The following is a 126,699-nucleotide window of genomic DNA, read 5'->3' on the forward strand; positions in this document are numbered from 1 at the left end:
TTAATGTATTCTCTAATTCTAATTCACATAGACATATAGTGAGTTATGTTAGTTGAATAAACTTGTTAGACCTAGACATAGGCTAATAAATAAATTAGATTGCTTGATTGACATAGTTCGTAACCTAATCAATTGTAAAGATTTGAAAAAATAATAATAATAACAACAACAACAACAACAACAACAACAACAACAACAACAACAACAATAATAATAATAATAATAATAATAATAATAATAATAATAATAATAATTCAATTCTAAATAAATAAATAAATAAAATAAAATATTTATATATAAACTAAAAATATAAAAGGAGGGGGGGCACTCGGATAACCCCCCAGATTGGCTTCTCTCTCTCTCTCTCTCTCTCTCATCTTGGCTTGTTCTTGCTATTCGACTGTCCGATCGCCCATCTGACTTCATTTTTGTCATTTAAGAGCCCCCAATCTACAAGAAGGTAAGCACTTTGGTTTGATCTTGATGGTTTTTTTTTTTTTTTTTTTTTTTTAGGGATGTGCGTATTGAGGCGCGATTTGGGTTTTGGCCGATTGTTTAAACTCAGATCTACGGAGATCTAACCATTGGATGTGGTTGGTTTTGGGGTATGTTGGTTAGAATACTCAAGGGTGTCAGATGGAGGTCTCAGATTGTCAGCCATGGTGGCCGACGGCAACTGGCAGCGAGTCATTATTTTTAGCCAAAAATTAAACCCTAGATCTACGAAAATCTAGCCGTCCAATCTTTGTCATTTTTTAGGTATGTTGGTCGCCTTGGTGCAGCGCACCTCGTGGTAGCCTCCAATCGTCGAAAAAATGGTCGATGATCGGTGGTTGGCGATGAGCAGATCGTGTCCCTTGTTGGCCAAAAATTAATTTTTAGATCTGTAAAAATCTAACCTTTTAATGGCTCTCATTTTGAGATATGTCGATGTTTGTGGTGAGGGCTTTGAATCAGTATGCTGGTGGGCCATATTTCGCCAACCGACGGTGACAGAATGTTGGGAAGAAAAGAAAATAGGGCTTTTGGGGTTTGGGCAAGTCGAGTAAGGTTTTGGCCTAGGATGGCGGGGTCCGATTGGGTTATAAAATGGCCCAATGTGTTGGGCATGGTTTGACCCAGTTGTGGCAGCCTTTAGGCTGGCCCACTCAACTTGGTTTCCCTTCTTATCGCTTGTCCGTGAACCTAGGATAACTTGGTTAGGTCAGTCCTACTCAAGATATCGACATCAGTCTAATTTGGGTTCTCCTTAGGTCTCTTGGAATTGGCAATGTGATTGGAGAGTCACTTTGTTGATCGGAGTTCTAAGGACAAAGCCCTATTAGATGACTCGAGACCGAGCAAGACTGACCCGAGTGTGTTCTATGCTAGCCTATGATGATGACTTGGGTTTATCCCGAATCCTGATTTCTGATGGATTCATTTTATTTTGAGGCTAATACATTGCAAATCTCTTTTTTTTAAGCCATCTATTATATCACTAATTAAATTAATTATTACGCTTTTAAAAATTTACCAATTAAGTTATAAATATAAATATAATGTATTTTGAAAAAGAAAAACTTTAAAATATTATCTATATTAAAAGAAATCTAGTTTATGGGTGAATATAGAAATGTATATATATATTATTCTTATTGCAGCCTATAAGTGGGTGTGTAGTTCCATTATGCACTTACCCGTAACATGTAACGTGAGGCATGATGACGTAGTTGATGCCTAAGCTCGACGAATTCCATGGTGTTCGACAATAGTTAGGATTTTCGATCATTTTTATTATGTCGCTACTTTTATTACCCAAATATGACCACTCTATTCTATTTATTGTAGGCTTGGATTCCCATGATTTTGCTCGATCTTCTCCTCAGGCTCAGACTTAAGTCATTCCTTCCCAGGAAAGTAGACATGATATGTCATGTTTACCTTATATTGTGCACGTATATATTGCTCCATGCATAACTTGTACATGATTTTTATATGCGGATCATAGAAAAATATTTTTAAATGTTTCTTTAATGCATGAAATATTTTCATCTTACTGGGAGAGACATAAGTAAAAAGATTTTAAGTGATACCCTAACTAATTTCTTGTCTTTGAGTATGTGAAATATTGAATAATATGGTGCATTTTGGGCATCACACGAAATGATAAATGGTTATAATTTGTGCATTAAGTAGGGTATCATTTGCATTATTAGAGGACTAACTTGTAGATTCCCTAGTGACTCATAGCAGGAAAAGATCATGGTACTGTGAGGCTTGGCATACCAAGGCCATGAGAGACACAGATAGTATGTTTCAACACTACTAACACGTGGGCTATTATGGTATTATAGTGTGATGATGATGTATGTGCCAATATATGTACTTTTATGCATGTGTGTATAAGCGCTAGGCTAGTTTCTACTAGTGTGACCTCAAATTCGATTCATGCATCACATATAAAAAGTATAGGAGACTTAGGTGGTTAGGTGAGCGACTTATGGGGGTTGTCTCTAGGCATCTATTTTTCCTACACTATGTTTTTCTTTGAACCTCAAATTATGTAAACTTATGATACATATACTTGTTGTTCATCTTACTATTATGTTATCGTATTCATGATGTTCACCCTAGCATTTTTATTGCATACTCTCCTAGTGGGCATGGCATACCTTATACTTGCGAGTCCACAAGACTCACCTATTTTTTTAAAAATATTTTCAAGAGATTCTTCTTTTGAATACTGGTCCAGTAGATCTTCTAGTATGATGTCAGACCTCTTTTGATTCTTGATTTGATATAAGATGCTCTGTGGAGACGCACACTTACTGTCGAGTCTATTCTTTTGTACTTTATTTTTGTGGTACACAATTGTGCTAAAAGCTTGAGATATGGGACTGTATATGTATTTATGATAGCAAGATGATGGAAATTCATTTTTTGTGTAGCTGCTGTGTATGAGATATTGAGATTTTTGTGGAAAGTCGATATAGTATTTTATTCCATGTCTCTATATTTTGTCAGTAGTATTAATGCCGGTCATGACTTATTAGAAATTGGGTCGTGACATCAACCAAGATTGAAGTAATTCAATAAAGTAGATTTACTAGATGAATTTAGAAAACCCTAGGTTTTAATCAATTGAATTTTAATTCTTTAGAATTTAAGTGATTATTTTTTTTTCCTAATTGCAAAATTTAGGGTTTATTTTCTTTGAGTAATTGATTGTCCAAATATAGTTAACTGTAACTAATTTTAGTAATTAAGAGGTTTAGTTACCAATCTCCATGAGAATAATCTTTACTCATCATTTTACTTATCTTGACCACGTATACTTGTGTGTTATTCATGGGTTATATAAAATCACTAATAGCTAGCAAGCATTGAAATCAATGATGCTTGTCTACTTCCATGGGTAATCTCAAGTGTCATGAATAAGGGTGTATTAAAACTCTCATACTATAAGATGTGAACTTTTTCTATGTGGACTATATTGATGTCAGATTTTGTATAGTTACTGAAACATATATAGGGTCAACAAGTGTCTTCTCTATGACCTAAAGCAATTATTCACTAATGGTAGAATGAACACATAGGAATGGACTATATCTTGTATAAGCAACACCTAGCTCTGTTCATGCATTCTTTTTCATGACAAGGAAGAAGAAAATAGGAAATGAAGGAAATAATGTAAATGCATGGTAGTGGCTAGTGCAATATTTCAATATTTGGAACTTGGATTGGGAAAGGAAGTGTTACACCTGACTAAATAAATTCACAGCATAATCAGACAAAAAATTAGCTAAAGTAGGCCATAGGAGCCAAAGTGAGTCGAAATGGGCCAAAGTGGGCCAACGGCCTGATGAGAAGGCCATGTGGGCTAAGCCATAAGAAGTCTGAGCAAGGGTCACTCGGGCACACCCGAGTGAGGGTCACTCAAGTGTATGCCAAAGTCAAGGTCACTTAGCCCCCCTTTAGTGCATGCTAGACCACCACGTAGCCAAAAGGCGGCCATAAGATGCAGGAGCACAACTAAGCCCTTGCATGGCTAAGAACACACAAGCTACGCAGCCATCCCTGTAAGGCCGAGCCATACCGAGAGACCTCACTCAAGCCCATAGTCGAGTGAGGGTCACTCGATCCCCCAAGTGAACACTTGCAGCCATCATTACAATCTGTAAGCCTAACCAAAGCCATATCGCACCCTTGACCATCCTCACATGCCACTCTCACATATCCAAGCGTGCCGAGAGACCCTACCTCAGGCCTATAAAGTTACTTATTATGGGTGCTCATCGTGCAATCTATGTGCCTAAGTATGTGCAAGCCATGCAGACATCCAAGTGAGGCTTCAAGCTATACTCGCATGGCCTAGCATACCAAGAGACCCTCACTCTAGCCTATAGCTAAGTAAGGGTCACTTGACCATGAGCCCGCATTAGGCAAGCCACATGGCCATCCAGGCACACGTGAAGGCTACCATGCCTATACAAGCCATGCACCACACTAAAGCCATGGGTCGCGTGGAAGACACTTGAGTGGCCCCTGAGGAGCCTCTCTTGTGGCATCACCAAGATAGGCTCCTGGGGTTAGGTGGCCCACGAGCGACTAGTGGGCTGTTAGCCCCACGAGACTAGGTCAAAACTGTCTCAGAAATGCCCATAAAAAATTATGGGTCTCCTACCACCTATTGGTCTCCCCATTCTTTATAAATAGAAGAGTTACCCCCTCACACAAAGGACGCTCACTCTCATATTCAAACTTTTTCATTGCACTCAAGCTATCCATATTTTTCAAAGGCTGACTTAGACATCAAAGGGTTTGCATGGGGACAATAACCCACTCTCCTAACCAATTTTCACTCTCAGCAAGTCACTCATTGTAAGAAGGTCACCTATCATCTGGAAAGGTCACCCATCATCCGAGAGGTCACTTATGTGCCTCCTTAAGATGATCTCCCATACCATAAATTCATTGTTGGAGTCAGGCAACAACAATTGGCACCATTTATGGGAAGCCAACAAAAACCAAGGAAGATTCACTAGTGATGGCACAAACCAGAAATAGTCGACAGACCCTCTCTTGTGATGCTCATTCACCCAAACGATAGACCTTCTCTCATGTAGAAAGTCATCATCATCCTTCATGTGAGGGTTAGCCATCCCTCACCCATTAGCCTCCACGTGAGGTTCAACCACCTATCAACCTCCACATAAGGGTCATCCATCCCTCACCTATTAGCAGCTTCTTGAGGGTCAACCACCCTTTATAGGGCATCCTCATCCACTGAAGATTCAATTCCAAGTTCCACATTTAAACCCCTCACATGCCCCCATAAAGGACTCATCCTTCTAGTCACTTGGGCTCAAGCGAACATGCTACATCCATGGTTCCCCGAGATGAATATAAGGCCCTGCGACAACAACACGTTGAGGGGATGCAAACAGTTCAAGAAATGGTGGGGATCTCACAAAACTAGGGTCCTCATGGTGTGATGCCAACCACCTTGAGGAAGTTTGTATTAAAAATGGATCCACTGTACTAAACCCCACAGAAAGTGCTAGGAAACAGTTCTTACTAAGAAGCCACTCCTAAGACTCAATCCTAATCCATTCCTCCTCGAAAGAATCAATTGAGATCCCCTACATGAGGAGCTTAGGCTCAGGCTTCCCCTGTTGTAGAAATTAATGAGGAAATGATGATCGTCAGAGGGCATGGGACAACAGGAAAAGCCCCCAAAAGGGGAAATACTCAGAAACTATGGCCAATATCCCCACGGGCAAGGATTGAAACTCTCCTAGAGTTATGTCAAGGGGGAACAATAAGGTCTACAACCCCGAGACCGATAACCCCTCAGTCTTCAATGCTCGTGAAACAATTGATATGAAGAAAAAGATTGAGGCACTTCAGTAGAAAAGGTTATTGTTAGTCTTGGAGGAACAACCTCAAATGAGACTCTCATTTGCGATGGATGTAACGGAAAAGTCCTTGCCAAAGAAATTCAAGATGCCTCAGATGACCCCTTATTCGAGTAAGGATGACCCCCTATGATCATGTGTAGAACTATGAACTTTAATGATTCTCCACGACTGGGAAGATGAGATAATGTGTCAGGCTTGGTTTAATGGTTTTCCTGTGAGATCTATATCCTCCTTTAAACAATTGAGATCAAAATTCATCAAGGTATTTGTAATCAAAAGTCAGAGGAAGAAGGACGCCTCCTATCTCCTTAGTATTTGTCAAGGAGGCAAAGAATCCCTTTGATAGTATGTGGACATGTTTTGAAATGCAACCGTTGAACTCCATGACCTATAAGTTGGAGTAGCATTGGCCGCCACGTTACAAAGGACACAATCCACTCCCTTGTAAGAATCCTTAACCTTGGATTAGCCTACCACCCTAGTTGACTTGTTTGTGAGGGCTAACAAGTACATACTCCAGTCGGAGGTCACGAAGACAGTTGGGGTAAGTGAGGAGAAATATCGAAAAAGGAAAGAAAGAGATGTGGATAAATGCCCTAGCGATGACAAGATAAGGTGAGAAAGCTAGAAAAAGTCCAACCACAATTCCATCACTATACGCGGCTCAATGAATCATGTTCATCAATACTAGCAGTTGTTCAAGGATTAGGCCTCATAAGGATCATAAAAAAAGGTTGATCAACCCATGGGAAAGAATCAAGAGGAGTACTGTAGATACCATAGGACCCATGGCCATTCCACTGACCAATATCAGGAATTAAAAAACCAGATTAAGGCACTTATCCAGGAAGGACATCTTCGAAGATATGTGAGAGGTAAGGAAAGAGATGACCGGGAACCTCGTAGAAGGGAAGAGAGGCCTGAGGGTAAAGATTGGCAAAACTAGCAGCAAAACAAAAGAATGAGGGATGACAGACAAGCTATTCCCCTAGATAATGAGTTGACTTTAGTTGAATTCAAGCCTTTAGTAATTTACACTAGACAAGATGGAAGTCTAAGAAAATGAAGAGTTGATCGTATTTACACTAGACAACAGGGGAGATGTAATTACACGACATGATGATCCTATAATAATTTTAGTTGTCATCATAAAAACACCCATTTGTACAGTTTCACCGGGAAGGTGGAACCCATTGCTGACTCGATTCAGTTACTAGTCACGCTAGGCTCTGACCCACAGAGCATGACCCAAGAGGCTAATTTCATGGTAATAAAAACTTTCTTAGCTACCTACAACGTAATTCTAGGACACCTTCTACACAATGACATAGGGGCAGTAGTCTCATCTTGTTTTTTATTGATGAAGTTTCCTATACCCCAGGGAGTGGGGCAAGTCTATGGAGATTAAAGAAAGGCTCGCACTTGCTACATCTCCTCCACGAATGAGAAGAAAAAGGAGACCCTGTTAATTACTAAGAAAGCTATACACAAGTCACTCATTGAGCAGGCAATACACAAACCTCAATTGGTGGATAAGCTAGAAGTTATACAGTTGAGTGAGACCAAACCTGAAAAGCTTGCTTATGTGGGCTCGCAACTCCCAGAGAAAGAAAAAAGGGAAATGGTAAAGTGAAAAGCTAACATGGATATATTCGCTAGGATGCTAGCTAACATGCCCAAGATTAGCTCGGATGTAATTTGCCATCACCTGAACGTCAAACCTCAACTGATGGAGACGCTAGAAGCTATACAGTTGAGTGAGACCAAACCTGAAAAGATTGCTTATATGGGCTTGCAACTCCTGGAGGAAGCAAAAGGGGAAGTTGTAAAGTGTTTAAATGCTAACATGGATATATTCGACAAGACACTAACTGACATGCCCAAAGTTAGCCGGATGTAAGTTGTCATCCCCTGAACATCAAGCCACAATTTAAGCTTGCTTAGTAAAAGAAACAAAATATCGCCCCCGACAGGCTACCAGCATTGGAACAAGAGGTAGACAAGCTATTAGAAGCCTGGTTTATCCGAGAAGTACAATACCCTGACTAGTTGAAAAATGTCATGATGGTAAAAAAGCCTAATGGGAAGTGGCAAGTATGTGTCAACTTCACCAATCTTAATAAAGCCTACCTAAAAGATTCATATCCCTTACCCCGGATTGATCGGTTAGTGGATGAGATGTCAGGATATCAATTGTTGAGTTTTCTTGATGCCTTTTCAAGCTACCACCAGATAATAATGTATCCCTCGAACCAAGAAAAGACCTATTTTATTATGAAAAAGTGGACATATTTTTATAGGGTCATGCCCTTTAGGCTACAAAATGTTGTAGCTGCATACTAGCACATGGTGAATAAGGTATTCAAAGACCTACTGGGTGATACAATGGAGGTGTACATTAATGATATGATTGTGAAAAGTTTGGAAAAAGAGTCCAGTGTTGAGAAGTTAACTTGGGTGTTCAAAGTTCTCTAATAATACAATATGCGGTTAAACCCCATGAAGTGTGCATTCGGGGTTCAATTGGGAAAATTCTTGTGGTACATGATCTCACAAAGAGGAATAAAAGAAAACCCTAAGAAAATATAGGCCATACTAGACATGGTGCCCCCAACATCTACTAAATAAGTACCATAGCTGACGGAGAGAATAGCGGCCCTAAGATGATTTTTGTCTAAATTAGCTGGGAAAAGCCCCCAATTTCTCCAAATGTTAAGGGCTGAAAAGGGATTTGAGTGGAAAAACCAATTCCAAAAGTCCTTCAAAGACCTAAAGGAGTATTTAAAGGAGGTCCCCCTTTTGGCACGACCAAGAATGGGAGAATCTTTATATTTTGTACCTGGGGGTCAGTGACAAGGCCGTAAGTCCTATGTTGATAAGGAGGGAGGGCCAAATTGATCATCTAGTGTTTTATGTCAGTAAGGTCCTACAAGGTGTTGAAACATTGTATCCTTTTGCTGAGAGAGTGTCCTTAGCTTAGTAAATGCCACCAAAAAGTTGAGACCATATTTCCAATCTCACTTCATCATTATTCTGACTCACCAACCATTGAGAAGCATTTTACAAAAGCTAGAATGTTCGGGCTGGCTCAACAAGTGGTTAACAGAACTAAGTATGACATACATTTCCAGCCAAGGCAAGCTATAAAGGGACAAGCCCTGGCTGATTTTGTTCTTATCCCACTTGAGAAGGAAGCTCTGGAATATATGTCGTGATTTGCATTCCCTAGCTCAAATAATGTGGTTGAGTATGAAGCATTGATTGCCAAATTGAACCTAGCTCAAAAGCTTGAAGTGACACAACAGACAACCCACGGTGATTCCTAATTGATTGTCCAACAATATTACAAGCAATATGAAACTAGGGAGTCGATTATAGGATAGTATTTACAAAGAGTCAAGGCCCTCGCTCAGTCATTCAAAAAATTTCAACTAGTTCAGATCAATAAATCCCTTAATACCCACACTGATGTGTTATCCATGCTGGCATTAACCAAAGAAATAATTGAAAGGATAGTGTTTGTAGAGGTCTTTCAGTGGCCTGTCATTGAGGAAAGCGAGGTCGCTTGCGTTGAAAGTGACAATGATTGGAGATTGCTTTTTTTACCAATACTTGACTAGATGAGAGATGTTGAGTGATCCAATGGAAGTAAGGAAAATGAAAATGTGAGGAGTTTGATTCACCATTGTTGGTGGGGTGCTATACAAACGAGCTTTCACTATCTGTCACTATGTCACTCATTAAATGCCTAGGCCCCTAAGAAGCTGAATACACCCTACCTGAAGTTCATAGTAGTGTATGTGGTGAGCATTTGGGAGCGAGGGCTCTTGTAACCAAAATACTACAAGATGGTTTCTTCTAGCCCATACTATAACAAAATGCCCTAAGGTAAGAAGATGTGACAAATGCCAAAGGCAAGCCCCAACTCAACCTACATTCCAACCCAACAGTTGCAACCTACATTCCAACCCATCCCATGAACATTTTTTCATTAAAATTATATGCATTTGAGTTTCAAATCTTATACTAACCGTTGGCATGGACAAGAAAAACAATGTTCTTGCAAGTTTTAAGGTTCAGACTTTAGAGCTTTATTCATTTGATAGACTATAAAATGCATTAAAGAAGGAAAAGCTATAAATACCATGAGCATTAGGACTACAACATGAGATTGTTAATCCAAAAACACATACTGAAGTCTTGATCATATAGCTCAAAAAGTATTTCAAGATATACTCTTATTTTTCTGTTTCAAATAGTTAAGACCTTAAGATCATACATCCTTATTCTATGAACTTGAGTGAGAAGCCTATTTTCATATAGTTTGTAAAATATTAAATAGCTTCTCTAACTGTTTAATTACCTTGAAAATACTTATGCTCCTTGTAAAAGGTTAAGTGCTTGCTCCTCAAAAGCATAGATTGTAAAGGTTCCAACTTTATCCCGTTAAAAGTTCTGCAAAGATTATTACTTAGTCTGCAAAAGTTACTGATAGTAAGTTGATTAAAATCTTTATTGTTGTGCCATGGATTTTTCAAAACGTCTATCAAGAGATGTTTTTAATAAATAAATACAAGTAGTCATATTTTTAATGAGTAATTCCAAGTGAGAATAATTTTTTCCAAGGGGTGGGAGGCATGATTCCCAAGAATCATGGTTTTGGGGGTTAAATTGTCTAAGGGAAAATGTGGCACATTCCTTGATAAATAGCATAGTAAAATGAATAGTGCATGGGAGACACGATTCCCAAGAATGGGATTTTCTGGCAAAGATAAGTCTTGCGACAATCACATCCTTGCAACAAAGAGGGACCTTGAGGCAAACACATTTCCTTGCAGCATAATGGGTCTTGCGGCAGTCACATCCCTGTGGCAAAGAGGGACCTTACGGAAAACTATGAAGCACAAAAACAGCTCAGAGATGTCGTTTCTATGTTTACAAACCATTTTCGGTTTCAAAAATGGGAAAAATGGCCAGAAACATTTTTTGGGCCATTTGTGTAATTTTTGAAAAAATATAGGTCATTTCGCAATTTAAAAAACTTGGCCAGAAATGCGTTTCTAGTGATTGCTTCCCAACAAAGGCACAAATCCCTAAAAAAAACTCTGTCTCCTTCATTTCTTTCCTTCTTCTTCTTCTTCTTCTTCTTTTTCTTCTTCTTCTTCTTCTTCTTCTTCTTCTTCTTCTTCTTCTTCTTCTTCCAGCAATTACTTCCAGTTCAATCGCCCTTACCACTGTCTGCTTCCAGTCCATCTCAACCCTCTCACTTCGGTGGTCCCTTGGATCCGATCATTCCTTCTCGGCCCTTCGCCATCTGCTCCAATGCTCCCTCAGTTCGTGTTCTTTTTTCTCCTTGCCAATCATTCCTTCTTTATTTGGAAGACCTGGAATTTGCACCAGTGGCTTGTTTCTTTTCTTTTTCTTCATTTGCTTTTCTACTTTAGTTGGTATATGCTTTTGACTATTGCCTAAGAGTAGGTTCATCTATATTCTGATTTAATTGGGGTACATGTAGTAATAATGGCATGGTGGAAGAATGAACATGGTATTTGGGTACTTAAGTTGTGAAATACCTTATCAAAAAATTTAGCCAACATTTATAGGTGAATTAATTCTTTGCTAGAACTGGATGCCAAAGGCTACGCTTCTGTTATCCACGGTCTTTTTAGATGGTGTTTGGTGTTTTTGAGTGTTTTATGTTTTCATCTATTGGGTTTATTATTTGTGGTTTTCTTGGTGGGGTTTTTTAGTTATGGTTTTTAAGTAAATTGTAGATAATTGCATTAACTCTTACCGTAATTTATTGAGTATTGTTTTATGTAAATTGTATAGATAGAACTTCTTAAATATTATTAATGGTTGTTTGAATGCATTGTGGACTTTATATTTAGGTTTGTTTGAATGCATTATGGAACTTATGTTTATTGTTTATGTTTGAACTATTTTTTATAATTTTCTATATTAAAAATTATATTTACAAAAAAAACCCTATATTTTTTAAATTTATAGTTTACCCCACGTTTCCATTTCCTACTTTTTTGGAAAAAAATATTGTTTTCTCGTTTCCATTTCCTATCGAAAACATCTCCCATTTCTTTTTTCATGCAACCTAGGTGACGAACACATTGCCTCGCGGCAATAATGATTCTTGTGGTAGTCACATTCCTTTGCAGCATTTTCTTGCGGTGACCCATTCCCTTATGGTAGTCACATTCTTGTGGCAACACATTTCCTCGCTACAACAATGATTCTTGCGATAACACAATTCTCTTGAAATAGCCTTAAGACATCTCGACACTCACAAGTCTCTCGGCAAGGCTTATCTTGATTTGGTTAATTAACCCTCGCTGCAAATGGTCCAAGGAAAGAAGGATTCTACGTACCCACTTAGCATTCGACCGAGTCTACACAAGTTATTGAAATAGTATGTAGATTATTCCAGAAACGCTACTCTATAAGTGTGAGATCTACAAGTCAGTGTGACAACTATGACGTTCCTCTAAGGAACAACATTTTTTCCATTAAGAAAGTCTTTGGATCATAACCAGCATCTTTCCTTTCGAATTGGCCTGCCTGAGCCGACAGATAGGTTAAGCAAACAAAGATCTTGAGTATTTTCAATCCCCTTTATGCCACGAGTATGAATAAAGAGAAAAGGCTAAAAAGGAAGGTAAATGAAGGGCCCAATGGATTTGAGAAAGTAGTCTGCTAGTACACACCAGGTTAATCAACTTTTCTCCTCGCTTTGACCAACCACAAGGAAGAGACCATAGTGCCATTTGCAAACTTCATGGGAGTTTGAGTTACGCCACCAAGCAAGGTGTAATCAAATTGAACAATTGATTAGTAAGGTCTCCCCATGTTGGATAAGCTAAGTCCACGACCCCACCAACGATAAGGGTAAAAGAAAACATGTAGAAGGCAACCACTTTGGCACAATCATGGAAAAAAAGGCAATTGAGACAAGGACAACCAGAAAATGGATGACGTGTCAACCATTCCTAAGAAAAATGACAACGGGCCTACTAGGGAGTGAACCCATGCAATCTCGGTAAGCAAAAGCATGTCAAAGGATTCCAAAACAGATTTAAAATGGTATGTTCAATAAGCACTACGCATTGGCTTAGCAACCCAAGCTGAGGAGCATAAGGGTTAAATTAAATTCACTCTAGATGATTAGGGCAATGTGTTGATGCCATATGATAACATAGGATGATCTCCTTGTTATCCTCATCCTAATTGCCAAGAATCTCATTAAGGGAATCTCTACTTGTTCACCAGTGCCCTTCCTAGAAAATATGCCTGCTCGAGACAACATATACGCTATGTAGATGGAGATTTGAAGTACTTTCAGTGAGAAAAGCGAGAGATAGAGCATACTGAGTTAACCAACTTTTCTCCTCGCTTCAAACAACCACAAGGGAGGGACTTTAATGTCATTGGAAAAATTCATGGATGTTTAAGTTGCACCACCAAGCAAGGACGACGAATGTGTAATTAAATTGAACCGTTGATTTGTTAGAAGGAATCAACTCTCTTTATGTTGGATAAGTCGAGGCCACAACCCAATTAGTAGCGAGGATCAAAACAAAGGAATAGATGGAAACCACTCAAGCCCAGTCATGGAAGACAAGGTTATCGTGACATCCAATCAGATTCACTCCAAAGGAATAGGGCGATGTATTGATGCCTCATGATATCCCCATCATCATTTCCATTATAATCATTGAGCACCCCATCAAGGGAATCTCGATTGTCAACATTCTACTGAGGAGGAAATACCTATCGTGGGACTCATTCAAATACATATAATGTTGAGCACAAGCACCTGGAAGGAGACTTGACAAATTAACCTCATGGCAATCGAGGCACATCCTTCTGCCCAATGCAATCTTGGAGAGATCTTTTGTTAATAACATGGGATACAAGCTAGTGTGGCAAGTCATGGATGTATGCAAGACATGCTGAACTGTGTAAACAAAATATTAATGCAGATGCTCGCTGATTGTGGATGTCACGATGGCAAATGAATTTGAACTGCGTTAACAAAAAGATATATATATATATAGGCGATCGTCTCTCTATATGGATATCCACCCCAACATATATACACACTCCTGGTATTTTCATAATGGAGTTCTTGATGTAGAAGTAGGCACAACATGCCGAATTGGAAAACAAAATTATGGAATCTTTAACCTCAAAGATCAGTACTCTAATCTTGTTTGGGAGCCACCTTGCAATCTAGAGCCAAGCCTTTAAGCTAATCTAGATTCCCTGTGTTAACCCGATGCCATGCCTAGAGGCAAACCTAGATTCCTTGAGATGATCTGGCACTAAGCCTCTAGGAAAACTTGGGTTCCTTGTAGCAATCCAGTGCTAAGCCTCCAGGCAAGCCTAGATTCTCTATGGTGACCCAATCCGAGACATGACATGCCTTATTTACACCTGGATTCTTATTGTAGAAGTAGGCAAGGCACGTTGAACCACGTAAACAAAATTACAGCAACTTGTGAAGACCAATGATTTGAAAGTTCGGCAAATTACGAGCTCACAAACCTAACCCTGTTAGAAGGTCACCCTTTGGTAATTTAGTGCCATACTTCTGGACTAACATGGATTCCCTATTGTGATCTGGTGCCATGTCACGAGACCAACCTGGAACCCTTATCATAGCCCGGTGCCAAGCCCCTTAGGCTAACCTAGACTCCTTACGAGGATCCAATGCTAAGTGTCTTGATAAACCTGGACGCTCGGTCGTAATCCGACGCAGAGCCCTTAGGAAAACCTAGATTCTCTAAGGTGACCAAACTCCAGGGCAAGAGACAGCTTATTTACATGCTACCCTATAGTAATCTGGCACCAAGCCTTTGGACTAACTCAGATTCCACATCGCAATCTGGTGCCATGTCACAAGATTAGCCTAGATCCCTTGTCATAGTTGTGAGCCAAGCCCTTTAAGCTAACTTGGACTCCTTGTCAGGATCTGACACTAAGTCTCCTAAAAAACCTAGTTCTCTGGTTGGAATTCAGAACCAAGCCCCTAGGCAAACCCAAATTCTCTAAGATGGACGAATCCAATAAAAACTTATTTATGCACCACCTTGTATAGCAATCTGGCGATAAGCCTTTAGGCTAACCTGGATTCCCTATGATGATCTGGTACCAAGCCTTTAGACAAGCATGGATCCCTCATTGTAATCAAGTGCTAAGCCTCTAAAAAAACCTGAATTCTCTATGGTGGTCGAATTTGAGATGGAGTTAGTGATAACCTAAAGCTGGAATTACAAGCCTTTATGTTGGGATGCATCTAGATCCCATTATCTTGCACCAAGCTAAAGTTTGAATATACTTGCAAGCAGTTATATCTTATCTATATGGAAGATGTCGCATAGTGGTAACACATCCGCAACAAGGTATTGAGTGTTTAGTGTCTCTTTAAAAACCAAAGCTTGGTGTTCTCAGAATAAATACGATTTACCTGATGCTAGGGAGCCAAGTGACTGCACTCCCACCCTGCAATTAAAACACAAAACAAAACACAATAAAAATTTTATATTTTTTTCTTTGTTTAGGTGAGAGGTTTATACTCGTCAATGTACGAGTGCAGTTGTAGTCCAAATTTAAATTTATATTTTCTGAATGAGTCTAGGTCGTCCACTGAGAGATTTATTTATGGCAAAATAAAAAGAATGTCACACAAGCACACACGCATTTGGATAAATTGGCAACAAGGTTTTTTATGGTTTTTTAAACAACAGATACTAGGAAATAAATTAAGACAGTAATTGAAATAAATACTTTAAGTGAGAATATAAAATTGGATAGTACTTGAGTTAAGACAATTTCAGTGTCAACCCGTTGATTCCCAAATTTTAGCATAAAAGATTAGCAACATTAATTTAATTTCAGATATGAGGGTTTGTTATTAAATGCAATTAGAGATGATGATAGTTCTAAGTTAAGCAATCCCTATACATGATATGCGGGATTCTAATTTAAGCAACCACCATAAATTCAATTGCAATTAATACACAAAACAACTAAATTAATCATCCGGGTTTGGGTATGATAGCGTTTCCAGTTCTAGTAACTCTCATACATGGCATGAAAGCTCTAAGTTAGGCTTACACTCCAATCCAAACCTAGTGATTTCTCAATAATTAAGATACACTTATACTGAAATTTAAATTAATGTTACTTATTTAAAGCGCAGCTTTCTTTGGGAATCATTGGCGTTGGACACTGTCCTTGCCTTAACCCAAGATTAGATTTAGCTACTCATTTCCATTTAAAAGTTAATTGACATGAATTTAAACGACGTAATTTAAATAACAGAATTTAAATGACAAGAAATTTTAAAGGCATAAACTAACCGGCCATTTAGGCGGTGGATAATTAAATAACAAGAATTAAAATTGCAGAAATTTTAAAGGCATAAACTAACCGTCCATTTAGGCGGTGAATAATTAAATGACAAGAATTAAAATTGCAGAAATTTAAAGGCACAAATTAACCGGCCATTTAGGCGGTGAATAATAAAGTAATAATAAATGACATAAGAATTTAAAAGAAGAAAGAAAAAAAGTAAGATTATAAGAGAAAGTACTAAAGAAAATGAGAAAAAACAAGAATAATTCTCAAAGAGAGAATTATAAGGAAACTACTAAACTTTTATTCAAGAATAATAATCACACTTACAAATGCAATCAAGTGATCTATTTATAGGCCACAAGATGCAATACAAACCACACAATTTCAATTATTCAACTAGACATAATTATATCTAATGGGCACTCACACACTTAAAGTTAAATGGATTTTAGCTATAATACACACCTAATATTAAATGGATTTTAGCTAAAATACATACCTAATAAAGCACTCATAAAGTTAAATGGATTTTAGCTATAATATCCACCTAATAGTTAAATGGATTTTAGCTAAAAAACACACCTAATAAAGCTCTCACATAAAAAATAAAAATAGATTTCTATAAATTGGTTTTTAATCTTTATTAGGATTAAAAATAATCCTTGGGCCTTCTCCAAATAATATGTTCCATGAGTTGCTCAAATTGGGCCTTAATTCTTCATAGGCTTGAATTCTTCATGGACTTTAATTTTTCATGGGTTTGATTTCTTCATAGGTTTGATTTCTTCATGGATTTGAATTCTTCATGGACTTGATTTCTTCATGAATTTGAATTCTTCATGGACTTTAAGTCTTCATGGGCTTGAATTCTTCATGCCTAAAAAAAATAAAAATAATTTAATGTTATTAATAAATTATATATTATATATATGTATTACACATGGCACATATATATATTAGATTATATTATATATATATTACATGCATGCATATAATAATGTATATGTATTATATATAATTTTATATATTATTATTATTTACTTTAGAACTTCATTTCATTCATCTTTCAATTTAAACTTGCATATAACCATAAAATTATAAAATTAATATCTAATTTAAACCATTTTTAAGATCAAAAGAAGGGTATAATTATAACAAATTTTTTATAAAATTAACCACTAATCACCAAGTTATGCTCTAACCCTACGATGAACTTAGCCTAGCATATGGCTCTACACAGGCAATTTGGTGCGAGTGACTTCACCTGGAATCCACTCCAAGGCTAAAATGGGGGCATACCCAGCATAAACACCCATTTATCCTAACTGTTTGGCTCTAAGAATCCCTCATGCTTAAAACCCACTAAGGTGGTCAAGTTAGAGATGGCCACACTACGATTCCGTGTGATAGCCAGGCGAAAGGTTGAGGGACAGTATGAGTATTATTGGAAATTTCACCCCAGTTAGTCATCACTATCCTGGTACTCCAACCAGTGGTATCCGATTTGAGGTACACAATGAGCTCCTTTTTACTTGCTCTATCATTTATTGTTTTAAATTTCTTAAGCATATATGCATCGAAATGTATTGGCTCGCTTGAGTTGAGAATTTCAAACACCGACTCTATGATTAAGAAGCCAAGTACTAGCTAACATTGCAAGAAAAGAGCTCTAGCTAGTAAATAACGGAACACTCTTACCAAAGCCAAGGTATTACTCCAATTGATCTAGTCTCTATATTTAACCTCTTAACTAACATGGTTGGGAAATCTAAGGAAACATGAAAGGGCATTGCCAAGTATCATTACTTAATTAGATTGTTTTTCTTCTTGGTACATGCTTCCCTACTTATTCACAAGTGCATAACATGAGACACACAAATTAGTAGTGTATGTTGCAACAAAATCAAAAACATCATAGACACAAGAAAAACACTACTGCTCCTTTCGTTTCTTTAAAACAATTACATTCAAGAGCGAAAATTACATACAAAACATACAACGGAAATCAAAAGAGTAAGGCCTAACATATTGATAGCTGAGGTAGGACGAAGGGCTACTACAAAGCCATGATCGTAGCCCCAATTAGAGTGCCCCTAAGGTTTTATTCCAACTTTCTTGCAATACCATCTTCCACCCTTCCCCTATGATGCCCAAAGAAATTCTCTTATCTTGAGCACATATCGAGTTTGCGACCTAGCTAGGTTAGCAATATCATTCCTCATCCTAAAGTCGAGATGCACGTTAGAAATCCTAAAGACTAGGGTCATATAGACGCTAGTCCTGAACATTGACGAAAGTCACCTTAAACAAATACCTCATCTCGGGATAAGGCTCACTGAGACACTTCAATCCCAGAAAAGCTCTGCTTAAATAAAGCCCAAATCCAACGAAACCAGTTGTGTAAACTTCTTTGCGCCCAAAAACATTCCCTAGAGAATTCATTGCCTATAACGACCCTTGAGCACTCAACTCTATATGTCTATACCCTTACTCCCGGCAAAAATCTTATTGCAACCCTAACATTTCCAACTCTTGAGCTATTTAGCTATCTTTCTGGTCCTACGCTACAAATAAGGCTTATACTTCCTCAATCTCCATTTATCATACCTTAAAGGCACGCCTATATCTTTTCTCGAGTGGATCATCCTTTATGATGCCTCGAGTTGTGCCTTCAAGTCTTTCACCACACTAACTCGAAGCGCTAAGCTCTACCATCATACAATTACCAATCCCCACTTGAGTGAAGGTTCTCAACTCTCTTGGTTAGCGAGAGGCCATAAATCCCCCAAAAATTGGTTTATCTACCAAGCTGGGTGGACGCACAATGTAACGCCCTGCTCCCACCATAGTGTCACTAGTGAATAATCAACCGGACTATTCACATGCCAAGGCAATAATGAAGAGACAGGCTATGTTTCAACGAGAAATGCCTTAGGTGGGAACTAGGCTTCGCCCCTCGCTTTGCTTCACTCAAGGATTCGAGAAAAGGAATATTAGAAAGACCTCACAGAATTAAACCCGAAACCTTGGTGAAAGTCACCCTTTTCTATCTCATAATGATGAGCCAAGGATGACTTACCCAAGACTCGACAAAAAACAACCAAACCATAACTTGCTTTACTTCACTATTGCTCAAGGATTTAAATATTAGAAAAATATATTTGGCCTAATTATTAACCCATTTTCTCATTCCCAAATTCCCTTAGAAAATATTTGGGTTAATCTCCCTTTGAAAAATTTAATCAATTTTTCCTTAGCCAAACCTCCATTTATTTTTCCAAAATGCACCAAATTTCTATCATTTAATAAGTAAATTTTTGGAACTCAAAACACCAATAAGTTCAAGAACCTTATCTTCCTTCCTCTTCTCTTATTCTTCTTCTTCTTCTTCTAATTGCACTCTCGACCAAGAAGTTTAGCCTTCTACTCCTTCTTCCTCTTTATATTACTTCTTTTTTCCTTATTCTTTAATTATTTTCATTCCAAGATTTAATACAAGCCCTTGGATCTTATTGGGTTGAGAGAACAAATCATATCCCTCCAATAAAAACACAATCCTTGCTTAAAAAGTCTTTAATCTTAGCTATGGATTTAAAATGGAAATTGAATATCTACCTTTCAAAGAACCACAATCCATGTGCTTAAAGAAAACACCATCTTAGCCCTTAATTCTTACCCAAGAATGATCTCTACCATCCATTCTAATCCTTTAAAATTAATTTTCAATTATGTTGGCAATCCATGCCAACTTTCAAGACTCATTTGTGGCCCTTGGATCAATTCTCATTCCAAGACCAAATCTCATCCATTGGATCCATCTTGAACTTCTAATTTCTCCCAATTATTTTAATGAGACAATTTTCATTCCATCATCTTGAATGACTAATTTTTATTTAAATCTCATTTATTTAATTCTTCCCATAAGTGCATGACCATTTTCTATTTTCGTTTGCATCTTCTTTATTCAACATAATGATGGCTCTCATTAAATGCAAGAATGACCCATTTTCTTTTTCTTTTTCTTTTTCTTTTTTTTTAATTAAATCTCACTTCTCTTTTAAGAAGATTTTGCCAAGTGTCACTCATACACTTAATTAGCCATCCTTTATTTCTTTAATATCTCTATATATCCAAAACCAAAATTAGGGAAGTTTTTCACCAATTAAATTCCCAACATGGAGCTATTTTTCAAAATACCAAATTACCCTTGATGGCAAATTTATCCATTTTACTAAATCGTCCTTTCCAAGAAGCCTTAAATTTCCTTTTTATCCCTTTTTCTACTCAAGGGCATTTTTGAAAATTCCCCAATGCTTCTATTCCTAATTTATTCTCTATTACCCTTATACACTCATAACACCGAGTGTTACATCCAACCCTCCTTAAAAAGAATTTTGTCCTTGAAATTCACTTTCATTAATACAAATGATAGGCACAACATTGATACACTAGATCATACTTTCATTACATCATCATACAATTTAGGAAATTATTGCTTCATTTCATCTTTAGCTTCCCATGTTGCCTCTTTGTCCGAATGATGGCTCCATTGCACCTTCACTAGCGAAATCACCCTGCTTCTCAAAACCCTTTCTTGGCGGTCCAAGATCTTCACCGGCTGCTTCGAGTAAGTTAGGTTTTGACGAACATCCACTTCTTCCTCTGGAACCTCAACCTCAGGTCTGGAATGGACTTTCTCAATTGGGACACGTGAAATACATCATGTAGCCTTGACATGACCTCGGGTAACGCCAATCGATAAGCTAGAGAACCTACTCACTCAATGATTTGATATGGCCCCATATACGTTGGACTTAACTTTCCTCGCTTTCGATCTTTCATTGTCGGCCTTAAGGGAGAAACTCTAAGAAATACCTTATCTCCCACTTGAAATTCCAAATTTCAAGATTAATGATTTGCATAGTACTTTTGGCGATCCTGGGCAATTTTCATGCATTTCCTTGCCACCTCAATTTTCTCAGTTGCTTGCTTCACAAGCTCCGTCTTTGCCAATCGCTTCTTACCCACTTCGAGCCAACATAAGGGTGTTTGGCATCATCTCCCATACAAAGCCTCGTACGGAGCCATGCCAATGCTACTTTGGTAGCTATTATTATACGAAAACTCCATTAAAGGTAGGAACTCATCCCAATTTCCTTTAAACTCCAAAACACATGCTCGAAGCATATCTTCCAAAATCTGATTCACCAGTTCAGTTTAACCATCCGTCTACGGGTGATACGTGGTACTAAAATTCAATTTCGTTCCCATCTCTTCCTGCAAACAAACCCAAAATTTAGACAAGAATTTTGAATTTCTGTCTGACACAATGATAACCGGTGTTCCGTGCAATCGCACAATCTCATAGACATAAATTTGTGATAGCTCTTCTACACCCTGACCAATTCTAACAAGTATAAAATGTGCTGACTTTGTCATCTTGTCGACTACAACCCATATAGAGTATTTCTTCCTCGATGTCTTTGGCAACCCTACAATAAAATCCATTGATATGTGCTCCCACTTCCATTCCAAAATTTCTAACGGTCGTAGTAGCCCTACTAGGTGTTGATGTTCAATCTTGATACGCTGACATGTATCACATTGTGCCACATAACGAGCCATACTACGCTTCATCCCTGGCCACCAATAGACTTCTCGCAAGTCCTTATACATTTTGGTTGTCCCCGGATGAATGGTGTATTTTGACCAATGAGCTTCGTCCAAAATCTTTTGCCTATATTCCTCATGGTTAGGCACATAAATCCTCCCGTTCGTCCTCAAAATTCCATTTCTATATTCAAACCTATCCTTTATTGGTTGTTCATTCCCATCCACCCATTGGCGCAATCTTCGGTCTTCCACATTTGCATATCGTATTTCCTCCCACAAACCCTGTTGAATTTGCAAGCTTGCCCTCATGGATGATTTGTTCCCAAGCACTACACTCACCGTCAACCCACTGAACACCTCAATCAGTTTCCATTTCTGCATCGTCAACCCAGTAGCAACCGTCAAATCCCTATGACTAAAGGCATCCGCCACAGCATTCACCCACCTCGGATGATAATGGATGGTGCAGCCGTGGTCCTTTAAGAATTCCATCCATCGTCATTGCCTCATGTTCAGCTCCTTTTACGAGAACACATACCTTAGGCTCCTCATGGTTTGTGAGCACATCAAATGTCTCACCATATTGGTAATGCCTCCATAACCTCAAGAACACATACCCCAACTGCCAGGTCCAAGACTTACATTGAATAGTTCACTCTGGTGCCTTGGCATGATCCACACGCTTTCCTATTTTTCCAAAAAATTTCTACATTTTTTTTCTTTTTCTTATTTTCTTTTTCTTTATTGTCCTTCTTCCCCGCATCTTCTTCTTCCTCGCTTGCATGCACCTACACCTGCAGCATTCGCACGCCCACTGCCTCCACCCATGCCATCCCACTGCCTCCACCCATGCCAGCCATCTCTTAAGCCTCCACCGATCGTATCCGCGATCCCTCTCTCTCCAATTGTCGCCGTCGACCCTCAGATCCACCCAATCGATGATCGCCTTGCATCCGCTGCTATCGACCTAGATCTCCTTCATCTCTGGATGCCATTTAACAGATTGGTTGCCGCTATCGCCGCCTAGCCTCCTGCCTGCCAACTCCACCATCAGTCGCTCCCGGTCGCCGCGCAACCGTCGCTTCACTCCATCTCAGCCTTGCCCAACACCCTCCCCGATCAACGTGACTTCATGTTGCTTCACCGCTACCGCCTTCCACCTTCATCATGGCCACCAGTCGCTTGCTCTACCGACGTCCAGATCCAACCACGCCGCGACTTCCCGTTGCTGCCATTACAGTCTAGATCTGAAATCAGATCTGGTTCAATCTAACCCGATTAGATCCAACCCATCCAACCCATACCCAATCCGTTCAAATCTAGCTAGTACCCAGATCCATCATGCTAAGAACCTAGTCTTGATGCGGTGCTTGTAGAGTCTTGAGAAGATAACGTACCCCACTATTCATCTTTGCCCCTTACTTCTACCATGAGGAAGGATTTACTCATTTTGTTGCCATCCACAGTGTTTTTGGTGCCAGAAATGCCTCTAACCTCCTAGCCCAGCTTCCGGTAAGTAACTGGTATAGGGCTGTCGTTACACTCTTTATTAAAGCTCAAGCTTAGCTTCAAGATCCTATTTACGCTGTGTATCCCATATTAATGCCTTCCAACAATAGGTTGTCGACCTGCAAGCCCATCGAGCTTTATTATAGGAATTACTATCTGCAAGCTCATCTACATATCCTCAACCTATTCCAGGTTGGTCTCACCCACAACCTAATCCAACTCTTTTTCCAGAACTTGATATGAGTTTTGCCAATATTTTTGGACCCATCTCGTATTATGAAAATTGACCATTACCCATGGAAGATCCAAATCCAATCTGGAGCTCTGAATATCCCATCATCCCAGAAAATGTGTTGTTTCCTAATTTTCCAGAGGCTACTTCTTTACCTTACCCCGACGAAACTAGCAGTAGCCAGTGGCCACTCCGAGACGATGTCGATGAGCTTAGACCCATCGTGTTTGGTAATCATCATCGACACTGTGCATCAACGACATTCAAAGCTATCAATGTGGGTGATCAACCATTGTTGAATATATGAATTGAATGTCATGTTTTGGGTACTCAGTCTATGATCTATATCTATTGTGTAACACCCATTGTGATACTACCTAACATTATCCTCTATTGCACATCAATCTTAAAAAAATATTTCAGTCTCTTGCAGCTATTTAATAAATCATTAAAAGATAGCAACTCTTTATTATCATCTCATTCAAGACCTAAAAATTTACATCATTGGTCAAGCTACACATAGCTAAGCATTCGATGATGGAAAATTTATCAAGAAATAATTCCAATACATCTTCCGAGAATACATCCTGGTACTTCTCTTACTTCCTCACGGCTTTTTGCTTATCACAAGAGCATGTACCACAAATCAACCGACTCCTTATTATCATAACTTGTTGACATCACTTTAATGATCATTTAGCTATACATCTCTGAAGACCTCAAATCAGATCACAATACTTGGTTCCAACCATTTTCTCAATCCATCATTCGTCATGGCGTTTTCAAGTTCCCCTTGTCAGGTTGACCACCGACAACTTTACCTGATTCCGCAGATCCATTTAGCATATTGAACCTATAGTCGCAATCTCTGTTAACTAGGTCTCCTCATCATTCATTCACGATACTTTAATGATGTAACACCTGGTGTTATGAGTGTTTAAGGGTAATAGAGAATAAATTAGGAATAGAGGCATTGGGGAATTTTCAAAAATGCCCTTGAGGAGAAAAAAGGATAAAAAGGAAATTTAAGGCTTCTTGGAAAGGACAATTTAGTAAAATGCATAAATTTGCCATTAAAGGTAATTTGGTAATTTGAAAAATAGCTCCATATTGGGAATTTAATTTATGAGAAATTTCCCTTATTTTGGTTTTGGATTTATGGAGATATTAAAGAAATAAAGGATGACTAATCAAGTGTATGGGTGACACTTGGCAAGATCTTATTAAAAGAGAAGTGAGATTTAATTAAAAGAAAAAGAAAAGGAAAATGGGTCTTTCTTGCATTTTAATGAGAGCCATCATTATGTTGAATAAAGAAGATGCAAAAAGAAAATGGTCATGCACTTATGGGAAGAATTAAATAAATGAGATTTAAATAGAAATTAGTCATTCAAGATGATTGAATGAAAATTGTCTCATTAAAATAATTGAGAGAAATTAGAAGTTCAAGATGGGTCCAATGGATGAGATTTGGTCTTGGAATGGGAATTGATCCAAGGGCCACAAATAAGTCTTGAAAGTTGGCATGGATTGCCAACATAATTGAAAATTAATTTTAAAGGATTAGAATGGATGGCAGAGATCATTCTTGGGTAAGAATCAAGGACTAAGATGGTGTTTCTTTAAGCACACGGATTGTGCTTCTTTGAAGGGTAGAGATTCAATCTCCATTTTAAATCCATGGTTAAGATTAAAGCCTTTTTAAGTAAGGATTGTGTTTCTATTAGAGGGCTAAGATTTGTTCTCTCAACCCAATAAGATCCAAGGGCTTGGATTAAATCTTGAAATGAAAATAATTAAAGAATAAGGAAAAGAGAAGTAATATAAAGAGAAAGGAGTAGAAGGCCAAACATCTTGGCCGAGAGTGCAATAATAATAATAATAATAATAAGAGAAGAGGAAGGAAGGTAAGGTTCTTGAACTTGATTTTTTTTTTTTTTTTTAGAAAAGAGAATAAGAAGTCTTCTTACTCCTCATCTCTTAGTCTTAGGGATCTTCTAATGTTCAAAGAAAATTTTCTTTAGGTTGTTGGAAGCAAAAGTTTGGCAAACATCTAAGAGTTAAAGGTAAGGGATGACCCCAAGGGTGGTGGTGTTACATGCTTAATAAGTGTTTGTTTATGAGTTTCATGTGGTTGCAAGCATATGTGTATTTGTGTGCTCTAGTGGACCTTGACCAAATGGAGGACTAGGAGTTTGGGAAAGAGGTTGGTTGAAACCTCCACCTTGAAAGGTTGCGAAGGCTAGGATGACTACCCATATTTGCATCACATCTTGCATTACATGTTTACTTATGCTTTCATTTACTTCGCATTGCACCCTTAATGAGCAATGGCTCATAAGGTCATTTTTGGACCTCTTGTAAGTGGTGAAAGCTTCAAGGGAAAGGGTATTTTGGAAGGCTAATGGCTATGAGCATGGAAGACTAGTTGTGTAGTCTTTATATTTTGTAATGGTGGTTTAAAGCTTGATGAAGTTTAAACTTGGATATGTATCTTATTTTTTGTGTATGTTGTGTAAAGCACCTCATGGGTTGTATGACCTTATTTTTTGGGTGAATGTGGGAGATTTATGTTTTATTTTATGCATATATTGTTAGTTCTATATAATGGCAAGTATATCCCAAGAGGGGGGGTGAATTGGGATTTGGGTAAATTTTTCAATAATTTGAAAACTTTGGCTTACAGGATACTATGTTTCGAAACTTGAGGAAGTATGTTTCAAAACAAACATTTATGTTAAGTATGTTTCGAAATATAGATGAGTATTCGAAATCAAACTTACTGGCAGTTATGTTTCAAAACCTACTAAGGTGTGTTTCAAAATAGTGCTCACTGTTTTGCAAATAATAAAACTCCTTTAGATTTTTAAAAATGATTCTTTTAAACAACTTGAACGAGAATAACAATAAGTAGAAACGAGAAATCAAGTACACACAAGATTTATAGTGGTTCGGCACTTGCCTACTCCACTACCTTCAAGCTTACCCACTTGAAAGATTTGCAAACCACAATCACTTTTACTAGTGATCAATGACACCAGGGGTTTTACCAAGGTTCACCCTAAAACCTTACACACTGAATTTTTATGAGCTCAAATCAAACCTTACAACAAGATAAATAATACTTATCTTTTACAACCCAACAATTTTGAATATAATTAAAACACCTTACCAAATAGTTATAGCAAACCTATTGGTATGGAATAAAAAGAGCTTGAAGAAATGAGAGCTTTGGATTTGACTTGCTTCTCCTGTTAGTACCATAATGCATACCAAGGAATGATTGAAAGTAACTTCTTTGAGAGTTCGTTAGAAGAGCTTTGTTCACTTGTGCTTGTGGCAAGAATCTCTTGTAGATGTGTAAAAATTGTGTATGCTTGGGAGAGAGAGCCTTCTTGTCTTCAAAGAGCTGATATATATAATAAACGGATACACTTTTGGCTAATTATAACCCTTAGAGACAAGATAAGAAAGTAGGTTTCGAAATATACTTATCAGGTTTCGAAACAACACATTTTTACACAGATATTTTGAAACACACATAACATGTTTCGAAACATATAGCCTTTACAAATGGATATGCACCAAGAGACAAAATGGGTGGAAGACTTCACTTTAAAAAACAAAATGATTTGGTTTTATTCTCCACTTAAAGCATATCTGAAATTTGAACATCAGGGTATGGGTATAATTTTAAAAATAGATTATTAAAATAGCTTTTCAAATAAAGTGCAAAGACATGACAGATTTTTGAAATTCTTCTGACAGAGACAGATATTTCGAAATACGAAAAATAGGTTTCGAAACATACTTCAGAAACATGTTGAACAAGGATACACTGCTGACAAAGGTTTCGAAATATACTAAATATGTTTCGAAACATAGGCTTAGATTTCAAATAGATTTCGAAATACATCATATATATTGAGCAAAACTTGAACCCTTTTAATATACATCTTGAAACAAGTTTAGAAATATGGCAGATTGATGTTTCGAAACATGGAAACTATGTTTCGAAATACATCATATTGAAGAGCATTTCGAAAAAAATATTACAGAACTATGTTTCGAAACATAGTTTCGAAACATAGAAACATAGTTTTGAAACATGATGAGATAAAAAATGGATTTTTAAAACATTTGACCTTTAGCGCCAAAACACTAATCATACATGTTTCGAAATATGAAAAACTTATTTCGAAATATGAGATTTTCATATGGTTTTTCAACAAACACATTTTCTCTTATACCAAAAATATGATACAACATATATAAGTTCTGGAAGGTATGAGTTTAAAAGGAAAAAAAAAAAAGAAAGAGCAAGGTGCGCGTTCGCGCGGTGCGAGCGATGCAGGTAGCCCGCGTGCGCAGTCGATAGCCCCTGCGCGCAGCCCGCCCAGCGCTCACGCCATGCGCGCAGTAGGGGTGCAACCAGCGCGCGGCTGGAGCGCTGTGTGAGCGGGTTGGTGCCAGCTGCTGCCCTTCGTCAATTTTCCTTCATTTTTTAAAAAAAAAATTGGTAAAATTATGGGAAAATTATGGATTTTTGGCTCCAAAAATATTTATTAAATTAATATAAATTTTGAAGCATTTTTGGGGAAAAATTCGATCTTTTGGAAAATAAAATAAATGAGAATTTTTCTTGAATTTGGGAAAATGGATGGAAAATTTGGTGTTTTGAGTTCCAAAAAATTACTTATTAAATGATAGAAATTTGGTGCATTTTGGAAAAATAAATGGAGATTTGGCTAAGCAAAAATTGATTAAATTTTTCAAAGGAAGATTAACCCAAATATTTTCTAAGGGAATTTGGGAATGAGAAAATGGGTTAATAATTGGGCCAAATATATTTTTCTAATAATTAAGACCTTGAGCCATAGTGAAGTAAAGTGAATTGTGGTTTGGTTGTTTTCTGTCGAGTCCTAGGTAAGTCATTCTTGGCTCATCACTATGAGTTAGAAAATGGTGACGCTCACCAAGGTTTAGGATTTAATTCTGTTAAGTCTTTTTGATATTCCTTTCCCGAACCCTTGAGTGAAGCATAGGGAGGGGCGAAGCCTAGTTCCCACCTAAGATGTTTCTCGTTGAAACATAGCCCGTCTCTTCATTATTGCCTTGGCGTGTGAGTAGTCCGGTTGATTATTCACTAGTGACACCCGTGGTGGGAGCGAGGTATTACAGTTGGTATCAAAGCGAATTTTTATTTGGAGACTTAGAAAAGTCTGACTTGGAGATTAATTGTTATTTTAGTTGAGGATTCTCATAGCTTAACTCTATTTGGAGATTTAGGGAATAGCAAATTGGAGAGTTAAGGGTATCTAATACAGTTAGAGCCAATTAGTAAAAGCCCCAAGTGGAAACTTAGGGGAAAAGAGATTAATGGTTCGTAACAATGAAATCCTTATTTGGAGATTCGGGGATTGACAGTTGAAGTCCTATAGGTTATTAATTGGAGGATCTAACCTTATTAAGTGATAGAGTAGTTGGTCGGATGGACCTAGCTATTGAAGATTGGATCCGATGATATGATTCAAATGTAAGGTTGATTCGGTAACCATGATTATGGATCCGAGAGATTTAGAAACTGTTGATTTGAGGTCATTAGTTGAAATTCTTACGATGAATGATAGGATAACTGGTAGTTATCAAGGATGATCGAATCATGAATGATTAGTCGGATGTGGCATAGCCTAGCTGATGAGTTAGGATCGGATGATAAGTATTTTTTAGGTTTATTTAGTGATTCGAAAAAATGAGATATGTAGATTAAGGATCCAAGGGATTGGGCCAAGCGAAAGGCCGAAGATGGTTGAGTGATGGCATATGAGTTACGGAGGCGACGGTGGTACAACTAATATAGCTCGCAAAGATGGGATAAGGGACCCTAGCCGTGTGATAGCACTACTAGTTCGGTGTTCATAGTGAGAAATCGGGATCTAGGAACCCACATGTAGAGGGCTAAGGGATGGCTTGCGATAAGGTATGGGAGACCCGTCGACCGAGACATCATAGCAGACTGCATGGGAGACAATTAGATGCTGAAGATCTGGGGCAACATAATAGGGTTTGTACCTTGTGTGGGTCCAAGTTCCAATGGTCTAGAATGCAAGGTGTGCCACTAGCTTGTTGATCAAGGCCGGAAGCCTAGGGAATCAACCCAAAGTAAGATGGATTATATTGAGGAGACACGATCTAAGGAAGAAGAAGCAAGTAATGTCTTGAATATGGACCGTGTATCCTATTTAAGAATTACATTAAGGTTCGTGGTCATGAGACGAACATTATAAGGCTCGAGGAATAAACCTCGATGACTAGTGTGGCAATACTAAGTGGGATCATAAAATGGTCATGTCTGTATTTGCCTCAAGGATATGGTTGGGTTGCATAGTAAGAGCTATCTAACAAGTAAAGTGGAAATGGTAGATCTGATGAATGCTCGTGAGCCGTATAGGCACTACTCCTATGTGGTGACGTGATCACCGACCTTAGCGAGGGCTTAGGATGGGCGCTCTTGCAGGAGGAGTTAGACATGTGGCAGCGACAATGAATGATAGTTCTCAAAAGATTACGACGAGACCGTGCAGATTCACCCAAGATGTACTCGCGTGAGGGTCGATACTTGGTGTAGGAGTAAGCCTATTATGTGATCGGATGGATGGTAATAGCTTGTGTGCTGGCTAACGATAAGTGTAGTGCATGGGAAAAACTAATTTGATGGTCGTGTGCTGATAGTCAATTGGATCTGAAGAAAGAAACACGAGAGGCAGTGGGTTCTCGATAAATGAGATTTCGAGTAATAGGGCATGGCCAGTTCAAAGGCTTGACAATGAGTTGTGAGATGACAACCTTGGTTCAAGGCAAAGTTCAGACACTAAAAAGGCAAGAATGACCCATTTTCTTTTTCTTTTTTTAATTAAATATCACTTCTCTTTTAATAAGATCTTGTCAAGTGTCACCCATACACTTGATTAGCCATCTTTTATTTCTTTAATATCTCCATATATCCAAAATCAAAATTAGAGAAATTTCTCACCAATTAAATTCCCAACATGGAGCTATTTTTCAAATTACCAAATTACCCTTGATGAAAAATTTATCCATTTTACTAAATCGTCCTTTCCAAGAAGTCTTAAATTTCCTTTTTATCATTTTTTCTCCTCAAGGGCATTTTTGGAATTCCCCAATGCCTTTATTCCTAATTTATTCTCTATTACCCTTAAACACTCATAACACCGAGTGTTACACACAAGAACGTCATTACTTTTCCCTTTTGACTTAAAAGTCAAAGCAAAGAATTGTTGTGCCATAAAATTTTCAAAACGTCCACCGAGAGATGTTTTAAATAAATAAATATAAGTGGACATAATTTTTAATGAGTAATTCTAAGTGAGAATATTTTTTTTCAAGAATAAATCATCAATAAATAGCAAGAGTAATTAATAATGTTAATAATTCAAATAATCATGGTTCTGGGGGTTAAATTGTCTAAGAAAAAAAGTGACACATTCTCCTATAAATAGCATAGTAAAATGAACAGTGCATGAGAGGCATGATTCCCAAGAATAGGGTCTTTCGACAAAGATGGGTCTTGCGACAGTCACATCCTTGCGACAAAGAAGGATTTTGTGACAAACACATTTCCTTACAGCACGATAGGTCTTGCGGCAGTCACATCCTTGCAACAAAGAGGAACCTTGCAACAAACATATTTTCTTACTACAACAATGATTCTCGTGGCAGTCACATTTCCTTGCGGCATTTCCTTGCGGGGACCTATTCCCTTGTGACAATCACATTCTTATGGCAACATATTTTCTTATGGCAACAATGATTCTTGTGCTAGTCTAGGATGACCCATTCCCTTGCAACAATTACAATTACATTTTTGTGACAACATAATTTCTTGCAATAACAATAATTCTTGCGACAATCACATTTTGTCACGATAATACATTTTTTGCGGCAGCCTTACGACCTCTCGGCACTCCCAAATCTCTCGGCAAGGCTTGCCCCGGCTGCTGCTTACTGATTTCTTCTTCACGTGCAAGCCGCTCCGCCTGTCATGCCCCCCAAGCCTCCTTCATCCACAAATTAATTTTCCCCACGTGTGCGGCCCCCTCTTTTAGCCAGGCGCATTGTCCGCCACAATTGCCTCTCAAATCACTCTAATTCCTCAAGCCATAGTGCCCCGCGGGCCCCATAATAAATTTATCCACGCAATTCACCTATGATGTATATATAATACACATATATATATTCATATAATGCGCATGCAAGCCATTCTTTCATCACCAAGTGCCCAGCGGGCCCCCATGCATTAGCTTGTACTCTTATGGCTTCTAATTACACTCTCACACGCATGCATATTGGAGGCGCATGATTAATTAAATAAATATTATGCATATAACTAATTATTTATTAGAAGATGAGGAATTAATCCATACCTTATGTAACCAGGCTACAATCTTTATGGGAGGTGTTATATTAATTTTAAAATAATAGATTATTCTCAAAAATATTTTTTGTCGTCCCGAGGCTTCACCTAGACAAGACATTTAGAAACCAAGAATTTGTTTGTCATAAGGTCCACCCTTTAGCGAAAGATTCTTTAGGCCATTTAGTCCTCCGAAGAGATTACTCTTAAGTCCATTCAAATTAGTCTAAGGACCAGAGTCTTTATGTCCAAAGCATACATATTCATCTCCGACATCTAGTAAAAAAATACTATGAATAGCTCATCTCTCATCGAGAAAAGTACATCTTTTCTGTTTATTAACTACATCCCTTATTTATGACACACCCGGTGGAACATCTACGAGTTTCTCCGGATGATTACTTTCTTTCACATATTGACTTAAGCATCAGAGAGCATACACGCGATGAGGAATTCTCACGTGCCTTCTAATTTGTTCTTATGAACTTAGTTATACCTCAAATGCAAGGGAAGATATTCTCGGACAGACTAATTCCCTACCAAATATGCACCAGATGGCTTATTTGAGACCCTGACCAGATAATCGAAGACCGGAGCTATCCGACGTGCATTTTCACAAGCAGACACTTGTTGACTATTCGCCTCACTTAGCCACAACTCCAACATTCCTGCATTATAAATTTCCATTGTTGTATGTTTAATAATAACACTTAACAAAGTGTTAAGGTAATAGAGTCACCAGTTGAGATCAAATCACTCTAAACATTTGTGTTTTGTATTCTTATCTCTTTTACATTTTAAGTAAATAATTTTTTTTTTATAAACTTGATTCATCCCTCTCTAGCTAATCAATCTCTCAGTGTCTCTGCAATTAAGTCAAATCAGAGTGTTTATTGCAATACTCTATTAATTAATTATTAACATGTTAGATATTTGAGGTTTATTTTCTGCACTAAAATGTCATTTTTCATCATTTGAACTTCTTCTTGAAGAACACCTCAAACGTTCATTCTTAAAGCAACTAGAACTCTAAATCGCTGGAGCTTTGTTTCTGCTGCTAAATTACATAATATATATTTCCTTGTGGAAGAACATAATTAATTAGCTTGGTTTTGCTCAAAACGGATTTGATATATTAGTCAAGAGGTTTCAAGTAATAAGAATATTACGAGGAATGATATATTGTCTGTGTCGGGCAGTATTTATATTTCCAGACACGACTAACAAGGAGTGAGCTTCCCCCTCTTCCTTAATTTGTCTGTATCAAGTAAACATTATGTTATTTGATATAGACAACATAATAAAATCGAGAATATTATATATCATAGGCTTCTAGTTCAGCATCTTTTGGCAATGGCAATAACTCAATCTTGTTAATCTCAATTGATTTTTTATTGAAAAATTTAGTAAGTTTAAAAAAAAAAAAAACATGTATCTTTAAAGCATTTGAAAATTGAAAATAACTGAAAATTAATGAATCTTTTCGCTCTAATATCTTGTCAACTGTCCCAAACAAAATCTTGGAAATTTTGAATAATCTCATGAAATTTGCTCCATCAAAGTGTTCTTCTATTCCACCCAAGATGTTTAGAGGAAAGTAATTAGTTTGGTCCATCATAGTGATATACCAAAATGTTACAAAATGCAAAATAATATTTTTAGTCCTATTTAATCGATCAAATGTATAGATATAGTTGATCAAAGATGGGTACTATATTTTTTATGTTTAGTAGACTAATGCTATAAACATACTTGACCAAAGTTTGGTAGTATGTTTCTTAAAAAATTTAAGATTTCAATTCAATTGACCAAAGATAAAAGTTTGGTCAACTAAAATCTTTGAGTATAGTTCAAAATAAATTTTTAAAACCACTATATAGTTGACCAAAGTTCAAGTTTAGTGAACCAAAATTTTGCAAAATCAAATACAACTATTCTAATAAGAAGCCGATTTAATCGACCAAAATTTGTCAAAATTATAAGTCGAATTGCCAAAAATACGACATCTCCATGTTTTTCAAAAACATTTCCTTTTTACCTCCACCCTGCACATACTTAAATCATTTTACATGATAATTTTATGTTATTGTGAGTCGAACAAAAAAAAAATTCATTTAGCTTAAAACACAAATCTAAAAATTATCACAAGACTTTAATACCTTTCACGGAAATAGGTATTAATAATTTGTGTCACTATTTTGCCTCCAAATTTAATTCTCTACTTTGCTGCAAAATAAAGATTACTTAAAAATTGATTCTCTTCTATCTTTGATAAAATTCATTAATTATTATTATTGTCTTGTTTATCTTTTTTCTTAAATAAATTCAACTCAACTATTTAAAAATCCCATCTAAAAATCTGTTGAAATTTCAAAGTCTAGTACCAACCTAAAGATTTCTTCTATGTTGATTGATATTAATGTTGTTTGACTTGTTTGGTGTTGATTCATTTTTATCTAAATTAAGATTAACTTGTAAAACTTAATTTCACACGTTGATAGAGATTTTTCATAAACTCGGATCTTGTCATCACTTTTTGTCTCTAACGATAGAAGCTATAGAAGAAAGGTTTATAAAAAAGTTTCACCTACACTTATTTATCTTTTAAGCTGTGTTTTTAAAGAACAAGGTGTTCGAGCATTCATTAAGTTACATCGTTTTTTGTTTTTTCTTTCATTTTTATCATTTCGAATGATTATAAATCATTTATTATATTTCAACTCGTTGGTGTGCGAAGAGATCTCATTTTATGATGAATCTTAACTCCTTGTAAGCCTGCTCTTATTAGAAGGGGAATTTATAATGATGTTTTATCTTGTAGTTATGGGTATTATTACTGATTTATAATGAAACATTTAAACTTTTAACTTAGAAACAAGATAATAGAAACCTGAATCTTTATAAATTTTGGATTCATAATTATTACATAAAGTTAGAAAACAACTAAGTATAGAAGAAATCGCCTTGAAAAGGGACATAAAACTCAAGCAGTGAAGATTAGGGTGAACCCAATAACCAAAATTGCATAAAAGGCCCAAACAAACGGTACAACTACAAGGGTCACGACAAAAATACAAACGGATCAAACCCTAGCAAGAGGTGCAACCTTTGACCTTTGTTCAAGTCGAATTCCCACAATAAGTGAAAAATAAAATTTCACATAAGAAATATTGAATAACAAGTGCAAGCAATAGAAAGGAGTTAATTTTGTGGGTTAGGGTTGAGTTTTGGTTTTGGTTTTGGTTTTGGAGGCAATTAATGAATTGACTTGGAATTGGATGAGTACAAAACCACAACATCAGCATATAGCACACGGCATGTATGTAGCAGCAGCATATTGGGCGGGCGGGCGTGTCTGGATGGATGGCATTTGGTAGGGGATTATTATTATGTTTTTCCAAGTCTCTTTCCCGGAAAGCTCCGAGGAATACGATAAAACATTGCAGCCCAGCCCACCATTAACGTGAACGTTTGAGAAAGCACCACGAAGCATCGCTGACTTTCGTTTCGTATTTTGCTCCACGTTAATCCCCCCGTCAACTTCTATAATTTCAATTTTCAACCATTTGTGAAATTACAAGAATGACCCTATTACTACCACTACGACTACTTACAACATACACTTCCATAGCTGCATAACAATTAAATATAATATGCCAACATGACCACCACCGCCACCATCCCCATCACCATCAGCATCATTCATATGCCTCCTCCTATTATTAGATCAACGCTTATGATGCCACCAACGCCGCCTCTCTATGGTGCGACCCCGCCGCACCCGATTGAGATAATTACTTCCGAGTTTGATCGGACGGCTCAAAATGGCTTCTGGATGTACATGAACATGTCCTGCATCGGATAAAGCGGGTCGGGTGGATACTGCATCGGAGGGGCGAAAGTGTCATCCGGAAAGGCATCCATGTAATTAAACTGAAAATCGGGGGCATTTCCGAAGTCGTTCCACTTGGGCTGGCTCTGGACCTCCTTCTCGTACGTGAACTCCGGCGACGTCACGTGCTCCGACCCGCTCGAGTCCGTGTGCAGCCTCGGCATCGAGTCCGACGTCTCGAAGTGCAGCAAGTCGTTCCCCGCCGCCATGTGCGGCGCCAGTGGCGGCAGCACCGCCGGCGGAGGCATCGCGCCGTAGCCCGATAAAATGTCGGGCTTCTGGTCCTCGAATTCGGAAGCTTCCACGAATTTTCTGTCCGCCGGAAAGTGCTTCTCGATGGAACCCTTTTTGTTGTATATTCGGCACAGTACCCAATCGTCGAGCTGCATTCCGATGAGATATTTTAGTAAGTCCGGCGAGGGCAAAACGGTCAACGAAAATTTGAAAAGGAAAAATTTTTAAATTACGCTTACCCTTAGATTGTTTTTCTTGCCGGCCGATCGGTCGACGTTGGCGAGGCGGTACTCGTGCATAATCCAGTTGGTCTTGAGCCCTTTGGGAGCTTTTCCGGCATAGAAAACCAGAGCCTTCTTGATCCCCACCGGCTTCGGCTTCCCGATCGGCTTGTCGGCTCCGGTGGCCTTCCAGTACCCGGTTCCGGCCGCCCTGTTTGGCCGTGACCCGTTCGGATATTTCCGGTCTCTCGGCGAGAAGAAGTACCATTCTTTCTCTCCATACAGAGCCATATCTGCTCGATCGAACCCAAAACAAATTAAAACTCAGAAAAATTAAGAAACAGAAATCGAATCAAGAATCACTAATGATCATCTTCGTCTCTTTTTGTTCCTAGAAAGTAATCTTAACTTGAATTAAATTACCTGGAAGTTGCCACGGATCAAACTTGTAGAGATCGATCTCTGCAATGATGGGGACGGCGATCTGCTGGGCGGCGCATTTCCGGCAGAGGTAGTGCATCACGAGCTCATCGTCGGTGGGATGGAATCGGAACCCCGGCGGCAGCTCCAGCTGAGGGTACCCACAATTGGCTCCACTCGTCATTCACAAATCAAATTAACTCTTCACTGATCAAGCTCTCTCTCTCTCTCTCTCTCTGTTTCTTCAAGTAGGTAAATCTGGATGGATCGTCCCTGTCTTCTCTTTCTTCCGGGCGAGCTGCTTGTTCTGCTGTTACTAGCTAGGAAGAAATTTGTCGACGGCTGGCTGGAACGGCTGGGATGTCTGTGTCTCTCTCTCTATATATACATATATGGGGATAGATAGATAGGCATGCGAATGCACATGTGTTTTACACACGTGGTGGTCGCAGGGTGTTCCAAGTAGAAGAAGTGGGTGGAAGCGGTGAGGGGGGGTTGAAGGGCCGACCGGTGGGGGCTGCCGTGACACATGCCCAGAGCTGAGTGGGTGTGATGGCGGGACACGTGCGGGGCGAGAGCGTGTGTCACTGCTTGCGTCACCTACGTTGGACATACAAAATTGTCGGCTGAGGAGCGCCGCCGAGCCGACTGAACGGGCATCCCAGTCGGCACCTTTACCACTTGCCGCCCGATTTGTCTGGTCATCATCCTATTATTATTATTATCATTAAATTAAAGACAAAGGATTTAGTTTTAATAACTTTGAATTTTTTTACAAAATTTGGACTTTTAACTAATAGTTTTAGAAAAGGAACCTCCGGTTTTGTGAATGAATGGAATAAAAGCTAATTCGTGCTTTCCACTTTCTGACTCACCGACTGACTGTGACTCTGTATTTGTCATTTCCCATCTTTGCTATATGTGAAAAATTAATTTATCTCAATTTCTCATAAACAGTCCCTACATATTTAGTCATTTTCTTTTTATGTTAATTTAAAAATTGAAAAAATTAAAATTTTGCATTGAATATTGATAAATAAATTTAAGTGCCGTAGATGTCTACAATGGAATCAAGACGTGGCGCGATAGTCCTATTAGTTGAACACGTGGATGTCCATTCAATACATACTAATATATAAAACGCCACGTACACAATACTGACAAGATTCTATAAGACAAAATTTCGTAGAGATACAAACAAAAATGGCGTTCCAATCGATCAACTTGTCATCCACCGACACTCTCAACAAACCCTCTAACATATTGTAAACTCACTCAAAACCGAATGATTCATCTTCCAAAATTTGACAAGAAAATCACTTAAGTGCGATGAGGAAAAACGGAGATCAAGTCATAATTTTTTTTAGTTCTTTTACAGAATAATTTCTCATATTTAGGAAAATTAATAATTTGGATGTCCCAATAGCAAAATACACAACTCATGCGTGTCTATTAATTAATTATTTTCTTTTAACAAAGGAAATGAGCGAGGAAAAACGCATCTTAATCATATTTAATATTTATTTGTTAAAGACTATTCTCAATAAAATTATTTAAATCCGTACATGTTTATACAATATGTCACCATACCATCCAAGTAATAACTAAATACACAACTTTATTGATGTTTATTTATTGATAATCTAATATTATTAGTTTTTTTTTTCTTAATATATGAGGAAATTTAAAAACATACTTAAATCGGAACGCTTAGATGAATTTAACAAACATAAAGAAAATTATTTTTGTTTAGAATATTTTTTATAACTCACTTTTTTTATTCTATATTTTAATTAACAAACACTAACTTAATAGAGTAGAGATATTTGTTACTATTTATTACTCTAAACCCTAAAACATATACAATTCAGGCCAAACAAATAACCATCCTATTCTCTTGAGTTAAATTCCGACTAGAGCCTTCTTAGTATTGCATAGGCTCCTATTCATTTATTTAACACGTGAACTAGATGGTCAAGACATTATCGAATCACAAAATTATAATAAAAATGGAGCCATAGAATTCGAACACTCAACTTAAAAAACTTAATGCTCGCTATTAATCACTTATATGACCACTTTAATAATGGATTAATATTAATCATTTGATGCAGTAAATACATTTTATTTTTAGATAAGATAAATTTGTTGAATATTTTTTTTATAATTTTAAAATAATTTTACTAGTTAATAAAAGTTTATAAATATAATACATTCATTATTAATCAATATGAGTCTTTTTTATCATAAATAAAAATACAATAAATATACTTTTAATTAAAAATAATACATATTAATTAAAAAATTAATTTATCTACTATACGTGAAAACTTAATTTATCTCAATTTCTCATAAACAGCTCCTTTATATTTAGTCATTTTCTTTTTATGTTAATTTAGAAATTTAAAAAAATAAAATTTTGCATTGAATATTGATAAATAAATTTAAGTATCGCAGATGTCTATAATGGAATCAAGACGTGATGAAATAGTCCTATTAATTGAACATGTAAATATCTATTTATCATATATTAGTATATAAGACGTCACGTACACGATACTGACAAGATTCTATAAGACAAAATTTCGTAGAAATATAAACAAGAATGACGTTCCAATCAATCAACTTGTCGTCCATCGACGCTGTCAACAAACCCTCTAGCACATCATAAACTCACTCAAAATTGAAGGATTCATTTCCTAAAATTTGACAAAAAAATCTCCTAAATGCGACGGGAAAAAATGAAGATAATCATAAATTCCTACTAGAATTTAGTTTAGTCCAAACAATTAACCATCTTATTCTCTTACGATAAATTCCTACTAGGCCCTCCTTCGTATTATATAGGTTCCTATTCATTTAACACTTGAACTACATGATTGAAGCATCATCGAATCACAAAAGTATAATAAAAATAAAGGTTTAGAATTCAAACACTCGACTTAAAGAACTTAATATTCGCTATTAATCACTTCTACGACAAGATAAATTCGTTGAATATTTTTTTTTATAATTTTTCTAGTTGACAAAATTTTATAAAATATAATAATACATTCATCATTAATCAATATGAGAGTTTTTTTAATCATAAATCAAAATTCAATAAATATACATTTAATTAAAAATAATACATATTAATTCCGAGTTATAACAACCATAGTTAACATTGCCGTGGATAATAATATAATAATTTGATATTGGTTAAAGAATTACTTTGCAGTAGGTTTGTAGTGCCGACGTGTATATTTTAATTGGTTTATTATTATTATTATTATTATATAATATATAAAAAGAGGGGGTGGGGGATGAGTACGAATCCACTAGGTGAATCCACACACCTTAAACATCCCATTGCCATTGATATGATTGATGTAAACCCACATAGAAAATTCCGTCTATTCCGCATGAACCTGGAAGACCCAATTAATTAAGCACGTGCTTAAATGTTCTGGGTTGAATTCTGAACCTAACCACACCCTGACCCAGATCCGCTCCAGCTGTACCTGGGAACCACTTAAAAGACTTTTATAATAGCTGCCCCATTTGCCATTTTTATTATTATTATAATAATAATAATAATAATCAAAGTGATCTTACCATTATCTTTAAATGCTAATTTAATGGTTAGTGTGTAATAAATATAATTTATTTTTAAATAAAATATATTTATTATATATTATTTTTAATATCTAAATAATTTAATTTATTTCTAGATATAAAAAAAATTTCAGGGACCAATGGGTCGAATTTAATATTTAATAATAATAATTTTAATATTTATTTAAATGAATTAATACTCACTATGTTATCGAGTTTAAAAACCGCAAATTAAAAAGAGAAATAGAAGAGTCAACCTATGAATTGGGGGCTCTAAAGTAATATCTTATGATGATATATTATATATTTATATTATATTAATGTATATAATAATATATGATAAAATATATTAATGTATATTATATAATTTTAAATATTAAAATTGAGTATTGAATGATCATGTATGAGATAGTTAAGCCAACTAGCCGCCAACTGTGGTTGCAATGGTCAACCCAATGAGAGAGAGGGAGCTGACGTGGATGATGACGTTTTTGGGATTGAGGGGATGACGTGTTGCATGACGCAAACAGACATCATCAGACATATTAAAATTCAAACATTGCAGTTAGTCGTCCTAATTACCAGTCAATGAGAGGAGGGACGCGGGGACACGAGAAAGCGAAGGACCACGCAGTCTTAATCCAACTTAACTTATTATTATTTTTGGGTGATTTTATAAATGGAGTTGAAGATTTGAATCATTCTGCTTATTAGAAGAAGATAATTTTATCAAGAATGAAAATCATATTTTCCACATCACCAAATACTATTATTATATATCTCAAATTCTAACTTTTTATCGTTTTGACGTAATAGCAAATTTATTTTTACAAAAATTATTTATAAATTCTAAAAATTTTATAACAAATAAATTATTAGAGAGTGCATGACAATTACTATATAAGTGCTTTAATATTTAAATCAGATTTTGAACGAAATTGTATAACTCTTATAAGAGTTGAAGCGTGTTACTAAGAAAAATAGGTTCTCTTATATTTATAAGAAAAATGCTAAAAAGTCTGACGGGTTTACCGACGAGTTTACTAAAAGGGGGCAAAAAGACGATTTTGCCCCCACAACCTGTTCTCTCCCTTCTCCTCCCATGGATTTGCCCCCTGCTCTATGCGTCTCCCTTGCCATAGTCGCCGCCTCGCCTCGCCTCACCGCCGAGCCTCGTTGCTGTCGCCTCGCCTCGCTTCCGTCGCTTCTCTGCCATCGTCATGCCTTCTCGCTTCGCCTCGCCTCGCCAACAGTCACTGCATCAACTATCGGTGAGGCGAAGCGAGGCAGCACAGCGATGACAGAGAGGCGACGGAGGCGAGGCGAGACGACGGCAGCGAGGCACGGCGGCGGCCATAGCAAGGGAGATGCACAGAGGGGGGGCAATGGCCCGCTTTACAAATTTGCAAAGTGGGCGGGGGCAAAATAGTCTTTTTGCCCCATTTTTGTGAGCCACTCGGTAGGCCCGTCTGGCCCTGTAGAATAACTATTTACAATTGAGTTATATGAGTAGTGATAATGATTTCTTGTTCCTAGGAATTGATATTGATCTCGTTAATTGTAATTTATTATATAATTTTTGGAGAAGATCATTGAGATATGTTTGCACGTCTTTTCATAAAAAATGCCCTGCAAGAAGGTCTTTTAAGAGACTCTCAAGACTTCTCTAAAGACTAGTCCTTCCTTGGAGATGTGTCTTACCTCTCTTTATTAGAGACTCCAAATAAGGTTTCTCAAGAACTCTTTATGCGAGGAGTCTCTAAGAGACTCTTATGTGTCTATTAGTTACTCCCCATTCTTTTCTTAGAGTCCTTTGAAGGGAAGAGTATAATTTTTGTTGAAACTGTCTTTGTCTTGATGACTTTCATTGATACACGTTCAGGACTTTCTTTATGAACTTTTTGCTTTCAGGGTTATGCTAACGCTTGCACTTTCTTCAAGTATCAAGCCATTACTAGCTCTCGAGCTTTATATTAACCTTGAAATTGTTGTATTGCTAACTGCAAGTCTCTGTGCGTCATTAATCTTTCTACTTGTAGTTTATTTGTCAAATTCATTTCTGTAATCAGGGTTTTATATTTTGCTATGTTGTTTGAACTTGGAAATGAAAAATGAAATGAATATTCCAACATATCTTCTTTTGGAAACACCAACACTACTCCAACACCACTTCTTTGCGAGGAAACTCCATCAACAAATTATTTCCTTTCCGACTCTTCTAGTTTTTTAGGCTCTTTTTCATGTGTACATACCATAATAAAGTCTGACAAATCTTAACCTTTGATTGGGTAGTGTGCTAGAAATGGATCTCAGACACACCCAATTCTATTACCCACTTGGTGAGTCATTCTAAGCATTCTAGTTTTTGTAGTATTTGCTGAAGAGGTTGATCTGTCAAAACAATAATGGAGTGAGCTTGGAAATAAGTTCTCAACTTCTGGGATGCCATTACTAGGGTAAGCATTATGCTTTTAGTATAAGTGTATCAGGTTTCCAACTCCTATAACACTTTGCTGACGTAGTATACAAGTCGATCCACTCGGCCATCATTTTTTAGCAATACCGAACTAACTCTTGTGTAGCTCACCTCTAGGTATATAAATAACGGCTCCCCAATTTTTAATCTACTTAATAGTAGAACTTCATTCAAATGTTCTTTCAATGCTTCAAAAGCCTTTTAACATTCACCTGTTCACTCAAAACTCTTCCTATCTTTTAGGGTTTGGAAGAAAATGAGACTTCATTTTGTAGATTTCAAGAAGGATCTATTCAAACCCATTATCTTCCTAGTCAATCTTTGAACGTCTTTCATTGAGGCAGGTTGCTTCATATCCAAGATAGCTTGAATCTTCTCAAGATTGGCCTCAATACCCTATTATGTGATCATATAACCCAGAAATTTACCATATTGAACCCCACATGAACACTTGTTAGGATTGAGCCTCATATTATATTTTTTGAGTAGAAGATTGGCCAACTTCTTTGCATGAGACTCGGTCTTCTTGCTTTTAACGATCACGTCATCGACATAGGTTTTCATAGTGTTTCTTAACAGGTCCTTAAAGACCTTGTTAACCATTCTTTGATATATAACCCCTACATTTTTTAATTTAAAGCGGATAACTATATAATAGTACATGCCCTTCTTAGTGATAAAAGATGCCTTCTCCTTATCAGGTAGGTGCATCATGATCTGGTGATATTTGAAGAAGGCATCCAAAAGGCTTAGAAATTCGAACCACAATGTTTTTATCAACCAGCCTATTAATCCATGGAAGAAGGTATGAGTCCTTTGGGCAAGCCTTATTAAGACCTGTGAAGTACGCACATATTCTCTATTTCCCTGTAGCTTTTTTCATCATCACCACATTTGCCTTATTAAGACTTGTGAAGTCCGCATATATTCTCTATTTCCCTGTAGCTTTTTTCACCATCACCACATTTGCCAACTAATCGGGATAGTATACTTCCAGAAGAAATCACCAAATATGTATGCATTTGCTTGTAAGCACTTTACAACTTCTTTCCTTATTTTTCCTTGTAATTGGCTTTCCACATATACCAATTTCTTTGCATCTTCATCCTTCAATCTTATAGCCTCCAATTCTTCCACTGGTTGAGGCTTAGCCATGGCTTGTGCTGCTATGGTAAGAGTATTCTCCTTCTCTTTCCTTTTTCCTTGGTAAAGGAGATATAATAGTTCCTTGACTTCTTTTGATTGCCTTGAATTTGTCCCACTCCATGATCAGGTATCAAGAATTTCATCAACAAGTATCCTGAAGAGACTACGACTCTTATGTCATTCAATAAAGGATGACCCCATATCAAATTGTAGGCTGACGAGGAGAACTTGACCACCATGAAAGTTGGTTGCCACGTTACATTTTGAGGCTTCGTTCCTTGTGTTACTACTAGTTGTACTAATCTAGTCATGGGTACAAATTCCCCAGTGAAACTACACAATGGAAAAGATTCGGTCTTCAGTTTATCCCAAGAGATGTTCTTCTTCTCAAAGTAGTTCCAATAAATCAATTTAATTGAACTTTCACTGACTATGAGTATCTGCTCGACCAAATGTTTAGTTATAACAACATAAATTACCATGGGACTATCATGGGGCATGATAACATCCCCCTATCTACTAAAGTGAAAGTGATAGGTTCCTCGTTCTCTTAAATCTTTATCACAAAATTTACTTGGTAAGCTTGTCTAGCATAGGCTTTTCAAAGGATGAAGCACTTACAACCATTGTCTCTCCCCTAGAAATAACATGAATAGCTTGGTGAGTGGGTTCATTGTCTACTGGAGGAGACCTTTTATCTTCCTTTTGTCATCTTGTTGCCTACCTTGTCTTCCTTGTCCTTTTAGCCCTTCCTCTTACCTTTGATCATATCTTCTTTCTCTAGTCTCAATGTGCACAAATCTTCTTAACTTTCCTTTTCTCATCGAAGGCTTGATTTGATTCATTAATTCACAATACTTGTTAGTGGAATGGTTGTGAGTACCATGGAATCTTCAGAAAGTATCCATGTTTCTTCCCAATTGTTAGTTAGTCTTCTTGGGAAATTTAATGAGACCAAATCCTTCAATAGCTACTAAAATGGTCGATCCTAGCTATGTGAGACGAGTATATTTTTCAAACTTGAGTTTAGATGAACCATTAGTTCTCTTGGACTTTTCCTCCATCTTGCTTGCTCTCTCTTCAACCTCTCTATCTTTTCTCTTCCAATCCTTTTCATCATGTCCCCCAATCATCACCTCAACTTGTAAAATATATTTGTTAAGCCAGACAAATAAACTTGCCAAGGAAGTGGGTTGATCTAGAGCGAGCAACTCTTTTAGTGGTACTAATTTTGTTCTCTAAAGTAGTGTAATGACTGCCATGCTCACTTGGAAGTCTTGAGTTTCCAAGGTTGCATTTCTGAATCGGTCTACGAACTACCTAAGAGTTTCTTTATTTCCTTGTCGGATGCTAAGCAAATATGTGGCATCCTTCTTCTGCTAGCTATTAATTATAAATGCCTTAATGAACTCTCTCCTTAGTTGCTCAAAAGATGAAATGAAGTTTTCAGCCAAACTATTAAACCAAGTCTGAGCATGATTTGTCAGAGTAAGAGAGAAGCTCGGCATATAATGGCATCCTTCCATCCATGCAATAACATTATTAACTCATAGTTCTGAATGTGGTCATGGGGATCCCCCTTTCTTAATAACGTAGTAAGTTGAGGAGTCTTGAATTTGGAAGGGAGGTGCTTTTCCATGATCTTGAGAGTGAAAGGGATCTTTCTCCTCTACTAGTCCTCTTTTACTAGCACCAACTTTTTTTTGTTCCAATACCTGCTTAATTATCTTTTTCATATCCGTTGTCTCTTATGAGTTGAAAGCAATCTGATTTTTAGTCTCCAATTCTTTTCTATGTTGATTTTTTGAAAGCACATTAACTTCTCTTATATTCATACTTCCAACCACTTTATAGTACCTATGTCGCTATGTGTTCCCAACTTTATCTCAACTTATGCTTGTGTCAGCCCCTACTTGCCAAACTAAGCCCCTTGCTGAATTAGGTTCGAAATGGTCTCTTGGACACCCCTTTCTTGGTAGACTTGTAGGAGGGGTAGATCCTTTGATTGGCTCTCTTGGAGACCTTTTCTTAGAGTCTTCCACTAGGTCTCATGTGTTGGGTCATTCTGTCCACTTTTTGCATAATTTTGCAGAGTTAGTGGTATTGACACATGACATTCTGTAAGAAAACTATCATTTCTTGGAGAAACCTGGTGCTCTCCTCGTGTTGCTTTGTAAGGCTTCATACTCACGTAGAAGGACAATTTACATGACAGCCTTGGAGGCCATAGAAGCACATGTTGGAAAAGTCTTGCACTGCCTTAGGAGATTCAAAGGACAATTAACATCATGTCCTTCGCTTTTCCTATTATCAACTACTTGTGATCTTGTGTGAAACATTTTGAAAGTTAGTATGATGAATGCATATGACTTTTTGATCGCTTCCCATAGATGGTGCCAATTGTTGTCACTTGAACACAATAATAAATTTATTTGTAAGGGAAATAGTCTCTAAGCTCCAAAAATTCTTCAAAAAAAGAACAATCAGAAGACACAGGGCATTTTTTTGTAGAAACACTCTGATACCTAAGTCAAATTCCCAAATGAGATTGCAAAACTCTTAGAAGAGTTGAAGTGTGTTACTTGGGAGAATGGGTTTTCTTTTATTTATAGTTGAGCTAGGTGAATAATGATAACGATTATTGGTTTCTCAAGATTGATACAATCCTATTGATTGTAATCTGTCACACAATTTTCGAAGAAGATATGGAGGTATGTTTTTATATGTCTCTTTATATAGAAAATAAGAAGGTTTTTGCAAGACTTCCTGACGGACTCTAGTCCTCCCTTGGAGTGGTGAGGTGTCTCACCTCTGCTTGTTGGAGCCTTTCAAAATGGTGGGTCTCACGTGGACTTTCTATGCAAGAGAGTTTCTTGGAAATTCTTGTGTACATCACAATTAATACTCACTAACAATGCTTAAGGGAAGGTTGGAAGAAGATTCTTATTGTTTAATAATTTTATGTCAATACTAAATTGAAAGTGAGTTGTATAAGGGTTTTTTTTTTTATAAAAAATATTTTTAGAACAAAATTATATAATCACACATGTGCACAACTTTGAGTCATAATACCAAAATAAAAACATACCTCCCATGTTTTGACCATGTATATTGTTCGAAAAATCTGTGCTAAATCATGTGTTGCGGAGATATAATCTCACATCATCATGAATATGAATCCAAAGTGAAATAATTATAACTTGTAAATAAATGACAACCCCATTTTTAAGAAGAGCTATTTTGAGAATAAAATGGTGTTGTGGGCAATGCTAGTATACTTCTCAACCATATCAATCAAATAATATATATATATATATATATCTCGTGTGGAATGTTATTAACTTTAACATCCTCAATAACCCTACTTTCTTTTTTTTATAAATAATAAAAAAAATTGAACTCAATCCAAGATTGTCCATACGGTGCCAATGAGCATCGCCGCATCGACACCTTCTAAAATATAAAGAGTATAATGTTGTACGACATGAAAAGTATATTATTTGCAAAAAAAAAAAAAAGCTAATATATAACGCATATTGTATGTGCATTATGGGCCACAATCTTTATGTTTTACAAGATAAGCATGAGCTAGGTGGGGTGGGGAGAGGAGTGGAGTGGAGTGGCAAGAAACTTCCCCTCTATCCATCCGTCTCTGCCTGTACATTCCAGCAGCATATATGAATCCGAAACTGGGCATATTCCTTTCACCAGGGACATCTCACTCTCAGATCTTCACTTGGGCCCCCAGAAAAAGATAAACAAACAGAAGAAAGAAAAAGCCAAGCATTCAGCCAAGTGAGTATGTATCTAGAAAGGAAAAAAGGTCCAAGTGAAATGAACAATCGGCCTCCCACTCTTTCTGGGAAGCTTCAGCCTGCCTTCAGCTTCCTCACTCTCTGGCCGCCTGCCTGCCTGCTATTCTTGACCAATCTCAACCTCCACCACCTTCCAGTCGCCCTCGTGTGCCTTACAAATACTATTTTATGAATACAATTATTTGATTATCCTTTTATTTCTTCATTAAAAAAAAAAACATTATAATACATACCATCTTATTTGCTTGTTATCACTAACTGGATAACCAAATTTGTATAAATTTTTGACCCACGTGCCATCACCACACACTATTGGATGGATTGCAGCGCAAGGAAAAGAGAAGTCTGCACCAGATAGCTCCAAAATGGACCAAAATTCAGTCCATTTCATTGACTGTCCTTATCCGACCATGCTTTCAAGTTCTTTATATTTAATGTCCACCCCACCCATTCATATTTGCACAAAGTTCAAATCTTCTATATATGGAGATTATTATTAAAATGAAATTGTAAGGTTTAAATAAATTAGATAGAATTTATAAGATTTTATTAAAGTGAATAAATTCAGTGTTGTCATTTTATTATGTATAAATCCATTCAATGTGTCCTTTTTCTTTATTTTTGTTATTGAAATAAAATTGGAAAGTAGCAAACTCAATATAATTTGAAAATTTATTAGTTTGTGAAGTTTGAATAAACTGAACGGATTAGTGATTTTTTTTTTATTAATGAGCTATATATTTTGTTTAAAAATTGTGAAAAATATAAAGACATTAAACCATGCACGCTCAATTTAAACACCAAGAAAAAGAATGATCATTTGATTGGTCATACTCTTAAATTATTGAATTAAACTTTTATGGCTTTTTGATTTGACTATTCTACATCTATCTAATTTAGAGATATTAACATAAATAATTAATATTAGTTTAATAGCTTTAAAATGATATTTTATTAGAAAGTACTTAATTGATGAAATGATGTAGAGTGAAGTTTAAATTAATATTTTTTAAAAGGTAATTAATTGCTAAAATAAAAGACATTAATAGTGTTATATGCATATACTATTGTAGCTTATCTTTCTGGGCGTGTGTAGTTCTCTTGAAGGAAGTGTTGATCTCCAAGAGAAAATGTCCTCTCGGAGAAAGTGTCATTCTCTTGTTGAAGAAGTTTCCCCTAGAAAAGATTAGGAGAAAATGTCATCTCGGAGAAAATTGTTCTTCCGAATGAAAGACGTTCTCCCAGACAAGTCTCATGATTCACATAATAGGAATCATACAACATTCACTCAATTGAGTCATTCTCCAAAGGAACAACAAGGAAGATTTTCTCTCGAACAACTTTCACATAGTAACAAACTTATCATTGTCTCGCGCAATGGTAGTCCACCTCAAGGCATTCTTTCTCTTAGATGACTCAATAGGCTTATGCACTTTCTAGGTGGGAGGGGAGGTGTTTCTTCTAGGCCTAATTCGTGCTTAACTCGAGACAATTCCATGCACTTCTCGTGCATGTGTGCCATGTGTCCTACTATTGACATTTTAGGGAGTATAAATACCTCTTACCTTTCATTTAGAAGGATCTTTGGCATTTTCTTCGAATCTTCTAGCATAATTAAACCTAAACACTTATTAACCTGCTTGTTTATTTGGAGGAATGACGTTTTCTCCTCCCATACTACTTTAACCTACTTTTTCATCATGACTTATGTTGACTTAAGCATCATAAGGCACAAGAGGAATCCTCGCATATCTTCTGACAATGCTCTGCCTTGTAGCTGCTCTCTCCTGGACAACAAAGCTTTCTCTCCGGTAGTGTTGCATTTCTCTCTCGCTTCAACAATACCGCTACTTATTCAAGCCCACAACTACTTCTTTAAGGGACTCAAGGATGTTGAGCTCTCCCCCAAACAACGATATCATGCTCTCTCTCCTGGACAATAGCAGTTCCCTTTTCCTCAGACAAGTTATCAAGTCAAGTTTTTTTCCTACTCTGCCTTATCTTGACTTTCTTGCATAATAAATTTAATTGTTGTATTTTTTAAAATAATAATTTGACCCTGTCTGTGGAAATGTGACAAAAATACAAACTTGATGGAAAAAACGAGGTCAACTAGTGCCAAAGAACAACATCCTAGAAGTCAGAGAATGTCTCCCAATTTCTTCTCCAGGACAACACCATATTTCTACGGGGTAAAGACTTGGGGAACCTAAGATCAATCAATAATATCCATAGGAGCAAGGATGGCACATATTGCATCGCTCCTCCAGACAAGTTCGTAGCTCTCTTGGATAAGTCCGCAATTCTCCCGAACAACAGGGACGTTCTCCCGAACACTATCTAGCTCTTGTTAAGGTATAAGCTATGCATTCCTTGAAACATTATACAACTCCCAAGAGGAATCCTTAAACCTCTACAAGAGCACCAAGACACTTTGGAGGAGGAACCACCTGTTGTTTCCCTCGTGGAATATGAATAGCTTAAGAAGAATTATGATGAACTGAAAAAGAGCCATGAAAAGGATACTAATGCTCTTAAGAATCTAACTGATTTGTCGCAAGTCCTCTTTCCTAGTGATGAACTGTCCCCATCAGTTTAGCATTTGGCCTCAGGAGGGAATAGGCCACAGTCACCTTCGAGGAGTTCCAATACCACCTTAATTAGCACCCTCAAAGGCCACAACCTTACATGCCTATCCCTGAAGAAGTATGGCAGAAAGGCGTAGGCGGACAAGAAAAGCTATCGTCTAAGATGAGACTATTGAAAGCAAAACTTTCAAGGGCAACGTAAGTCCTATCAAGGCAATTTGTTTAAAGCCTGCCAAGGCTGTTTCATAAAATGCTCTGGGGTCATCTGAGGTAAAGAGGATTGTTGAGGAAATTTTTTAGCAGAAAAGAGTTGTAACTGTCTACAGTGATATGCATTGAAAAAAAGTTCCCTTATCTGTTAACTTGTTGAGGCGACCATTCCCCCCAAGATTTAAGCTTCCACAATTGCCCGTATATTCTGGAAAAGGGAATCCCAACCATCATGTATAATAGTACGGATCCCTCATTTTTCTCCATGGTTGGTATGACGCCACTGTGTGTCCTGCTTTCCTCTTAACCCCTAGCAAATCATGCTCGTGTGTGGTTTAAGGAGCTCCCAGAAAGGTATGTTACTTTTTTTGATCAATTGCAGAAGAATTCATCACGAATTTTGATGTGAATGCCCCTAGAAAGAAAGATCCAACATATTTACTCGGTATTCATCAAGGTCTAAATGGAACGTTGAGGCAATATGTTGATTGCTTTCACAATGTTACCTTGGAAGTACATGAGTTGCAAGTAGGCATAGCGATCATGACATGTCTTTAAGGCACTACATTTGCACTGTTACGAGAGTCCTTGGCCTTTGATCATACAACGTCATTGGCCGAATTGCTCACTCACACCAATAGGTTTGTGGTGCAAATGGAAATCCTAAATACCTTTGGTGTTTCAAGCAATAGAGAGAGAGAGAGAGAGAGAGAGAGAGAGAGAGAGAGCCATTGGTGAAAGGCTTGGTAAGCCTGAGCTAAAGGCCTATAAAACTGATGATTTTCCCACAATGCAGTTTCAGAGATTTACATCTCTTAGACTCCCGTACAAGAAGTCTTTCTTTTGTGGGTCATACTGGAGTAATTAGCTTCCCTTCTTCTTCCAATAAATTGTTGGCCAAAAACCAAAACGTCTTTAGTAAATTCCATGAATGTTCAGGTCACTCAATTGAGTAATGTCGTGACCTAAGGAATTAAATAAAATACTTGATCCATGAAGACAAGTTGGATCAATTCATCCTTGATTGTCCAAGGTAGCCCCAAGACCAAAGAAGGGGGCCAAGGCAGGGTAATCAAGGACAACCTCCTAAGCCTGGTTGCAATAATCAAAGGAGGAAGGATGAAGATAGAAATCACCAAAAGAGAGAAACCTCAATAGCCTCTGTAGATAATGAACCGATTCAGGATAAAATTCATGTCATTTCCGGAGAAGAGACAATGGCCAACGACTCTTTGTTAGCCCGAAAGGCTTATGCTCAGCTAGACCTTACATGTGGATTCAATGCCTCAGGGTTGAAAAGGACGAAGAGCCAATCATATTTACGCATGCAGAAAAAGGTGATGTTTAAATGCCACATGATGGCCTTCTTGTCATCTCGACGATGATTACCAGCACCTTATTGAATGCATTCTTGTGGATAGTAGTAGTTCCATTAAGTCAATGTTTACATAGAAATGCATACATGAAATGAGAATACAAACAAGTATTTTGTTAGCAGTTCCCTCTCCCCTGGATAGGTGGTCACCTCGAGCTTTTTGCTTGCTCTACCTTGTCTTAACTTTCCCATAATATAAATTTAATTATTGTATTTTTTGTAATAACATATACATACATAGATATAGATATATGTAAATTTTTTATTTAAAACAAAAGGCTTATCTTGACGAAGAATAAGACTCCATATAAAACCACCCTTTTGTGAAGAAAGAGGGACTTGAATTGATGATTTTACGATAGAATTTTTTAGTACCTATCATGAATAAAGGTGAGAGTTAACTTCTACTTTTTAGTGGGCGATGATAGTGAGTGCAAGTTTTGAATGGATAACAAAAGTAAATAAGCAAAGAAAAAAGAAACACACTGGGAGTTACGATGAATTGAGTTTTTGATAGGAAAATGACCACAAATTAAGAGTCCAACAAACATTCAAGCAAGTTAGTTGATAAGAGCTAGCAAGCATTGCAAACACAATTTGGCCTAGAGAGAAAGATAACTAAAACTAACAAAGACAGACATGGCATGCATTTGCCTATCACCATAAGCGAGCATTTCCAATCACTCTGCTACCTGCTCAAAGTTCTGGGGAACAAGAACACTGCCAGTTCAGTTGGAAGCTATGGATTTTGAAGCCTAATCCTCTTCACATCGCCCTCCGGGACACTTGCTTCGTTTCCGTTGCCCCTTGCTGGAATTACATTCTGCCCTTGGACCTACATAAACACCGATAATACGGTTTGTTAGGCGCCTGTTGCTAGTAGGGATACTTAATGTGATAAGAGAAGGCTAGGATTGATAGTAGCAGTAAAGTTGTTCATTTGTGATTGAGAAGTCACAGATTCAGGTTGTGAAAAAAGTCACTTGTAAAAAAAGAGTAACGCTGCACATAGAAACAACCCACGCAAAAAGGGAGCCAAGTATACCAACTCTTTAATGTTACTAATGAGGACTGTTAAGTTACCTTATCATCAGGAACTATTGCATACCTTTCAGTCGGGCCAACTGAAGTTTTACCTGCGGTGAAGCGAATTACCATCACGATTTGAAATAGTGTGCCAGTTTAGAAAGAAACAGGGAACCTGGGGGGGGGGGGTTGAGTAAAGCACCTGAAGAGGGATCAAATTGAGAGGATTCTATCTGCTGTAATCCAGATCCATCCACGCTTAGAGATTCTATAATTGTCGGAACATTTCTTCAAATTATAGAAAGAAAAAGTATTAGCTCAGGAATTGGGAGCCAACTCCATTGATTCAGCCCCATGAAATATAAATCAGGTGAAGTATGTATAGTTCAAAACAGGAATCCGTTGCATTGAAGTATCCCTCACAGTGCAAACTCAAATCAAAATGCAACTGCAGAGTAATAAACGTTACTCATTAAAAAAAAAAAAAAATCAAATTCAGATGTTGTACGTATGGTAAATTACTAAAAGAGTTACAGCAATAATTGACATCAAAAAGCCAGACAAGACGGACTTAAAGTTCAAAGAACAAACTGCCACTGGAACTATTTCAAAATTTTATACAAGTGATGGTTAAAAAGCAAGGTGGAGCAGATAGTTGGGCAGCTTGATATATGTTTTTAGGCTCATTTCCTAGCAACTTTTGGTACTAATTTGGGCCACCTTTCTAATACCTCATTGATCATTAAATATTGATAAAACTGCCAGAGAAACCAACATAATTAGACATACAATTAAAACAGAACGCAGTAAAAAACTTGTACTATTTTATTGCCTTGCTTTCCATTTCGTATGCATTCAATGTATGACATGAAATTCAATCTCAGATACCGGTAGATTTCGAAATGCTATTACCGATCAATAGATTCTCCATGCCCAAGCTGTCCGTTTGTACCTCGCCCCCAAGAAAATACATTGCCCCTTTCGGTAACAGCAAGTGTGTGCCTCCATCCACATGAGATCTGAACTACTTTCTGCACGTGAGAAATAAACCACCAAAAGAAAGTGTGATTATTAGGACAGACAAACAGGAGAAATCAAAATCAGCCATATGCTCCAGAACTGAACATTATTGCCAATAAACCATCATAATTCATTTTGAAAGTTTCAGGAACAAGGATTTGCCTGTTCATGAGGAAATCTAACTTGCATGGGAGAGCAATGATCAACATTGTCACCAACACCCACCTGTCCAAACTGCACCGAAAAAGAAAAGAAACAGCTAGACTCAACTCATAAGATAAGAGTTTGCAAAAATGTCAAAATTGTTGCTAGTGATAAAAAAAATAAAGAAAAAGAGAATTTAACTATGAGAAGCAGCAAGAAAATGAAGATCTTAGATGTAGACTAGTTTTTAGGACCACTGATGGAGAAAATCCTAATAATATTCAAATACATCAAGTGGGCATGCCCTTGTTAACTGGGAATCCTATCCTTTATGGCTTTACCGGCAAGGATTGCAGTTAACTAGGTCAGAATAAAAACATAGGAATGAAAATAGTGTTACCAGAATCCAGATGATGGTCGCTGATGCATGATCTATTGATAACACGAGATGAGATTAGAGGTTAGCTAGGGGAAAAGACAGATCAGCCAGGATTCAAGGATGGAAAAAGCTTACTTCAATTTCAAGCCCTTACAAAATGAACAAAGAAGAGACAGATCTTCTAATAAAAGAGAGGGAAATTTTGTTGTGAGCAACTGACTGGGCAAAAGATGGAATTTCTTTTGTAACAGCTGAAGCTACTTATGTGTCAGCTGTGATGTATATGTTTGAAATCAAGCCCATCTCAATGATTTGTGTTTCCTGTTTATACAGATATGCCCTGGCTGTTTGAGGGTCAGATATTCTTTAGTAAGTCTATAAACCAGTTTGGTTGGAGTGTAACAGGACGCACACTTGATAGACTTGCCTAGCTAAGTGTTGAAGGCTTGAAGCTAGTCATTTCATATGAGATAGTGGGATCTCTAGAGCACTGGGTGAATTTGGGATTGAGCACAAACCATAAAAGTGCTAGCTTTGGAAGTACAAGACCTCTGAAGGATTGTATGGGTGACACCCTAGACTGTATGCATGAGTTCTAAGTTCAAGGCATCCACTTAGTTCCCTTAAGATCAAATGTGGGTTGTAAGATCAAGGTCTATCCTCTTAGTTCCTGCTTATTTATTAAGTTCATGGTTGTCTACTTGGTGTCCATACAGACATGGTGTGTTTGCACTATGTGAAGGTTCAAACCTTGAAGATACCTTTACTTAAGCACATTACTTCCTAGACGCACATAAAACTTAGATACAACAATGTTTAATTTACATCAAGTGGGGGATTGTTAACAAATTATTTAAGTTCAGTATATTAGTTTAAATTAACGAGTTGGAAACCCAATAGGATTGGCTATCCAAAAGACATATATTAAGATGTACATTAACTAGATAGGTTATACATTAATATTAAGACATTCATATTGGAAATATCTATACATACACTATTATTTATTGGGCATCTAGATAAGAGGTTGAGAGGTACTTGGATCCTATCGGTTAGTGCAAAACTGTGAGGGAACAGGATTGAATCGAAGCCAAGTTGATTCCCAGATGTAGAGTTTCCAGATCCCTTGCACAGTGGGAGGCTCCAATATCTTCAAGAAGTGTCATCACACCTCTTAGCAAGAGATTTGACATTCAGTTAGTTCTGGTATTTACTAACAACTCTAGTTTAACTATTGTTTGCCATGAACCTAGGACCTCCCATAACCAAAACTTTGATACATGACAGAAATAGATGGTACCAAAACATTAAGATTAAGCAAGCAAAGAAAATAATATTGTACATTCATGTGCTCGTAGGCCTTCAAAGAGTGTCTACTAACAGACCAGTCAAATGCCATGCTCTAAAAGTTATATTTCCATCTCAGTGTGTTTCATCTGGAAGAGAGTAATGAACTGTTACTAGTAGAAGAATATAGATGGCTGCAGCAAATTCCTGTATTAGACCATGCTAGTAAAAGCAGAGTGTCATGTATCCACATGGTAGGGGGGAGATATAGTAATTAAATGTAATAGGAAGGAAAAGTAGCAAATTAGTAGCATATGCTGTAGGAAGTTGTACAAGGTTTGTTGCTGCTTTGGCAGTTTGTACATTCCCCATCTTGTAAGCGGTTACCCGCACATGGGAGGTTAGGATCCAGCTATATATACAGCTGATCCCTCCCCACGGGCGGATATGAAAAATCCATAACAAATTATCTGAATAGTCTCTCTCTATTCTCTCTCTCTCCTTCATTTCTGTCTCTCTCTCCTAATTTCTCTCTCAATTCCCCCTCTCTTCCTTCCTCGATCAACCTATTGATCGAGAAGTGCTTGTCTGATCCTTAGGGAGCTAACATTTTAGTATCAGAGCGACGTTCTTGGGTGACGTTCGGATCCTTGAGAAGCCATCGCCATGGCTGATGGAGCAAGGATGAAACAAATGGAGAACCAACTACAACAAGTATCAACAGCAATGGCAGAGATGCAGACAAGGATGGGTACTCTTGAATCTTCAGTAGGAGCAAGGGTGGATAATCAGATTAATCAGGCAATGGATAGGTGGCGTCAAGAAAACCGAGAACAGAGTACTCTATTGAGGGGACAAATGATGGAGCAAATGCACCAGTTCATGAGGATGTTCGCATCCCAACAACCAGTAAGGCACTCAATTGAATTTCCTACTAGGGAAAGGTCAGAGCCAATCCTTCTTGGAGTGGGAACAGAGCTGCCACCTATAGGGACGTCAAAATTTGAATTAGAACCAGAGATGGTGGAGGAGAATACGTTGGAGAGGAGGCCAAGAGCTCAGGCTAATCATAATCAGCCAAGCTTTCTTGTGCCAAAATTGGAGATCCCACTCTTTGACAGGGAGAATCCGAGATGATGGATAAGGAGGTGTGAGAGGATGTTCTCCTTATACCAAGTTCAGGAACAACAGAAAGTCACTCTGGCATCTGCTTACTTGAATGATATGGGAGACGCCTAGTTTTATTGATGGCTTACGATTGAGGGGAGTCCATGGAATGTGTTTGCTAGAGACCTCTGTGCAAGGTTTGGGGATAAGAACTTAAGGGATGCGATCGACGAATTTAATAAGCTAAAGCAAGAAGGAACGGTGCAGGCCTATTAGCTCAAATTTGAGGAGCTGAGGTCTTTAATGGTGGTGCACCAACCCCATTTGTATGAAGAATATTTTGTGTCAAGTTTTATTAGTGGCCTAGGAGACGAGGTGAGGTTGATGGTTAAAATGATGTAACCTCGAACAGTTGAGCAAGCTGCTAATAGTGTAAGGCTACAAAAAATGAAAATTGAGGCTTTGATGAAGAAATAGAGGAGCCAAGTAAAGGGGGTGATCACGGGTGGATGGTAGTCAAGAAGTAGAGTAACTGGAAGGGATATGGGGCATGGTGGCAAGGGAGTCTTAGCCTTGCCTTTAACAGTTACTAACCCTGCAAGTGGGGGAAGTTTGATGGAACAGAGGTGCCAAGTTAGCCTCTGCTATACTTTTTTGGGCATAAGTGCAAAAGGCAACTGTTGTTATTAGAAGTAGAAGAAGATGAAGAATAAGAAGTAGAAGAAACCCCTAAAGTTGATGAAGAGGATAAAGGGGAGATTTCTTTGCACGCCCTAAAAGCATTGGCCAACAATAAGATAATTAAGGTGGAATGGAGAGCCCATAATGTCCTAGTGGTGGTACTCATCGACAGAGGGAGTACCCATAGCTTCTTGGATGAAGCCATGGCAAAGAAGTTGGAGTGTGAGATCTCAAATTCTCACCCTCTTTCAGTGACAGTAGCCAATGGTAACAAGGTCTTAAGTCAGTCCTTTTGTTTGGGGTTCTGTTGGGAGATGAACAGAGAAGAATTTGTGGTTGAGTTGAGGCTACTAAAGTTGGGAGGGTGTGCTGTAGTGCTTAGGGTAGATTGGATGAAGGGGGTCAGCCCTATTAGCTTTGATTTCAATAAAATGGAGGTAACCTTTGAGAAAGATGGGAAGAGAATGACTCTAACAGGCAGCCATGAGTCAAGGGTGTGTAAAATGATCTCGGGAAAGAGGTTGCAAAGGATGCTTACAAGCAAATTCTCCCAAGTGGCCCAACTATTTTCCATCCATAACATGGAACCCACTCAAGAGAAATGGGAGCAAGAAGGAGAGTTGGCAATAACTGTGAACAACAACTCACAAGAACCATGGCAGGTATAGGAAATCAACTCTCTTAACATGCTCTTGATTGAATTTAGGGACCTCTTATCTGAACCAAACTCCCTACCACCCAAGAGACCCTATGATCACACCATTAACCTTAAACCAAATACAAAGCCTGATAATTTAAGATCTTATTGTTACCCATCTAGACTAAAAACTGAAATTGAAAAGTTCATTAAGGACATGTTGCAAAAGTCCATCATCCAACCAAGCCATAGCCCATTTGCATCACCCGTGTTACTTGTCAAAAAGAAAGATGGTTCATGGAGATTTTGTGTTAATTATCGTCAACTCAATGCCATGACCATCAAGGACAAGTTTCCCATACCAATTGTGAAAGATTTGCTTAATGAGCTTAAAAATGCTTATGTTTTCACCAAACTCGACCTAAGAACAGGTTATCATCAAATTAGGATGAGGCCTGAAGACATTCCCAAGACAGCCTTCAAAACCCACCAAGGGCATTATGAGTTCATAGTAATGCCCTTTGGCCTCACCAATGCCCCAACAACCTTTCAGGCGTTGATGAACTAGATTTCTTAGCCATATCTATGCAAATTCATCTTGGTATTTTTTGATGACATCTTAATCTATAGCCCATTTTGATGACATCTTAATCTATAGCCCCACTTTTGTCCAGCACCTAGACCACCTGAAAACTACCCTTGAGGTCCTTAGATTCAATAAATTGAATGTTAAGGAGTCGAAATGTGCCTTTGCACAGAAGCAAGTTGAATATCTAGGGCACATTATATCAAAAACAGGGGTAAGTACTGAACCTAGCATGGTGGCAGCAATGATTGCTTGGCCCAGGCCTCATAATGTAAAGGGATTAAGGGGATTCTTGGGATTAACTGACTACTAGTGCCAGTTTGTTTAAGGGTATGGTGTCATCAGCCGTTCCCTCACTGATCTATTGAAAAAGGATGGGTTTTAGTGGGATTCCAAGGTAGGAGAGGCCTTATGTAAGCTCAAGCAGGCCATGAGTAAGGTGCCAACCCTAGGCCTACCAGACTTCAACAAGCCTTTCCTTCTTGAGACAGATGCGAGTGCTAATGGCATTGGGGCAGTGCTGGTTCAGGAAGGTACACCATTAGCTTTCCTTAGCCAAGCCCTAGCCCCTAGGCATCTTGGGCTAAGCAATTATGAAAAGGAACTATTGGCGGTGCTAATGGTAGTGGATAAATGGCGTTACTATCTAGAAGAGGGAAGATTTGTAATTAAAACAGACCACGAGAGTTTGAAATTCTTGTTATAGAAGAAGTTGCACACACAATTGCAAAGGAAGGGAATGACTAAGCTAATGGGACTAGATTATGTAATCCAATATAGGAAAGGAAAGGAAAACCTAGCAGCCGATGCTCTGTCTAGGTGTTATGAGGAAGGGAGTATGGCTACAATCACAACCATCATCCCCGATTAGGGACAAGAGGTGGTTGCCAGTTATGAAGCAACTGGAAAGACCAAGGAGGTTCTCTAGCAGCTGGTGGTAAACCCAACATCAAGACCAGGTTATACTTTAAGCAATGGCTTAATTTGGTATCAAGGGAAGCTGGTAATAGGGGAGGATGATGTGTTGAGGAGGAAGATAATAGAAGCACTGCATGCTTATCCTACAAGGGGGGGGGGGGGGGGGGGATATTTGAGTATTGTGAACACCTATCACTAGGTCAAACAATTGTTCCAATAGCCAGGGATGAAAAGGTATGTCATGGACTTTGTATTGAGATGTGATACTTGCAAGAGATGCAAGTCAGAGAATGTAGCCACACTAGGGCTATTACAGCCTTTGGATATTCCATGGGGACCATGGAAGAGTATTTCAATGGACTTCATTGAGGGACTTCCCAAATCAGAAGGACGGGACTGCATCATAGTTGTAGTAGAGAGATTCACCAAGTATGGCCAATTCATTGGATTGATTCATCCTTACACTGCTCAGGAAGTAGCAAAAGTGTTATTGGATCAGGTAATTAAACTACACGGAACACCTAAGGCTATAGTATCTGATCGAGACAAAATTTTCACTAGTTTGATGTGGAAGGAGTTGATGGGATTGTTAGGAGTTAAGCTCCATATGTCTACTGCTTACCACCCTGAATCGGATGGCTAAACTGAAAGAGTTAATCAGTGTTTGGAGATGTATTTAAGATGTTCTTGCTTCCTACAACCAAGAACATTGCACAAATAGCTTCCCATGACCCAATGGTGGTACAACTCCAACCACCACATCTCCATAAAAAGGTCTCCTTTCGAAGCCTTTTACAGTTACAAACCGCCATTGCTACCAACCTTGGGTGACTCCTCTATAGTAGCAACTCTAGATGCTTACCTTCAACAAGGGTAATAGGCCTTACAAGTGCTTAAAAATGAATTGGCTAATTCCCAGAACCATATGAAGCAATTGGCAAATGGGAGAAGGAGCGAAAGGGAATTTTAGGTTGGTGAAGTCGTGTATTCAAAGCTTAAGCTGGGTTACCTAAGGGCCTTAATACAAAACCCCAGCTCAAAGTTAAACCCAAGGTTCTATGGTCCATTTCCCATCACTGCAAAGGTGGGGAACGTAGCCTACCGAGCTCTACTCTACCTTCAACATCCACTCGGTGTTCCATGTTTCACTCCTCAAAAAGTCAGTAAGGGCACAACCAACGAGCTCTACTCTACCTTCTCTCCCAAATGCCAATGACAATATTAAGGAACCTATAGCTATGTTGGATAGAAGGGTAATTTACAGGAACGGGGCTCCCATTCCTCAAGTTCTCATCAAGTGGTCTCATCTCCACTCGAATAATAATACATGGGAGTATCTTCCAGACATCCTCTGCCAGTTTCCTAGAGTGGCCAGCCTCCTCCACATTTCTTAAGGACAAGAAAATTTTGTAGGGAGGGGTAATTGTCATGTATCCGCATGGTAGGGGGCCGATATAGTAATTAAATGTAATAGGAAGGAAAAGTAGCAAATTAGTAGAATATGTTGTAGGGAGTTGTACAAAGTTTGTTGTTGCTTTGGTAGTTTGTACATTCCCAATCTTGTAAGTGGTTACCCGCACATGGGAGGTTAGGATCCAGCTATATATACAACTGATCCCTCCCCACGGACATATATGAAAAAACCCATAACAAATTATCTGAATATTCTTTCTCTATTCTCTCTCTCTCTCCCTCATTTATGTCTCTCTCTCCCCAATTTCTCTCTCAATTCCCCCTTTCTTCCTTCCTTGATCAACCTATTGATTGAGAATTGCTTGTCAGATCCTTAGGGAGCTGACACAGAGTTACCACAATGCTAAAACCCTGAATAGAACCTCCTGACATACAAAGGATTTACTGAAATGTTATTTTTGCAATTATTGCCAAACTATCATTTCTGAGACAATGTAATGTACTTTGCTTAGGAAATCAAACATATAAAATTGTCAAGATTATCCTTATGTCAAAAGGTTGGCATGAAAAATTACAATTCAATATTCAAATGTTACTGTGATTAGAAAATGATGATTCATTCAAAGAGAAGTTGTACAACAAACAAACAACAAAAATAACCACAACATATAAATTCACCCAGTAACGCAAAGTTCCAAAATCATGATTTTTTAACCTTGATGTAGTAGGGCTTACAGTAACAACTATAAGAAAACACTGTGATGTGATATCTAAAGCTCTTTCTCTCTCTCTCTCTCTCTCTCTCTATATATATATATATATAAATATATATAGATGTGTGTGCATTTTCTTTCTGGTTCTTGCTTTTTCTAAGTCTGTTTGATCGGACCCAATCTTTGAAGGTTTGGTCACTTTCACTCCTTTAAACCTACATGCACGCATACAAATCACGTCAACAGGAAGTAACATGTGCCTGTGGTGTATTTTCTTTCAAGAATGGCAGCCAATATGCTAGTTGAAAATCCCATATGAAATAATCAGTAGAAGAAATCACCTAGACAATTAATAAAATGGGGTGTGGCAGATGTGTGGCAGCAAGTTAGTCTGCTAAACCTATGTAAACAAGTGGAATACTTTAGGAAAAAAAAGAAAAATGTTTGCTAGAAAAAAAAAGGACTTAAACAAAAGAAGTTGCAGCACAACCCAAGAAGAGTTGTCAGCAAATCTAACTGCCTCCTATTTCACACTCTTGGCAACAATGGTGCACCTCTGCTAGTAATCATGGAAACCTTGAAGAACATTGAAGTATGATGTATAGCAACTCCATGCCCATCCTTCTTCACATAAAATGTCTTATACACAGAAAACTAAGCAAAGGAAGGGTATCAAGGTATTTGTCCAAGAAAATATGTCCTTGTCATGGACTCAAAGCTCAAAAAACTAATTCATCTGGATTGTCTAGGGCTTCGAGTACCAGTTACACAGGTAACTACAAGAGTTGGTAGAGTCGTGCAATGTAATGTTGCTAAAACTAGGCAAAGATTGAATGTCAATTCAGGTGCCTTGCAGTCTTGGACTATGCAGTGGTTGTTTTAACATATCCCACTAGGCTAACATGAATGCCAGTTTTAAGTCATATTAGGTGTTTGTGTCAATCATGTGCACAGTTGATGAACCTTAACATCAAGTTTTGTGTGAATTCAAAATGATCTGTTTAAATATTCAAATATCCCATGTAAAATTGAGTCATTATAAAAGAATCACAAGGGAAGAAGATCGACCCCTCAAAGGAAAGGAAGGTGGCCATTCTTATGTGCAATACCAACCAGAAGGAAAGTGGAATAAAAAGAGAAAAAGGCAGTAGCAATGATGAAAATTCAATGAGATTAAAGCAGCCAACCTTATTCCAACCCCATCCATAAAGTTTTCCATCACTTGTCAATGCCATGGTATGCCTCCAACCACCTGATATCTGAAAAATTAAATCCCAAAGAAGTTGAAAAACACTAGACATATAACGAATATCAACTATAACAACAAAGAAGTCTGTGCTACACATGTATAGATATCTATGAATGTAAAACCAAAGGCAAATGTATATATTCATATCTACACTGGTTCATTTCGTGTATATGCACATAGGGATTTTCAGTATTAGAGAATGACATCACAACCTAGAACTTATGCAAGCTCGTTCCAAGTTTTGGTTTAATCATACTTGGTCAATTCAAAGTTACTTGGAACAAATATACACACAAATAGCATCCTCAGTTTGGCTCATTTTCACTGTTCTGCACCCCAAACCCATCTGCCAAAGATAATAGTGACAATAATAAATAAATAAAAGAAGGGACAGAGAGGGAGACAGCATTTCTTTTACCACCTTTTTGGGATAAGTAACAAAGAGACTTGTTCTTGCAATCCAAATTTAGGAAGACAAAATTTGTCGACTCACTTAGTACATACAAGAAAACATCAATCTGTAGAAATTGCATGGTTGCAGTATAACTTGATACCAATAGCATATCACATGTAATTGTAATCATTCTTTCTGAAAATATGGGGTTGACCCTGTGGAATCAAACCAACTATCACACTACTATTTCTGAACTAGCATTTTTACATCCAGAAGCAGGGAGATAGCTTCCGATCCTCATTCCCTTCATGTAGACATCATAAAGAACTTGCTTTCATAACTATTCAGAAATGTCTCCCTGAAAATTTTCTTTAGTGAACTCTCCACCTCTATTTTACTTCCTCATTTATCAGTGTAACTTTTATACTTATCCTTGATACATTTAAAATTATTAGTTGCAAGCCTGCGCATTCAACTTATCCTTGATACACTAAACTTTGCAAGTTCCATGGTTGCAAGTCTGCACATTCAGAAGTTGATGAAGGTGCATATATTGTTCAATGACATCTTATTATGCAGTACATGGTACTCGGAATATATCACTGCAAAACATAATGACCAAAACCTAGGAAATAATTTATGCTAGACAAGGTGCAGTGCATATTATCATTTGAGCATGGAAAAAGCAATTTTGGAATTTTGATTGAAGAATGTCTTGGTAAAATTTCTTTCTCATTCTTTGACAAGAGATCTGTATATTATATAGAAGAGAGCCTATTCTAAATATGGACAGAATTCTAATTACAAGGTGTTAGAATTATTAATATATATTATAGTTATTATATGTGTGTGTTTTATTTTCGTAATTAGATTAAGCCCATAGGTTTAAGGCCCATTATGCTTATTATAAATAATAAGCTAAGAGAGGCTAGTCTCTTAGGTTTTTTCTCATAATAATTTTCTCACATGGTATCAGAGTCACCGGTGAAAAAAAACCCTAGCCCCGCTATGTATCTTTTTTTCCAGCAACCAAAACCCTAGCCATCAAACCCTAACCATCACTGCCCAATACCAAAACCCCACTGTCCGGCCACCATTGGATAACACCGCCACCACCATCAGGTTTGCCGCCCCTAGATCGGCCGACCGCCGAAGACTTGCCGCCGCCGGACCCCCCACGTGCCGACGCGTGACAACGAGTCCGCCGGCCACTTTTTTCCAGCTTCTCTAGATCTGATCGCTGGCGACTCTTCAAGCCACTTCCAATGTCGAAACCCTCGCCATATCTGATTTCAGTGACGCCGCTTCTGCCGGTGCTATTCCCACTTCGACACCTATTGCCCCTACCGTCTCTCAATCCTTTACTATCTCCAATCTTGGGACAACCAATATTACCATTGTCAAGTTGATAGGGTAGCCAATTATCTCTCATGGACAACCTCTGTCAAAATGTGGTTCAAAGGACAAGACCAAGCGGATCATCTTACCACCAAGGCTGAAAGTGTTCCAGAAGCGAATCAGGCTAGATGGGAACAAGTTGATGCCCAGTTATGTACCCTCCTATGGCAGTCTATTGATCATTCCATCATGCAGCTCTTTCGCCCCTTTGAAACTTGTGTTGATGTGTGGAAGGAAGATGAAGAGTGTTATACAAACGACATCCAATGTTTGTACACTGTGATTTCTAATATCAAGAATCTCAAGTAGGAGTCGTCCATGGAATCTTATTTGGGGCAGGTTTGGGCTCTCATGCAAGAATTTGATGCTCTTCTTCCTCTCACTACGACCCGCACCAAACAGATTTGCTCAACGATAGAAATTTTTTTATGGCTATTGCTCTCTCCGGTCTAAAACTAGAGTTTGACGCCATCAGGCATCAAATCTTGACCAACTCCACTAGCCCTACCATGAAGGACTCTTTCAAAAGGTTGTTGAATATGACAGGTGCACATGGTATGTCCTCTTCTTCTCATGTTGTTCCTCCAGCCGAATCTTCAGCTCTTGTATCTCAGGCTTCAACCGTAGGAGGAAATAGAGGACACAATAATAATCGCTCACATCCACAATGTACCTTTTGTAAGAAACATGGTCGGCCAGCTGCTCCACCTGTATCATCTACTAGTGCAGCTCATGTATTTTAGAGCGATCCTAGTCCTGCTCAATCTCCACCAAGTTCGCAATTGGTATCTATGTCTACAACTGAGTATGATGCCTTCTTGAAGTTTCAAGCTACCCAACCGTCTCATCCTGGTAATCCCGTTGCTTGTGTTGCTCAAGGCTCATCTATTAGTCCTTGGATTATAGATTCTGGTGCCCCTAACCATATGTGTGGTAATGAACTTCTTTTCTCCTCACTTACCTATTCTGATATCTTACCTATTGTAGTAGTTAGTGACATACATGCTTCCTTGTTTAGTGGAGGTTACTTGAACCTTTAACTCGTAAACTAGAGCAATATCCTTTTTCTTGGAGTAGGTTTGTTGCAGTGTTTCCCATATGGCTCTTGGAATTGTGAGGAACATCACATTTTGGCTAACATCCGATTTCATGGAATTCCATAGCCATGACATAATCATGGAATCCTCTTCATGTCTTGAATCTTGGGTCTTCAATGCTAGGCCTAGTATTAGTTAGGTGGTCCTTCTTTTCTCACCCCTTGAGGATGGTTTGGACAATTTGACTCCACTATAGGTAATTCGTTCCATCGAGGCAATAGAATGGATTCTACCTTTGGAGTTCGTTGCCTGATCCAGTAGAGGCAGCAACAGCAAAAGGTTTACCCGTAGTGGCAGAGGGTGCGTTGAGTGTGAAGGTGTCCATGGAGGTTCTCGACATCTTCAAGCAAAGAGTTCAAGGCTGAAGGGTTTGGGATAATTGCAATGAAGGCCGAAAGGAGAACGATTACGACAGAAATGTAGGGCAATGGAAAGAAACCTAGACAAAAGGCTCTAAAACAATGAAGGAATTCCTGGTAAAATTTCTCTCTCGTTCATTGACAAGAGAGTTGTACATTCTATAGAAGAAAGCCTATTCTAAATATGGACAGAATTCTAATGACAAGGAAAGTATCAATTTATTCTAAATATTGACAAAATTCTAATTACAAGGAAAGCATCAATCTAGGGAAAAACAAATAAAAGGAAATGCAGAATTAAAGAGGTATATTCCTAAACTAAAGCAATTTCAGAATTTAGAATAGAAAATCTAGGAGTAATTTCCAGAATCGTAACATTGATTAACTATCGTTGTCAACCATAAAGTTGGATATTTGTCAACCATACAAGGTGAAAAGCACCCATATTGACTACTATACTTTGTCACCAAAAGGCAGAGAAAGAGACTGGACGCTTGAGACTGTCTGTAGGACAAAATGACGCTGATGAACAAGATAATAAATTCCTTATCCTTTAGCTATGGTCCTTCAGTGGATTTTTTGTTACCAAAAAAAAATAATAATAATAACTCCATGTTCTTTCTCTTGATTTTTGTATACAACAGAGAATATAATGGACTGATGCAAAATTAAGATATCATAATCCATATGACAGGAACCTAAAAGGTTACCTGAGAAATAAAATTTTCACGCAAGGCTTCCAACCTATGAGGGATTAGGTGGTCTTCAAAATTCCCATGCCCTAGTTGACCGTACTTACTCCAGCCAAAAGTGTACAAACCTCCAGAAGAGGAAACAGATATAGTATGCCTCCATCCACATGCAACCTGAACCATCTTCTCTCCCTGAAACTTAAAAATATTAATGTCTAATGCATGAAATCTTAAAAGGAAAAAGGATATGCCACAATGACATATGAAGCTACAAATACAGTTGGAATCAGCTTCCTCTAAATAATGGTGACTAACAGAAACATAAGGCTACACAAACTTAAAAAGTAAAACATAGAAGTGCAAGTTATTCTTCTATATAGAAATTATGTTAAAATGACTGCATACGGCAGAACCAAATACATACATCCCAACAGCATACTGAAGGGAGAGTTTCTATGAAGAAAAGAAAAGGAACTGAAAGAAAACAGAAACTAGGATTTACTGAAGAATAATCCTTGATTGCTAAAAACAGAGAATCAGTTGAGTATGTATGGACTTGAATACTCAATTGATTCTGTTAGAAATACAACTAACTTGTACAGCTGTACAAGAACAAGTGGACAAATCCTAACTAACAAACTGAATTCAACAGTAACATCTTAATAACAAACAAAACTATTTCTCTCTACATTCCCCCTCAAATTAGGCTCTGGAACTTTGGGCAAATCATCCTTAGTTAAGTAGTCTGCTGTAGTTTATCTTGAACAGCACAGTTAGGCAACAATGTTAGGCCAAGCCTTACACAGAAAGAGAAATCTGTCTCTAGGCAAACCTTTGGTGAAAGTATCATCTGTTTGATATTGTGTGGGAACATATCTGATCTCCACCTCATCATTTTCAACTTTCTCTCTAACAAAATAAATATCAATTTCAATATGTTTAGTGTGTGAGTGGAAGACAAGATTTTCAACAATACTTTTAGCTGACAAATTATCACACCAAATGATAGGAATTTTAGAAAGTGAATAGCCCAGTTTAGCATCTAGAGACTTTAGCCACAAAATTTCAGTAACTCCTTATGCTAAAGCTCTATATTCAGCTTCCCCAACTGATCCTACAACCACTGACTGTTTCTTTTAACTCCAAATTAAGAGATATTACCAAAAAAGACCAACCCACTTGTGGATTTGCATGACTTTACACCCAGCATGATCTGCATTGATATAAACTTCTATAGACAGATAAGGGGTGAATAATAAACCTAACCAAATAGTCCCCTGTAAGTATCGGACCAATGTTTTGCAGGCCAACCAATGTTGCTGATTAGGAGAGGACAAAAACTGACTGAGTTTATTCATCACAAAGGCAATATTAGGTCAGGTGTAAGTCAAATGTTGTAGAGAGACAATGATAGTTCTATATAGAAAAGGATCAGAAAACAATTCACCATCATTAGTCAGAGTAGCTCCCAGATCAACTAATGTAGAACATGTGATAAAGAAGTTCAAAAGGAGAGGCAAATTTTAGAGGAGAAGCTGGTAAGAGATTAATTGTATAACCAGCTGTTTAAAAAGCTTCTACCCAAAATTTTAAAGGCATATGAGCATGGGCTAACAGTGTAAGACTCATTTCAGCAATATGTCTATGCTTCCTCTCAGCAACCCCATTTTGTTGATAAGTATGAGGACAAGTCAAACAAGGTTTCCACGACAGTTAAGATATGGCAAGAAGGCTCGAAATTTCCCTCCATTATCAGATTGGAGAGCCTTTAGTTTAGAGTGATATTGTAATTCAACAAATTTGTGAAAGGAAATGAAGGTAGGAAGAGCATCAGATTTCAGTTTCAATGGATATAGCCATTGCATACCTGGTATAAGCATCTACAAAGATGATACAGTACCTATAGCCTGCAGTAGATACATTAGGAGCTGGACCCCAGAGATCTGAATAAACTAATTCTAAAGGTTTCTTGGCTGTAATTTCACAATTAGAAAAAGGAAGCTGATGTAGTTTGCCAAGTTTACACGAATCACAAAAAAGAAAGAGAAGAATTGGAACAACAAGGAACATGAATCTTATTCAAGACCATTTGTATTACAGAAAAAGAAGGATGCCCTGATTTGGCATGCCCCTGATCACACAGTTTTATTTGGTACTGCGTTTTTATTCAAAATTGTGGCATGACAAGATGGGAACTCTAATTTGACACTGTAGATTTGGTAGATTTACAGTGTTCTGCCAAACGAGACAAAGAAGTGAAAGCAAAACCAGAGCTGCTGAATGCAGGTGCAGGTGACAGTTGATAAAGACCATCTTTAAGTTGCCCTCGGAGTAGTACAATTCCTGTGTCCTTGTCCTTAAAAAAACAAGAATCAGAATAAAACTCAGCTATCACATTATTATCTTTTGTAAGCTGAGAGACATTTATAAGATTTTTCATCATGTGAGGAACATGAAGCACATTAGATAAAGAAACAATAGAGTTTGGTTTGAGTATGAAGTTAACTAAGGCCAACATTTGAAATGGATAATTTCTTACCATTGCCAGCTGCAACTTTGTCATAGCCTTGATAAGGAGAGTGAAGAGTAAGGTTATGAAGGTTGGAAGTAATGTGATTTGTTGCTCTAGAGTCAACAAACCAAGACGGATCATTGCAAGTTGCTGAAGAAGAAAATTGATTGTCCAAAGAATTGTTATAGTGAGAACCTTGAATAGAACCTGTCTCACTTAAAAAATCTTCACTAGGATCACTAAGGGCTACAAGATAAGCTCTTGGATCAAACTAAGATAATCCAACTCTGCAAGAATTTTGACTTGGAAAACGTTGAAAATTTCTGTCAAATCTATGATAACAGTTGTTGGCAAAGTGACTTGGTTTTCCACATAATTGACAATATATCTTCCTAGAGTTAGATCTGCCTTGGCTCTACCACATCTGTCAGAAAAACCACCACTACTGTTAACAGAACCACTGCCATTCCTTGACCAGTGAGATGCAACATTTGCAATCATTGGAGGTACACCTTCAAATTTTAAAAGTGAAGATAAAGTGGAATGCTTAACAGATAACCTCTGTTCATGCATTAACAGTAAGTACTGAACCTTCTCTAGGTTAATATCATCCATTTGATAGGTAATTAAGCTGACAACATTTTCATAGTCACTATCCAATCCACTCAAAATTGCTAATAAAAGATCCTTGTCACTGATTGGCTCACTAATTGCAGCAAGAGCATGTCCTATTGTTTTAATCTTCAAGAGATAGTCATTCACAGATAGAGAATCCTTCTTGATAGATCTCAATTGTTGTTTTCACTGAAATGATTTGACAACAGTTTGCTGAGAATATAAATTCTCAAGAACATACCATACCTCTGCTGAGGATTCACAATGAATCACCTGAGCTAGAACGATTTTGTCTATTGTAGAGAACAACCACCCTAAGACTAACTTATCTGATTTGATTCAGGCTAGATATTCTTCATTTACTTTCTATGCATTAGGATCATCAAAATCTGGATCTGGTAGACATTTGATTGGGCCTTTTCCTGATTTGTTGATGAAGGAAACCAAATCAAAAGCCCTAATTGTCGCCAAGATCTGTGCTTTCCAAAACAGGTAGTTATTATTATCTAGTTTGATAGGATTGTAATTGAATTCTCTTGCAATAGAAGAGAAATCAAATTGCAAAGCAGAAGATAGAGAGCAGGATCGACTTTGAGAAGAACTGCATTGTTCTTGATTTCCAGCCATTGAAGCAAGTTGCAGGCTCTAATACCATGAAGCGAGAGCTTCTATGAAGAAAAGAAAGGAACTGAAAGAAAACAGAAACTAGGATTTACTGAAGAATAATCCTTAATTGCTAAAAATAGAGAATCAGTTGAGTATTTATAGACTTGAATACTCAACTGATTCTGTTAGAAATACAGCTAACTTGTAGAGCTGTACAAGAACAAGTGGACAAATCCTAACTAACAAACTGAATTCAACTGTAACAACAGTAACAGCTTAATCACTTCCGAGTTTTAACCCCTTGGGGTAGCTCAAGTGGTCGACCGCATGGGTTTCGGGTGTTGGGTATGCCAAGGTTGTGTGTTTGAATCCTGGGCAATGCGGTAGGTATCGCTTAACTACACAAGGGGCAATGGGCACGGGTCTTTGACCTGGACTTACCTTGGCCTGGCCCAATGGTCCGGTTCGGATCAGCCCGTAGGTTATAGGGTTGGCAACGCTCGCGCCAAAGGCGCCGCTAGGCGAAGCTCCTCAATTCCTACGTTAAAAAAAAAAAAAAAACAGTAACAGCTTAATAACAAACAACACTAATTCTCCATACACATACCATTGAAATGCAAAGATAGACTAGAAGATTCTGTCACAGAAAGTTTTTAAGAAACTCCTCTTCTGTTATGACCCAATTCTACATCAGTAGTCTACTGGAGAGGTCTTGGGTATATTACAAGGTCCCATAAACTCAAAAGTCAACTTCAACTAGCACTTTTGGAAGTGGCATCAGACCAACCTAGGACCAATACCGGGTGGTGCGGCTAGGAAAATGCTTTGAGACTGGTTTGGATCATACTGAGATAAGAATTTCTAACCTGGCAAGGACATCGGGAACTAAAAAGAGGGGAGTTTGTCAAAATTCAATCCCACATTGGTAGTCTACTGGGGAGGTCATGGGTATATTACTTGGTCCCATAACATTAGTCACCTTCAACAAACACCTTTGGGTAAGAACTTGTGGTGTTACATCTTCTTTCTAGAATTAACTAGTGATGGAAGTGATTGTCTAGGACTACAATAGGTAACAGTTCTTTATAATTGAACAGATTCGGTCCCTAGAGTAGGGAACCCGAATTCAAGTCGAGTTTTGATCAATGAACTCGCATACCTTGATTCAATAGATAGGAAACCTACTTATACAAGTTTCTATGTTATCTAATCCTAGAATTTAGGAGCTAATATACAACAGAAAAATAAGATAAGAAAACTTCTATCTTCTCCTATTATTTTTCCTGGATTTTAGGAACTTATCTAGCTGCATCTTTATCTTCTTTCTTTGATCTGCTGGAGGCTGATCTGCTGCATCAGCTTCTTATCTGCTTCCTGTGACTTCTTCATAAGCTAGGACTCTCTCCAACAATAATGTATCCATAATTAATAAAAAAAAATGACAATTGAACCAGGAGTTCTTGCAGTCGTTTGGCTAACAAGAGTTTTTGAAAAGCACTTTCATGTTCATTTTGATTCATAAAAATACTAACCAAAACAACCAACCTAAAACAGTATAGTTCCACCAAAATCTTCAAGCCCTGCTTGTAGTGAATGACTATAGGACTTAATCTTACTTCAACCAAAAATTTAAACCATCTGATATAACTCAATATCATCTACAGCTCAATCATGTGATGAGGGAGCTCCTAGAGTTCTTTAGACCCTGGATCATATTCTGAAGAAACCAAAAGAAATTATTAAGACATGATCAAGGATGAAATAACCTTATAAACTTCTTAAAGTTGTATGACTACTTTAAAAAAACAAAAACAAAAACATTTCCCCTTGTTCTATTAGATGGCAGTAAAATTGTCAAAGCCAGCAGCCTTTCAAAAGAGCAGAATTGAAGTGTAGCCTGAAACAAGTAGGTGTAACTGTTGAATTCTACAGTGACAAGCTCAATGGATCAATTAGTAACCATCAGCTGTGAGCGTGATGAGCAAAGGCTTATAGAGGTGTTATCTCTCAAACCTTTTTCTGGAAAATAAATTCTCTTTATTTCAGTAGATGACAAGAAAAATGCAATATATTTTCAGTAACCTCCCCCATTTCAGATTTCATTTCTCCCAAATCATCACTAATGTAGTTCATGTTAGAGATATGCCCCACAAGCCAATTATATTTACATGTAATTGATCATATTTTTCCATTGTGACTCTTTATCTTCAATCAATTATTATTGTAAGGCATTCTGTTTTATTTGTCATTGATGGTTGACTTTATTATTTCCACTCTTGACAAAGTCCATAGATCAAATAGGCTCATGGAATATGGTCGTGCATAGAGATGACGATCATGAAACATATTCCTTATAAGCCTTGATCTTAAATGTTCCTAGTCATAGAGTTATTAGGATTGGACACTAATAACTCGGATAGACTAGCATATATGATGCATGCTCAATTAGGAGAATGTCTTGTTTCATAGACATTGGTGTGTGGACACTAGTGCATATATGTGGGTGCTTATTATAAAAATAAGTACACTGAACTGACCCGCTATAGAATTCCTAATGGTAATTGTTTATTGTCGAATTAGAATTTCTGTATTGCAATAGTGCAGATTGGTCCTTAGACTTGAGACATCATGGTGGTCTTATATTTGACTGGTTACGCTTTGGTTCTTTTTGGATTCTAATGGAGTCATTAACAAATTATTACTGGGCGTAACCTTATCACATATGAAGGCTTGTAGATGTCGAAATAGGATTCATCACTTATCGACAAGATGAGAAGATGTCCTACGTATTCCGATGATTTCATGACTAAGGAAATCCTTGGCCAAGGTGAGATGGAAATCAAAAGGTGTTTTGATTTCATCGAACAAGTCATAAATCTGGAATGGATACATAGTTGTTGATTGACTAGGGTTTCGTCATAAAACCATACCCTAAATTCAATCAGGACATAGTTGATGAAAGGATTTTATTGTACGGTAATTGCAATCGAAAAGATCCGTGTTTTTTTTTCATCGTTGGCTAGGCGTTCATGGCATGTTGCTAGACGTTAACCATGATATATAGGGTTTTAGAATTAATATGATTAATTCTAAAACTATTAATTAAAGAGTTTAATTAAGAAGCCCATGAGATGAGTTAATTATGAAGCCCATAAGTTTAATTAAAAGAGTTTAATTATTCTAAGGAGTTGGGCCTTCATATAGCCCAATAGAATTGGCCCTACATCTAGCCCAATGGTGGACCTAAGGGGTCACACACTTGGGTCGAGTCCGTTCCACAAATTAAAAGAGAGATACGGCCCAATATGATTATGGGCCAGATCTAAATCGTTTAGGGTTTTTCCAAAGGCATAATTAGGGTTTTTACTCTATAAATAGGCCACTTAAGAAGCTGGAAAGACAAGGAGAAATTCAGATCTCTCATTGGAGGCGCCTAGGGTTACTAGCATTACTTAAGGCGTTCATGGAAACGGCCGATCGTGTGGACCGACTTGGAGGAGTTCGTGTTTGCGGCTCTACGGATCAATCAAGGCAGAATCATATCTTCACGATTGCCCGGTTCCCAATAAGCTCATGATGATAGGAAAAATGCTCCTTGCATGTTCAAAATGTCTGGATATTCCATGAAGAAATCATGTATATGGTAATAGTCTTAGATAGGTTACATACCTCAACACTTGAAACTTTATGAGGAACTAAGCGGTCATGTCTGTCACCCAAGCCCAAGTTTCCATATCTGCCCCAGCCCCAACTGTAAAGCTCACCTTCTTCAGTAACAGCAGCTGTATGTTCAGCACCAGCAGCAACCATTTTTACAGATACCCCCTACAAAATATTAAGCAGAGTTAAAGGAAGTACATAAATCTTTTGAGAACATTCCAGCATGCCCATGTCAACCTCAACGGTAAACATGCTTGAAGAATTATGCATTTTTTATATTACCATAAAATCTGGGGATCTGAAAGATGAGAATGTACCATGTCCATTTTAGACAATGTCATGAAAAGGATATCTTCATTCTATACTGGAGAAATCACTAGTTTAAATTAAAATTGTATGCCAATTGTTACATGTGATAAACATGTGTAAATTACAGCTTAGTAACAATACCAAACAAAAATAATGCTGTCAGAATTGGCTAGCAAGAGGAGGCAGAACTACCTCAGACCTCTGAAGGACAATGTTAGGGATGAAGAAATTCTAGGCTAGAGGCGGTGTTCATGGTACATAAAGGACTGCAGATAATGTTGGATAGATCCTTAGCTTCCTGCTGTGACACTTAACTAACACAGGTACTTAAAAAGGAAATCCTTGCCATAAGGAGTGAATCAATTGTCAGATATTTATTGTAAACCAAACATTCCAAAGTACTTCCTCTTTGAGTTGTTTGTTCTTTCAATTTTTTCCTATAATTGAACATTCTCTCCTCACTTATTGGCCTTCTGTCTAAATATGAGGAGGCTAATCCTCTTTGATGTCATTTGGTGCATTCTATTTATTTGTGAAGAATTTTTTAGTAGAAAGTCATTCTATTCATCTGTCATACTAGTGTGTGTACAGACACACACACATACAAAGGACTGAATATCCTAGCCACTCTATTCCGAGATTTACATACACTAAATTAGGAAGCTACAGCTACCATTGGGAGAGATTTATTCTCCACTCAAAATAGGAAATAAGCTAATGGACCCAAATCACAATATTAAAATAAAGCTTAACTAAAATAGATAATGTCAACTATTCTAAAGAATCAAGATCAGATTTCCACAATTTGTTATCTTGAGAGAAAGACAGACAGGGAGAATGAGGGAACAAAGGTATAGAAACTTTAATCAAGATCTTTTCTTCGACGGCAACTGATAACTTTTGCCACAAAATGTAAAGATGAGAAGTAAAATCAGAATTAAAACTTCCTATCACAGACAAGCTTGGATATCCACTGGTTTTCTACCCTTTTCTTATATTTCTATATTAATGGGAAAATATGTATGTCATTATAACATTTCTAACAAAATTAAAAGCCACAACTAGGTTGATATGGTTTAGAAGGTGATTTCTCAAATTTTTATGACACTAACAAATACACGAGTAATGAATGGATAAGAAAAACAAATGAAATACCTGGAAATCCTCAATTTTCTGTGGCAAAAGTGAGTCCTCCGTAGTACCAAGGCCTAGTTGGCCATTTTGATTCCGGCCCCAACTTCAATAAAGAGATAGAGACAAAATCAACAAAAATAGTGGTAATAACAATTTACTACAAAAAGATAGAAAAAACTTCATGCAAATAATGAAATTACTAGAGGCAATGAAACCTGGGAACAGAACACAAAATGTTATAGATATTTGATCTTGCAACCATGAACATATTTATTGATATAATGACTATCCACTTGAAAAGAGTCAACAAGAACAAGCAAACAAAACAATTTAATGCTCAAAAGACATGCATACAGGCATGCATTCAGAATCTACCACCAATACAACAAAAAAAAAATGTTCTGAAGAAGAGCACAACCCAGATTTTTAAAGAAGCGGTACAACCCCAATGTCTCCCAGCTATATGAAAGCCTCTACTCGTAATTTAATTAATTCCTATTAAACCATAATTATCACAGTATATGTCATGAGGCTTTTAACTGAGCCTTTCATCCTCCCTTACTATGCCTTTGCTAACTTTAAAGAAGATTGTCTGCTCACTTGGGGAAAACTCAAGAAAACAGACGAGTTGCCTCAACAAGAGAAGAGATCAGGATTCTGATGCCACCCTCCAACGATGGAGGTGATCTTCGGACAAGTCACATGCAGTAACAATTATCTATAACTTTGTTGCCAAATTAGGATCTTTGCTAGCTGCCTCACAAGAAAAATACACATCTTGAATGGGGCTCTCACACTTCGCATCCCTTAGTATGGGTAATAACTACTTGTAGATACTAGATCCCAGTAATTCATGATTTTATCTCAAAGCAACTTGGTTTTGAAACCCTACAATAAGCTGATTTTCTCTATACCAGTATCCTTAACCCGATGAAAAGCCTCAGAAAGCTATATTGTCTAGAGCTCTTATTGTTTTGGCACATGAGACTGAAGACAGTACACCACATGTTCTACAATGTAGCATATTATGAATAAACTTTTATATTATTCTTAAAATTCAATATACTTTAGAAAGCTGTTTCCTTTTCAACTATTAGATAACCAACGGAACAAAAAATCTACTATTGCATAAATTTTATTTAATATTATATAATTTTTCTCATCCTAAGCAATCTTTTAAGAGAACAAATATGAAAAATATTACGATCACTAGGATTGCCAAATCCATTGTAGAATAATATTTACCATTGATTGAAACATGTGTACCAATTTGTTATCTGCTGGAGTTTTAGTGCCTTCTGGTATACCCCCAAACTTCCTCAATCTACCAATTGTTAACATCCCAATTTTGTTACACCCTGAAGAATTAAAGGTCCAAAATAAGGCTAAATGTCAAATAAAATGATTTGGGGACTCGAGAGACAAATCTGAGGGGTAAATTGGCAAAATTTACACCAGACAAAATGGTCATTTTACACCAGTGGACAGGACACATGATCAAAATGTCCAGAAATGCTCCAAAATACCTTAGAAAGGCCTGGAGTGAAGTGGAAAAAAATTTGAGGCCTCAAAGAGCCAAAATTCTTCAAGATTGAAAGGTGTTTGATGGAAGGCCCAAAGTCAGATCAAACTGTTGAATATTCAATGAGAACTTCAAATGAAGGAGTAAACTGTCAACAGGTAACATAGGCCATTTATAGTTGAGAGGAAACTGTCAATAGTTTTGCTGGACCAACAACAGATGATGAAACTTTTGAAAGCTTAAGAGCGAGTTTCGACAATGACTATATAACTCAGAGAAAACAACAGTGTTAGGCTACATTCTCAAAGGGTCTGCAATGTGGAATTTTTCTAAGAGTACATACAGGAGCTTACAAAAGTTAAACTAAAGGCCTAAATTGTCCTCAATAAACGAGAGATAGGTGCATCTAGCAGAGGGCAGAATTGGAAGTTAAATGTAATTTATGTCAACAGAGGAATATAGGTATATAAATGGAGAGTAGTTGGCTAGCAGCTAGGCTTCCTTATACCTATGTGGCTGAGTGAGCTGCCCGACATCAATACCAGACAAACAGCAAGCTGGCAGCTGATGATTTTGGCTGTTAGATAACCATTCAACTGTACATGATGAAAACAAGTTTCTAAAACAAGACCAGGTGGCAGCAGCAGAAAAGAGAGGACGGCCTAACAAATTTTTCTAGAAGGCTGCATTGCTGGCAGCTACTGGGGACGAGAGAGAGAGAGAGAGAGAGATGAAAACAGAGAGAATATTCATATGAGCAGAAAGGATAGAGGTTGTTACAAAGAATAACTTTCTGTGTTCCCTCTTCATTTTGGTGTGCAAGTTACTATACCTGAAAGAGAGAGTTTGCGTATATGCTTGCTGTTTTCTGATGCTGAAACTGGGTCAAGATTTTTGCTGCAATCTGAAGAAAAAGGAGGAAGTAGAAGCTAGACTGATAACCAGCAAAGAGAGATAAGAATCCCTTCTCTGGCTATTACATGTGACACCACATCCTGCATCTCACTTGCACAGAGTTTTCTAGCATGAATCTTTCTCAATGAATGTGCTTCTATGGCCATCACTGGTTCATTGGTTATGAGCAACACTCTTGGTATTCAAGTGCCTCATCTTGGAGAAGTTCTTCTCGTCGTGGTAATGAACCATAGTGATGATGCTTGTGGACGCAAAAAGGGTTAGCTGAATCTGTGAAAAATGTGATTTTAGTGACTGTGCATTAAGCATTTGTAGATGAGCATATTTTGGGATTGTTTTTCATTCATTGTGTCCATTGAGAGTAAAAATAATATAAAAGATAAAGTTAGCCCTCTATCTAACAGCTTAAATTTTTAGATAGGCTGGTAGTTAACTGAAGAATAAACTCACAGGAAGTTTCATGAATGAAATAACTTCCATAAAATTCATTGAACCGTAGGATGCAAATATATACAAAGAGTTTCCTAAGAAAACTCCTAAAATTTAGGACTAGATTACACTCCTAATATATAGGTATAGATTATAACAATCATTCTTTTAGATTAAGATCAATTTAAATCAAGAATTCCTTATCTGATTTTAAGGAATATCCTTATCTTTGCAGCTGGATCTCTCCTTCATCTCTATCATTAATATCTCCTCTTCTTATCCTCTCAGTCATAGCTTAGATATTCTCCTTTATCTTCTCCAACACTCTCCCTCAAGCTGGTGAATAGATATTTATCATTCTCAGTTTGCCTCAAATAGATTCAAATCCTTGCTTATGCATTGTTTTAGTAAGGATGTCTGCCTCTTGAAACTCGGTAGGGATATAGGTTAGACTTATATCTCCTCTTTCTATTTCTTGCTTGACAAAGTGCCGATCAATTTTCACGTGTTTCATCTTGTCATGTTGTACTGAATTATTTACAATGCTAATGGCCGACTTGTTGTCACAGTAAAGAACTTATGGTGAGGATACTAAAAGTAATAAGTCTTCCATCATTTTCGCCACCCAAATAACCTCACATGTCCCTTGTGCAATAGCTCTAAACTCTGCTCCTTGCCACCACTAATTGTTTCTTGCTTCTTCAAGTTACCAAATTCCCCCATAGTTTTGCACAAAAACCAGATGTAGACTTGTTGTCTTCAATAGAATCAACCCAATCAGCATCCACAAATCCACTGATTCCTCTATCTTGGCTCTTCTTAAACAAGAATCCTTTCCCGGGTGTTCCTTTTAGGTACCTAAGAATATGATAGGCTACCTCAAGATGCCTTTTTTTAGGAAAATGAATGAATTGACTTGCTATGCTTACAACATATGTAATGTCAGGTCTTTTAAGTGATAAATAGATCAACTTGCCTACCAAACACCTATATCTTCCTTTGTCGACTTGATACTCCTGTTTGTTGTCCTCTTTATTCTTCTAATTATGTTCTAAGAGGGTATTATCAGGTTTGCATCCAAGCATACTAGTTTCTTTCAACAAATCAATAGTATATTTCCTTTGAGATATGCAAATCCCTTCCTTGTTTCTGGCTACTTCCATCCCCAAAAAATATTTTAATCCTCCCAAGTCTTTTACTTCAAATGCAGCCCTTAACTTTTCTTTTAGATGTTCAATTTCCAATGTATTGTCTCCTGTGATGATAATGTCATCCACATAAACAATAAGAACTGTCTTCTTGCCATCTACTTCAATTTTTGTTAAAAGGGTATGGTTTGCCTACCCTTGTTTGTATCCCAACTGAATAATAGTATCACTAAATCGTTTGAACCAGACACTTGGAGACTATTTTAGACCATATAGTAACTTATTTAGCTTGCATACCTTTCCTCTTGTGTTTTCTGTCTCAAAACCCGGGGGGATCCTCCTATAAATTTCCTCTTCTAGCCCCCCATGCAAGAATGCATTCTTGATGTCCAGCTAATGCAGCTTCCAATCTAGGTTAACAGCTACTAAAAGCAACGCTCGAATAGAATTAAGTTTGGCAACTGGAGCAAAAGTGACCTAATAATCGAGTCCTTGGGTTTGGGTAAACCCTTGGGCTACTAATCTTGCCTTATACCTGTCAATACTTCCATTAGATTGGTACTTGATTGTAAACACCCACTTGCTGTCAACAACTTTCTTTCCAACTGGCAAATTGACAATATCCCAAGTGCCATTAGCTTCTAGGGCTTGCATCTCATTCAGTACTGCTTCCTTCCACTTCTCATCTTGCAACGCATGATGTATATCCTTAGGAATCACTACATCATCAATGATGACTATGAAGGCCTTGAATTGTGGAGATAGCTTGAATATCCCACATAATTTGCAATAGGATGCTTTGTACACGATCTCATCCCTTTCCTTAGGGCTATTTGGATATCAAGATCATTAAACTTGTTGAAAGTAGCATTTTTCATGTTGTCACTGCCCTCAGTTTCTAGACCTATCTCTGGATCAGATATTGGGCTTGGCTAAGGGTCACGAGGCCTTCTAGTATATACCAAAAATGGTTTATCCAAGGCTGGATTTTCTTGAATCCAGTCTTCTAGATCTCCCCCTAAATTAGACACTAAAGTTTGAGTAGGAATAAGAGGTCCAGGGGCTGATTCAATGACAGTAGGGGATTCAAGATCTTGGATCATAGGTAGAGGCAGAATAGAGTCCCATTGTTCCTTTGCACTAGGCCTTTGTTCCAACAGAGAAGTTGTATGAAAAAATAGTTGATGTTCAAGGAAAGACACATCACATGATATAATGAAACGTCTTGTAGAATGATGGTAACACTTATAGTCTTGTTGAGTGGGAGAAAACCCAACAAATATGCATTTAAGGGCTTTAGGTTCAAGTTTGGATTGAGAGGGCTGATGTTTATGAACAAACACAGTGCACCCAAAGACTTTTGGTGATAGAGAGTTTAGAACCCGTTTGTAATGAGGATGGGAATCAAGGACACTCAAAGGGGTTCTAAATGAAAGAACTTTGGAGGGAAGCCGGTTAATAAGGTAAGAAGTAAGAACAGTTTCTCCCCAGTAGGCATTAGGGACTGAATTGGTGAACAAAATTACCCTTGCAGTTTCAAGAAGGTGGCAGTTTTTCCTTTCTACTACCCCATTTTGTTGGGGATTATGAGGGCATGAACTTTGAGGAATGATCCCATGTTTAGTTAGATAATGATTGAATTCATTTGAGAAATAATCTCTACCATTATTTGAACGTAAAAAATGGATTGAGGATTGAAAAACATTCTTGATCATTTGATGAAACCTTTTAAAAATAACATAGGCTTCAGATTTGTCTTTCATTAGGAACACCCAATTAACCCTTGTGTGGTCATCTATGAATGTGATAAACCACCTAGTGTTAGTCAACTTAGAAGTTCTTGCTAGCCCCAGATGTCACTATAAATCAAATAGAACGGTTTTGTGAGTTTATATGCATGTGATGGATAAGAAATTATGGTTTGTTTAGCAAGAATGCATTGCTCGCAATGAAAGGAATGACTTCTTTTATTAATGAAAAGATAGGGATACAAGGCTTTGAGATAATTGAAACTAGGGTGTCCTAAAAGCTAGTGCCATAGCATAAGCTTAGAATCTAAAATAGTAGACAAAGAATTTAGGTTTTGAGATCTAGACCCAAGGGACTAACCATTCTTTGCAATATGGTAGAGGCCTCCTCTCTCCACAGCACTGCCAATCATTCTCTCCGAAGATAGATCCTGAAATTCACAATAGGAAGGAAAGAATGTCACCAAACACTTCTTTTATTTGGTTAACTTACTTACTTATAGCAAGTTGCACTTTAAATTAGGTACAAACGGCACTGATTTCAATTTTAGGCCTGCCACATTAGTTGTACCTTTCCCTTGTGCCATGGCTGTGGTACCATCAACCATTGAGATTGGTAAACCTTGATCACAAGGTTCATAAGCTGATAGTACTTTCAAAGATCCAGTCATGTGATCTGAAGCACCTATGTCAATTATCCAACAATCTATAGGGAATTTAAAAGAGATTAGAGAGTGTATACGTATACCTTACTTAGCAAGAGACACTACCAGGCTAGGAGATTCACTTGTCTTAGATTTAGCCATCTTGGTTTGGCTCAATAGTTGTTGTAGCATCTCCAACTGATCTGTAGATAGAATCAAATTGGTTGTTTTTCTAGCTTCCGCTTCTCTTCCATAGGCTACTTGATTTCCCTTCCTCTAATTTCTAGGCTTCAAGTTTGCTGGTTTTTCGTGAATTTTCCAGCAAGTTTCCTTTATGTTATACGGCTTATTGCAGTAATCACACCAAAGTTTGTCCTTTTGTAGCTCTCCTTTGGATGTATTAGATGTCTTGGTCCTTGAGGAGACCAATGTTGATGACTATAAGTTCGCATCAGAATTGATCACCCCTACAAGATTAAGCATCACCTTTTTTATGCTTTTTTCTCTTCTCACTTCTGCATAGACTTCCCTTATTGATGGAAAGGGTTTGGTTTCGAGTAAGCTCCCTCTTACTTCATCAAGATTAGAATTTAGACCGTGCAAAAAATCAAGCCTCTCTATTTTTCTATCATCTTTTCATACTTCTTTACATCTCCAGCACACTCCCATTTAATCTCATGGAATAAATCCATCTCTTGCCACAATTTAGTTAAGGCATTATAATTTCAATAATTGAACTATTACCTTGCCTTGTTGCCCAATAGTAAAATGCATCTGGAAGCTTTGGGCAGTGTTCTCCATGTCCGAATAGATTTCTTGCACAACTTCCCATATCTCCTAGGTTGTCTTGTAGAACAAGTAGGTCCTTCCAATCTTTGGCTCCATAGAATTGACTAACCATGCCATTACAATCGAGTTTTCAGCCTCCCACACGCCATAATTTTCTGAATCAACACTTGGCTTAGAAACCATCTCATTTAGATATCCAATCTTGCCCTTTCCTCATATCACCAGCAAAACTGATTGGAACCACTCTCTGAAGTTGGTTCCATTCAGCTTATGCTAGGTGATCTGGAGAGAATGATTATCGAGAGTGATTGGAGGTTATGGGACTTGAGTGTTCCTTGTTGCGGTTGGTAGATTGGTGGACGTTTCACTCGCTGACAAATTTTCAGCCATAGCACGAACTTACAAAGTTCTACCAACTGAAGAAGAAGAAAAAAGAGGTGGAAACCCTGCTACGATCTATGGCTCTGATGCTATAAAGAGTAAACTCACTGAAAGTTTTGTGAATGAAATAACTTCCATAAAATTCATTGAACTGTGGGATGCAAATATATACAAAGTGTTTCCTAAGAAAACTCCTAAAATTTAGGACTAGATTACACTCCTAATATTTAGGTATAGATTACAACAATCCTTTAGATTAAGATCAATTTATATCAGGATTTCCTTATCTGATTTTAAGGAATATCCTTATCTTTTTAGCTAGATCTCTCCTTCATCTCTATCTTTAATATCTCCTCTTCTTATCCTCTCGGTCATAGCTTAGATTTTCTCCTTTATCTTCTCCAACATTAACAATCCAACATGGTATCAAAAGCAAGCTAAGGTACTGAGTTCAAACATCACCGCTAATCCAATATTTGAATTGTAGCACATGTTTGGACCTATTATGTAGTGAAGCTTGGCCACATGTGAGAGGGCGAGTTGAGAGAAAAAATAATATAAAAAATAAAGTTAATCCTCTATATAACAACTTAAGCTTTTAGATGAGATGGCAATTAACAATTCAACAGTGCGCATGTGTCATATAGCAATGGGATCTTCCTAAGCTTATATCTCATATGATCTCTTATCATCACACAGATTAGTGATTGGTGTGGGTGAAGGCTTACCAAAGCTCAGTATAGAAATGTTTGGCTATTTGATATATTTCTCGTGCTATTTTTTTGCTCATGTTTCTACTACTTCTGTTGAGGATTAAAACCAAGGATTTTAGTATGTGATTTCACATAAGAATGTAAGGCCCTGAGGGTTAATGATGTATTGTTACATTAGCACCTTGTACTGTAAATCTCAGCTTTGTTAATGTTAATCAGTAACAAAATGTATGTGCATGTATGTTTAAAATGCTGCAGTACCTTTAAACTTTTAACAAGTGAAATATGTAACTAGTGTCAAGTGCTACTGCTGGATGTATTATGAACCGGTGAAGTATCGGCATGAATAAATCTGTAGATTAGAACACATTTTCTGTTATTCAGTATATATATGACCATTTATGCTTATGGAATTTCCATGTATGCTCAGAATGGTTCAGTGAACTTGAAGTTATATTCCATGCCCTGGAAGTTAAGACGTTCTAATCAATAGGCTTGTAAATAAATTTTCGTGCTAGATTGAGTGATATAGAAAATTCCAGCTTGAATTTAGGTGAAAAATATTCCAAAAATAAAATTTTTAGAAAAAAAAAATTAAGATCTTTACTTGAGTGCTTTAAACCTAAAAAGTCATGCCTATCAAGGAAAGCAAGGATGCAGTAGTCAAAGTGTAGATCAACTTATTGGAAACCTTTAGACCTATATGCTCAATCTATGTCAAACCAAGAAGTCAAATGCATTACTTTAAACAGTTTATGATATCTATAATAACTTTGAAGAAGTTTTGTCCTTCATGGTGAAAAATCTGAGAAACAAAGATGGGAAAAAATAAATTTGGAACCAACCCTTCAAAGGGAAATTTTAAGGGAAAAAATCTTCCAATTCTTCTAACAAAAACTATTTAAAATTGAAATGAATGGAAATGAACCTCAGCCTGCTTCTGGTAGATGTTTTTAGGTTCAAAGCATTGATCATTTTAAAAATGAATTTGCCAACAGGTAAAAACAAAAAAGTAAAAGTCTTATATACTACTACATGGGATGATTCTGATGAATTTGAAAATGACCATTACAATGGCGAGTCTTGTGAAATTGCTTTTATTTTCTCTGCAAACTGGCTGATTTTGTCAATGACACAGATAGTTCCAGTAATGCGCAAGTAATAGAAACTTCAGAGACCATCAAAGGAGAAAGTGAGGGTCAAAATTTTCAGACCACCTTTGATAGGCTGATGTCTCAGAATTTCAAGCCAAAGAAATGGCCAAACTCAAGCTATCAATAAAATTGAAAACCATGGAAAACGAGTGTTGGCCCTGGTAAAAAGGCAACTCGAGAGAGGGGGGGGGGAATTGGATTTTTGAAAATATTTTCTTTTTCCTCAAACAACAATGAAAGATATGTTTGTAATGAGTAAAATACAAAAACAATAAAATTAAGTACAACAGTCAAGTATTCAAACTTAAGAAATAAGTGAATTTGTGCTTCACAGGATTTTGCAAGATTAAAGTATGTAACAAAGATGAATAAAAAAGAAGAAATCAAGCAAAGATAATACAGTATTTATATAGTCATTCGACAACTTGCCTATGTTGACTACCTTGACTCCTAGCCAAGAATTTCCAAATCCACTAACATAATGTTTCTTGAAGAGGCAAGCACTATCCTGTATGCTATCACTTTTCAGTCATATTCTGCTTTTTACACAAGCTTAAGCACTAACCAACCTTGTGCTTTTTACAAGCTCAAGCACCTAACCTTACAAATGCTTTTTACGACTGAAGCAATAGCCCCTCGCTTTTACAATTTAAGAAGAAGATTTGTGAGATACACTCACAATACTAGAAAACCTCACAAAGGATAACACTCAAGGTGTTTTACAAATAAGAACACTGGGAGGATTCTATAATCTGCAACTAAGCTCTGTTTTCTAGGTAGTAATAGTTGCAAAGAATTGTAGGAGGAGAATGAATGTGAAGCTCTTGTTCTTTCAGATTATTTGGCTCAAGCTCTCCTCGGTTTATTCTTCATTTTTCTCGACCTTATATAGGTAGAAAGGTTGGTCAAATGGTCTTGTACCAAACCTGTCAGGAGCAGATACATCAGCATGTTCCCCATGCTTTGAAAATGACCTAACCTGACATTTGATTAGATAAAGCAATTTGAAATTTGAAATTCTCAACCTGCAACGTCAAAGAGATGTTGGATGGAGATTTGAAAAGATTTCTGACTGAAATGGTTGCTTTCCAATGGCTTGATTCTCAGATATTTCTGATAGAGGGTTTCCAATAATCGAGTATCATGGACCTAGTAGTCGAGTATCGTGCAGTGCATTTTTTTTAGATTTCAATATTTAGCTTCAGGTAGTTTGGTAGTCGAGTATCTTTGAGACTGAGACTTGCATACATTCTGTGCTACAGTCTAATACTCGAGTATCATTTTCCAATACTTGAGTATTTTTGACTGCATAAAAAATACTCTCAGTTCCTCCTTAAAATATTTGAGTATTATTTTTCAATTCTTTCCAATACTCGAGTATTTGTTACTGAAAGTCTAATACTCGATTATAAACCTCAAATACTCAATTACTTTTTCATCTAAACCTGAAGTACTAAATTATTTGTCTTCTGAATATCAAGAATTCGATTACATCTATTTTAAATCTCAGGTATTCGAATATTACTTTATTTCTATGATTTATGTCATCAAGCATCATTAGTTTTCAATCATTGCACTCTGGCATACCACTTTTAAAATTATTCATTCGTTCATTATTAAAATACTTAAAGTTTGTTTATTAAAGTTTTCTGTGAAAACCTTTATCATCAAAATCAAACCAACAAGGAGCATGATCTTCTTAAACCACAACTACAAAAGGTCAGCAATTTGTCACAGGGCTGACTGGTCTTTATGTTACCACGTTGGAGAAGATTGTCATGAAAGACAAGAAAATTCAAGCCTTTATGAAATCAAAGCAGCTATTTGAAAATGCAGTCAGTAAATTGAAGTTGAATTAAGTCTAACCTAGTTTTAAAATCTTTGAATGCAAGATTCAAGAATCTAGATCACATTATAAGGCAGTAGAATAGTAACTGCGCACGGTAACCTGGGACTTTTCTCTTATTTCAATCAAAGCAAGAAAAAGCATTCACATAAAACATAACTTCCCAGAAATTTGACAAAGAAGGATATAAATATCCATGATTTTCTGGTCATACAGTGTCAAATCAAAGATCAAAGCCCTAGTCCTTGACTAATTACGAGATGAATTTTCCATTGAATTGTGAGCACACAAGTATCATTGTATCTTTTTACTTCTTTCAGTATAAGACTTGATAGTTATTACCCCAACAAAAAGAAAGCATCTTGAACATTGAACAAGTAATTTGGTCTGAACCACTACAATGGCCATGTTAATCCTATAAATGGATAAATAAAAGATTGATGTGGCAGTCGAGAATAGAGAAGAAATGAGAAATCCTAAAGATGGCTACCAACCTGTGGACCTCCCCTTCCATGGTCACTGCCAAGCAATGGCTGTCCCCACATGCAATTTGCTTAATTCGTAAACCCTGCAAGGCTTTGATTGGCTGAGGAGTAAACAAGTCACTAGAGTTACCGTGACCCAGCCTCCCAAAATCACCCCTGTAAAATTGGAAGAACTGCTCCTATGTCAAATAAGAACAATAGAAGGCTCAAACCAAGATAACAATATGAAGAAATAGATTATATAAAAAAGCAAGAATCATCATGTCAGTGAACAGGATACTTAATCATATTTCGATAACCGGTTTCATCAAGCATCAATGTTCACCTCATACGAGGTGGACTAACTTCATCACCATAAGAGAGCAAAAAAAAACTACCTGTCCTTTGCAGAACTCCTGCTGACTTTACAGATATGCACGCTTTGTTTGCAAAATCAGATATGTAGGAGATCAAAATGGAGTTTAAAATTATTTCTGTTAGATTTTTCTGATATACATAACATGATGTAATAAATTTATCAACTTTTATGCCATAAATAAATTTAAAGTTAAGAGAGTTCTAGAAATTTTCTTCTGGTAATTAAAGATCTCATATATTAATTAATATTTCGAAGAATATTTGATGATTTATTCTATATTATCAATGAAGTACAAAAGAAAACTACATATTATTATTACCATATTTGGTTACTTACAAGGATGGCGGTTTAGGCGGAGAATATGGCTAAAAGCCAATGTCTCATCATCAGATACAGCCTAAAACCAATTACTTCTAAATTAATGTTCAAAAAATCATCTTCATTATACTAAAAAAGTACAAAAAACAAATTTACCTTGTGAATATTTGGGTAGAGACAAAGGGCAGAATGGCTAAGAACATGATTGATACAATATGTTCCACATTGTTGCAGCCATTATGGTTGTAACAATCGTAACTGAACAAAATAAAGAACCTAAGTAGAAATAACTTAGGTAGGAGTGGAGACTAGCAAATCAACTTGTTTTCTCACTTTGTATTGATTTAGGATGTACATATATATATATATACACACAAGTTTAGCTATGCTTGTTCCTAAAATACAGGGATAGAGTACAAGATTACAATTTCAAATATGTTACAGATAGATAGGGTAGAATTTTAAACTTGAGTGGCAATTTTATCCTACTTTTGTGTAACCACTTTATCTCTTCATCTCTTATCTCTTTTCAAATATTCCTTATCATCTCACCATCTTCCAGTTTCTATTCAAAAAACAGCAATTTGAATTTCTGATTTCTCATCTTATCTCTTTCAACAGTAACAACCAGTTAGCAGTAATAATTCTTACAGATTTGGTAAGACTCAAACCACACCTAATATTGCTACATCAGTTTTAACCCCCTTTCAAATTATGGTTGACAATGTCCTATGGTGACACCGATAAGCTGTTGAATATATGAACAGGATGCATGGTCATATTTGGGTAAACAGAGATATCATTAGGACCACTATAACAGGTTGTGATTGATTTGGTAAGGGCTTAAAATTACATGTAATTCTATTATAATGGTTACAGCCCATTATATGTTAATAATGCACCCATTTTGTATTTTATTTTATTTCATTTTTTGTGTTCAGTTTTTCATTTCTTATTGAAAAAATAAATGCTAAACATGTTTGATAATTCTATATTTCCTGAACTTCTGAAATTAAAAACTAAATATGGTTTTTGGTAAAAAAATATATATATATTTATTCCATCTTGTGATTATTTACAATTGAGTTGATATTGATAAAAATTCCATGAACAGTTTCATTTCTACTTTTTTTCTTTATTCTTTTCCAATCAGCAACCCATTGGCTCACCAATCAGAGACAGATCTGGGTTAAGCCAAGAGTTACATTAAAATGGTTTGGACAGGTAAGGGAAAGTTCAATAGATGCACCTATAGAGTGAGTGGATGAAATGGAAGAAGTTTTAGTAAAAGAGGGAGATAAAGACCAGGGATGGAGGATGAAGAATTCATGGAGCCTACTCTACCTAGTGGGATTATGACTTGCAATTGTTGTTCTTCTCTTTCTCTCCTCCACTCCCCATCCCCAAAGAAATATGAAATTAGTGTTGGGATAACTCCTCAAACTCTAGTTTGATCAGGATTGTTATCTTATCTGACAAGATTAATCTGATGGAGGAAGGATTTCTCAAATAATCTTTATCAGATGATGATTTTAGTTAGGGGATTAGGATAGGTTTGGGAAACCTAATCTTGTTCTGATTGTGATTTGGTGCCTATAAATAGGGAGCTTTGGTTCAATGGTTAATAGACCACTCCCAATAATCTATGGAGACAGATATCTAGATTATTATGGTTGTGTGTCTCGTGTATTCCACAGCCTAATAACTAGAGTCCTAGTGTGTGGTGCAACCAGTTATTTGAAGCCGTGAGGTTAGTTTGTTTTGGTTAGTGAATTATCCCCTTGTGGTTGGATTGTGGACGTAGGTTGTTAAGCTAAACCACGTTAATTTTCCACGTGTCATTATTTTTCTTGTTTAATTTCTATTTTTTGTTCTTGGTTTGTGCAATTTGATCCTGACAATTAGATCTAGTATTGATAAGTGCCAAGAATAAGGAGAGGGAGAAAGAAGTTAACAAGAAAATGATCAGTCGTAAGGAGTTCACAAGCAGGAGCTTCATCATACGGTAAGGGAGAAGGAGATGGTCAACTTTCATAGGGGAGGGAGAGAACTGACCAAACCCACAGCACGATGGAGAGATCTCAATCATCAATTTGGGTGTAGCATAGGGGAAGTTAGAGGAGAAGGAAAAGAAAAAAAAAAACAAAAGCAATGGAAAAAATGGAAAGACCTTTTGGATCTGCGCGTGTGTTTTTATTTTTTTAACAATTTCAAAATTTTTCACTTTTTTAAAAATAAAAACAAGTATCCAAACACTATTTTCTGTTTTTGCTTTATCTTTACTCCCAACATACCCCACAATGGCCAAATTTTATTACATATGCAACTATATTAATATTGGATCAATGGTAAGGTCTGAACATGATATATTTACTTTCTCTAATATCGTGTTAAATTACCATTTCTCCTATAAGCTTAAGCTATTAGAGAAAAGAATAATTTTATCTTTCATATTATCATTTTCACTCTCAAAACTAACAATACCCAAAATGCTTACCTAAGCAGCAAAGCATCTTCTATAAATTATTCCAAATGATGATAATGTTAATTTGGACACAATACTTCTTACAAAGAGAAGTTACAGTGCAGCATCTGTCCAAATTCCATTTTCTAATTCAAGCATATACTCTTGGCAAGTCTTAAGTTGACACAAATTTCTCCATGGGTAATGAACAAAACTGTTTTAGTCAACACTAATATGTCAACTCATTAATAATCAACTTGGACATTCAAAACTAGTACCAATTCAATCTAAGCCATCAGCAATCAAAGACTGATGATAACTGAAGGAGCAAACTAGCCAAAAGAAGAAAGAGATTAAGAGAAATTGATATATAATGTGAATTACTTTTTGGCCATCATCAGACTCGTTTCAACTTGACCGCCTCTTGCACGCTTGAGCAAGACTTTAAGTTATTTCATTAAAGATAATAATGGCTAAATGAGCACTTAAAAATTTTTGTCTGAATAAAATTAAATCATTCCATCAAACTAAATAATACAAAGGAAAAAGTTTAGAAAGTCATCAATATCAATACAATGTTTTAATTTATTGACAATTTTAACAATTATTTTTTACAGAAAAGATATGATGCACTTTATTCTATGCTAGATGGCAGTAAGTGTTGCATTTAAAAACAGTGGTAAGTGACTCAAAAAAAGGAGTGGTAAAAGTGAAAATGCAGCAAAATCCTTTGGAGAGAAAGAAGTTAAATTTTCGTCATATTTATGTTTCAGCAACTTCTAGAATAAGCAAAGTTCCTAAAATTTTTGGAAACACCATGAATAGCACATTATGCAATTTCTTATTACTAAGATAGCCTAAAAAGTTCTATTCTCCATAACATGATAAACAAATGAAGAACATACCATCCCCAACTGAACATTTGCATACGTGATTCCGAAAATGCAGTTGTATGATCAGCTCCGCAAGTAACAGAGACTATCTCTTGGCCATCTAATGCACTTAATTTAGTGGGAACATATCTATCTTCAGCATCACCATGGCCTAACTGCCCATCCTCTCCCCGCCCCCAGGAACAAACAACATTTCCAGCTGCAAAAATCCACAAAATAACTTTGTTTCAATGTAAGCTTGTACAAGTTAAATTTTGATAACGGCAAGGTTACACGCAAGGAAATCAAGTATGGATTATTGCAAAATAAAAGGATAAGCCAAGATGGAAAAAAAAAAATGCATGATAGCAAGCTAAAAATACCACAAAAATTATATTATTCTGACCAGTTAGAAGAGAAAAAGAAGTCTCTGTAGTACATTTAACCATGTAACAGAAACCCAGCCGAACCATAATTCTATTAAGCAAAGAGTAAACTTGTCAAACTTATAGGGTATTGGAACGTTATTGTGGCTCTATGTCAAACAGAAAACCAAGAACAATCTTACCAAAACTCAAGTACTCCCAGAACTACAAGGGAAGCAGATTTGATTAGTAGTATCAAATCAAGTAGAAAGTATAGACTAATAAACTGGAAGACCATCTACCAGAGTTTAAAAAACATAGAGACCGTTAAAGGAAGAACTCTATTCGAAAAGCAACCAGTATAAGGACGTTTGACACTTGAGGTGCTCAACAGTATTATGGAGTATCCTCATTTATTTGACGTTGTGACTGTTAGCTTTATAGTGATGTACATAGTTATTTGTCTACCCTAAACCTTAAACACATGAATAAAATATTTCTACACTTGTCTTTTCCTTAGTATCAAATCCACTAATGCTACAAAACCCTAACACTAATCCTTAGTCAGCTGCCAGTGTCATTGCAGCCAGTCGCACATCTCTCTCCGGTCGGTCATGCATTTCTTTCTCTCTTCCACCATCAGTTGCCACCATCCACAACCGACAACCAGATTTGCTTCTCTCTTTGTCGCGCCTCTCTCTACTGCCACTGCCTTCAGTTGCAACACCTATCTGGTGACCAGATTTGCGACGGCGACCCCTTTTCTCTATTATCCAGCGACCAGATCTGCAATCTTCAGACCTGTGGCCTTCAAATCTGTGACCTTAGCTTTCGTCCCTTCTCCTTCTGCGACCTGTCGATTTTCCTTCAAATCTGCTTTGGGTTTGTTATTTCTGTTGCTTCAGCTTTAATTTGTGATTCAGTTCATGAGATATGGCATCATCCAATCCTGACGTGTCACATCCTGGAGTTGTGAGTTCATCTTCTCCTCTGAATGCACCTGCGACTGTGCCATTGTTTTCTGGTATTCCTGCCATTACACTGAAAAATTGAATGGCCAGAATTATTTATCATGGCCAGCCTCTGTTGGCATGTGGTTTCAAGGACATAGTGTGAGTGACCATTTGACTAGAAGCTCTCTCACATTGCTGAATTTGATAGGACGTTATGGGATTGCATGGATGCACAATTGGTTACATTGCTGTGGCAATCAATAAATATTGATTTAAACCCTTTATTTCGTGTCCACGAGAACTATATTGATATTTGATCTCCTGCTCAACAGCTTTATATTAATGATATTTTGTAGCTTATACAATATCATTAGTAATTTGTTTTATATTCAAAAGAGAGATTCAGATGTGACTACTTACTTGGGCCATATTCAGTCTGCCATGGCAGATTTTAATGAAATGCTCTCTATTTCAGCTGATCTTACAAGCAAAAGAAATAAAGAGAAATTATTTATGGTGCATACCCTAGCAGGTCTTGGGGCTGATATGGAGGGAGTTCATACCTAGATTGTGAGTAGTCCAACTATACCTACTACGGAAGAGGTCTTTGCTCGAATCCTACACAGCACACAAACTATTTTTGATATTTCGATTTGAGAGCAATCTATACTTCCCTGTCAAAATCATGGATTTTTTTCTAAGATTGGATTTGGAGGTGGTTGTGGTAGGGATGTCAGGTGTGGCCAGGGTGGTGAGTGACCTTATTGTGACTAATGTTGTTGCCCTAGTCATTATAAAGATACTTCTTAAGCATTCCATGGTCAACCTCCTAAGGCAAGTGTTGTACTTCCAATTGTGCAGACGTGCATTCAATGATACCTAATAGTTCTCATACTAAAAGACCAACTCCTACATATACAATCTTTGTTGAGGAGTTAGTAGAGTGTCATCAGTTGTAGGCAACTCAACAAACATCTTCTTCTATAGCTTCTTGTTGGAATCTCAAGTAAAGATAGCAGGCAAGACAGTTATTACAGTTGTAAATAGATGGCTATTATGGAAAGGCCGACCATGGTGGTGCAAGATTGTAAATGGATAATTCTATGGCAGCAATCAAGGAAGACAACAAAGCAATCAATCTAAAATAATTGCGAATGTGTATAAGCTCTAATTAGGATGTTTCTTATATATACTTTTCTCATGTATTCTTTCCTAAACTATAAATTCTAAGGTTATAAATAGAGGATTATTCGAAGAGGCAAGATGTCTTTTGCCTACAATTTCAAAGCTTAGTTGATGCTATTCTTACATGGTATCAGAGCCACAACTAGGCTAGGTGCAGAAAAGACAAAAGTTTGAGCAAAAAATGTCCCAAGAAGAGGTTAGATCATCCAGTGTTGTAAGGGTTTTAGTGCCTAGCGAGGGGCCTAAAACTACAGTACCTGCTAAAAATCGATCATTGCCAATTAGTTCAGTGAAACTAGATGGACGTAACTATCTAACCTAGTCCTGCTCCTACAAATTGTTCATTGAAGCTTGAGGATTGGAAGACTATATCATTGGCATGAAAAAAAACCTGTTGCTAAAGATGTACAAGCTCGATGTGGAAAAGAGAGAAAAACAATGTTGAACAAGATAGAAAAGAGATAAACCCCCTTTTAGGAGTAGAACTCTATGTTTTGGTGTAGCATCCTTCCATTGAAATTTATAGTAAGTTGTACAATAATTAAGGCTACAATTGAGGCCTAAATGATAGCTAATTACATCTAATCACATGCTAATTGGCTGCTAATTACATGTTAATTGACAGCTACTCCAACAGTGGCAAATCGTCGTTCCTTGATTTATGGAAAATCCTCTTTCCTTGATTTATGGCAAAGATACTTTCCTTGATTTATAGCAAATCTTCTTTCCTTGATTTATGGCAAAGATACTTTTCTTGATTTATGAGCTTGATTCATGACACTCCCTCTCAAGCTGGTAAATAGACATTGTCCATTCCTAGCTTAGCTATAATCTTGTGGAAGACAAGACTAGAGAGTCTCATGATTAGAACATCAGCTAGCTGGGATTCACTTGATATATAAGGAGTACAAATAAGCCCTCTGTCCAGTTTCTCTTTAATAAAATGTTGATCAACCTCAATGTGTTTTGTTCAATCATGTTGTACAGGATTGTGTCCAATGCTGATAGCAAACTTATTATCACAATAGAGTTTCATAGGGCTATCCCACTTGAGTCCCAAGTCTTCAACAATAATTTTCAACCATAGCAACTCACATATACCTTGTGTCATTGCTCGCGAAATTCCAATTCTACACTTGACCTAGCCACAATAGTCTGCTTCTTACTCTTCCAAGTAACTAGATTTCATCCCAAGAAAATGCAATACCCTGTGCTAGACCTCCTATCAACCATTGAACTTGCATAATTTGCATCAATATAGGCCTTTAGGGTAAGTTTAACCCCTTTTTTGAACAAAATTCCCTTTCCTAGGGTTCCTTTGAGATTGTGCAGTAGGGGTGTTCACGGTTCGATCTGGCCGGTTTTGAGCCAGTTTAATGCGTCGAACCGCAAGCTCGGTTTTCTTCATAATCAAACTAAGCAGTTTTATTTGGTGTGGAAAAATCGCACTGCATTTGCGGTTCGGTTTCCGTGGTTTCCTGCAACACAACTTACTGAACTTAGCAGCTTCGTGATGTTGAAGACTCGCACTACAACTCACCCAAAGGCCAGAGCACGCCCTATGTTCCAAACATGGCATAATCAACAGAAAGTGAGTAAGAGAGATAGAGAGAAAGCATACCTATTGTGACTATGCCGCGATTCAAACAGCAACACGACCAACGACCAGAGATGGGAATGGGAGGAGGAAGAAAATGGGGCGACAGGCGATCAAAATGGGAGAGTCGAGAGGGCGCTCAAGCCTGCGACGGCAGGAGGCTAGGGTGGGACTGGGGTCGATCGACGTCGGAGTGGGGGATCAGAAAGAGTGCTACCGGTTGCGACGGCTTGGGGCCGTCGGTGGGTTGGGGCCGATCGACGATGGTCTGATGGAAATGGCAAAGAGGAGAGCAAGAAGGTGCGACAGGGGGCTTTGGCCTTTGGGTGAGTTTTAGGGTTTCTGCCCTTTTATACTTTATATTATTTTTTTTTAATTTTATAAAATATATGCAGGCAGTTCGATTTTGAACTGAACCGTCGGTCTTCCAAACCGCAAACCACGCAGTTTGGAAGTTTTCCAAACCAAACCGGACCACCAGTTCTAAAAAACCGACAGGTTCGGTCCGGTCCGGTGCGGTTTGGCCGGAAACCGCGATCCAGTGATTTTTTTGAACACTCCTATTGTGCAGAATTCTATAGACTGTTTGCAGGTGAAGCTCTTTGGGTTTGTGCATAAACTGACTTACTATGCGCACTGCATAGGCTATGTCCGGCCTTGTGTGAGATAGCCAACTAATCTTTGATAGGCTTCTTTGTCAGTATCCTTGTCTCACCCTGTTTCTCCCAATTTGTGATTAGAATCAATCGAGATGCTAGCTGGTTTGCAAGCCATTTTCCCTGTGTCTCTCAAAAGGTCAAGAACATACTTGTGTTGAGATATGACTATTCCATGCTTGGATCGTGTCTCCAATACCTAGGAAATATTTTAAATTCCCTAGTTCCTTGATCTCAAACTCCTCAACCAAACATCTACCCAAGTTCTGCCTCTCCTTTTCCTCATTTCCTGTCACTTAATGTCATCAACATAAATAATAAGAGTTGTGACAAAATTTGAACCTAAGTGTTTTGTGAATAGATTATGGTCCCCTTGGCTCGGTTTGTAACCCATGGCCTACATTACTTTGGAAAATCACTCGAACCAAGCTCTAGGTGACTGTTTTAGGCCATATAGTGCCTTTTTGAATCTACAAACCTTAGTCCCAGACTCCCAGGTCTGTTTTTGTTGAATGCTGGGTGTATATCCATACAAATTTCCTCCTCAAGGTCTCCATGCAAGAAAGCATTCTTTACATCAAACTGTAACAAAGGCCAACTAAATGCGAGGGATAAGAGAATTCTCACCATGTTCATTTTGGCTACCGAGGCAAAGGTTTCTTAGTAGTCTATTCCATATGTTTGGGTATAACCCTTAGCTACCAACTTAGCCTTGTATCTTTTCAAGTGTTTCATTTGCTTTATACTTGATTGTGAAGACCCATTTGCACCCAATGGGTTTCTACCCTTTTTGGTAAATCCACAATTTCCCATGTATTATTCCTCTCAAGAGCCTGCATTTCAACACTCATGGCATTCCTCCAATTTTCACAGTTTAAAGCAATGTGGTAGGAATGAATGTTATGTGTATGTTTGTAAGAAAGCTTCTATGAGATGGAGAGCATCTTTTAAAGGATACAAAGTGAGAGAGTGGATATAAGGTCAATATCAGCCATTGAATCAATATTAGAAGATGAGTCAATAGATGTTACCTCATTTCCAGACATTGGAACTGATGATAGGTGCAACCTTGGTTCGAGTTTTGCATTATTTCTTCTTGAGTAAATTTGAAGAAACCTTTTGTCAATGGTGGTCTCCTCCCTGACAGTTTGGAGAACAGGTTGAAGGGAGGATTTAGGTTCATGAGCTTGTGAGGTAGAGTCAAATGCACGTTCAGGTAGTAGGTCAAGGGAAGGTTCAAATGCAAGTTGTACAAGTAGAGGTTTAGGAGCTGGAGTTGGCTGTAGAAAGTTAGGAAGGAGTAGTTTATCCTTATCTTCCACACTTAAGGTCTCCCTCTGAAGAGAAGGGTGAGTAAAATAGAGTTCAATTTCAACAAAGGTAACATCTACAGAAACCAAAAATTTTTTAGTCAGAGGATGATAGCATTTGTACCCTTTTTGCGTAGAAGAATAGCCCACAAAGACACACTTAAGAGCTCTAGGATCCAACTTCCCCCAATGAGGGTTATGAACATGAACAAATGAAACACACCCGAATACCTTAGGACTAAGCTGATTTGTGGTAGGAAGAATAGGATAGAAGTGGGATAAGACTGCTATTGGAGTTTGAAAATGTAACACTCGAGAGGGTAATTTGATTATGACATGAGTGGCTATGAGGACAGCTTCTCCCCAAAATTGTTTAGGCACATTTTTGTGAAACAACAATGCCTTAGTAGTATCTAGGAGATGGTTGTTCTTTTGTTTGGAAATCCCATTCTGTTGAGAGGTAGAAACACACGAGGATTCATGAATAACTCCCCGTTGAAGGAAATAGTGGGAAAGGGTTTGGTTGAAATAATCCCTTGCATTGTCTAACCGAAACCATTTGATTTGTGCCCCAAATTGATTGTGGATCATAGAAAATAAATTGGGAAGAATATCATTCACATTAGTTTTACATTTAAGAAGAAAGACCCATGTAAGCCTTGTGCAATCATCAATGAACGAAACAAACTAACGTGCCCCAAAAACATTAGGAATGGTTGATGGACCCCAGATATCACTATGAATCAATTCAAAAGGAGTAAGACATCTATTATTAATAGCTGGGAAAACAGCACGTCTATGTTTAACAAACTCACAAACATCACAATGAAACTCTCTAATATCAAGGTTTTGAAACAACGAAAGGAACATGAATTTAAGAGTAGAAAAAATAGGATGTCCCAACTAGTAATGATGCAGCCAAATAGTATCCTTAGGGGGTATATGTGGTTTTGAAAGACATGTTAGAGGTTGCTTCCACCTGCCAATAGGTAATTTCTAATATTTCTCAAGATAGTATAAGCCATCCCATTCCTTAGCATGTCCAATCATTAGTCTCGAGTCCTTGTCCTAAAACCAACGGCAAGATGGAAGAAAAAACACTTTGCAATTAGTGTCATAGGATAGCTTGGAGACGAAGATTAGGTTGGTGGACAGTTTAGGCACATGAAAGACATTTTTTAGGGTTAAGAAATGACTGATTTTGATCTCTCCTATTCCAGCTAATATGATCAAAGAACCATCAGCTGTAACAATTTTCCGATTGCTAGAATAGGGTGAGTATGAGAGAAAAAAAACCGGGAGGAAGGAGTCATATGTGTTGAGCCAAGTTGCTCTAATCAACCTATTGTGTATTTTGATGTTTAACAAAACATAATTTTAGTAAAACTATTTTTAGTATGTTTAAAACCCCTAATGGATTTTTGATACTTGTTAAGTATTATAGTATTTTGTGTATCAAAACGAACCAAGAAATGCTATTTGATTCTAAGTAGAATATTAGCACACTATAAGGGAACATATAAGAAAATGTTTTCCTTTTGGAAAACTAACTCCCGGTATTTTCATAGCTAGTATTCATTATTGTGAAAATGATTTTTAGTGAATTTTTCAAGTAATGGAAAGTATGTATTTTGGAAGTGCTAAAATCGTCAAAACCAGAATTTGTTCTAAAACCCAAAATCTACTTTCTTATCTATTTGGATTTTAATTTTTTAGATATTTTTATTGAATCCAAATGGGGGGTACTTTGTTATTTACATTTATGTATTAAAGTAAATGGAAGGTAAAATATAAATAAAAGAAAATGTGGACATTTACTTAAACTAAAGAAATGTAAATATCTTGTAATGAATTTATGCTATGTATTGTATTATCAAAGCAAATCTTATTTTTCTGAAATCTGGACTGAGAGTCGACTCCCAATGAGGGACAGTCGATTGTAAGTCAAAATGGTAGTCGACTGTGGATGTGCATCAATCGATATAGCCGAGCATTGTTTATGCAAAGTCGAGGTAGCCGAGAATGGGTTTTAGCCAATCGACTGTAGGTCAATGAGAGTCGATTGTCTGCAGTGAGAGTCGACTGTGGGTGTCGCGGAGTCGACTGTCAATTAGAGCAATCGACTGCCAGACTCCAACAGTCGGATTTTTGGAGCCGTTGCAGGTCGTTTTGGGAGCCCCAATATAAATATCAAGAGGAGAAATCTGAAGGAGGTTAATGCTCTACCATTTCCTATCTTCCTAAAGCACACCCAAGCTCTCAAGCACTCAATCAAAGCAATCCAAGGCCCAAGAAGCTTTAGAGATCTATCCATTGGAGCCTCAAGGCAAAGAAGAAGTTTTCTTCTTATTGGTAACTTGTATCATTTCATTTTGCCTTGTATATTGTTCTTGTATTGATATCCATTGTAGTCCAAGTGTGTTGGACATAGGATTGATTTATTTGTATTAGATTGTGGATTGTGAGTGGCATCCTAGAGCCCAAGTAATCTAGGTGTATTATTTTGTTATATTAGTTTCCGAGGTGAGCTAAGGGGAAACCTCGGGGTGTACAAGTTTGCTAGGTGTTCTTGTGTGGAAACCTAGTGGTGGTTTTAGTGAAACCTCAAGTGTCGGTTTGACCTTGAGAGAGTGGAGTAGGTGTGTTGGATACACCGAACCACTATATATCTTGTGTCTATATTGTGGTTGTTTGTGTATTTATATTACTATCATTTCCAAACAACATATATATTTATAACAAGTGTATTTTGTGTATAAGAAAATCTCAAGAGTTTTAAAAAGGAAAGAATCGATTCAATAAGTTTTTAATCACTCAATTCACCCCCCCCCCCCCCTCTTTAGTGGCCATTGTGTGTGTCAAGGGACCAATAATATGGCATGTGGTTCCAGAGTCAATAATCCATGAGTCTTTAAGGGATGTATAAAAGGCATTTAAAGCATGTGAATTTGGGATTTTACCCGATTGTCCTGAAGAGGATAGTACCTCAAGGGTACTTAAAAAGTACTACAACCTTTCAATCTCCTCCTTGTTGAATTCTTTTGGTTCATGGGACTATTTTTTCTCCCGTGGAGTTGCCATATTAACTTGCCCCTGACTCCTATGTTGATGTTGTCTGCCTCTATTTCCCCATTCCTTGCTTGGTGGCTTTCCATGTAGCTTCCAGCACATCTCCCTAGTATGCCATGGTTTCTTGCAAAAAGTACACCACATATTCTCGCGATTGTCATTGCCCATGGATTTGAAGACCAAACCCTAACAATTTACCAACTGACCTCATATAAGAAAGAGCTAATGTAGGGGCATCAAGGATTAGATCATCCTTCTTTTTTAGTGATAGGGAAGATTATTCCTAGTTTGAGTAAACAATGCAGTAATACCAATGTATTTTGTGAAGCTTGCGAGTTTGGTAAACACCTAAGAAGTACTTATCCTACAATTAATAAAAGGAGTACTAAGCCATTCATGATTGTCCATTCAAATGTTTGGGGAACTATTAAGAGTTAAATGCGCACATGAGGCGGACCTAGCCGCGAGGCTCAGAGAGACGAAGCCCTATGCACCTCAGCAAGGTTGAGTCGCAGCGTCGTGCCTCATGCGGAGGCAAGATGAGCACGCTTCACGCACCTTTTGCACAAAGACGAAACACTCAAAAAATTTTAAAATTTCGAACACAAAAAGGGATGTTTCAGCTGCAATGGAAGTCAAAAAGTCTGTTGCTTTTGAGTGAAAAAATCTTCCATTCAAAGAAAAAGAGAGAAATCAAAACTTTCTTTCTAAGTTAAAAGTTAAACCTGAAAAGTTTTGTCTTATACTAAGTTAAAGAATACCGAGCCTTTCTATGCGAACAAAACTATTCAAAGAGTTAACCAGCTTGATTGAAGGAACCAGTGAATCGAGCATCCAATTCAAACCTATAGAAAACAACTCAAATCATCAGGCTTCATCGCAATCTTGATGTATTTCTGTTCTTTCTTTTTCGGTCCATGAGCTTTGTCCATAGATTCTCTTGTTTGTTGCATAATAGGACTACATTTTTGAGTTTTAGGGTGGCAGGCGAGCCTACTGCTGCAAGCAAGAGCTTCATTGGACCTCCCACGCGCCAGCAAACAGGTCGCCCAGACTAGGCAAACCAGTCTTGATCGACATGGCCGGAGGTAGGCAAACCAGTGCCGGCAACTTTGACCTCCACAGACTAAGTTTTTGTTGGTTTTCTATTTTTTTGTGCTTGCTGTTCCTTTTTTGGCTTCTCTGCTCACTGAATTGGTTATTTTTTTGCTAAAAGAGCAACAGCACTGTGTTCTGTCTTCTTACTTGGTTTTCTTTGTTTACTTGGTTAATTGGTTTTCACTGTATACTTAATCTAATGTACCTGTTGTGCAACCTGTTAACACCAGCTTGCTTGCAATTTTTATATGAAATAATTATATTCGTATTTAATATAATAATAAATTATTTTGTGATCAATGTCTTTACTGTATTTGTAACTATATAAGTATATATTGTATTATCTTCTTGCTGTTGTTTTCCAATCTTCAAACAATAGACTGTTGCAGCTTGTTTAATGTTTATAACTTTATGTTAACTGTTTATATTTTTATAACTTTATAATTTATATTACATTAAATATTCCTGTTGTTCAGTCTAAATAAGACATCTTTATATTATATATATAATTATAATCTCTTTTGCTGTATGTCTTTAGGGACATTCTGATGCAATTTATTTTTGTTTTTGTTTTGAAACTTTTGCTAATTGTTATCCCATTTGCTTTTTTTTTTTTTTTTAAATGATTCTGTTTTGTGTGTTTGTGATTTTGTGATTTTGGCAATGTGTTCTATTTCTATTGTTTTTTCTTTTGGAACAATAAAGCAATTTCATGTTTTTTTCTTTCTTCTAATGGTTTATTTATTTTTTATACCATCTAGGCTTGAATTAAATAGCTAGTGTCGAGAATTCTGGGATCACTGCTCAAAAAGATCCAGCTTGGAAATATTGTAATTTGGCATATCCAAACAATAGGAACAAGGTTGCTTGTAATTTTTGTGGAAAAGTCACAAATGGGGGAGTATATCAAGCGAAACAACACATTATTGGTGGCTTTAGAATAAGTGTCCAGCTCATGTGCATGAGATAAAAAATTTCATGTTGAAAAAGGCCGAAGAAAGTAATGCTGCAACCATAAACCTTATGGGAATTAATGTTTTTTTTATGGTATTGGGGATGAGGAGGAAATTGAAGAACAAATACAATCTAAAGCGAAAAGGGTTGCTTCAAGTTCTCAAAGTAACAATAAATTTGTTGGTGTGAAGAAGGCAAAACCAAAGGACCTTATGGATTTATATTTCACTCCTAATCCACAAAAAGTAGTACAAGATAGGATAGAAGGCAAGATGAAACAAGCGGCCATCAATGAATAATGTAAAAAGGAGTTAAGGGATAGGGCATGTATAGGAATTGCTACGAGGTGTTATGATACAGGCAGACCATTTAGTGCTGCAAAATTAGAAAGTTTTGCAGTGGCAGTTGAAGCAATCAGGCAATATAGTTCTGGTGTGAAGCTACCTAGTAACCATGAGCTAAGAGTTCCTTTGTTGAAGAAGCAAGTTGATAACACCAAACAAATGCTCAAGGCTCATGAAGAAGATTGGGCAGAAAATGGACGCTCAATTCGTTCTGATGGTTGGAGGGATCCGGTTTGGAATAGAGACATCGTAAATTTTTTTAGAACCCTCCAAGAGGATCAGTGTTCATCCAATCAATCGATGTCTCTAATGTTGTGAAGAATGCCGAGAAGTTGTTTCATTTACTTAATGATATGGTGGACCAAATTGGTGAGGCAAATGCGGTTCAAGTGGAGACAAATAATGCCTCCACCTATGTTGCTACAGGTATATATTTTAGATTCTTAATTTCATATTCATATTTAAATATGTTTTCTAATTTAATTAATTCAAAAAGTAGTTAATATATTCAAATTTTTCCATTTGCATCAGCCAAAATGTTAGAAGTAAGAAGACCACATTTATATTGGGGAGTCCATTGCATTGGTTTGATGTTGGGGGATACTGGAAAGTTGCCTACAATTCATCGAACCTCGAAGAGGGCTATATTTTTGAGTGGTTATATTTATAACCAGACTGGTGTGGTTAATATGATGCCACACTTTACCGGAGGTAGAGAACTAACAAGGTTTGCAGTTGCAAGATTCGCTACAGCCTTTCTAACACGTTAGTCATTGCATATTCAGAGAAAAAACTTAAGATGTCTACTTCTGAAGAATGAAACCCTAGTAAGTGGGCAAAGGATCAAGCAGGTAAAAGAGCTGCTGGAACTGTATTGATGATTACATTTTGCAGGAATATAGTGGAAATTCTTAAAATTTTTTTGGCCCTCTTGTTCGCATTCTTTGTTTGGGTGATGGAGAGAAGAAACCCGCCATGGATTATATTTATGAGGCAATGGATAGGGCCAAGGAAGCCCCATTGCAACGTCCTTTCATGATGACGATTCAAAGCATGGACATATTTCTTATATAATTGATGATAGGTAGTCTTCCCAACTCCATCGGCCTTTACATGTAGCTGGGCACTACTTAAACCCTGAATTTTTACCATTCAAACCCTAACATCGACCAAGATGAAGAAGTCACAACAAGGTTGTATGATTAATTAACAGTTAACTCCTTAATGAAGAGTGGGATGCGCAACATTTAATGCATCATTCTCACAGAGGCATAATTAACAATTAACGTTTCTATTCAATCATAATAAAATTAACATTAACACTTAATAGGGTTGTGCTACATAGATAGTTCATCCCAACCACATTAAATGGGCTTGGTCGTGCTGGTCATCTAGTTCATCCATGTTCCTTACTTGGTGATAAAGTCAAGGGGCGCTTGTACTGTAGAGGCTGTGAGGTGTCCCAACTGTTCTGTGGTTAGCTAGATGGTGTCGGAGTGGGCCGAGCCCACTTTCAAAACGGACGGGCCTGAGTCTAACTAAGTTGGACCCAATGACAAAAGGGGTCCTTCTATGGCCCGGGTCGGGCTTGTCATGGAGGTCTTGCTGTAAATTTCTGAATGAGACCATCTCACCCCACTTGTTGCTCTAGCTCTCTTTGATGATGTCGCCATCATGGTCGACGTCGTCCGACATAGTGCAGGGCCCTTCTTTTCAGCATACCCATAGTACCAAACGTCTACATCTTCCATAATGAACCGATCCGTAAGGACAGTTATCTCCGGTGGCTAGAATGGTATCTCTCCAATGACCTTGGTCGTCGTGAGTTTCAAGTGTGGCTTGATCATGCAGAAGTGGGTCATGATCCTAATGTTTGAATTTTCTAGCTGGTAGGTGGTGCTCCACGGGCACTCTTTCTCTTTCATGGAGACGTACGAGTTCCCTTAATATTTCAGGTTTGTTGAGCAAGTGACGGGAAATACAAATTTTGCCTACTTCGTTTCTTCTCTGGTGACCCGGTTGTCGTGGACGATGATATGCATCGTTCTCGACGCATTATGCAGGCACTGGGGCTTGTATTGTATGGTGCAGGCGTCGATGAGCATGGACAGCTTGCGCAGTTTCTGAAACATTTGATCCGGCATGGACGGGAATACCAGTTTGATTGGACTGGGCGTTGACGTGGCTAGGGGTTGAATCGTCGTCGAGGAGCATTCTCCATCAATGTGGTCGTCGATTAGGATCTTCATTCTGACACGCAGCACTTTTGGTTATCGCTGGGAATGCATTTATATTGCTTTGTGTGGCCGGCGTCGTTTTGATCCCCAATGACAGTGGCAATCTCGTAAATGAAAAGTGACACCAATTGGCTCCCCCTCGCAAAAGTCCCTGTAATGGGGGTAATTGGGGTCGCTTTTATAGTGCCCTTTTGTAGAGGCCCTTTAATATTACAAGAGCCTCTACCCTCTGTTTTTGTTCACCACGTGATAAACGTCAATTGGTCCACTTGTCGCCCATTGGTTGGGAGGCTAAAAGCCGTGTTCGGAGTACAACTGATGTGGACTTTGCGCATTTATTACAATAAATGCCTCGTGTAACAGGGGTTGTACTCGGAAGAGAAAAGTAGTTTGTTGGGAAGCGCATGCGAGGTCTACGCGTCCTGGAGAAAGAGGGTGACCTTGTACTTTGTGGGACTAACCCATGAGTTAAAATAGGTTAAGTGCGAAGCACAACATTTAATGGGAATTCAAAATTTAAAATTCAGAGAGTGATATCTTCATATGGAAGTACACGTACCAGAAGATACTTAGCACTAAATGATAAAGAAATACTCATAGCCCACCTATCATGTTTAATGGGCTTAGTTAGACATTTATTAGGTGGGCTTTAATACGTACTATACGTGTGGACCGTCTAGTATGCATTAAGCCAGAGGAGGATGAAGAGGAATATGCATTCGACAACGGATCGGAGTGGCGGTTCGAGTAGCCGTGTTGGTCCAAGAACGCCCTCTTTTGGAATTGGAAAGAGATCCTACCCCCTTAGGAGAAGGGGTGTGCTTCCTAGGAGGTTTGTTGCGGTAAATGCACCGCTCGTTCACACCGAGCCTAGCAAAGGATAGTTCAAATAATCCGAGTATGGGGCCCCCATCATCACCAAGTTCGAAGGGCAGATCCTCTTATCGTTGATCCCACTGACACATCTACGACACCAATAGAATGACACGTGCGGTACATTTACCACAACAAACCTCCTGGGAAGCACACATCTTTTCTTAACGGGGTAGGATCTCTTTCTAATTCCGAAAGAGGGCATTCTCAGACCAACACAGCTACCCCGAATTGATACTCTAGCCTGTCCTCAGATGCATATTCCTCTTTCTCCTCCTCTGGCTCAATGCGTACCAGATGGCCAATGCGTATAGTACGTATTAAAGCTCACCTAATAAATTTCCAACTAAACTCATTAAACATAGTAGGTGGGCTACAAAAACTTCTCTATCATTTAGTGCTAAGTACCTTCTGGTACGTGTAATTCCTTCTGGAGATATCACTCTCCAAATTTTAAATTTTAAATTTTAAATTTGAATTTTGAATCCCTATTAAATGTTGCATTTTCCCACTTAACCTATTTTAACTCACGGGTGGGTCCCACAAAGTATAAGTTCACCCTCTTTCTCAAAGACGTGTGGGCCCCGCATGTGCTTCCTAACAAACTATTTTTCTCCCCCAAGTACAACCCCCTTTACACAAGGCATTTACTATAGTAAATGCGCAAAGTTCACGTCAGTTGTACTCCAAACGCGACTTTTAGCCACCCAAACCAATGAGCGACAAGTAGACCAACCGACATTCGCCACGTGGCAAACAAAAACGGAGGGTAGAGGCCCTTGTAATATTAAAGGGCCACTACAAAGGAGCACTATAAAAGTGACCCCAGTTACCCCCATTACAGGGAATTTTGTGAGGGGGAGCCAATCAGTGTCACTTCTCATTTACAAGACTATCACTGCCACCAGGGATCAAAACGACCCCGGCCACACAAAGCAAGATAAAGGCACTCCCAGCGATAACCAGAAGTGATGCGCATCAAAATGGAGATCCCCATCGACGACCACATCAACGGAGAACGCTCCTCGATAACAATTCGACCCCTTGCCACGTCAACGCCCAATCCGATCAAACTAGTATTCCCGTCTATAGCGGATCAAATGTTTTAAAAATTGCGCAAGCTGTCCATGCTCATCGACGCCTACACCATACAATACATACCCCAGTGCCCGCACAACGCATTGGGAACGATGCGCATCATTGTCCGCGACAACCTAGTCACCAAAGAAGACACGAAGCAAGCGAAATTTGTATTTTCCATCACTTACTCAACAAACCTAAAGTACTACGGGAACTCGTAATGCCTCCATAAAAGAGAAGGAGTGCCCGTGGAATGCCACCTACCAGCTGAAAAATTCCAACATCGGGACTACGACCCACTTCTACAAGATCAAGGCACGCCTGAAACTCACGACAACCAAGGTCATCGGAGAGATACCATTTCGGCCATCGGAGATAACAGTCTTCATGGACCGATTCACTATGGAAGACGTAGATGTCTGGCACTACGGGTACGTCGAGAAGAAAGCCCCCGCACTGTGTCGGACGGCATCAACCATGACGGCAACAAGTGGTTTGGGATGGGCTCGTTCAAAAATTCACGACAGGACCTCCATGACGAGCCCGACCTGGGCCATAAAAGGACCTCATTTGTCATTGGTCCAGCCCAGTTAGACTCGGGCCTGTCCGTTTTCGAAGTGGGCTCGGCCCACTCCGACACCATCCAGCTAATCACAAAGCAGCTTGGACACCTCGGAGCCTTCACAGTACAAGCATCCCATAACTTCATCACCAAGCAAGAAACAAGGATGAACCAAAATGCCAGCATGGCCAAGCCCATCTAATGTGGTTGGGATGAACTGTTTGTGTAACCCAACCCTGTTAAGTGTTAATGTTAATTTTATTATGATTGAATAGGAATGTTAATTGTTAATTATGTCTCTGTGAGAATGGTGCATTAAATGCTACGCATCCCACTCTTCATTAAGGAGTTAATTGTTAAGGGTTTAGGGTTTAAAAATTAAAATGTGAAATACGGTGTAACAAATTCCATTGTTTTATTGATCATAAAATGTTAATTACAGCACTAATCCCACCCTCGTCCCTATTCTCCCACACCAAGTACACCATAAGTGCATTATCCAACAAATTACTATACCAACCGGACATCTCACCGTCCTAGTCCCTAAACCTAATAAAACCACACGGAACCTGTTGATCATGTCCCTGCAGACGTGGCATCCCACGTACTATCGGATGATCCTGCTGCCAACATTGAACACGTCGGACGAGCCAGGTGTTGACACCGGGTTGGGCTCGTCTCCAAAGGTTGGTGCCAAGAATTGAGTTGCAAGACAAAATTTCTGATGAGCTAGACAAGTATAGAAATGCAGAAGGCCATTTTGGAAAAGAGATGGCTGAAAGGCAAAGGAATAAAAAATCACCAGGTAATATCCAAATTGCTTTTCTAATTATTTTTTTATTTTTTCAAAAAAGTTTTATAAATTAGAGTTTCTTTAATAAACAGCCGAGTGGTGGCTATGTATGGATCATCAACTCCAATCTTGTAAAAGTTTGATGTTAGGGTTTCAAGTCTCACATGCAGTGCTTCAAGTTGCGACAGAAATTGATGTTTGAGCATGTAAGAGATCACCATTACCTATTTGGTTGTGTTTTTTATTTTTCTTCAGTCAATAACTTATAGTTATACTTTTAAGTTTCTTTTAAAAAAATTTATGCAGCTTCATAGGAAAAGGAGAAATAGGCTTGCACAAGAGCGCCTAAATAATCTGGTTTTTGTCAAGTACAATCGAGCATTGGATTGTCAATTCAATAGGCGTGATACTATTGTTCCCATTCTTTTGAATGACATTGATGATAGTAATGAGTGGTTAATTAGAAGGATGAAAGATAATTCTAATAACGATTCGTTTCTGGAGATGAGTCTTTGACATGGGATGATGTTGTTAGGGCTTCTGGTGTCAATGATCCATCAATTAAACAAGATCAAAGTCACATGTTGCTTCGGCTTCATCATCATAAAGAGAGAGTGTTGCTTCATCTAGGTCCAGTCCATTGCAACTCATAGATGAGCAGGAGCCTAATTTGAAGGATTTGGATGAAGAAAATATTGAATCATTCCATGAAGAAAATGAAGAGGAAGAAGATTTTGAACTTGAATCTGATGAGGATTGAGAAAATAGTGCAATGTGTAACTTTTGACATATTTCATTTACTTGCTCTTTTTGTTATGAATTTTTCTACTTAAAAGTGAAACTTGAGATTGAAACAATGCTTCATATTAATGCTTTAAAGTTCCAGTACTCCGTTGAACTAAGAATAGTTGTTAATTATTAGTGTTAGTTATTTATTATTCATGATTGTATGAGTTTGCATTTTTTTTAAATAAATGAACAATGGAAATATGAGTTTGCACTTATTCATGATTGTATGAGTTTGTATTTACCTCTTTCTAGGTATATATGAAAAATATTGGTATATAACTATTTTATAATTTTTTTGGAATAAATGTGCACATCATGTGCTTGGAGCTCACACCTCACACCTCAAGCTCCAAGCACCCTTGTTACCTCATTGTGCCTAGCGCTTTAGACAACTATGACTCAGTGTCACTATTCAATTTTTCTTAGTCTTCCTATACCTTTTTGGCTAAAGACCCCTTTCATTCTGTTCCGTCCATTCTCCTCGCATAAGTCTCTATTGGTCTTTTTCTCACATATAACCAAAACCATTTTCATGTCTCATGTAGTTGGGAGCCACCCCAATCTTATTACAAATAACCACACTTCTAATTTTATTTTTTCTTGATTAGACGTACATCCATCTCCATTATGCTCATATTTTGCACATATTTGTGTGTTTCATTGCCCAACATCCTGTGCCAACAACAAAACAACTTATAGTTACTTATAAAATTTTCCTCTTTTTTTGCTAATTATAGAATTTTCCTTTTACTTTTATCGGAATCATACTATCACACAAAACATCGGAAGCATTTCTAATTCTATGGGCTCCATCCTTATTAATTTCTCTATCTTTTTAGATAATTAAACTAATATTTTCTTAGTATGACTTAATCTTCTAATTTTACCTTAACATCAGCCACATTTATACTTTTAATAAACTTACATTCCATATGTTTGCTTTTCCATCTACTTAACTGTCGTTCGCTCTTTTATCTCACTCACCAACACAATGTCATTTGCAAATTGCACACATCTAGGCATCTCCACCTGGGTATATTTAGTAAGTTCATTCATTATTAGGGCAAATAAGTAAGGGATTAAATTTGATCCTTGATGTAATCTAATTGGAAAAGCCTTAGTATCTCTCCCTCGTGTTCTTACCTGTGTTTATGCTCCATGTACATATCCTTAATGACATGTACATAAAGGCAATAGGAAGGTTTTGGAAAAATAAAATTATGGATCGAATTATTAAATAAAAATCTAATAAAATGATGAATTATTTGAGGACCCAAATTTTTTATCGACCTACTATTTTACCATTAATAGCCACTTTGTGTTTGCTTTCAGTTATAGCTTAAGATATAGGAAGAAAAACCAGAACAAACATAAGATCATGCCACATTGCGCTTTTGGAGAAAGTTAGCTCTATTGAAGCTTCCCCTGTAGAGTACAACTGGAAACTTTCTTATTTCATTTACTGAAATTGTATCGAACAACAATCAGAAGAATGATTTTCAAAAATGCATGTGACAATATTTCAAGGTTTCTTTCTTTATTTATCAAACCAATTATGCACGCAAACTGTTAACCAGAAGGACTGAACAACCCTCAATTGTCCAACAACTACCGCTTTGAATCAGAACCTACTAGAAACACCAGCTTAATGTCACAGACAAATCCTGAAGCAATGAGCAAGAACTAACAACCAGGGCCGGCCTTGGGCCAGGGCCACTGGGGCTACAGCCCGGGGCCCATAATTGAAAGGGGCCCAAATTCCTTTATAAATTTATGAATATATATGTATATTAAAAAAAAAAAAAAAACAGCAGAAATTGCTCTGCCAACGCGGCCCTCTCACGCAACCTAAAAGTTGAAACTCTGCCCAATGCTCATTTTTCCTCCCTTCTTCTTCTTCTTCTTCTTCTTCTTCATTTTGCTAGTTATTTCTCCTTCACTGTTCTTCATTTTGCTGGTTATTTCTCTTCTTCATTTTGCTGGTTATTTCTCCTTCATTGTTCTTCATTTTGCTGGTTATTTCTCCTTCACTGCTGACACACACTCGGTTAAGTTGCTGCTTCATTTTAGTGAGTATTTTCATCTATATATATTCTGTTCTTTATATATATTAGAGAAGCAATAGGGTAGCAAGTTGATAAATGCATAAAAGAGGAAGCAAAGATGATGAAATCAGTGTCATGGCTTCCTGGGTTTGAACTTTGATTGGTTGTTAGGAGTATTTAAATCATATTAGTTAAACCCATTATTATTATTATTTGCTATAAGCTGATGATTAGAGCATTAATTAAGCTTGTGGCCAGTCGTTGAAGTTGAAGTTGAACTATTGAAGTTGGTGTCATTTAATATATATATATATATATATATATTACTATTACACTGTATCTGTATATTTGTGTTCTCTGCAACTGTATATATATATATATATTGTATGTGTGTGTATTCTGCAACTGTATATATTGTATGTGTGTGTGTTTTCCGTGAGCGTGACTGTATAATATTATATGTGTGTGCAGTGTGTGTTTTGTGACTATATAAGTGTAATGTGTATATAATATATAATTGTATATACATTGGAATTATATGTGTGTACATTGGAATATATTATATAATATATTATTGCATTAAGGCCTATGAATATCTTAAAGTTAATAGCTAATTTGAAATTTTAGCTTTGTTTTGAAAATTATAAATTATGAACACTCGTTATTGACAATTTACTATTCTTTTATTTACTTACAGATTTATTAATTTAATTCATAGGTTTGTTTGAATGCATTGTGAAATTTATGTTTATATTTATTTGACTGTATTATTGAACTTATGTTTATTGTTTATATTTGAATTATTTTGAATGCATTTGACTTATTCTTCTTTATTATTTGATTCAACAGAAAACTTGATTGGGATTCTTGTTCTTTATAATTGGAAGTTTCAAGTGGAAGAAAATATGCTCAAAATCCAGGTTTTATTGTTCTTTGTTAATTAGTTTTATTTTTTTTATTGTGTTGTGTTTATTATAAAAATTAAAAAATGTTTCCTAAGAAACAACTTTCCGGAAATCTCAAGAGACAAAGAAAGAAAAAAGAAGAAGAAATTGCTCAAAGTTTAAGAGGATCTTTGAATAAATATTTTGTTAAACAAATCAATACTTCACTTGAAAATTTAGATGAAGATTTACCAAATGAATGTGAACAACCAATTCAATTGGAAGAATTAGTAGAAAATGAGAATGAAGGGAATGAAGAAATTGGTGATCAAGATGAAAATGAAAATGAATGTCCTGAAACAAGATTTGATTTGAACATTTATGATCCACGAGTTTGGGATAATCTTGATGCAAAAATGAGAGATTTACTTGTAGAAAAAGGTCCCATAAGAGAAACTAATTTCAAATTCCCCATGGACGAACACAATAGACATTTTTCTTCAAATTATTATATTCGTATGTTACCAAATGGGGAAACTAAGGATCGAAAATGGCTAGTGTACTCAAAGGAGTTGGATAGAGTGTTTTGTTTCTGTTGTAAGTTGTTTAAAACAATGAATTCTAGAAGTCAGTTAACTAGTGAAGGAACTAGAGATTGGAAACATCTTGGTGAGAAGCTTAAACAACATGAAAGCAGTATTGAACACCTCACTAACTTGAGGTCTTGTATTGAATTGCAAATCAGATTGAAAACAAATCAAACAATTGATATAGAATTACAAGAGTTAATCAAGAAAGATACACTACACTGGAAAAATGTTATTGTCAGAATCATTGCTGTTGTTAAATGTCTTGCTACACATAATTTAGCTTTTCGTGGAACAAATGAAAAAATTTATGAAGATGGTAATGGTAACTTTTTAGGCATACTTGAAATGATTGCAGAGTTTGATCCAGTAATGCAACACCATTTTCAACTCATTCAAGATAAAAAGATTCATTATCATTATCTTAGTCATAAAATTCAAAATGAGTTGATAGCTATTTTAGCATCAAATGTTAAACATGCAATCATTGAAAAAATAAAAACGGCTAAATATTTTTCAGTCATTCTTGATTGTACTCCTGATGCAAGTCACAAAGAACAAATGACTTTAATATTGAGGTGTGTCGATGTTTCAAGTACTCCAATAAATATAGAAGAGTACTTTCTAGAGTTTTTAAATGTGGAAGATACATCTGGATTAGGAATTTTTAATGAATTGCAAAATGTAATTGAGTCCCTTACACTTAATATTGATGATGTGAGGGGACAAGGTTATGACAATGGCTCTAATATGAAAGGAAAAAATTTAGGTGTACAAAAAAGATTACTTGATATAAATCCTAGAGCATTTTACATGCCATGTGGTTCTCATTGTCTCAACTTAATAGTTTGTAATATGGCAAATTCAAGTGTTAAAGCAAAATCTTTTTTTGGAGCATGTCAATGCATATATACGGTATTCTCTAATTCAACAAAACGATGGAATGTGTTACTTGATTACATAGATGGTTTGACTTTGAAATCATTGTCAACTACACGTTGGGAAAGTCATATTGAAAGTGTCAAAGCAATAAAATCTCAAGTTTCCCAAATCAGAGAAGCTTTATTTAAATTAACAGAAATTAGTGAAGATGCCAAATTGAGTAGGGATGCTCAAAGTTTAGCATCAGGAGAGCTTTCAAGTTTTGAATTTATATTAAGTTTGGTTATTTGGCATGACATTTTACATAAAATTAACTTAGTTAGTAAAAAATTACAATCTGAAGACATGCGTCTTGATGCTGCTGTAAGGCAATTAGAAGGACTTGTTTTATTTTTTGAAAACTATAGAATAAATGGGTTTATTTCTGCTATGATTGATGCTAAAGAAATTTCCCTTGATATGGGAATTGAGCCTGTATTTCCCAAAAAACGTCAAGTTTGTAGAAAAAGGCATTTTGATGAGGTTTCCAATAGTGATAGGGAACAACAATCAGCTGAAGAATCATTTAGAACTGATTATTTTCTTGTTATAGTGGATATTGCTCTTGGTGAACTGAAGAGTAGGTTTGAACAATTGCATTGTTTTGAATCTATTTTTGGGTTCTTATTTGATGCTGTAAAGTTGACTTCGTTTCATGATGATGAATTGAAAAGCTTTTGTGTGAATCTTGAAAATGCTTTAAAACATGGTGATGTTTCTGATGTTGATGCAAGAGACTTATTTTCAGAATTACAGGTGTTGCAAGTGATGTTACCAAAAGAAGCATATGAAACAGATAAACCATGGACATCCATTAAAATTCTTGAGTTTGTAAAGAGTGTGGATATGTTTCCTAATGTAATGGTTGCTTATAGGGTATTATTGACTATACCTGTGACTGTGGCATCTGCTGAAAGAAGTTTTTCTAAATTAAAATTATTAAAATCTTACTTGCGGACCACCATGACTCAAGATAGACTAAATGGATTAGCGATATTATGCATTAAAAAGGATATGTTAGAAAACATTAAATATGATAGTATAATTGATGATTTTGCATATAAAAGCGCAACAAGAAGACATTTTAAATGATGTTTTGTGGTTGAGATTTCATTGTTATTTTTATTTTGTAGGTACATTTGATGATTTTTTTTGCTTCGGTTAATTGTGGAAGATGAAAGGAAGATTGATCAAATCAAGAAATGTTTATGGAGATTCAGGAACAAGTATGTAAACTCAAATATGTAATTTTTGTTTTTTAATGCAATGTTTACAATACGGGGTATTCTTTTTCCTTCATTTGAAGTTTTATCCGATTAAATTTTTCCCAAACAAGATTTTAATGAAGTCCCAAAGTATTATTTCTTATCTTTTGTAAATTTTTATAATTTTAATAAAATTAATTAATTAATAATTTTTATTTTTTATTTAATTTATATAAAAGGGCACATTTGATAAAATTTGCCCTGGGCCTTAAAAATCCCAGGACCGGCTCTGCTAACAACTCAAATTCCCCTAAAATGAACAAACTATTCAAAGCGCGAGATCAAGACCCAAAATTAGAACACAAATTCTCAGACCCACTTCACAAAATGAGTAAACTCACATATACATCCACATATATACACATGATGGATGTAGAGAAAGAAGCTTCTGAGAGAGAGGGGAGAAAGAGACTCACAAAGGAGGGCGACAGAGTGACTGGCGCCGGCGGAGATGAGAAGGGTCCGGTGAACTGGTCCACTTACCGCTTCGCTAGTGCTGCTAATTCCTTCCTGATCCGCCATATCTTGCTTCCTCCGATCAGATTGCGATTGTTCCAAAACCCCAAAGACAAACACAACAGGGAGAGAGCGCAATAATAAGTATCTTCTTGTTTGCTCTGGAAAGAGAGAGTACAACAATTATGAAGGGGGGCAGTGGGATATTTATAGCGACTGAGACAGCTCATGTGCTCTATTGACTGTAAATGAAGTTGAACTGCCCATGTACTGTGCTTGTACACACACACACACACACAGAGAGAGAGAGAGAGAGAGAGAGAGAGGACAATTTGTTTGTTTGTTTGTTTGATCGATCACAGGCGACGAATAAGGCGACTGGGGAAGGTGCAAAAAGTCTTGGTTTATCAACGTAGGACAGTCTTCCTCGTTACAACGTGAAGATCGATGGATCCATCCAGGGATGGTCGTCGCTTACCGGGCAATATCAATATGAGGAAAATGATTTTTCTTTTTATTTTTTTATTATTTTGTAATCTCTCTATCGACCTAACGGTTGGATTCTCTCTTTGATTTCTTTCGTTTCTGGACCACAAGTTTAGCTTAGTTTTGGATTAGGCGGGAGTGACTCTTTCTTTGGTCAGCCCCAGCCCAACCGTAGAGGATGGGAGGATCCAAGATGGATGCCGCACAAATTACAGCTCATCTCATTTACCCACCTACTACCTACCCACTACCATAATACCATTTGTCGCTTTGTGGTAGGGAAGTCAAGCCAGCTTCCATCCCATCCCAACGACCAATCTCCCTTCAGTTCTGTCTCTTTCCATGCCATGCCCTTACAAATTATATCTTCTGCCACGTTTACGGATTTACAGTTTTTGAACTCGCTGTTATGAATTTCGTCCTTCCAAACCCAAATCGTTTACAGAGCAGAGAGAGAGAGAGATGCAGTGCATTGATAAGCTTCTCAGACTCTTATCTCCCTTAACAAAGATATCTATTAACAGTGAAGGAAAGTTAGGCCACAGTAATAAAATCCAAAGGAAGTGTGTTAATTTGAAAGAGTACTATCATGTTCGCCCAGCAAGACTATGTTGTCCGACGCTAGTTATTGGGGATGAGAGCTTGGTACCCTCCTCCCTCCGTGCCAGCTCATGCCCTTCTTAATTTGTTCGTGTCAAATAAATATTATGTTGTTAGACACTGATAACATAAGAATGTCATAATTCTAAAATCATATAAATTGACAATAGAGTTTAAATCAATTTTAAGGTAATCTATAAAATTTACCCCAAAAAATGTATTTTCTTATATATGTTTTTATTGTTATGTTTATTTAATGTTTAAAGTAGGAAAGATAAAATCTAGAGTTTATCCTTCATGGTGTCCGAACACCTTTAAAAAATGACTTTAATTTAGTTTGTGATGTTTTATACTTTAATCTGTTTAGATAATGATATTATTTTTCTTGGAAACATTTTATGGTGTATCTATGTTATATGTATTTATGGATGAAGTTGAAAATATTGTATAAATTTTTATATATATATATATATTATTTGCTTGATATATCATACGTATTAAATTTGTTTTAAAATTTGAGATAAGATTGAATAAAAAATATTACTTTAATCTAAATTATACAAGTATCGATATACCATGAATATTAGTAAATTTGGTTGTTCTTATTTTCCTTATCTTAGATACTATAATTCTCATAGTTTGATTTGCTTTCCTCCAAATGTATATTTCTTGGTTATAGTTTGCACCATAAGGGTTAAAAGTGTCTTCATTCTATTGACAGAGTTTATATTTCTTGTCATCTTTCTTGTCATCTTGACTTTAATAAGATCGAGTTTTCTTACACTCAACTCTTTTTTTCCTTTTCTAAACCTACTACCGTCACTTCTCCTTATTATTCATCTACCACTTGTTTCTTTCCCTCTCAATCATCTCCTTGTGGATCATTTTTTTATCTCCTCAATTTCCTACACCTACAACTCCTCATTCATCTTTTTTTTAATTTCAACTTATTTTCCTATCCTTCTCCTATTAATCCCTCCATTCTTTCTCCTACTCATATTCTTGCACCTATTCAAAACACTCATTGTATGATTACTTGAGCCAAGGTTGGTATTTTCAAGCCAAAGGTGTACACTAACAATTATGTTTTACTAGTTGTATGTCTTACTAAAGAAGTACCTTCCTCTGTCCTTGTAACATGTTCGAATCCCAAATGGTTTACAACTATGATGGATGAGTGTAAAGTTCTTCAACCTAAACATATATGATCTTTGGTTCCTTATACTTACTAACATGAATGAAGTTGGGTACAAACCGATATTTCATATCAAGTATAATCCTACTGGTACCATTCTCAAGTATAAAACTCAATTGGTTGCTAAGGGGTTTCTGATAGCTTTGAAATCATATGGCACACACCCAAGAAGGGGGTAAATTGGGTAATTTAAAATTTTAATTAAACTTTAAATTTTTTTTGATACAAATTGAGGTTTTAGTAAAGCATATAAAATGACAAATGTAAGTTTATAAAAATAAATATATTAACCAAGTGAGAAATAATGAAATGCTTGAAAAGATAAATAGATCAAAGAACACAAGCACAAGAAAACACAAGGATTTATAGTGGTTCGACTTAACCCAAGTCTAATCCACTACCTCACTAAGAATTTTGCAAATAATTCACTAAAATCTCCTACTTAACCAAGTAGGCCCTCTAGTTCAAGACTAGAGAATTACAAATGTCTTGCTTATACAAGCAAGCCCTCTAGCACCTAACTAGGTATTATAATCCCTTGCTTCAATGAGCAAATCCTCTAGCACAACAAGCTAGGAAAATAAGAGTGATACAAATGAAAGAGAGAAGCTAAGAGTTAAAACTTAGTTACAAGTTCTCTCACAATGAAAACAAGGCTTAAGAATAAATTTGTAATGATAGAACGAAACCTTGAAGAGAAAAATACAACAATGAAAGCACAGACTCTTATAAAGCTCGAATAAAATGATTTGTAATATTTAGATGAGCTTGTTCCCGTCCATTAGCCTCTTCTTGATCTCCTTGATTTGTATTTATAGGTTTCCTAAAAGCTTTGCTCAAAACTAGCTATTTTTTAGCCGTTAGAGAATGAAAAACTACCCGTTGGAGACTGTCAAAGACACAAACTGTCAACAGACTAAAGAGGTTAGTCGACTATATTTTCAAATAAAACTAAGGCATAGTTGACAGATATGTAAGCATAGTTGACAAATGATCAACCAAATCTACGGATAGTCGACAAACACTTTCACATAGTCGACACACCAAAAACATAAAGAAAATTTCTAACATCATACACACAAATAGTTGACAGAATGATTTTAGTAGTCGATAGAACCAACATAATAGTCGACATATCAACACATAGTCGACAAATGCTTAGGCGTAGTCGACAGATGCATGGCACATAGTCGACAGATTGAATGAGATAGTTGACAGAATGAAAGCATGTAATCAACAGATGGAAGGGTTAGTTGACAGTTTGAAGGCACTTAGTCAATAGATGAAGATTTAGAAGATACAATACATTACAACATATTTACATTTATTTAGTTTAAGTAAATGTCTTCATTTTCTTGTAAATAAGAAAGTGCCCCCTATTTGGATTTAATAAAAATATCCAAAAAATCAAAATCCATAACCATAAGAAAATAAAATTTTGGTTTTAGTACAAACTCAGGATTTAGCAAGTTTACCACTCTCAAAATACATACATTCTATTTATTGAAAAAATCATTAAAAATCGTTTTAACAACAATAAATACTATCTATCAAAATACCGGGAGATAGTTTTTCAAAATAAAAACATTTTCTTGAATGTCTCCTTATAATGTACTAATCTTCTAGACTTAGAAAAATTATATTAAAGGTAAAAACATCCACTATCCAATTATTTAAAACTAATTTGGTGAAATCATTTAGGAAATTCTTTTAAATCTAAAAGCTTGTTTGTGCAAATCTCCATCTTAGGGAATAAATTGATTTTATTTTTTATTATCAAAACCAAACACAAGAGTAAAATATCAGTTTCACCAAACTATTGGTCTTGATTGCAACAACATTTTTAGTCTAGTTGTTAAGACCCTAACAATTCAAGTAAGTTTCGCTCTGGCTCTCGCTTATAGCTTGCTAATCTTTATGTTGATAATGCCTTTCTCAATTGTGATACTCAGGAATTGGTCTTTATGGTGCAACTAGAAGGATTTCAAGATACCAAATTTCCTTCACATGTTTATCATCTACACAAGTCATTGTATGGTTTGAAACAAGACCCTCACGTTTAGTTTCATAAATTGAAGCAAGCTTTTATTGATTGTGGTTTTCAACAATATCTCTAATGATTCTTTATTTGTGAAGAGAAATGATGATTAGATTCATTATCTACTTGTTTATGTTCACAACATCCTTGTTACATGCTTAAATTCTACTTTGATCACTCATCTCATTTATAATCCGAACACATGGTTTTCTTTGAAACCTTGGGCAAGTTAATTTCAAGCTCATTGGTATTCCATTGGTCTATTTATCCCAAACCAAATGTATTTCAAATCTCTTATTCAAACTAGGATAAAGGATTCAAAGCCCTACTCCACGCCTTTATCTCCTAGACTAATCCTTACTTCTATTGTTAGCTCATTATTTTTTATTCTTTCTATTTATCATAGCACTCTATGTGCTCTTCATTATCTTTGTAATACTCGTCCTTATATAGCCTTTGTTGTTAATAAATTTAGTCAATTTTTTTTAATACTGACATATGTTAATTGGTTGGCTTGTAAATGAATCTTGAGATATCTTAAAGGCATAATTTCTATGGTCATTATTATAAGCCTGCAACTTCTCTCACTCTTGAAGTTTTTACTAATGTTGACTATGCTAGATCTAAAGATGATTGGAGGTCAATTAGTGGCTTATGTGTTTTTTATAGTAATAATTGTAGCACTTTGCTTTCTAAGCATGTTACGACTTAAGGAATTCGAGATTTGTTTTCAATAATTACACTTTCCCAAAATCCCCTTTTTACCCCCTCAACAAAACATCATAACATCCTCCATAAAATTTAAGACAAGTAATAAGGATAATGCATAGAATGTAGTTTAGATCGTGACCTCATAAAGATATAAATATATGTTTTCATTCAAAATATGATCCTGAACATACATCCATAAAATATATGGCCTAGAATTACATCATTAGAATTGAAAACATTACTAGATGCAACATAATGTAAAATTACAAAAATGCCCCTACTAGGAAGCCCTTCATGGATCTTATCTTAGCCTTTGTTGTTACTAACTTACAAGTCTTTACCTGACAAGTTTGAATATACCACATTAAATGCTAAATCATTTAGTGAGGGATCTTGTGCATGATGCATAAGCAAGATGTGACTCAACATAGTCATAGAAGCTCAACACCAAATATTTTTAACCATGAACCGAGATGTAGTTATGGCAGTCATTCTGTTAATTTTCACTTTGGGGTTAATACAGATAATCCTCTAGACTAATTTCCTATTTTTATCATAGTTAAATAATGACACATATGCAATTAAGCCAATGGTCACATGTTCAATACAAATAACATGCATTTTGAAGCATCATAATAGATAATAAATACGATGATTAATAATGCACAAGAAATAAATTGATTTTTTTTAGAAGAACCACTCACTTTGATTTGCTAATTAGTAACTAGAACTCACTTTCTCATTTTGCATGTTGGCTTCAAATGACATGTTTTTTGAACTTCGAACTTGCTTAACACATACTTCGTAAAGCAACCCCTAGCGTATTTTCTATTCTTAGCAGTTTATCGAAAGATGATAGCCCCTCACTACCTTTTCCCGAGCTATAGAGAACTCCTCGTCTTGACAAGCCTTGAGAGACTTAATCTGCTTCTTTTGACGCACAACCTTATCCACCCTCAAGGAATACTTTCGCAAGAGATTTTCATACGCCCCTAGCATTTCGTCAAACGCCCCCAACCTCCAGCTACAATATTTTCTAAGGTGAGCAAGTTAAGCAAATGACAAGGGCTGAGAGCACACAATCTTGCTATCACTCAATAATAGATAGCTCGAGCAGTCCCAATGTTAGGGAGCTCCTTATTCTAAAGGTCCCGCTCGTTATCCTAGCACTAATGGAGCGATGCATTCCAACTGGGGGAAGGATTGACCACGGTTCATCAGGACTGGAAGTCCACATTGTTTTGGAGTTTTAAGAAAAAATGGGCTACGCCTACGATCCTTTGAAAGGTAAAAAAAGACGGCCTTTCACTCAACTTTTCTTAGTCAAAAGTAACCAAATAAGTGGATAGATGGAGGTATATTGATTATGTGACAAAGGATGGTGAAACCACTTAATGGAGCCTAGCCATTGGGATGAAGTTGTGATGAAACGGTACAATGATAATCTAACCACTCCATGCCAAAGCTAGATAAAGGAAAACAAAGACCCACTCTGAAAAAAGCCAAGTAGACCCCAAAACCATGGCCTCCTACCCGAATGGTACCTAACTCTTCTAACGTAAGGATCCTAATAAGGTGGTTGTTAAGAATATGAAAATGGGACAGGATCTCGTTTAGTTCCCTCTCCGTCACCCAGGATCATCTTCCAAAGGATATGTATACGTTGGGAGCAAGAGGAGAAGAGGGCATAACGTTTCTTTCTGCAACTCATGATGAACGCCTAAACAAAGATGACAAAGGTAAGAAGGAGAAGACCACGTAAATGATGAAGTTTAACCCGAGACAAATGAATTCAATGCTAATATACAATTTAGCTTAAGAGGGGAGTGAATTAAGCTTTTTCACCATTTTTTAAAAATAAACTTGAATAACTGGAAATGAAGTAAGAATGTTGTAAATAAAGAATAACAAGAGCAGAACATAGTATATACAGTGATTTAGCCTCAACTGCTTAATCCACTGCCTTGGTTCACAACCAAGGATTTTGCAAATACACACACAGATGTATTATATTACCTTATAGTTTTTACATGCTCAACTACAAACCTACACAGTTGGTTTTTTCAAACAAGCTCAACCAGAACCACTATCTTTTATAGGATAAGGCGTAACCTTTACAAGAGGCTTTTCACAAAAAGGCTAAGCCACAACCACTACATTTTAAAGGATAAAGAGTAACCTTTTACAAGTTCACAAAAAGTTATGAAAATATTTCTCAAGAGAAAAATATGAATGAAACAGTTAAGCACAAATGTTTTTCTCTTGATAAAGAGTTATAAGATTTTTGAATGAAGCACACTCTAAAAATTCTCATAGAAAAATTTTCAAAAAGAAAGCTTGTGAGAAGTAGGACATATTTGAGAAGGATTGCTAGAAGCTTTTTGAATGGTGCTTGAGAGTTTTGTAATCAATTCTTCTAACCTTCTCCAAGCAACTTCATCCTCTATTTATAGATTTCCTGCATTGAATGTTAGCTGAGATGGAAAAATTCAAATTCAATGTTTCATTTGTCTCACAATTGTCACTTTTTGTCTCTATGAACATTAAACAACATTTATTAATTCATTCAAGAAAGCTCATGTTGTCTGAAATGTATTAAATGATCTGAAAAGTAGAAACTATTAAACATTTAATGCGTCTAACGGCTATATTTTTCAAAAATAGATAACAATTACTCGACTGAGTTATAGAGATATTCGACTAATATAGCACTTAAATCGATTGGATAAATCGAGTAATTGATTATGCAAAAGCCTTACTCGAATATGACCAAATCATTACTTGACTAATTCATAAGCCACAAAGACTATGCAATAATCACTAAACTACTCGACTAGCCTTACTCAACTAATTCAAACATTCACTCGAGTACAAATACTTTATACTCGATTAACTTTGAAATCCAAAAACTTAGTTAGAGACAACCCAATCTTCACTCGACTAACACATATAATTAATTACTCGATTGACAGAAACAAAACATTAGTTGATTGACAACAAGCTTTACTCGATTGATTTTAAAGAAACAAAAAGATGTGTAAAGCACTCAACTAACCTATATGGTTACTCAATTTATTCAAGTACATTAGTCAATTAGAACATAGGCTTTACTCGATTTAATATATGCCAGATTTAAATGCTATAGAGATACTCGATTAATCTCCAAAGCTTACTCAAGTAGTGAAAGATCAATACTAGATTATAACTTTTTAAGAAATATAGTTTTTGCAATGCATACTCGAGTAGGAACTTATGATAATCGATTGGGTCACTTCAATACTCGATTATTTTGAAAACATTATGAGCAATACTCGATTGAATTTATGAAGGGATTTTTATACTTGGGCGATTTTCAAAAAATATTTTCTCACAAGCTTCATACTCTTTGATCAATACAAAACCATGCTTAATTATTTTGAAAAACATATATATACGTGAGCATGAAGTTCTCCAATTTAAAAGAATTTATATAAAATATTTTGGAGATCATTAATCAACCAAATTCATTGAAAATATGTTTTTCAAAAATTATTTTTTCAATAAATCAAAATACAAATTTCTATATTTGAGCATGAAGTTCTCCAATTTAAAAGAATTTATATAAAAATGTTTTAAAGACCACCAATAAACTAAATTTACTGAAAGTATGTTTTTTTAAAAAAAATCAAGAAATTAAAATACAAATTTCTCAACAAATGCGACCAAAAATGCCTATGGATAAGGGTTATTCGTCTGTATCACAAGCACATGGATGAGGTCTTGTACCATGTGGAAGTCTTGAGTGCAAAGAAAGTTTGAGAGAATTTTCAAGAAAGAGTTGTCAAAGCAATGGCCAAATGAAAGGCCAAGGCCTTATTTTTTTAGCGACACCCAGGAGCTAGAATGCAAAAAATGACTATGAGAGACAAGAAAAGGGATAAGACTGGTATAGAATAAAAATCCATTAAAAGAAAACAATACCCTATTAAAAACATAGCAATGATGCAAGCGAAATATTTTTTCTCCTAAGGTACCCAACAGAAAGAGTTCGGAGCAATTGTTATGCCTGGCAAAATAAATGGAAAAAATATATTAACAAAAAATAAGCAAAGAAATTGAAGGGATGAGATCGCCCCGCATGGCAGCCCAAGCGTCAGGCCCCCTCGGGTGGGGGGTCATGCAAGGGTGCCTGCCACCTACACCCCTAAGTGAGGGTCACGTAGGGGTGGCGCGGCTAAGTGGGGGGCCCCCGTACCTTGCCATGCCATGTGGCTATAAGTTTGAGGGTTGTCCCCCTAGCAAGACCGCACAACTGTGTGGGCCCCTCAAGCATGGTTATGCCTTGTGGCCACAAGATGGGGTGCACCCATTCGCCTGTAATGTGGGTGCGAACGCATCTTTAAGTAAGGGTCACTCAGAGGTGTCACACTCGAGTCCGCCAACCCCGCACCCATATCCCCACCTGCATAGGCCCCAACACCCCCGAGTAAGGGTCACTCGATGGTGCCACAGGTGTGCTCACATCTGCCCTGTGAGGGTCACTTGGGGCTGTCACAAGTACACTAGTGCCCATTCATGTGCCTGCGCACCTGCATGCCCTCGCCCCTGGGAGACCCAGTCAAAACTACCTCTAAGTTACTCGCTAAGAAAATCAGACTGCCCGACACTTGGTAGCCTCTTCCATCATTATAAATAGGGGTGTCATCGCCCCATTTGGTATGTTATCTCTCACATTCACATTTCCTTCTTACATTTAGCTATTCCATACTTTTGACAGGCTAACTTAGGCATCGGAGGGTTTGTGTGGGGATCTTCATCCACGCCCCTAACAAATTTTCTTTCTAGAGAGGTCATCCATGTTAGTTTGATTAATGGCAATTTATATCCCAAGAAGGGGGTGAATTGGGATAGATAAAAAAATTTGACTTCTTTGAACACTATATAATGAAAGAAATGTAGGTTTTGAAATATTCTGGTTATGTTTTGAAATCAAAATTTATGTTTGATCAAATTTCGAAATATAACATATAGATTTTGACATATAAGTTTATGATTTTAACTATTTTGAAATTTTTAGCTTATGTTTTGAAATCTCACTTTTGTAAAAGATAATCTTCTTAATGATGAGTAAACAATAATTCTTATAATCAATAATGCTCGTTTGTTTTGATCAAAAATAGTCATTTTTAACTTATGTCAAGAATCCTTTTAAGAGATTGAGTAAAGAACAATAATAGAACAGAAAGGAAATATGAGTATACAAGTATTTTATAGTGGTTGGGCACCCAGCCTAGTCCACTACCTTCAAGTTTTCCCACTTGAAGGATTTTCAATCTCAATCACTAGATAATAACAAGGGTTTTACCAAGGTTCACCCCAAAACCTTTACATACAATGAGTTTTTAAACCTGTTATGGGCGATCTCCGGGAATCAGCTAACAGGCTGGACCCGGTCCTGCAGGGCGAACCAAAAATACCCAAGGCCCAATAGGCCGGTCGGAATTCCTTAAAGGCCCGCCAGGCCCAGAGATCGAGAACCACCAATGAAGAGTCTCACGGTAAAAAGTCAGGTTGCTTGAAGACAGCGAGCTCGCTCGAAACAACATCCCAGCATCACAACATCACGACTTCAACTTCGCTGAAAGACGCGCCAAAGATTAGAACAACCAAAAGACCGCGAGATAATCGAAAGCGATATACACCTGCCTATCAGAAGTAATTCAAATCCCTGAAGACAAAGAACCTATCCCTGATATTTCGAACGATAAGGAAAACGCCATCAACGGAATAGACTTCTTCCATACTTAGAACTGATTTGAATTGTAAACAACACGACTCTATTTATAGAGAAGGATACGCCACTGTAAAAGGATCGATGACTGAATTACATACTGTGACTCTGCCGG

The 126,699-nt window shown here is 37.0% G+C and overlaps 3 protein-coding genes and 1 long non-coding RNA gene across 5 annotated transcripts; 1 reads left to right on the top strand and 3 right to left on the bottom strand.

The window, feature by feature from the left end:
• Positions 1–35,203: 35,203 nt before the first annotated feature.
• On the bottom strand, positions 35,204–37,206 carry LOC127800669 (NAC domain-containing protein 2). Its single transcript, XM_052335414.1, has 3 exons — positions 36,836–37,206; positions 36,431–36,705; positions 35,204–36,340 (listed from the first exon to the last, which is right to left on the bottom strand). The coding sequence occupies exons 1-3, from the start codon at positions 37,014–37,016 to the stop codon at positions 35,885–35,887; spliced, it is 912 nt and encodes a 303-aa protein (XP_052191374.1). The 5' UTR covers positions 37,017–37,206; the 3' UTR covers positions 35,204–35,884.
• A 15,325-nt stretch (positions 37,207–52,531) lies between these two features.
• LOC127800255 (ultraviolet-B receptor UVR8) lies at positions 52,532–116,377 on the bottom strand. Of its 2 annotated transcripts, none has more exons than XM_052334766.1 (12): positions 115,745–116,377; positions 91,795–91,981; positions 87,759–87,905; positions 75,997–76,078; positions 74,542–74,697; positions 67,158–67,331; positions 63,138–63,209; positions 54,248–54,319; positions 53,978–54,096; positions 53,268–53,353; positions 53,148–53,175; positions 52,532–52,874 (listed from the first exon to the last, which is right to left on the bottom strand). In XM_052334766.1, exons 1-12 carry the CDS (start codon positions 115,848–115,850, stop codon positions 52,856–52,858), a joined length of 1,248 nt encoding a protein of 415 aa, XP_052190726.1. In that variant the 5' UTR covers positions 115,851–116,377; the 3' UTR covers positions 52,532–52,855. The 2 variants fall into 2 exon arrangements, with proteins under 2 accessions (XP_052190726.1, XP_052190725.1); XM_052334765.1 differs by having other exon boundaries at positions 53,123–53,175; positions 115,745–116,372.
• Positions 77,086–87,733, bottom strand: LOC127800256 (uncharacterized). Its single transcript, XR_008022754.1, has 4 exons — positions 82,309–87,733; positions 82,099–82,168; positions 78,330–78,682; positions 77,086–77,333 (listed from the first exon to the last, which is right to left on the bottom strand). It is a non-coding gene; the product is annotated as an uncharacterized LOC127800256 (long non-coding RNA).
• LOC127800254 (uncharacterized) lies at positions 111,533–115,170 on the top strand. The gene is made up of 2 exons (XM_052334764.1): positions 111,533–111,695; positions 112,521–115,170. Exon 2 carries the CDS (start codon positions 112,660–112,662, stop codon positions 115,153–115,155), a length of 2,496 nt encoding a protein of 831 aa, XP_052190724.1. The 5' UTR covers positions 111,533–111,695; positions 112,521–112,659; the 3' UTR covers positions 115,156–115,170.
• Positions 116,378–126,699: the final 10,322 nt, after the last annotated feature.

This window comes from Diospyros lotus, chromosome 4 (genome assembly GCF_014633365.1).
Source record: "Diospyros lotus cultivar Yz01 chromosome 4, ASM1463336v1, whole genome shotgun sequence".
Lineage (NCBI taxonomy): Eukaryota > Viridiplantae > Streptophyta > Magnoliopsida > Ericales > Ebenaceae > Diospyros > Diospyros lotus.

What these genes read in the sequence shown, in the direction of transcription:
- LOC127800669 (XM_052335414.1), bottom strand. Translation starts at nt 37,016, where the DNA reads ATGACGAGTGGAGCCAATTGTGGGTACCCTCAGCTGGAGCTGCCGCCG. An exon ending in TGATCCGTGGCAACTTCCAG is followed by an intron (nt 36,706 to 36,835) that starts GTAATTTAATTC and finishes TCGATCGAGCAG; the next exon opens with ATATGGCTCTGTATGGAGAG. An exon ending in GCAAGAAAAACAATCTAAGG is followed by an intron (nt 36,341 to 36,430) that starts GTAAGCGTAATT and finishes ATCGGAATGCAG; the next exon opens with CTCGACGATTGGGTACTGTG.
- LOC127800254 (XM_052334764.1), top strand. Translation starts at nt 112,660, where the DNA reads ATGTTTCCTAAGAAACAACTTTCCGGAAATCTCAAGAGACAAAGAAAG.
- LOC127800255 (XM_052334765.1), bottom strand. Translation starts at nt 115,850, where the DNA reads ATGGCGGATCAGGAAGGAATTAGCAGCACTAGCGAAGCGGTAAGTGGA. An exon ending in AGAAAATTGAGGATTTCCAG is followed by an intron (nt 74,698 to 75,996) that starts GTATTTCATTTG and finishes AATATTTTGTAG; the next exon opens with GGGGTATCTGTAAAAATGGT. An exon ending in TCAATTTGATCCCTCTTCAG is followed by an intron (nt 53,176 to 53,267) that starts GTGCTTTACTCA and finishes GCTTCACCGCAG; the next exon opens with GTAAAACTTCAGTTGGCCCG.